At 40.5% G+C, this 106,761-nt stretch overlaps 8 protein-coding genes, 1 long non-coding RNA gene and 1 other non-coding gene across 21 annotated transcripts; 7 read left to right on the forward strand and 3 right to left on the reverse strand.

Moving 5' to 3' along the window:
* The first annotated feature begins 6,936 nt into the window (after positions 1-6,936).
* LOC141914557 (guanosine-3',5'-bis(diphosphate) 3'-pyrophosphohydrolase MESH1-like) lies at positions 6,937-8,913 on the forward strand. Its single transcript, XM_074805783.1, has 4 exons — positions 6,937-7,062; positions 7,305-7,360; positions 7,523-7,604; positions 8,547-8,913. The coding sequence occupies exons 1-4, from the start codon at positions 6,954-6,956 to the stop codon at positions 8,834-8,836; spliced, it is 537 nt and encodes a 178-aa protein (XP_074661884.1). The 5' UTR covers positions 6,937-6,953; the 3' UTR covers positions 8,837-8,913.
* A 523-nt stretch (positions 8,914-9,436) lies between these two features.
* Positions 9,437-19,775, reverse strand: LOC141914556 (uncharacterized). Of its 4 annotated transcripts, none has more exons than XM_074805781.1 (16): positions 19,759-19,775; positions 18,777-18,917; positions 17,026-17,222; positions 16,682-16,789; positions 16,551-16,596; positions 16,347-16,436; positions 15,914-16,273; positions 15,779-15,812; positions 13,864-13,925; positions 13,336-13,771; positions 12,664-12,812; positions 11,806-12,071; positions 11,595-11,727; positions 11,396-11,513; positions 11,261-11,324; positions 9,437-11,180 (listed from the first exon to the last, which is right to left on the reverse strand). In XM_074805781.1, the coding sequence occupies exons 1-16, from the start codon at positions 19,769-19,771 to the stop codon at positions 11,112-11,114; spliced, it is 2,286 nt and encodes a 761-aa protein (XP_074661882.1). In that variant the 5' UTR covers positions 19,772-19,775; the 3' UTR covers positions 9,437-11,111. The 4 variants fall into 4 exon arrangements, with proteins under 4 accessions (XP_074661882.1, XP_074661881.1, XP_074661883.1 ...); XM_074805780.1 differs by having other exon boundaries at positions 15,755-15,812; XM_074805782.1 differs by having other exon boundaries at positions 12,703-12,812; positions 15,749-15,812.
* A 346-nt stretch (positions 19,776-20,121) lies between these two features.
* LOC141914562 (leucine zipper transcription factor-like protein 1) lies at positions 20,122-25,137 on the forward strand. 2 transcript variants are annotated; one of them, XR_012620852.1, is made up of 10 exons: positions 20,122-20,242; positions 20,438-20,565; positions 21,218-21,415; positions 21,496-21,628; positions 21,919-22,068; positions 22,148-22,216; positions 22,797-22,895; positions 23,198-23,301; positions 23,392-23,491; positions 23,791-25,137. XR_012620852.1 is itself a non-coding variant. In XM_074805793.1 (9 exons), exons 1-9 carry the CDS (start codon positions 20,240-20,242, stop codon positions 23,414-23,416), a joined length of 909 nt encoding a protein of 302 aa, XP_074661894.1. In that variant the 5' UTR covers positions 20,122-20,239; the 3' UTR covers positions 23,417-25,137. The 2 variants fall into 2 exon arrangements, 1 of the variants encoding a protein (XP_074661894.1); XM_074805793.1 differs by having other exon boundaries at positions 23,392-25,137.
* Positions 25,138-25,320: 183 nt separating this feature from the next.
* On the reverse strand, positions 25,321-25,438 carry Trnal-caa (transfer RNA leucine (anticodon CAA)). The gene is made up of 2 exons: positions 25,401-25,438; positions 25,321-25,366 (listed from the first exon to the last, which is right to left on the reverse strand). It is a non-coding gene; the product is annotated as a tRNA-Leu (tRNA).
* A 696-nt stretch (positions 25,439-26,134) lies between these two features.
* Positions 26,135-28,432, forward strand: LOC141914558 (uncharacterized). 3 transcript variants are annotated; one of them, XM_074805785.1, is made up of 3 exons: positions 26,135-26,258; positions 26,666-26,716; positions 26,885-28,432. In XM_074805785.1, the coding sequence occupies exon 3, from the start codon at positions 26,986-26,988 to the stop codon at positions 27,772-27,774; it is 789 nt and encodes a 262-aa protein (XP_074661886.1). In that variant the 5' UTR covers positions 26,135-26,258; positions 26,666-26,716; positions 26,885-26,985; the 3' UTR covers positions 27,775-28,432. The 3 variants fall into 3 exon arrangements, with proteins under 3 accessions (XP_074661886.1, XP_074661885.1, XP_074661887.1); XM_074805784.1 differs by lacking the exon at positions 26,135-26,258 and having other exon boundaries at positions 26,360-26,716; XM_074805786.1 differs by lacking the exons at positions 26,135-26,258; positions 26,666-26,716 and adding an exon at positions 26,360-26,648.
* A 10,503-nt stretch (positions 28,433-38,935) lies between these two features.
* LOC141914565 (anosmin-1-like) lies at positions 38,936-40,213 on the forward strand. The gene is made up of 4 exons (XM_074805797.1): positions 38,936-39,070; positions 39,372-39,467; positions 39,612-39,723; positions 40,029-40,213. Exons 1-4 carry the CDS (start codon positions 39,011-39,013, stop codon positions 40,211-40,213), a joined length of 453 nt encoding a protein of 150 aa, XP_074661898.1. The 5' UTR covers positions 38,936-39,010.
* Positions 40,214-46,635: 6,422 nt separating this feature from the next.
* On the reverse strand, positions 46,636-61,499 carry LOC141914559 (uncharacterized). Its single transcript, XM_074805787.1, has 5 exons — positions 61,411-61,499; positions 58,416-58,468; positions 57,245-57,403; positions 56,610-56,747; positions 46,636-50,773 (listed from the first exon to the last, which is right to left on the reverse strand). The coding sequence occupies exons 3-5, from the start codon at positions 57,390-57,392 to the stop codon at positions 48,033-48,035; spliced, it is 3,027 nt and encodes a 1,008-aa protein (XP_074661888.1). The 5' UTR covers positions 57,393-57,403; positions 58,416-58,468; positions 61,411-61,499; the 3' UTR covers positions 46,636-48,032.
* Positions 61,500-63,697: 2,198 nt separating this feature from the next.
* Positions 63,698-86,691, forward strand: LOC141914561 (E3 ubiquitin-protein ligase RNF19B-like). Of its 4 annotated transcripts, none has more exons than XM_074805788.1 (15): positions 78,199-78,331; positions 78,924-79,012; positions 79,493-79,553; positions 79,651-80,191; positions 80,479-80,724; positions 81,436-81,492; positions 81,621-81,681; positions 82,027-82,189; positions 83,009-83,274; positions 83,562-83,808; positions 84,331-84,391; positions 84,489-85,058; positions 85,264-85,510; positions 86,176-86,236; positions 86,334-86,691. In XM_074805788.1, the coding sequence occupies exons 12-13, from the start codon at positions 84,929-84,931 to the stop codon at positions 85,419-85,421; spliced, it is 288 nt and encodes a 95-aa protein (XP_074661889.1). In that variant the 5' UTR covers positions 78,199-78,331; positions 78,924-79,012; positions 79,493-79,553; positions 79,651-80,191; positions 80,479-80,724; positions 81,436-81,492; positions 81,621-81,681; positions 82,027-82,189; positions 83,009-83,274; positions 83,562-83,808; positions 84,331-84,391; positions 84,489-84,928; the 3' UTR covers positions 85,422-85,510; positions 86,176-86,236; positions 86,334-86,691. The 4 variants fall into 3 exon arrangements, with proteins under 4 accessions (XP_074661892.1, XP_074661890.1, XP_074661889.1 ...); XM_074805791.1 differs by lacking the exons at positions 78,199-78,331; positions 78,924-79,012; positions 79,493-79,553; ... (2 more) ...; positions 81,436-81,492; positions 81,621-81,681 and adding exons at positions 63,698-63,758; positions 65,640-65,765; positions 76,948-77,008; XM_074805789.1 differs by lacking the exons at positions 78,199-78,331; positions 78,924-79,012; positions 79,493-79,553; ... (2 more) ...; positions 81,436-81,492; positions 81,621-81,681 and adding an exon at positions 76,990-77,008.
* LOC141914564 (uncharacterized) lies at positions 71,463-72,107 on the forward strand. Its single transcript, XR_012620853.1, has 3 exons — positions 71,463-71,568; positions 71,690-71,750; positions 71,848-72,107. It is a non-coding gene; the product is annotated as an uncharacterized LOC141914564 (long non-coding RNA).
* Positions 86,692-87,314: 623 nt separating the features above from the next.
* Positions 87,315-94,966, forward strand: LOC141914563 (E3 ubiquitin-protein ligase RNF19A-like). Of its 3 annotated transcripts, none has more exons than XM_074805794.1 (6): positions 87,316-87,566; positions 88,047-88,115; positions 88,301-88,566; positions 88,772-89,018; positions 89,874-89,934; positions 90,032-90,382. In XM_074805794.1, exons 3-4 carry the CDS (start codon positions 88,437-88,439, stop codon positions 88,927-88,929), a joined length of 288 nt encoding a protein of 95 aa, XP_074661895.1. In that variant the 5' UTR covers positions 87,316-87,566; positions 88,047-88,115; positions 88,301-88,436; the 3' UTR covers positions 88,930-89,018; positions 89,874-89,934; positions 90,032-90,382. The 3 variants fall into 3 exon arrangements, with proteins under 3 accessions (XP_074661896.1, XP_074661895.1, XP_074661897.1); XM_074805796.1 differs by having other exon boundaries at positions 88,047-88,098; XM_074805795.1 differs by lacking the exons at positions 89,874-89,934; positions 90,032-90,382 and adding an exon at positions 94,922-94,966 and having other exon boundaries at positions 87,315-87,566.
* The last annotated feature ends 11,795 nt before the right edge of the window (positions 94,967-106,761 follow it).

A 106,761-nucleotide genomic window follows, 5' to 3' on the forward strand; every position in this document is an offset into this window, starting at 1 on the left:
GAAACTGTCAAATTGATTCTGCTGCCATCATCTCTTTTAGAGACATTTGTCAAACATTACATTTCCATCCACTCTCATCCTATTCTATCCACTCCCCTCCACTCCATCCACTCCCATCCACTCTTATCCACTCCATCCACACCCATACAACTCCCATCAACTCTTATTGATAAAAAGAGATTTATTCATCTATTAAAGGTTTCTTTATTCTAAATTTTCTAATAAGTTAATAACTAAACTGAAGGCAATAATTTCAAACTATTGGAGTTTGAAGAATATGTTTAAGATATCAGAATCAAGGGGAAATATAAACCCTTAATTTTTTAAGCAGGGGTTTCAGTGTAATCGTTACTATGTCACTGCTATCCACTGGTTTTTACTTGAGAAACAGCGGCCCCAGAAAAATATGAAAGAGTCGAGATTTTAAATGGGTCAAATATCATCATCAAACAGTAAAATAGTTTCATATAGTTTAACACGGAATTATTAAAATGTAACTAAAATAATCATTTCGCTGCTCATTCATGATATTCGCGCAGACGGCTAAGATGTCGACTATATCGGGTATAATAAAGTTTTATCATCAGCTGCGATCAGCGTAAACACGACAAAAATAAATAAATCAAACCCGAACAAAAACTATTTGTTATAAAACGCCGGCGATGGACTGAGAGAGAGAGAGAGAGGGAGAGAGAGAGAGAGAGGGGAGGTAACCCGGAGATGTCGCTTGTCAATAGGACAACTTTATCAACAACATCAGAAAGTTCTGCTCCGCTGAACAGACTATAGTCTATTAATCATGTTTGAGGTTTTTGAGGGTTTTATATTGAAGTAAAGTTTGTTTAGGTTGAGACGTGGAGTTGAATAGTTTTACCGCTGACATCCGTCCTCACATCCGCTATTGTAAAACGGGTTCAACAGAATGTTTTCAAACCCAATATAAACACGATAGAATAAAATACATTATTGAAACATCACTGGTTTAGACTGGTTTTTCTTAAAGATAGATTCAGTGTCTCTCTCCATAAATCGTGAAGTGACGAGTTGATTCGGGTTTGACACAACCGGGTTATAATATATAGAATATATCAGTCTCCAGAAACACATCTAAATCATACATTTTATACAAATAGTTTTACACAAATCATCTAGCCCCTGCCGAAATTTTGACGGACCAAATATAGTGAATATTATGTAACCATTATTAAAACATTCCGAATCAGTATATAGATAATCGGCGCACTAGAAAAATGAGAAAGATGAAATCCGTAATGTTTCCTTCAAGCTGATATTTATCGATTGGACACATTCCTGAAGATGACTATTAGGTTATAGTCGAAACATCGAATCGATCAATTATCAGCTTTGAGGAAACTTTTCAGATTTCATCTTTCTCCTTATAATCAGTGAGGCGATTCTCTATATGACGAAAGGTTAGGTTTTCTGTATTAGGCCTATCTCGCCCTATAGCCGTCTTTATCGAGCTTAAATATATCATCATTATTATAATCTGATATCATTATATCTATCTCTTTGCCACAACAAATTTGCACGATTATATATTTTCACAATGAACAGGAAAATGATAATCAAATGATGACATAAAAATGATAAATTGTAACTCAGTGAAATATGTGTGGTATATTTTACCTGATGAAGGTCGATCTGAATATCTGGTACAATAAACCCAAGCGGGCCATAAAACACCAGCGCCTGAACCTTTCTGAGCTGGATCATCAGCTGCTCCTGCTGCTCCTGCTGCGCCTGTCCTAGGGCTTCCAGACGATCCTACACCTCCCCGGGACGAGCCGCTAATAGGTGGCGCTCGCTGCGTCGGTTCTGTACGCGTTTTTTGTAAATTTAACGGTTTTTCTTGTTGCTGTTGCTGTGGCGACAATAACGATGATCTGTGTTGATGTTGATGATGATAATGAAGAGGAAATTGTGTATTCGGTGAAGACGATGAAAACGACCTCTTTTGCGGTTTTTTAACCGAACATCCGAATTCCGGTTTGAGAATATTTTCGATTAGAAAATTCGTCAATTTCGGCGATTGTTCTGCGGCGGGTTCGAGCTCGGGACCTCCGTGTCCCGGTACGCGTAATAATACAACACGTGACTGTGATTTAACGTTATTGTTATGAGGGGAATGTGGATTCGAACCCGGGACTGTCTGTTCGTCCGATACTGTCGAATTGCCGTCGCTCATGTTGAAACTATCATCGTCAGTTTCTTCGCTCTTCGGGCAGATTTCATCGTTCGTTTCCTCGTCATCGCCGTCAAAACCCTGAACATCGATATCCACATCGGTATCCGTATCCATAACAACAATACCGCAGTATCCTTTAAACACAGTTTAGATTAAACCCAGCTCGCAGATAAAATAGTTTAAACTCCTTGGCGCAAAAACTCAGTTTTCAAAAACTCCTTGGCGCAAAAACTCAGTTTTCAAAAACTCCTTGGCGCAAAAACTCAGTTTTCAAAACTCCTTGGCGCAAAAACTCAGTTTTCAAAAACTCCTTGACGCAAAAACTCAGTTTTCAAAAACTCGTTTGGAAAGTTTTGTAAACACTGTTTTCGATGGTCTGATATTTGACGCGCAATTTGTTAAACTAAGAAAGGACGAGATTAAACACTTTGAGCAAACACATCAACGAGAGATGAGTGGAGAATCAGTCAACAATTAACAACAAGCCAATCGGCGTTAAACAGCGTTATGCGCTGACGTTATAACGTCTCGATCAACGTCAAACTAGGCGGAGTTAACGTATGACGTCACTGAGTAGTGGACGAATGGTAGGAGTATGTGGGTGGAGGGAGGATGCTGCTGCTGCTGCTGCTGCTGCTGCTGCTAGTGATGGAGAGACAGAGAGAATGGAGGGGATATATTAAAAATCATCATCAGTCGAGTTCAGCAGGCCGGAGCAGACCACTTAACTATTCTCCTCTCCTCCTCTCTCTCTCTCTCTCTCTCTCTCTCTCTCTCTCTCTCTCTCTCTCTCTCTCTCTCTCTCTCTCTCTCTCTCTCTCTCTCTCTCTCTCTCTCTCTCTCTCTCTCTCTCTCTCTCTCTCTCTCTCTCTCTCCTCTCTCTCTCTCTCTCTCTCTCTCTCTCTCTCTCTCTCTCTCTCTCTCTCTCTCTCTCTCTCTCTCTCTCTCTCTCTCTCTCTCTCTCTCTCTCTCTCTCTCTCTCTCTCTCTCTCTCCTCTCTCTCTCTCTCTCTCTCTCTCTCCCTCTCTCCCTCTCTCCCTCTCTCCCTCTCTCCCTCTCTCCCTCTCTCCCTCTCTCCCTCTCTCCCTCTCTCCCTCTCTCCCTCTCTCCCTCTCTCCCTCTCTCCCTCTCTCCTCTCTCCCTCTCTCCTCTCTCCCTCTCTCCCTCCCTCCCTCCCTCCCTCCCTCCCTCCCTCCCTCCCTCCCTCCCTCCCTCCCTCCCTCCCTCCCTCCTCCCTCTCTCCCTCTCTCCCTCTCTCCTCTCTCCCTCTCTCCCTCTCTCCCCTCTCTCCCTCTCTCCCTCTCTCCCTCTCTCCCTCTCTCCCTCTCTCCCTCTCTCCCTCTCTCCCTCTCTCCCTCTCTCCCTCCCTCCCTCCCTCCCTCCCTCCCTCCCTCCCTCCCTCCCTCTCTCTCTCTCTCTCTCTCCTCTTAGGTTTAGATTTTCACTGCAAGTGATGCATATTCTAGTTCATTTTAGATGTGACGCGCAGGTTTTGATATGTTTTCGAGATGAACTAAAGAACCACAGAACCAACCACTGTAGATCATAACGATCACTGTCAGTCAGAATGAGAGACTCGGGGAACCTCATAATGATCAGCGTCAGTCAGTAGACTCCGAGAACCGTCCGATGGATGTTATTATTGTTCTGCTGCGGCTGCTATTGTGTTTTGTAACAGCAGTAAAACTTCTCTTCTCTCTCTTTCTCATTTTTGTGGTAAGAAGCAATAAACCTTGTTTTATATTGACTGACAGTTGATATTAGATTCTGAAGACACGTTTCCACGGAGAGGTCGACGTCACCAGCGTTCAGAGGCCGCGTTAAAACGCTCAATTTATAAACGTTTACGTTTAATAATACGCGTAATTGAAAGACAGTTGGCAACAATCGCGGAAGCGACGTTAGCGGAAATTGCGTATTACATTGAACGTGTCATTTGACGCCTGCGATCATAAAAATCAACTAACCGGCTGTATTGTTGCGGATGAGAGAAAGAGGATCCGGAACCGCCTGGTTTTAACTTTAACCCACGAGTTAACCCTCGACCCCCCGTCTTCGTGATTCTGGCCAATAAATAAACAAAAGTGAAATTTAAAAAATGAATTAGTTGAAATAAAATCAAAAGTTATAATAAATAAATTATTTTAGATGCTTCAGAAAATGAAGGAACCAGCACCGAGTTTCACTGAGTTGAATTCATGATGTCGTTAGGCTTCAAGCCAGTTGTGGATACAATTCCACAGTTGTACACGTTCCACAGTTCCACACAGTTGTGGAGTCTACGCGTAAGGGTCTGATTCCTGAACATTTGTGACTAATGTATTTCTAATGAGGTTTTTATGACTGTATCTAAGACTGCCACTGACGACAGGCGGCGAAGTCGTTACATTTATACTGAAGTCATCTCATCTTCGAGTCTCGATTTGTATTTACTGAATGTTACGTAATATTCCTAACTCAATTCAATACGAATACATCATCAACAGAGAATGATTATCTCAAGAAATCGAGACCGTAGATCACTTCAGTAATGTAACCGTAACCCTGGCCTCGAATAATGTCCTTATAGTGTGAACGCTTAGTAACGTACTGAAATCCTAGTGTGATCGTTTCATTACACTTTCCTGGATAAATAAATAAATGAATAAAATATTGTCACTAGTGCTCCTTGAAAGTTCAATTGCTCTTCTAGAATCTACGTGTAGCCAACGCGGAATAGAACTGTTTTAAATGTGTGCTTGAACCAATCACAAGACAATGGAATTGTTATTGCTGACCTATAAATAATCTTTGAGGCAATAATGTGTGAATGTGACATCAACCCCCCCCCCTTTGCTCCCTGTCGCCCTCCTTCTTCTCTCATTACCGATAATCCAGGAAATGAAGTTCAAACAGAAAATCGTGATCGGTAAACATTCAAATTAATCGCTAATTTTTTTGACAAATATCGCTATGAATTGAGACCTGTCACGTGTCAATCAATGTCCACAGCAGAATCAAAGTCTTAATCCTTACAAACAAGAATAACTAGTAACCGCAGGATACACACCGTGGATACACACCGTGGATACCGTGGATACCATGGATAAGATCGTACCTTTTAACTTGTGATTTCTGCAGAATCAACAAACAGGGGCTGCATTTGCTCAAAAGTTGGTTAGGAGTTACCAGTGGATAGTTGACATAGTGAAAATTAAAAGTTCATTATTACTTTATGATATTTATCCGTCGGTTTTCTTTAACCAACTTTTCACCAGCAAACAGATCGTCAAAATCTTAGAATCCAATGATTTGTAGGCTATTTGAGACACGGGCAATTGATGAACTAGAAATGATTCGAGTATTAGATAAATCGCTGATTGAGCATTTCACATAATATAATCGTCACAAGCTTTTCACATTTCTCTCCGAGTCGGCTTCAAACAGTTGGTCACTGAAGCCCAGTTGCACAGTTACACTCATCGCACGGATTTAAAACACTGCAAAATGTTACTAATTTAAGTATTGAAAAATGGGCCCAGGAAAATGGACTGGCCGTCGTTAAAGGGTCGCGTCGCGTCGCGCCGCGCGCCGTCTGGTCAATTCATCAATAAACACAAACACTTCACTAAATGATAGTCTCTGCTTTCGGTTATGATAAACGATCACAACAACAGACAGCTCTCATTATAGGGCATGAGTTCATTATCAGAGCCGTTCTATCCTAGTCGTCATTATAGAACAGCCTGCGGCAATAGAGTAAACATCGTGTATGACCGCGGTCAAATTAGCCGCCGGTCTAAAACTGGTCATAAACCGCGTGTGGACGCATCACGAAGATGATACGTCATTAGTCAAAATTTTGTGACACAGCGAGTTTAATGAGTATCAGAGGCGTGACGTCGGCCGCTGAGCCGTCAGTCCCAGTCCTCGCTAAACATCTGTGCTCTCTCAAAAATCCCGTTCGATCAGAGAGGTCTCTAGGTTTGAGTCAGAATATCTCTTTTTCTAAGTCCAGCTGGAAAATAATTATCTCGACAACCAAATCAGAGATGACATCCGTTCACATCAATTTCTCAATGTTCGGCCAATTTATCTCCTTAGAATTTATCCTCGCGGCAATTTTCGCGAAGCGGGCTTTTCTAAGATTGCTGGTCCAAGTCTTTTGAATGCAATTCCTGAGTCAAGTTAAATCTTGTCTCACATTCGAATCTTTTAAATCAAATCTTAACATATCTTTCAAACGCACCTTTCCCATGATCTCATTATTATTGAATTGTGCCCGTTTTTACTGTTCGCTGTTGCGGGCGGGCTCGAGTCTTCGTCGCCAAGCGCCGACTGATATAGATTATGCTTTCAAAAATAGATTTGTCGTAATAATTTAGTAGAAACAAACTGAGAGATAGTCTGACGATAAGTTTATCATTTATAAAAATTCTTTAAGAATGAATCACATCTATAATAAGCCGGAGATGGGCGGGAGGCGACCAGATCAGGGAGGCGGGGACGACTCCGAGTGGTCTACTAGGACTAAAGACTGCGCTCCGGACAGAAAATAAGGAGCTCGCGGTGCAAGCCGCGGTAGACTGTCAGACCGCTCCGAGTTTACAATCTCTGCAGATTGCACTGTATTACCGCGGCGAGTTTTATCTCGCTCTCAGTCAGTATCTGTTGAGCGCGCGCTATGAGCGCAGCAGGTACAGGGTATCTAACTCACGTGCCGCAGTAGTAGGATTCAATTAAAATTAAAATTGATTGAACGAAGATGACAGAAGTGAAAACACTGATGAAATGCGTCGATTTCGCGGCTAAAAAACACAAATTTCAAAAACGCAAAGATCCAGAGAGGACACCGTATATAAATCATCCTATCGGTGTGTATCGCTTCACCCCCGGGGCCGGGCGGGGGTTAGTTAGTTACCTAATCGTTGGTGGTAAGCTTTTATAATCGGATGGGCTTATACCAAGGGCTTATATGTGGTTTGTGAAAATATCCGATCGTGAAACTAAACCACAGACAGGTTACTGACTAGGCCGACCCTAGCCCGCGGGGCTGCTCTTTTTTAGGATCTAACCTCTTTCGCTCTTCAAAGACAAAATGTCAATCTATTTCTAGGCGTTGCTAATATTTTGACAGAGGAAGCTAAAATCGATGACATTGTTATAATACAGGTTAGTTCTAATACGAGGGGTAAACAATATGAAAAAGGTTTCGCTGGGGCCCCGAGAGAGGCTGCGGGGCACCCCCGCGGGCATGCTCTAGGTAGTGGGAAACCCGGACCACTGCTCCAACGAGGGTTGAGAGATATATATTTAGTCTCCTGCTCATTTTAGGCTGCTTTATTACACGATACTGTCGAAGATACAGAGACAACATTTGAAGAACTTGAAGCAACATTTGGCAAAGAAGTGACAGGTTAGTACCACCTTAGTTAGTTACCTAATCGTTGGTAGTAAGCTTTTTATAATCGGATGAGCTTATACCAAGGGCTTATATGTGGTTTGTGAAAATATCCAATCGTGAAACTAAACCACAGACAGGTTACTGACTAATGTCTATTTCAACCTGACTTGAGAGTATTCCTGTTGGCCTAGCTCAGTCAGTTTTGGTAGTACATACCTGATAGAAGTCTTATCAGGACCAGAAAGGACAGGCAGTCGACCTAAAATATCGTTTTTTAATCCACTTTTAACTGTATTGAAGGATATCCAAAAAGTCTTCATTGAATGGGGTTCCTGAGAGAAAAGAGACTCCATGATTTGAAAGTTTAACAATATGTCTCCATGCCTACCAACTGAAGTTTGGTACGAAGGCATGGAAACATATTGTTAAACTTTCAAATCATGGAGTCACATCTCTTCATTTAACCCCTTTCAGTGAAGACTTTTTGGATATCCTTCAATACAGTTTAAAATGGATTAAAAAATGATGATTTAGGTCGACTGCCCGTCCTTTCTGGCCCTATTAAGACCTTTATCAGGTATGTATTACCAAAACTGAGTGAGCTAGGCCACCTGGAATGCTCTCAAGTTAAGTTGAAATAGACATTAGTGTGACCAGTCACAATGATTTAGGTCGACTGCCAGTGCTTTCTGGTCCTATTTAGACTTCTATCAGGTATGTACTACTAAAACTGACCGAGCTAGGCCTGAGAGAGGAGGGGGGCGTCCAGAGAGGGCGTCCCCAGGGAGAGAGAGGGCGTCCAGAGAGGGGGTTTCCAGGGAGAGAGGGGGCATCCAGGGAGAGAGGGGGGCATCCATGGAGAGAGAGGGGCATCCAGGGAGAGGACAGAAGGAGGATGTATATTTTAGGGGTGTATAAGATGTTGATATTTAATGATGTATGAATTTATTTCAGATATTGTTCGTGAAGTAACTGATGATAAAAGTTTACCTTCTGTTCAACGAAAACAGTTACAAATAGAACACGCGGTGAACGCGAGTCGAGCGGCTAAACTCGTTAAACTCGCTGATAAACTCTATAATCTACGAGATTTAAACCGGGTTTCCCCGAGAGGATGGACGCCTCAACGGATTCACGATTACTTTGTGTGGGCGTCGAAGGTGGTCAACGGTTGCCGTGGAACTAACTCTTATTTAGAAACATCACTCGATCAATTATTTAAACAGAGACAAATTATACTGTAAACTTGATAAATTACAGTGTAAACTTGATAAATTACACTGTATAATCTCAATGAATTATACTGGGTTACTGTGCAATAATCAGAATGAAATTACAATTTTTCTTTTAATTGTTAATCTGTTTTTTCCTGGTGGCAGGATCGGCTGTTTGTAAACTCCCTCAATCTAGTGAACTAACCCTCTCCACTTGACACAGTGAACTATCTGTGTAAAGTACCAGGGCCTATTGCAGTCAGGACTTAGATTCTAAAACCAATCAAACATCTAGACAACAAGGAGAGGAATCCCAAAAGTCTGGCAAAATATGGAGTCAGTCGTATGAGTTATGACAAATAAAAAGAAAAACTGTTGAAAAACAAGCCAGGAACAGAAACAAAGTCTTTATCAAATCCTGAATCCAAAAACACAATAAAACAGTTTGTATATTTTTATATATGGTATTTATTTATACACAAGCAATGATTATCACTGAAGTCCAATCCGGTTTCATCCGGTCTGGACCGGTTTCATCCGGTCTGGACCGGTTTCATCCGGTCTGTCACGTGTGAAATATCGATCTGTTTATAATACAAGGAGAAAATACAAATAAAGTGTCGAATACCACGAGTGAAACGGACAATAATGGCCGCCTCCACTGTCATCACCCTATGACATCATCAAATACTTTAAAATAGCGATTACACATCGTTAACAAATAACTTATAAAACAAAAGCTTCTTAAAGATCACCGATAGTGATGTCATAAGAGGATCTAGTGCGAGCGGCCATTTTGTTTCCCGAAAACGAACATTACTTTATCTTAGTTAAAAACATCGAGAGTCTGAACGCACACTTTTATTGATCAATATTATTAATTAATTAATTAATAATTATCTACAAAAATTGTCTCATCATCATAATTATAATCATCATCGTAAAACCTTGTTTTTATAAATATTAATATTAATATCTATAAATCCTGATTTTTATTACGTTGAAAATTAATATTTTCAAACATTATAAAATCAATAAACAGAATTCGTAGGTTTGCATTTTTTTTAAATTCGGAAAACTGTCAGAAATTGTTAGAAAATTGTTATATTTTTTCGGGATATTTTACTTTTCTTAGAAGAGTCACATTTTTAGGCAGTTTATCGTACACAGGGAAAGGAGGTAGGGGGCGCTGGGAGTAAATAATGAGTCGAGTTCACAATTTGTGGTTTATCTTTAAACCTGCATAAATTACTGGTTGTAAGAAAATAAATCTATAGCATAGAAACAAGAGTCCCGAGTGACCCCCTCAGAGAGGAGATCCCGTCGTTACAGAGAGGAGATCCCCTGCTAACAAAGAGGAGATTCCCCTCCTTACAGATAGGAGACCCCCTCCTTACAGATAGGAGACCCCCTGCTAACAGATAGGAGATCCCCTCCTTACAGATAGGAGACCCCCTTACAGAGAGGAGACCCCTCCTTACAGAGATCCCCACCTTACAGATAGGAGACCCCCTGCTAACAGAGAGGAGATCCCCCATCTTACAGAGGAGACCCCCTGCTAACAGAGTGTTACAATCACTGGTATCCAAGTTTAGCAAGGCCTGACGTCGCTAACTCATGACAATCTTCTCATTTTCAATCGTCGAATAATTCAGTTAAATTATGATTAACTTTTTCATTGTCAATGACTCGAATAATTCAATAAGAATCCCGAACCCGGGGGTTTATATCGATCTCAGGACCTGTGTCTCATGTAAATAATTCAATAAGAATCCCGAACCCGGGGGTTTATATCGATCTCAGGACCTGTGTCTCATGTAAATAATTCAATAAGAATCCCGAACCCGGGGGTTTATATCGATCTCAGGACCTGTGTCTCATGTAAATAATTATGAGTTTGACCTAACACCACAAATATTCTTCCCAAAAATCCAAATCTTATTCATATTTAAAAACGAAACGATGTTTTTCAACTGCTCAGCAGACGTGAGGTCACTCGCGATCAGTGGAATATTTTAATCAGGTTTTCAGAAACCCAGTTCAAAACCAGCGAAACAATTCCACATCAAAAATAAAATGTTTTTTTTTTTTGTTGAAAATTCAGTCGCTTTTTTCTATAAATTATATCGATTTCGAATTCATTGAAAGTTTTTTACGCAAGTTTCCCGACTAGAAACGCCCCTCGCGCGCGAGCGGGGAATCCCCGGGAAATCCCTCGCGAGTGCGCGTAGAATCACCCGGGGAATCCCCATACATGTGCGGGGGAATCCCCAGGAACCCCGGCACGTGAGGAGGAACTCCGCGATCAATCGCTGTCGCTACCGCAACTGTTTCCGTCTAAAAGCTGCGCAAATTTGTTTGAAACACTGAAATCCTAAAAAAAAAAAGATAATGATTTGTTATGAATTTAAATGTTGATCTCAATTTCCACATTTTCATTTCATTAATTTTCACCTTTGCTTTAGTTCCCTCATATTTAGGCATTTCATCTATAGATTTAGGCAGAGGTCTTTCCTTCCTACAACAACACATATCATTCAATTAGTCCAACGACATCGAATAATTTGAAAAACTCATTACTAAACGAACCTTTGTTTTGGAGGTGGTGCGGTATTATTACTGGCCGATCCACCGCGGGCCCACGCCCCGCGCCCACGAGGTGCCCGACCACCATCTCTATGATACTCACGAGTATCGTTATCAGAATCTGTATGAAATAAAGACTTTTTAGAGTCGATAAACTAGTGAGTTATTGACTATACAGAAGACTCTCGGGAGTCAATCTTACCTCGTTTATTCCACGCTGATTTATTTCTGTTATCAAGGTCACGTGATTTCGACCCCCAAGCGTTGTCGCGTTCACCGCGAGTCCACGCATTCTGTTGCCCTGTTTTAGTGTTTTCCGCAGTCCCCGCCGACGGCTGAAACATTTTGAAATCGAATTCCTAAAACATTATCTCAACAATAGAAATCGTTTTAAATCGAAATTCAAATTTTACCGGTGTTTCTGATTTTGATTGTTGCGGCGTGTGTTGAGGTGGCGCCGCCTGTTGGGAATTGGGTGAAACGGTCTGCTGCTGGGAACTAGGCGACACTGTTTTACGTTTGGTCCATGGATTCTCAGCAGGTGGCGGTGCTGGTACCAGAACGGTCTCTTCTTTCCGCGACGGAGCTTGTCGCGCCGATGATTTATTCGAGTCTTCTGATTGGTGGACACCGTCGACGTCCGAATGATTTGAATTTTCGCTGTCTTTCCGTCGACCAACTGTCAATACACAATACAATACACAATACATTTACAATACACTTTGTCAATACAATTATGAAAATCATGGAATAAGTTTGTTCGAATTTCTAAAACAAAATATAAATAATATTGAAGTAAGTGTGAATATAGTGAAGAAAAAATAATAATAGTTCAACAGTCAGTTTACACTCGGTCTAGACTCTAGTCTAGATTTAAACCAGGTTTAGATAAGTTAATATCTGAACTAGAACCGGACTTAAGATTCTCAGTGTTCTCCTACGCTGGTATTTTAACGGGGCTGTTGTACAGTGTCGTAGCAAGGCTTTCAATCTCCCCAAAATACAGAAAATCAGCGCAATTTTGGTGTAGTCTTCTATCTCTGGTAGGGGCAGAAGATATTTTATAAGGAGTGGTTGATTTTCAGAGGGGTCGTGGTGGTGGCCGCCTCTACAGCCGAGAACACTGATTGTGAGTGTGATTGATCTGGTTTTTTAGCAGCAGCAGCAGCAGCAGCAGCAGCAGCAGCCGCAGCCGCAGCAGTAACAGGTGACTAGACACAATTAGCAACTAAAAATATGAACATTAAAAGTTGCTTTAGAGTGACCGATACCTGGACGCAATACGCCCTTCCCATAACCCATCTGTCTACCTCCTCGGTCCGACACAGGAGAATTATCACGGTTACCACGACGACGTTCTTCATGGCGACGAATTTCCTCCTGATAGTCCTCGTCCAAACGGATATCTCGAGATGAAAAACTGAAAAATATCGAAATATATAAACAACAACAGCAGCAGCAGCAGCAGCAGCAGCAGCAGCAGCAGCAGCAGCAGCAGCAGCAGCAGCAACAGCAACAACACGAGTAACAGCATAAAACACAGACATAAACTGTTCGATTATAAGAACATCATCGAACCATTTCAACACATACTCAACATAGACTTATTTTTTAAGAAAAGAACACAGTTATGACCAGTACAAAAGGGGTCCAGATTAATCTTAAGTTGATAGATTGGCAGTTATAGAACTAAGTAATAAACCACAACTGTGCAAGTGACCCAGTATTTCCTCACAGACCCCCCTCAATGATGGGGTGGGGGAGCGGGATGTCCCCTCAGATGGGTGAGTGGAAGGGGTGTTGGTCCCCCTCACTGTAGTCACAGATGGGTGAGGGGAGGGAGGATGTCACTGATGGGTGAGGGGAGGGGGATGTCACTGATGGGTGAGGGGGAGGAGGGGAGGAGGGGGTGAGGGGAGGAGGGGAGGAGGGTGTTCACATACCGTGGTTTTTCTCGTTCACTATTATCATTAGATGTCGATGATGAATCATTCTCTTTATTCTCTCCAGCTCCAGCTCCAGCTCCAGCTCCAACTCCAGCTCCAGCTCCAGCTCCAGGTCCAGTCTGTAAACGCATTCTCTCCAGTCTCTCCTCTATCTCTCTCTCTCGTGCCGCTGTATCAACCGGTCGCGCCGATCCAAATATCGAATCCGACGATTTCTTCGGTTCCGTCTGCTGAGGGGGCGCCACCGCCGGTGATTCTAGTTTTTTCTCGATCTCTCTCTCTCGTGAGGCGGTATCGATCGGTCGCGCCGACCCGAATATAGACGACGACGCCGTACGATTCTCTTCAGAGGGGGCGCCACCGTCGTCCGTCTGCTTGGAACGAGGAGCGAGGTTCAGTCTCGGACGTTCTTTCGGTCCCTCACCTCCTCCTTCTATAGAAAACAATTGAAACATCAATTACTGAAATCATCCTCGCGAGTTTTATCACATAATTTCACTCAGAAACCAACAACAAATACATGACCTCGATTTGAGGAGTATCTGTCGTCACGGTTACCACCACTTCCTCCGTACCGGTCGTCACGGCTAAAAAATATAAAATACATTAAATACATCACGAGATGATTCCGAGAACTTTATTTTCAAATACAAGAAACCACAAAATCTGTGTGACTATGAAAGTCATATCAGATTCTTCATAAATTTAAGCTCATCAGTGTTTATCCTTTCAGTGAGTCTACATCAAAGTGCGGCGTATCAATCAGTGATACTTTGTTGTCGCATCATGGTGTATTGATGTAATTAGTTTTTATCTCTATTGAAAGATGGCAGTACATATCAAACAGTGGAATTATTACGTACACCGCACTGGATACGCCGCGCCGCGGTGTAGACACACTGGATACGCCGCACCGCGGTGTAGATACACTGGATATGCCGCACCGCGGTGTAGACACACTGGATACGCCGCATCGCGGTGTAGATACACTGGATACGCCGTACCGCGGTGTAGATACACTGGATACGGCGCGCCGCGGTGTAGATACACTGGATACGCTGCACCGCGGTGTAGATGCACTGGATACGCTGCACCGCGGTGTAGATATACTGGATACGCCACACCGCGGTGTAGATACACTGGATACGCTGCACCGCGGTGTAGATACACCGGATACGCTGCACCGCGGTGTAGATGCACTGGATACGCTGCACCGCGGTGTAGACACACTGGATACGTTGCACCGCGGTGTAGATACACTGGATACGCTGCACCGCGGTGTAGATACACTGGATACGCTGCACCGCGGTGTAGACACACTGGATACGCTGCACCGCGGTGTAGATACACTGGATACGCCGCACCGCGGTGTAGATATACTGGATACGTCGCACCGCGGTGTAGATACACTGGATACGCTGCACCGCGGTGTAGATGCACTTTAGGTGTTATGCCAGTTATACAACACAGTGCAGTGTTCTAAATTTCAATTTATCTCCAGGCCCAGGTTTCACGAAAAAAATTTAACTGAAATATTTGGTGTAATTGCTATTGGTTACTTCATATTTTCAACGAGGACAACAATTCAAACTTAACCGTTTTGGGCTTAAACCTGTTTCGTGAAATTGGACCCAGCACTTTTGGTGAAGGTTAATCAAGTTTTCTGAGTTACACTTAAATGAGCTTCACTGTAAAATTCACTTTGAGATTATCAAATAATTAAAACATGCAACATGCAAATAATAACACATCTAAACCTGGTTCCTTATTTCAAATCCTAAATCGAATCATTTTGTAAAACTGACTCAATTTGAACCGGGTTTAATTCAATATTTTAGAGAAAACATGAAAAAAAGCATGAAAATCAAAATAATGACAAATAAAAGTAGGATCAAAAATAAGACATCTATTCCATTATAGAGTGAAACCATGGATACGACACGCCCGTCGTCCCGGGTTTTACTGTATAACACAACACCCTCTACTGGCTCTAAGAGGTACTAATCAAGCAGAATCACAGTTCGTGAGAATTAAGCGAATTACAGAATACTCTATGAAATAAGCAGCTGTAGTTTGAGTGATGTGAGCCGTTTACAGATAGAGTCATTGTTAACTAGAAAACACTCTGGTCAATTCCGTTCATCGCAACAATAGATGGCACCACTAGTCATCGCAAATATACTCAACCCTAGTGACTCCTAGCGGAATGTAGATTGCCACAGTAAGCTTTTCAATTTCTATACAACTACAACTAGTGACACCTAGTGAGACACCGGCGCACCAGTGTCTCCATCTAGTTCATGTATGACTGAGTTGACACTAGTGCCACCTAGTGACATTAGAGAGCGATATATTGAAAGTGACCTCTGGTGTTTTTAAGCAGGAACGAAGAATCTTATCGAAACCCTACCTGTACCTATCATTATACCGGTCTCTATACCTGTCTCCACGGAAACCACCTCCAAAACCACGACCTACAATTACAACAATACAAGCCGTTAAAATCATCTACTAATTCAAATAACAAACAGCGAAATAAACCAAATATCACTTTAAAGTCTGATCAAAAACCTACCATCTCTTCTGTCTCTACCATAACCACCATCGCGATCACCGCCATACCCACGGCTACCACCATACCCGCGATCACGATCACCGCCATATCCGCGATCACGATCACCGCCATATCCGCGATCACGATCACCGCCATATCCGCGATCCCGATCACCACCATATCCGCGATCACGATCACCTCCGTACCCGCGATCCCGATCACCGCCATATCCGCGATCACGATCACCGCCATAACCGCGATCACGATCGCCGCCATATCCGCGATCACGATCACCGCCATATCCGCGATCACGGCCTCCAAAACCACCGCGATCATCATCCCTACCTCGACTCGAAAAGCGATCATCATTTCGCGAATCATCTAGAATTTCAAACAAAATCAAATAATAAATTTCCTCGACAGAATCGAGCCCTGGCAAGTGAGTTATGCATACCGGTCATAGGTCGACTCCTCCAATCACTGGCCTCGTCAGAGCGATCAGTTTCACCTCGTCCTCCGCCTCCAAAACCACCTCCTCCAGACTCTACAAATAATCATACACCTTCATTCATTACTGTGGCAAGTATGCATTGTTATCGGTGGCGCTCTCTCTAGCTGGATAAACCGGCGCACTCTATAGGGAGATAAAACTACAAACCTTGATTACTGGCTAAATCAACTCGAATTTTACGATTCAACAACATCTGAAAAATTAACAATAAATTCATTCAATACAATCATTTTTATCTTTTCTCTAAAATCAATGATTGTCCAGAAAATGATTCTTACCTCATCGTTGAGATCGATAGCTGCTATTAGAGATTGTCGATCAGCAAATTCCGCGTAACCAAAACCCTTTCTGCGTCCGCCATCAGCTGGTAACCGTACCGACAATACCTACAAATACAACCATACCGTTACACTGAATTACAACTGTCATGGCAGGTTCCTTGCGTCATCAGCAAGACACCAAAAATTCAAATTCTCTGATTAAATTATAAGATATCCTCAGTGAGGGCTGTTTCTTATCAAGAAGTTCCTTGTGCCACTCGTCACCAGCAAGAACAACAAGACACCAAAAATACAAAATTCTCATACAAAATAAAGCAGAAATTCCTTGATTTAAAACTCACCTCAAATTTGCTGAAGAATTTATGAATGCTTTCCTCGTCGACATCGTACGGTAGGTTGCCTAGAAACGCTGTGAATGGCGGCTTCGTGGGTACTTTAGCCATATCTACGGTTGGCCCGAGGGCTGACTTGGGAGCCGAGGGTAACAGTGCCCGGTTTACAGTCGGGCGACTGATACCGTAATCCATATCCATCGATTCTATAAATAATATCGGTACCGGTATACACCACTAGATGGCGTAAATTATAGCACAGGTAAAATCAGTTCATTTTCAAATTTCAAATCTTGTTATTTTAAAGAGTTTTCATTGATTATCACGAGAAGGTTGATTGAGAAACTACTAGTGACACCTGGTAGATGTATATCGTACTAGCGCCCCCTGTCCGGTAGATGTATATCGTACTAGCGCCCCCTGTCCGGTAGATGTATATCGTACTAGCGCCCCCTGTCTGGTAGATGTATATCGCACTAGCGCCCCCTGTCTGGTAGATGTATATCGTACTAGCGCCCCCTGTCTGGTAGATGTATATCGCACTAGCGCCCCCTGTCTGGTAGATGTATATCGCACTAGCGCCCCCTGTCTGGTAGATGTATATCGCACTAGCGCCCCCTGTCCCGTAGATGTATATCGCACTAGCGCCCCCTGTCCCGTAGATGTATATCGCACTAGCGCCCCCTGTCTGGTAGATGTATATCGTACTAGCGCCCCCTGTCCGGTAGATGTATATCGTACTAGCGCCCCCTGTCCGGTAGATGTATATCGTACTAGCGCCCCCTGTCTGGTAGATGTATATCGTACTAGCGCCCCCTGTCTGGTAGATGTATATCGTACTAGCGCCCCCTGTCTGGTAGATGTATATCGTACTAGCGCCCCCTGTCTGGTAGATGTATATCGTACTAGCGCCCCCTGTCCGGTAGATGTATATCGTACTAGCGCCCCCTGTCCGGTAGATGTATATCGTAATAGCGCCCCCTGTCCGGTAGATGTATATCGTACTAGCGCCCCCTGTCCCGTAGATGTATATCGTACTAGCGCCCCCTGTCCGGTAGATGTATATCGTACTAGCGCCCCCTGTCCGGTAGATGTATATCGTACTAGCGCCCCCTGTCCGGTAGATGAATATCGTACTAGCGCCCCCTGTCTGGTAGATGTATATCGTACTAGCGCCCCCTGTCTGGTAGATGTATATCGTACTAGCGCCCCCTGTCCGGTAGATGTATATCGTACTAGCGCCCCCTGTCTGGTAGATGTATATCGTACTAGCGCCCCCTGTCCGGTAGATGTATATCGTACTAGCGCCCCCTGTCCGGTAGATGTATATCGTACTAGCGCCCCCTGTCCGGTGGATGTATATCGTACTAGCGCCCCCTGTCCCGTAGATGTATATCGTACTAGCGCCCCCTGTCCGGTAGATGTATATCGTACTAGCGCCCCCCTGTCTGGTAGATGTATATCTTACTAGCGTCCCCTGTCTGGTAGATATATATCGTACTAGCGCCCCCTGTCCGGTAGATGTATATCTTACTAGCGCCCCCTGTCCGGTAGATGTATATCGTACTAGCGCCCCCTGTCTGGTGGATGTATATCGTACTAGCGCCCCCTGTCCGGTAGATGTATATCGTACTAGCGCCCCCTGTCTGGTGGATGTATATGGTACTAGCGCCCCCTGTCCGGTAGATGTATATCTTACTAGCGCCCCCTGTCTAGTAGATGTATATGGTACTAGCGCCCCCTGTCCGGTGTATACTAACCTCCACCTATATCCTCATTTTCCATTTCGGTTGCCCAGTCGGTTTTATTCTGTAAAACCAGACTGATTCCCGGAGAATCAGACTCATCTCCGAGAAATTCATTTAAATGAAGCGTCTTTCCTTTAGACTTCTTCTTTTTACCTGCAAAAATAAAACAAGAGAGAATTTATTTATATAAACCACACTTTGTGATTGCAGGATGTTTTTGGTTTTCGGTAGGTAAATTTCCTAGAAGCCTCGCAAACAAGTTGAGCAACAATAATACAAACGTTTTGAATGATATATCAAATTCGACTTTTACATAAAATATTTTTCAAGTAATTTGATGATTGACAAGTTATGAGGGTGAGAGGGAGTGGAAGGGAGTGAGAGGTAAGAGGGAGGGGAGGAGGGGGGTACGAGATGAGTGGCAGCTGATATTGAAACCTGCACTGGCAGGATGTTGACACCTGCCAGTAGCAGGTGTCGTTTTTGGCTTTATTTCAAAGAATGAAATTAATGAAGTTACAAAAACGACTGAGTCTCCATCCTCTCTCTCTCTCTACCAGCAGACCTCAGTCAAATCAGTGAAGGGCCACCCGGGACTGAGTGAGGCCCGTGCATGGTCGTGAATCTCTGGGACAATGTTTGGGCAGGATCCCTCAAGGAGAACTCGATATCCTTAACCCATGGATCTAACTTTCATCGGAATCAAATCGATTCTCACAAATCAATCAAAAAATATCTGGTGTTTCTCGTAAATAACGGCCTCCTCTAATTGGTAAATCAATTACGTAAGCGTAGTTGACACAGACTAATCCCGGTAACATATTCTACGAGTTTTAAGCGTCTGAACACCGTTAACCGGCGCTAAATCGGTTCTAATCCAGAGATTATCGATGCCGATACGCGGATTAACGGTTAATCTCAGCGATTAACTCATTTTACAACTGATTTATTCGAGTTGAAATGTTTTTTGAGTGTTGGATCACGTTTTACTGACCACTAGCCGCCATCTTGAATTCAGAGACCCGGATGACGGGATATCCCAATTTTTAAAGTTCGTTCAATAGCAAATTAGTTTCCAAATTGATCTCAATGTTCGTTTTCTTTTAGTTCTAAAACCATTTCGTAGGATTTGATGTTTTTCAATTTTACCCATATGTGGATCAATAAAATATACATTGAATTGAATTTAATCTCAATCGATTCAATTCAATTTAATAAATTTATCAGTTGACATTTATGTGATTATCTTGTTTATTCATGTTTTTTGCTATTCGGGAAATCTTCATATTTAAAAAGAAAGTTAATTTCTGAAATAAAAATTGATAAAAACCGGATATAGACTTTCTACCGGAATCGGTCCACTATCCGGATTGTACGCTATACCGCGATTAATCTCTTCCGGGTTTCTTACATTTTTTTCAGAAAACTTTCGACAATTCGATTCTAAATCGGCTCAAAGCAATCAAACCGATAAAATGGTGTGTATTTTCTGTTAAAACTTTGTTACTTCTAATTGAAACTATACCTGTTTTGAGCGATGCGTTTTGAGTCGGGGGACAAATTAAAAAGAAAAGTTTGTAATGTCTGCATTTTCCATTTATTAGCTTACTACGGCACGCAAATCCGCCTATGACGTCATTAGATTGTGTGTATTATGTGTTTGTTTGTTTCAGACGACTGAACTGGGTGTAAATGAACATCACAGAAATGTAGTAATAAACTATCTGAGATTTGCTCGGTATCAAAGAGCTCAAAGACTGAAAGCAGTTGATGACAGTTTTAAGAATCTGGAGGAAAGCAGGTATGTTTGAATCCATTGACACTAGGGGGCAGCATCGACAACCTTCATCAGAGCTCTTAGTACATGCAGCGCCCTGAACCGGCCGCGAACCGGCCGCGAACCGGCCGCTCTCAGGACTTGGTGAACGAGATTGCCACAGTACGAAACCCTGCCTCATTAATGTCTATTTCAACCTGACTTGAGAGCATTCCTGTTGGCCTAGCTCGGTCAGTTTTGGTAGTACATACCTGATAAAAGTCTTAATAGGACCAGAATGCATTGGCAGTCGACCTAAATCATCATTTTTTAATCCATTTGAAACTGAATTGAAGGATATCCAAAAAGTATTCACTGAAAGGGGTTCCTGAGAGAAAAGAGACTCCATGATTTGAAAGTTTAACAATATGTTTCCATGCCTACCAACTATAGTTTGGTTTGAAATAGACATTAGACCAAGTGCGTAGGGAGAGAGGGGAGGAAGGGGAGGGGAGGGAGGAAGGGGCTTTAATGTTCAGGAGAAATGAATCAAGAGACAGAAGACTCTTATTTCAAATTTAATCGGAGTTCGTCTAAGGGCTCTCAGAACAACCTGTAAATTTGATAGATTTAGTTGTAAGTTGTAAGTTGTATGTCATATGTTGTAAGTTGTAAGTTGTAAGTTGTATATTGATAGATTGGAAGATGATGAAACGTTCACTAAAGATGAAGTAGTAGAAATCCTCGATGGATTATTAACAGTTGTAAGGAGTGAAGTCGAAGATGAATTAATAAACACATCTCACACAAACGTCCTCATGTTACGACAATTATTCATCGAGGCTGAAAAATGGCATTTAAAACTTTCCGCTGATATATCGGAACTTGAAAACAGGTATTTATCACCGGGGGCGACGACAGACGCTGACCGTATCACGGACTGTGTGAGGTCATTTTTTTGATTTTCTATTGTAGAGAATTGTTGGAGAAAATAGCGGATTTTGAAGAGCAGGAATTCAGCGGAACGAAGAGAGACACCGAGTTTAATTTGGCTTCGATGAAATTGGAGCCATTAAACGAAACCGGACAAACGGCTCTATTACACTTAGTAAGTTACGATCAAAACCACCAGGTGGCGCTCCAATGTTTTACTGATACCTCATCCGGAAGGAGGATTTATGATGATTTCTTTGGGGGTCAAAAATGAACTAAAATCTATTTATTTAAAAAAATCATATAATTTGCAAGAAAGATTAATTCAGATTTTGATATTTTAAGTTGTATATTGTAAATTGTAAAGTGTAAGTTGTATATTGTAAGTTGTAGATTGTAAGTTGTATATTGTAAGTTGTAGATTGTAAGTTGTATATTGAAAGTTGTAAGTTGTTGTATTTCTAGGAGATCAATCGATTGAAAGAAGAGAATCTGAAATTGCGCGATGTTTTACGAGATGTTGAAGAACGCGCTATGAGTTTGACGGGAGACAGAGGGAAACTAGCGGCCGATCTCGAGCGAATCAGAGCAGCCCAAGGCATTATACTTACAGAGGTCAGTCTTCCATAGAATAGTTTAATCCCGGTTTATCCTGGTTTATGCTAATCAACGTGATGTTTATATTTATTTGTAGGACGGAACAACGGATGACATCGCGAAATTACAACAACAAATTGAGAAATATAAACTAGACATAAAACAGGTAAAACAGATCTCGAGACCTGTTTACTGAAGTCACCTGTTTACTGAAGTCACCTGTTTACTGAAGTCTGTTTACTGAAGTCTGTTTACTGAAGTCTGTTTACTGAAGTCTGTTTACTGAAGTCTGTTTACTGAAGTCTGTTTACTGAAGTCTGTTTACTAAAGTCTGTTTACTGAAGTCTGTTTACTAAAGTCTGTTTACTAAAGTCTGTTTACTGAAGTCTGTTTACTAAAGACTGTTTTTTTTCATGTGGAACCTATTTATTGGATAAATCACTTTATCTTTTAAACGCATTCCTCAATTTGATGGTTTTACATGGTTTGAAAAAGTAATTTGAAATGGTCGGCATGGAAACATATCGTTGAAATTGATTGAGTCTCTTTTCTCTGATTCAAATGAGTTTAAAAAGATTTTTTGGAAGTCACTTACAACAGTGTAATAATGGATATAAAAACAATGATTCATCTGTAGTTTCACTAGTCATATCGAGACCAATTTGAATTATGTGTTTAAAGAATTACGAGAAATTTCTCCCAAAAAACTCCTTTAAATTCACCATGTTTTTTTGTTTTTGATTCAGAGCGCAGGTCGTGAAGGTTTGGATCCGTTTGAATCTGAATTAATCAGTTTAAAACATGAATTCCTACGAATTAAACACATGTTGGATATGAAAGAAGAGGTAGGTATCTTTAAACCAATCAAATTCATTGTTTCACTTTTCTAAACCAATCAAATTCATTGTTACACTTTTCTAAACCAATCAAATTCATTGTTAAACTTTTCTAAACCAATCAAATTCATTGTTACACTTTTCTAAACCAATCAAATTCATTGTTACACTTTTCTAATCCAATCAAATTCATTGTTACACTTTTCTAAACCAATCAAATTCATCGTTACACTTTTCTAATCCAATCAAATTCATCGTTACACTTTTCTAAACCAATCAAATTCATTGTTACACCTGTTGTTTTTGTGTAGGAATTAGAGAAGAAAGTCAGTCAAACCGTCCAGTTTAAGAATGTTCAATCAATGCTTCGTAAAAAGAATGAACAGTTGAAAGATCTTAGAAAACGATTAATGAAGTCAGTATTTACACCTCAATGTTGATGCAGGTCTCAGGGTGAAGTTTCACAGTCAAATAAAGTCATTTCGTTTTTTTTATTTATTTTCAGATATGAAAGTTTAGATGATGATTAAAAACCTGAACAATGAAACCTGAATATAACAGACAGATAGAGTTAGATCAGATTTACTGAACCCGGTCCGGACTGACTGAACCGGTCCGGACTGGCTGAGCTTGGTCCGGACTGACTGAACCCTGTCCGGACTGACTGAACCCTGTCCGGACTGGCTGAGCCTGGTCCGGACTGACCAAAATCGGTCGAGACTGACCAAACCCGGTCTGGACTGACTGAGCTTGGTCCGGACTGGCTGAACCCTGTCCGGACTGGCTGAACCCTGTCCGGACTGACTGAGCCTTGTCCCGACTGACTGAACCCTGTTCGGACTGACTGAGCCTGGTCCGGGCTGGCTGAGCGTGGTCCAGACTGACTGAACCCTGTCCGGACTGGCTGAGCTTGGTCCAGACTGACTGAACCCTGTCCGGACTGACTGAACCCTGTCCGGACTGGCTGAGCCTGGTCCGGACTGACCAAAATCGGTCGAGACTGACCAAACCCGGTCTGGACTGACTGAGCTTGGTCCGGACTGGCTGAACCCTGTCCGGACTGACTGAGCCTTGTCCGGACTGACTGAACCCGCTCCGGACTGGCTGAGCCTGGTCCGGACTGACCAAAATCGGTCGAGACTGACCAAACCCGGTCTGGACTGACTGAGCTTGGTCCGGACTGGCTGAACCCTGTCCGGACTGACTGAGCCTTGTCCGGACTGACTGAACCCGCTCCGGACTGGCTGAGCCTGGTCCGGACTGACCAAAATCGGTCGAGACTGACCAAACCCGGTCTGGACTGACTGAGCTTGGTCCGGACTGGCTGAACCCTGTCCGGACTGGCTGAGCCTGGTCCGGACTGACCAAAATCGGTCGAGACTGACCAAACCCGGTCTGGACTGACTGAGCTTGGTCCGGACTGGCTGAACCCTGTCCGGACTGACTGAGCCTTGTCCCGACTGACTGAACCCTGTTCGGACTGACTGAGCCTGGTCCGGGCTGGCTGAGCGTGGTCCAGACTGACTGAACCCTGTCCGGACTGGCTGAGCTTGGTCCAGACTGACTGAACCCTGTCCGGACTGACTGAACCCTGTCCGGACTGGCTGAGCCTGGTCCGGACTGACCAAAATCGGTCGAGACTGACCAAACCCGGTCTGGACTGACTGAGCTTGGTCCGGACTGGCTGAACCCTGTCCGGACTGACTGAGCTTGGTCCAGACTGACTGAACCCGGTCCGGACTGGCTGAGCTTGGTCCAGACTGACTGAACCCGGTCCGGACTGGCTGAGCCTGGTCCGGACTGACCAAAATCGGTCCAGACTGACTGAACCCTGTCCGGACTGACTGAGCTTGGTCCGGACTGGCTGAACCCGGTCCGGACTGACCAAACCCGGTCCGGATCCTCTCACAGTCCAGTTTAAATTCAATAGTTAGTGACAAGATTGATTTTTACCAATAAGTTTTTTTTTACTAATAATGTATTTAATTGTAATTATCTATATATGAATGAACTAACCTAAAAATGATTCCAGAATGAATTGTCTGCCTCCGTAAATCACCCTATGACATCATCAAATTACTAATCTAGTTTCAGTCAAAACTCGAGTAGACAAATTGATGATGTCATAAGGGGATAAATGAAAGGGTTGGCAACTCCGGTCTCGAACCTGGTTAGATTATACCATCATTCAAAAGTTAAGTCCTGCCATATGTCCGACATTTAGGCATACTGTGTTGTATTGTGTGTAGCCGTCCAGTTTTTCTATAAAAAATAAAAAATTTCAAAAAAGGAAATTGTTAGTTAATTGATTAGTTAGCAGTGGAATTTGTGGGATTCGAACCTTAATAGATCCGAAAATGAATAAATGACGACGCAAATACGATTGACTCATTTATCTGATCAATAATTATGAATTTGACGAAAAAAAATGATGTGTCAGAAGTGGGATTCGAACCCACGCCCACATTCGTGGACCAGAACGCTCGCTACCCGTATTCGGGCAAGGTAGGATACCTTGAGTCTGGCGCCTTAGACCGCTCGGCCATCCTGACAACTGATTACTGATGAGCGTTCGGTTAATTATATTCATAAACACAGACAGATTTCCTAAACTGCACTTATTTATTCAATAAAGTTAGTGAGTAATGTTAAAAATTCGTGCTGTGATTGAACAGCAACTGTTTCTTAAAACTGAGCATTTAGAAAACAAATCGAAATCAAGCTATATTCAACACGATATGATTAGTTCCACAGTGTGTTGATAGATGGCAGCAACGATTGGTGCCGCGCGGGGATTTCAAATACTCTGGGAATATTTTGATAAGGCAGCTTGGAATGATTCGAAAAGGCAATAATCTTATAATAGAAATGCTTGAGTAACCATGTTTGATATCAAATCGATTGTGTGAAGTCACTTCAACCTTCGATAGGTCGAGGAAACATTTCTACCGCAACAACGACGCCGATCCGGGTCTCTGGTGGCCTCCAGTCAGATCGCTGACCCCCAGCCCAATAACAGAAGAGAGGGAACCAGCCCTAGATCAATTATTTAATTTTAGAACCGCCGCTCAGTCAGTTTTTTTCAGGCTGACGAACGACTACCCCGTCGAATCACGAATGCACCATAATCTCCGCCAGGAATTTGACCCACATTCTATCGGACCCGAACTTGAAACACAGACCCGGTCGTCTCTGATCAGGGTCTATATTTGTTGTTCACCTAGAACCCTTATTGTCTGCCACGTCAGGCTTGACACGGCATCGGTATATGATCGATCGTTGTGGTTGGAATCGTCGAACGACGGATGGGGATCTGGTGACTATTTGACTGCCAGGACTGGGTGAAATTTTTGTTGATAACTTCAAAACTAGGTAAATACTAAATAAACATTATTTCATGGCACAGAAATAATGAGGTCAACAAGGTAATGAGATAATGATAGCGAAACCGCGAGCGAGCCGGTGGAACTCTGCGCGGCGCCGGCCTCCAGAGTCACTGTACTGAGACAGAGTCACTGTTTACTGAAATTACGGAGGAATTAGTCACTCGTCGTGTCCTGTGACGTGAATAATAATTTATGTGGTGCGATTAAAAACGTTTTAATTCATTGACAAACGAGACGAGAACTGGTTTTTATAGGACACCAGACGATCAGTAAACACTGCACTGAGTCGTGTATTACACGGTATAGACAGTGACAGCACACAGCGCTATTGCACAGCGCTATAGTACTGCCACTGTGTGCTGACTCATTATATCAGGTATTGTGTCATTTTAGCTACTGCTGCTGTATCGGGGAGCAATTTCACACTGACTTATCTGTACACAGGTAATGTACACTGACTCCATGTTCACCCAATGACGTCATCAAATTACCTGCTGATATTTTCTTGAAACCACCACCGTTATGAAGTGTGATAGGGAGATAGTTAGGGGAGGGGACTGAGGTACGTGTGGCCCCGCCAACTGTTTTGATTCAGGTCTAATGTGATTTCAGTGATTGATTGGTCTGTGATGTGTTAGCAGGAGGAGGAGAGCGGACCAAGAGGGGACTGAGGAAAGAAGCGCGGGACCCGGTGGTCACAGTACTGCGCAGTTATGGATATCGACGCGCGTGAAATAGAGACGTTATCTTGTCGACGTAAAACAATCTACGCCAGTCACGGATTAAGTATCGGATTCTCTGTGATTCTCATTATCGGTAACATTTTACTGATTGTCGTGAAGACCTATCTGAATTTAGTTTACCTGGGTGTCGCGTGTGGCGCTGTAAGCATTCTATCTAGTTGTATTGATATATTAATCGCCTCGCGGAGACACGACGCTCAATGTCGCGTTTGTAGAATTCTCTATTACTGTTTAGAGATGTTCAGTATTTTAGGTTGCGCTGTTTTTACCGGATTCAGTTTCTCGTGGCACTATTTCGCTCGCGCGGACGGCACCGCGTCACGACTATCACTGGCGGATAAATCGTTTCGAGTCGGTGGTCGTCGCACGGAGAAACTAATCTTGCACTATTTAATTCTCGGCTGTTGTTGTTTGCTGTTTGTGTTGATAATGATTAAACTGTGTTGTATCGGTTCAATGGCGAAGGTCGAACGGAAGAACGCGATACGCATGCGCAACGCTTACGAACGAAGTTCCGGCGCTGGATCACGTGTTTATGATGAGAGAGTGAGCGCTCAGAGTCGGTGGAGTTCACAACCTGCCGATAGACTTATGCAGTATCATCAACCCCCCAGTACCGTGTCTTACCTACAGCCTACAGCGCCTCCTAGTGGAGGAGGGGAATATCCATCCTATAACCCGGTGTATGATCCTCAGTTACAGCGACGTCAAACAGATGAACATCCGCCATCTTACGAGGAAGCGATGAGTGTCATATGAACTCCTCACACCAAAATCTGTGAACGATTTTTGAAGTGAATTAAACTCAAACTAGAAACTAGTGTGTTATTGAATATATAAGTAAGTTTAATTGGATAAATCGTCACATTACTGAAGTCATCTCTATTTTTGAGACCCAATTTGTATTTCTAATTCGATTTCATGTATAAGTCATCTTTTAAATAAGTCGTCGACATCATCCCGACTCAATCGACTTCCATTTTCTAATCAAATCCTATCGATAACGAGAAGGTTGTGAAATCGGAGGAACTGGGACTCAGCAAAATAACAATATTATTCGCGCGCGCGAGTTTTAGTTTCTAGAATCGTAAACAGATGACCTCAGAAATTGGAGATATCTTCAAAATAAAACAGCACGAAATGACTTCAAATTGATGATCTATAGAATAATGGTTATATACGGGAGCTTCCAGAGAACATGTCTATTAAAAGACATTTTTCGAGTTTAAGTCATAACTAGTTTTCTCAGTTAAATGTGATTTTCGAGGTTGGAGTTTATTCCGAGTCGGAATTAACCTCGAAATTTTTTTTAAAGTAGATATGTCCCCAAGAGGCTTCCGTTGTTATAAATTGTTGAATCGAATTCTGTTTTATGTAATAAATTTCTATGTTTTTGCAATAAAACTATTTTTCACTGTTACGAATTAAGAAAACCTGTAACTGTACTGTTTGTAGTTGATTTTCAATTAAAAATGTCTCAGGTGAAAACTGTATTTCGGAATGAAATATTGATAATGTTTTGCGCTTTTTACAAAGGATGAATCCCAGAATGAAACTCGCTGTAACCTAGAATACGGTTTGTACTGTAGGTTTCGAAACCAGTAGTTGACATATGAAATGCGTGTATAATTGAAGATCTATGAACTTTTCAACTTTTTTTCATTTGCTCGGGTTGTAAATTATATGTTCAACTTTGCCGCTCGATAGTTCCTCGTTCCGATGCGTATATAGCCCTGAAGGCTTCGAAGTTAATTAGAGAGAACTTCAAACAACCACCATCTCATCTATCCTGATATCTAAAACCCGATCGATTCCTCTGAATCATCATTCCTCGTTTCAAAATACATATCTACCTGCATATTTAATTTCTGCATATTTGCATATTTTATTTCTCTTTTTCTGAAAGTTTCTAGATATTTCTCATTTTGACAGTTCAATGCCAACGCCTGTAACTGACATGTTGCGCAGAAACTTTAAACTGGGTTCAGTGACTCAAAGGTTCTTTCAAACATGCGCAATTTACAAATAGTGTGTAATTCCAAAAAGTGTCCTCAAATCTTAAAGACTGATTTTAAGTAGATTAATTGGCTATATTAGTAAAGGATCTACACCGGCCCTAAATCTAGGGGTCAGTTGGTTGCACAGACATGGCTGAGATTTAAGACCAGTCTAACACCATCTTAGTTCCTTAAAAAATCGAACAACCTTAGACCAACTTAAAGCTTCAATTCGCGTTTGCAATTCGACTCTGGGGTTAAAGTTAAACGCGGTTATAACGAGGTTCCGCTGTATATAGAACTATCGGTTATAGCGAACAGATTTTCTGGTCTCCTGAAGTTCGTTGTAACGAGGTTCCGCTGTATATAGAACTACCGGTTATAACGAGGTTCCGCTGTATATAGAACTATCGGTTATAACGAGGTTCCGCTGTATATAGAACTATCGGTTATAACGAGGTTCCGCTGTATATAGAACTATCGGTTATAACGAACAGATTTTCTGGTCTCCTGAAGTTCGTTGTAACGAGGTTCCGCTGTATATAGAACTATCGGTTATAACGAACAGATTTTCTGGAAGTTCGCTGTTGTTTTTTCCAAAATGCAAAAGTAATCATGTAACTAAAATTTGAACTGCCTAAATTTACCAATTTGTCGGGTCGAATTCCAAGCCTATTCATTTCACCCAAAACTCAAATATTTCTGAAAATATATCAATAGTTGAGAATTCAAAATTCTGAACTGACTGAATGAAATCGATAATTAGATTATATATGACGTCATCACTGTAGTTCTAGTAAATATTTCTTGCACTGAATTCGTGTGTGAAAAATATCTTCGTTTTATTAAATGAATTTGACGATCTTTTACTTCTAGCAAGTAACATGGAATCTAGATATATACTGTCATGATCGCAGTTCTGACATTTTGAACTTATTTTGATATTTGAAATTATTAACTTATAGTTGGAATTATTAACTTCATTTCAATTGAATTATAATTATGATAAAGCATCTTTTGGAATTAATATCATTGATATCAACAGTAAGTAATAGTATTATGGATGCAACCCTTCTTACTATCCTCACAGGCTTCTTACTATCCTCACACGGTTTTTTATACCTAGTTCCTGCATTGTGCCATCATCGCACAATGCAGGAACTAGGTATAAAAAACCGTGATCACGAACAAAGTCTTAAGATGTTCACTTTCCGTGTTAGAAGTCATTTATTTCGTCGTATAGTGTAAAATCCTTTTCACAGTCATATCATATCAAGTTGAAGTTTATTATTTAATTTTGCGTACAGTTACGGTAATAAAACTAACTGCAGATAGTGAAAATTTGTTTTAAATACAAGCGTTGGCTTTTCCAAAAATCCAAATGAAACCAACCCCGCAAGTTAAGTGCGGGGGTATTTTATACCCAAATATCACATGACCAAGTGTCACGTGATTTTAACTAGTGATTTTAGTGGAGGAAAGCTTAGGAATGATATCATGATTTTGCAGCTCAGAAACTGGCATCCCTTCAAAACCCTGGAATCTTTAATTACTGGACCATGTCCGGTTGTTTGTTCAAACTGTACTGATATCAACAGGTTAACAGTACTTGGACACAGCAGTTCATTTGAACTTTACCTGTGAGGATAGTAAGAAGGGTTGCATCCATAATACTATTACTTACTGTTGATATCAATGATATTAATTCCAAAAGATGCTTTATCATAATTATAATTCAATTGAAATGAAGTTAATAATTCCAACTATAAGTTAATAATTTCAAATATCAAAATAAGTTCAAAATGTCAGAACTGCGATCATGACAATACATATCACTAATTGAGCAACTGATCTGTCGGCGAAAAATATTACAAATATACACAAAATTGGTATCGGTTTCAAAATAATTGCAGCAGCGACGAAAAATATCTATTTCAAAGAATTCTCAGCGAATTTTCTGATTGGACGAACTGTTATTTGTGATCGCTTGTTATTCGACGAAAAGATATGCGAACTATAGTGAATGATTCGGTTCATTCTGTCGTGTTGATGCTGTTCGGTATGGATCGACTGAGAGCGCTGTTTATAGCGTCGCTGATCGTCTGGCGAGTTAACATCGCACACGCTGATCTGTCTGACTCTGTGACGGTCAGTTCGTCTTGTAGCAACACTTGGTACCCCGTCGATTCTACGTCCGGTTACATCGTTTCACCGAATTACTCGTCGTTAACGCACGGTGTTGAATGTCGTTGGTTCGTCAACAGCTCTTTACCGGGAACTTTCAACATCAAACTATACTACGACATCGAGCCGTCGATATTCTGTAGTGATAACTACCTTATCGTCGGTGAGTCCGATAACAGATTCTGCGGCGAAGGAAAACATGAAATCCGCCGTAACGATTCGATCTCGTTGATGTTTAGAAGTAACGTCGATGGTGCGCGGGGTAGTCGGGTTTATATCATATATCGTTTTGAACGAAACAATTTGAATTTGATTCACAACTGCAGATTCACAATGAACAGATTACAAACATCGACAGGATACAAATTTGCAATGTATTTATATCGTTGTAAATTATATTTGGAATGGATCGGGATCCCAGATGGTTTTGGTTTTGGTATGAATTTGACGTTTACACAGATAGATTTCGGATTATTTCCTGGCGCTGATTCAGTGACAACTGTTCAAATTTACGACGGATGGAACACCAGTGAACCTATAGCTGTTATACCAGAACAAACCGGACATCCACCATCATCATTTTATACTAAAACCAACAAAGCCATTATTTACTTAAATGATCGATCGTCTGTTAAATCACAACTATCAGTTCAGATGTATAGAATATCTGATTGGAACGTCTTTAATCCGTTAATTCAACTCTCTAATAACGAATCTGGAGTGCTCATTCCTGGTGTCAACAGTTTACACGTAATAACTCGATCAAAACACTTACACTGCTGGTCTATCAAAGTGCAGGTGTTACAGTACGTCGTCTTCAACTGGACACGTGATCTCAGCACATCCGGTGACGTCATCGGTGTTTATAAACTAGAAGGGTTACGCGTTGTAGGAACTGGTATTTTACTCGGTTACAACTACCTGGAATCACTGAGTGTTAAATCTGACGGCTTTCTCGTCATACTGTGCGTTTTAATAAGACCAGATGTTTTACAATCGAATGTAAAAATTGATTATGAAGTGATATCTATTTCTATAAGAGACGTACAAGTTCACAAACCCTGGGTGAGTAAAAATAATTACTCAACTTCATCGGATAATGGACATTTTGTGAACCTTTCGTGATTTTCAAAAACCTTTTTAAACATTAAATCTCTCATTCGAAAATGGTGAACACTTCGTTTTTACAAAAAAAAAATCATTTTTGAAAATAAGGAAAATAACATTCTGTTAATGGACAATTGTTCATATTTTGTAGATACTTGGCATTGATGGCGGTATTGGAAGTTTGACTCCTGGAAATCTGTTCCAGAAGACAACGATGGCAGCATTGATGTATCGTATAAACACATTAGAATTTAAACACAAAGTTGATATCTATAATCGTGGAATCAAACTAAAAGTCTTATCAGAGACGTGCGAGAGAGCTGGTTTTTATATATATGATGGTGGTAATTTTACAGCTAGACGCTATGGTCCGTATTGTCCTGGTGACGAATACGGTCGTGACGTCTTCGGTCTGGTTACATCAGGAGGACCGGTTACTGTAGTAGGATACGCTTATAACTGGGAGAATTGGGTCCCAGTGCGAAGAACGCCACTCGAATCATTGATAGAATATTCGGCAGCAGCTCTCAGATTCAATCCTACTGACTGTGACGGGTATGTTCTACAGGAAGGAGAAAATCAGATCAATATGACGTCAAACTGTCTGGTGATTACACCTGAAAACCGGCGCCTTCCTTTAGAAAACATTTATATATTATCAGAATATGAATATCAAATGGTGACATGTTTTTATGCACAATTCGGGCAGTGTGGCAGCAAAATGAGTTTATCAAATCAGTTTCTCGGTGAGAGATCCGTATTAAACACATTGCAGCCCTTCAACAAATATGGATCCAGGGATAATGAATTCATAGTTACACTACGTCGTAAATGTCAAGTAGAAAAAAAACCTACACCATTTGCTCCTCATTTTTCTTCATTATACCCACAGAGGGATGAATGTGGAATCTTATTACCAGCGAACAAGCTAACGGCTTTGTATGCTTCGGGATATTCTTATTACAGCTTTGAAAACCCGATAGAAAATAATCGAATTCAATATTACAGATTTATCATCAAATCTATCGATACTTTACCATGCAGTAAATTATCTAGGTTAGATAAAGATGAAGTTCTTTTCAAGGAACGAATACATGACGTTAAGAGTATCGAGATCATTTCAGGAGGCTACAATATATTTCGTAGAGTTACTCGTGTTCCTAATAGCGAAACCGAACATCAAACTGAAATATGCGGAGCTAATGCTAAACGTGGAATTATATTTTATAGTTTAATGGACAACGAATTGTATTTTGAGATAAAAAGTGTTCACTTACATTACCGAATACAATACAAATTAGTAGAAGAGTCGTTACAAATAAAAAAATTTGATAAAATCCATTGTAAATCAGGATTTCTAGATTCAGGAATTTCCTGCGTCAAATACATCAGAGATGAACGTCTGAATTGGGAGAACGCTGAAATGTACTGTCGACAGAAATACGGAGGACATCTTCTCAGTATCAACTCTGAACAGGAAATGATTTCTGTAAAAAGATTATTCGCCACAAAACTGCTTAGAAAGGGATATACCCAGGAGGCGCTTATAATGATGATCGGGCTAAAATTCAAGGTAACTTCCAAAAGTAAGAAAAAAGGACAAATGGAGTAAAATTTAACGCGGATTTGAATCAAAATACTCCCAAAATTGATGCATTCCTAAACAGAATCAATGCAAACAATATTGAAAAGATAATGGATGACAATGAACTGCATAATGATTCAGTTTTTCAGATTTTCAGTTTAATTCATAATTGAATTCATGTTATTGAATTAATGGTGATTTTTGTTAAAGAATACAAAATGCTAAAATCGAATTTTATCTTTAAACAGAATAATGGTTATTACACGTGGACTGATGGGAAACCAATGAGCTACACGGAGTGGTTTAATCCAGCTATGGTAAACGACACGATACCAGAAGTTATTCAAGGATGGATATCTCCACTACGAAAACAGCCGATAAATGACGTCAATATGCCGTGTACGGCGATGATTCTGAATAATCCACGAGGATCAGCGAACTGGGTTCGATTCCCGTGTCTCATCGAGGAGACTCGAACAACTTTCATTTGTGAATCGGATAGAATTGACGTCGATTCAGAACGCGTGGATAATTCGACAATTAGAAATCAAAATAAAACGACCATCCTAGAAATAACTGATACTAATAACGATATTGTATTTCTCACTGGAAATAAAAGTGTTCTAAATTCCGATACAACCAATAACTCGACTTGTAAAAAAGGTTGGCAAAATGTGGGTGGAAAATGTTGTCAAATGCTCACAGATTGGAACAACAATCGAGGTTTGGATATTCGAAGTGCTACGAAAATGTGTCGTGACCTTCACGCTGAAATAGGCATTGTAGCTAATCATGTGGAAAATGAAATAAAAGCATTAATTGACGAGTTTAGTTTTAAACACCAATATGGCGCTATACTGACTGTGGATTCTAGGAAAATGTTTCAAGTGATCGAACCAGTTTTGACAAGGGACGAAATCACTTTTATCGAGTCGTTGAAATGGTCGATAAAACCGTGGAATAAACAGAAAAACAACGTTCATTCTGTGCTATGTTCCTATAATGAAACTGGTGAAGAGTTGGCTTCTATAAGCGGTTGTGAATCGTGGCAGTTTAAATGTAATGATCAAAGATGTATCAGCGACCATCGCGTATGTGATACCAGAAACGACTGTCAACACGGTGAAGATGAACTCAATTGTTCGGGTTCAAACTTACAGAGTCAGTTCCACTGTTCAGATGGACGGGTTATATCAGTGAGTAATTTATGTGATTTCATAAAGGATTGTGTCGATGGCTCGGATGAGAACTCGTGTTTTCATCCCCCGTGTTTGCCCCAACAATTCCGCTGTACCAGTGGTCAATGTGTCGATAGATCGTACCGATGTGATGGAATCCTTAACTGTAAGGACGGCTCCGACGAGAGGACATGCGATCCAGAACTTTGCAACGGGTTTCTGTGTAAGAATGATGAATGTATCAGTTCTCTATTGTATCGGGATGGTGTTGTAGATTGTAGCGGAAGCCTCGAAGAAGATGAACTTTTAACATCGAATGTTACAGTGAATACTACAGTTCACTGTAATGATGAGAACTACTGTACGACTAACTTCACAAACTTATGTAAGAAATCTGATGAACAAAGATGTTCTTTCGATTCTCCTCATTGTTATTCTAGACGTCATAGATGTATTTTAGAAAGGATGCCGATTGGTTACCCGGTATGTAGAAGGCTCGAACATATACAAGATTGTACCGATTTTAAATGTCCAGCTGGTACTGTAAAATGTCCAGCATCTTACTGTATACCGATAGGACAGGTGTGCGATGGTCGATCCGATTGTCCTAATTCAGAAGACGAGCGAAACTGCGAGACTTTGTCGTGTCCCGGCATGTTCAAATGTGGCCAGGAAAATCGATGTATTCCACAATCTGAAGTTTGTGATGGTGTTGTGGATTGTAAACATACTACTGACGACGAGTCTTACTGTAACATCACGTGTCCTGAGTATTGTAAATGTCAAGGCTATTTAATTGATTGCGATGATGCTGGTTTAGTAGAAATAACTGATCTTTTCTCGGCATCAACTCGAGTTCTTATTTTATCAGAAAACCGAGTAGTATTCAATGAGTCCACGTTTTCTTCTTACCTCTATCTACATTTCCTCAATATTTCACGTAACAATTTGTCTTATATTGTTCCAAACTCGTTCTCAAACCTACATAATCTACATACATTAGATCTAGCTTATAACCGCATGACATCATTGATCGCGAATACATTCGCCGGTTTGTTTAGTTTGAAAATGCTCTTGATTTTTGGAAATCCAATTAGATATTTAGAAGAAGGCAGTTTTCAAGGTTTAAAGTCTATAATCGATCTCGATCTTCACGGACTTTTCTTGTTGTTGCTTGGTGGAAATGTGTTCAGTGGTTTATCCGTATTAGAGTCGTTGAATGTCAGCAATAACAGAATCAGTTATATTTCACCAAACGCATTTTCCGGGTTAACAAAACTGAGAAATCTGGATCTTACCAAAAATTCAAAAGTCATATCCGTAGTTAGAACCGTTTTTGAGAGTCTAACATTACTGAGTTCTTTGGCTTCTGACGCGTACAAATTTTGTTGCATGGTTCCGAGTGTTGACCAGTGTCTCCCGGAAGCCGACCAATTTTCATCCTGTTCCGACCTGATGGGTAACACTGTTCTTAGAGCAATCATTTGGGTGATCGCTTCATTCAGCTTTTTTGCGAACAGCATTGTCATTTTACTTCGCATTCAAGCGTTTCGAATTTCAACCTCTGAATCACGTAACACATCCTCTGATATCCTCATCATTAATATTGCAACCTGCGATTTTCTGATGTCGATTTATCTGTTTCTGATCGCAGGAGCCGATTACGTCTATAAAGGGGTTTATTTCTTAAATTCTGAAAGTTGGACAGGTAGTTCTCTGTGTCGATTCGCAGGGATTATAGTGACTCTTTCGTGCGAGGGATCTTTGACTTTTCTCCTCATTCTTACGCGTCAAAGATACTCGAATATCGTCAATCCATTTTCAGGAAGCCCAATTTTATCTTCGAATTCTGTATCCGGTATTTGCTGTTTAAGTTGGATCATTTTGGGCACCATTTCGATGCTACCACTATCGTCATCTTCTTATTTCGGAAATAACTTTTACGGCACAACCGGTGTTTGTTTACCTATGAACTTACTAACCATCAATGTCCACGCCTGGCAATATTCATTCGCTATATTTGCCGTGTTTAACTCGGTCGTTCTTGCTACAATAATGATGACGTATGCACAGATGTATAGACTCGTATCTGGAAGCAGGTCCGGTTCGGGTAGAGCTGATCCTACCGAATTGGTTCTGGCGCGTAGGAGTTTAGTGATAAATCTGTGTAATTTATTTTGCTGGTTACCGATAATTATCGTTCAGTTTTGCGCTGTATTGCGAGTAGAAATACCGAACCAAGTGGCGGCTTGGTTGGCGGTACTTTTCCTACCGATCAACTCGTCACTGAATCCACTTCTTTACACCATCCTCACTATTGATGTTAAATCAATTCGGGCAAGAAATAAACGGGTTTGGAAAACTCGCTGAAACATTTGAAACAACTTCAACTTTATCACAAATTATCCGATCTATTTCAATGAGGCACTGGTCACCTGAACTATGTAGTGCTATAGATACACACTAGGGGCGCTGTATATCGCTGTATAATATAAGCATCTAATTTAAATATGTTGATTATAGTGAAATAATCGCTCAGTGAGTACTGTTGATTATTCACATAATTTAATCTCCTGATGCAAGTGAAAAATTGTTTGTAAACTTTTCTTGTAAGGGTAGGAAATTAGGTTAGAGTTCCGCCAACCTCTGTATCTGATTGTATCACGCTGACACCTAGTGTTAAGTGGAAGAACTAATTGATGTAATTCAATGCGGAGTTTAGTTTTAAATTTCATTTTAATTGATTGTACATTGTCGTATGATTCACCAGTGTTGTTTTATTATATCAATAAAAATCAATTCCACATTAAACATTTCTCTGTTTTTATCTACCAAAGCAAAATAATTATTTTCCATTCATGAACGTTTCCCGGGGGGCAATCGTTTTCACCCAAATCTGATCAATTTATTGCAATAAGTTATCAAGTCCTATCAACTTTCCCTAAGTAACTAAAGCTATGAAACATAATTTGTAGAGATTTATCGATTTCTGTATGAACAGTGATTCGAATTATCAATTGAGTCGCAATCGCATTATCTAAAATGTTTGAAATGGTTTGAAGATATTATGTGTCGCTTCTCCTTTGAAAGAGAAGCTTCTAAATATCTTTAAGTGTAAATCCTCGATTGAATCATCCACCATGTTGAATGAGCCATACTCAACTTGGGAGGGCTAGTTCTATTGTCTGTTCTGCTACGCCGGTACGCCGCACGGTAAGGATTGCAATATCAAATCATTAATAATCAAAAACCGATTAAAATTGACGATTGACAAAACGCTATGGATCCGTGTTTTGTAGAGATAATCCCAGAATAATAACGATAATACGATTAACTATATTCTAATAGTTTAGAAACGTCGAATAAACTCTACTTTAGCTCCAGTTACATTTTTGAACTGTTCTCGTTATTATTGTGTGATTCTCTACCGATGAAAATTATTATCTGCGGGATTTTTCTTCCAATTTGCAAATTAACCACTGTTTCCACGATTTTGAAGACAATTCTTTAGTCCGAAAACCACCAAAAAAAATTTATATCAGGAAAACACAGGAAAATATTCCAAAAAAGATATTGAGCTGAAAACGATATTTCAGTTTGTATGGAACGTATTTCGACAAATTGCGCTTCAATTAAACCGACCTCATAACGACCTAATTTTACAGTGAAAAGACGAAATGTCACACGGCGCTGAGAGGAAGCAAAATAACAAACAGCGAATCACGAATTCGGAGATAATTTTGTAATTATCCATGGCAAACTATGACGAGCAGAATTGCGCTATTTGTCCTCGAAATGAGAAAAATGTTTCGTAATATTTTGTTCGTAGAAACTCAATACTAGTTACTGCGTCAGTAGTTCATGCGCTGTGTATTAATATCGGGTGTCGATTCTACTCATCGGTTACGGGTTTATTTTCATCAATTTTCATTTGCAGTTTTATCATGGAATTAAGATCGAGTTTTCTACTTCGAATTTTTGTCATCGCACTGACAGCCATTTCGGTAAGAATCGATATAGAATTCGTTTCAAAATCTCAATTTCAGATTGAGCTGAATAGCCCAGGTATCCTAGCGTCTGCAGGCCCACGTATCCTAGCGTCTGCAGGCCCACGTATCCTAGCGTCTGCAGGCCCAGGTATCCTAGCGTCTGCAGGCCCAGGTATCCTAGTGTCTGCAGGCCCAGGTATCCTAGCGTCTGCAGGCCCAGGTATCCTAGTGTCTGCAGGCCCAGGTATCCTAGTGTCTGCAGGCCCAGGTATTCTAGCTAACCGAGTCAAATTGTTTAAGTTCTTGTTTGTTTCAGTCTGTCTTTACTGCCACTTTCTCTCAAGCCTCCAAGAGTGACATTGACACGTCATCAACAGTACACAAACGTTACTATGACGAAAGCATTTGTAAAGTAGGTCATCACAGATATGAAATAATCTTAATAGAAAATCTCATCATATCTTTGAAACCTCTGAACTCGATAGATCAATATGCGTCCTATTGTAAGACACGCCATCTGGTGGGATAGCTAGTGAATTATTTTTCTATTTTGTAGCGAGTATTTTGTCCTGCTGGTTACAGCTGCCACACTATGAATGTCTTTGATCTATATCCGTGTCCACCAGGACAATACTGTAAACCAATTCATATTGGAATATGCAAATCAGGTAATACCGTGGTTATAGAGGAATCTACCAGGACGGTCCACTAGGTGTCGCTTACAGTTACACCAACAACAGGTGTCGCTAGTAGTTACTCTTCTAGGTTTCAATTAAAATCAAATCAAATTTTCTTCTCCTTTGTAAATCGTTTATCATTGTTAACAGCGACAGTGAATGTTTTTCGAGGTTCTTTTGATTACAGCAAATAGTTTTGAAAGTCAGGAATTTGGAAATGAACTGACTTTTGTAAAACTGACTGTCTGGTGCCAGTTACGTGGATGATTGACTTTTTTTCTCAATTATTTTGATAGGAATGAAAAAGGGCAAATGTCCGTCAGTCGATGTGAATACACACGTGATCTGTCACGCTGATTGGTGCACTTACGACTCCGATTGCCGTGGGATCGAGAAATGTTGCTCTCGTGGTTGTGGCAGATCGTGCATGAAGCCCGTTAGTGCCGCAACAGGCATTCGACAATATTTTCACCTAAAATAATTCATTCATATGATTTTTGACATCTGGAAATAAAAGCTAAATCGAGTTTAATTATTTCAATTCTGATCCTGATTCCTCTGTGGATAAAATCCTGATTTCAATGTGGATAAAATGCCGTTAAGGATAAACTGATTCCACATCATTTAACTTCTGCAAATTAATAAATTAACAAAATTCATTCAACGATTAACAAAATTTGTTGTAATTCATTTCATGTCTTTATGGTGATAATTTTTTGGATTTTGTGCCCGCCGTTGAGTCACGATTGGACTGGTTTCCGTGATCTGTCCGAGAATTCGTATCATATATTGAATAATTGCCAAACACTTTGGTTTCAATTCCGCGTTAAACATTGGTATTCTAAAAATACATTCATTACAAAGTAAAATTTGATGTATTTATTGTGTATGGTTTTATACGTCACATGATGTCATAGGGGGAATTCATAGAGACGCAGGAATCTTTTCGAATATATAGAAAGAGATGTCACGTGTCAATGTCATTTACCCCGTAATGTTGCGCAATAAGATTGAATTTGAATTTGCATTTGTATCTTACCGATACGATAAGCTTTCCATTTTTCTGCAAATTTTGCTCTCCAAAACTCAGAATACGTTCATTTGATGAATAAATTCTGGTTATGAACAAAATATAAGATGTTCTGCTTCATTGATGTATCGTTTGTTGGATTTAGACGCTGAAATCACCACGAGCTCTTCACTTGAAGTTGAAAGGTAGATGATTTTTGCTGCCATAGGAATTGCAGTACAGAATATTTTGGGGTCTCCGGCGCATTTAATCGCGATTTTGAGTGGTGAAACGTTATCAACTGGCCTCCAGAAAATATTAAAAATATAGGATGTTTTGAACAATTTAAAACAGATTTCATCGAAATCCTTTAGATATTTTAGGAGTTACAGCAGTTTTAAATCGAAGTGTCTGTGTGGGAGTTTCCACCCTTTTCTTTTCATCCAGTCATCCAGTATCCCTGCTGTGATTCATTTAGACCACAAATGCATGACTTTTCACAAATAAGAAATGCAATATCCAGGATTTCCATAGACATTTCTATCAAAGGCTTGGATAGGTGATATTCAACTTTGCAAGTGGCCACATTCCACTGCAGATCGACTTTGGAAAACAAAATTCTGAAAATGTTTAATCCAATGAACCCGAAATGATAACACAATTTTAAACGTAGTCAGATGGCGCTGTATAAAATACTATTATTTAAAAGTGAATAAAATCACGGGTTTTCTGATATTTTGAACTCCTCGTGATTTGAACTGGAAATCAGAAGTGTTTTTAATTTTTCAGGGATTTGAACCTGTGTTCCATGTTTGAACTGTTTATCTTGTAAATTAAATAAACTCATCTCCTTCAAATTAAATACATAAAAACATCCAATAATAAATTTTCTTTGACAAAAAATGTGGAACTTTGGATTTTGTGTTTCACACTCAACGCTACAGAATAAATTCGATGACTTCCGATACAGATTCAATGACCTTCAGTAGAAAATGAGAAACATCTCGTGAAATGTGTCAAAATGTCCACGTGACGCGTGGGTCCCATCGAAACCGGTTTCATCTAGTTTACATTACGCATATTTCGTACCAATTAGCCAATCATCGACGAGTATGACTAATTATGCGTCCAATCATTAATGAGGATGTTTTGGAAGGTGGACCTGGTTTTAGCGGCAAACTCAATTATTCAATTTTCAAATTAAATCATTTTGCTATTAGAGATGTGTGATTTATACCGATATATACTTCATGCAGTTCAGAATGGATTGATATCTTCACTAGAGTCACCGTGCAGTTTATAGAGCGAAGATGGATTATGACCAGTGACCCCAATAGTTAGATAATATGAAATATGAAGCTTCATTGTGTTCGACAATTCTTGTCGTTCGCGCAGATTACTACATCTGGGTGTCTTGTATATGTTCGCACCTGGAGGTTATCGCGATGGTGTATGGTTTACCAGTCTGGACAGAGGTGCTCAAACTGTCTCCCGTAAACAATTAGACACCTCTTGTGAACATATTAGGATTTATTCTAAATGTTATCGCGCTGAAACGAAAGATAAACCGTTCTCAAAAACTGAGCCGTTACTGGAAATTCAATGGAATTTGAATTGTCTTCTTGTTCAGGATTTATTTGGAATGAAATCGCGCTCAAACTAGTTCCGGATTGATATAAACTGTGCTCAATAAACTGAACTGTCATAAAAAACACAAGGATTCAAATTGACTCTAGGATTATCATTGGATTCATACATTACACACACAGGATTGGATAAACTGTCAGTTAGAAAAAACATTAACAGCTGAAATTATGTTTTATAGGTTTAGTTAGTTATTAGGAACTTACTCGGTGAGTTAGTAAGTTAAAGAAATGCATGAAAATTAGTACAATTTCCAACGAAATGTGTAAGTTTAAGTAAAGGAATTTGGGTGCTATTTGCAACAGGGTCCTGTGGAGTCTCTGGGTCTCTGGTCTTGCAGATAGAGAAAGCTGTTTGTTTATTTCGATGCCTAATATCTTTATTTTCACTAACGGTTTCACTAATGTCTCTGTCGGTCAAATAGATAAATAACAGGTTAGCCTGGCTGTATTGCGCAATGTTGAATTCAGTTGTACATGTATCATCATCAGGGTGACCGAAACCGGTTCTGTCCAGTTCAGGTCATCATTAGCTATGCGCGCCACTTGACCAATCAGAATTACTTATTGCGCCCCGCATCAATTATGTGGCCTATCGCCGGCCGCGATGACCAGCCGCGCACGAACCGAGTGCAAAGCGAGCAAGAAACCCGCTCCATTAGAATCCGTCACAATCGCGGTTTTAATTTACATCATAAAACACGAAATTAAACGATAAAAAAACAATTCAGAAACGATAAAACTGATACGGATAAGATGAACGCGATTGTTAGGTGAGTTTGTCGAGATTTCCGCATCGCAAATTTCTAGATATTTACGTGAAAAAGTAAGTTGATTTTCACACGTGTGAAACCCAGCAATGTAAACGGCATATAAACTTCTACTCGTTACTTATAGACTATTCAGATACAAGGGTAGATGCAGGATTAATTTGCAGGGGGGGGGGGGCAACATACGTGGGGTGCCTTTTCGATTACAAGGGGCACCCCCCCCCCCGTAAAGCGAGTGCAGTGAGGCGCGAAGCTGTGAGGGGTTTTTGCCCGGGAAATGAATTTATCGGTATTTCGACTATGGTTGTTTGAATTTCTTCTTTGTTTTATTTTTCAGGCTTCACGGAACTTGGAATCGATTCAATCGGAGTTCAATTAAATCAGGATTATTGCGATATTACAACAAACTGCGCTCATAACAAACTGTGAACTATTATAAAAAACACGAGGATAAAAACTGACTATAATTCTGAGGATCCCTGGATTCATACATTACACACAGGATTGGATAAACTGTGAGTTAGAAAAACATTAACAGCTGAAATTATGTTTTATAGGTTAAGTTAGTTATTAGGAACTTACTCTGTGAGTTAGTAAGTTTTTAGAAAGGCATGAAAATTAGTACAATTTCCAACGAAATGTGTTAGTTAAAGTAAAGAAATTTGGGTGCTATTTGTATCAGGGTCCTGTGGGGTCTCTGGGTCTCTGGACTTGCAGATAGAGAAAGCAGTTTGTTTATTTCGATGCCTAATATATTTATTTCAGGATCCTGTATTTTACGCTTCTATTTCCAGGGTTTCTCTCTATTTTCAGGTGTTTTCCTTTTATTTCAGAATTTCCGTTTTTTCTAATCTTTTGTTTTATAAGAAAACGACTTTCATGTAAAAACGTTTAGTTGAAATAAAAATGACAATTTCAGGGTCATCGCTGAGACAAGACCCCAGAAGACTAGGCCACAGAGGACGTGTCTTCAACCCCAGCACACAACAGAGTGGCCCGATTCAGGTGCGGCCTGTATGTTCTATTTCAGTGTGAAGAACAAGACCCCCTAGTCACAGAAGATTGAACCTGAAGTTGAATGATGATGACAGAGTGACTGAAGAATTCCGGTGCGACCTGTATAACATGTCTCTATTTCAGTATCCCCCTCCCTAACCCCTAAACCCGAGCCCGAATAGGTAGGCCGAATATATATAGGTTAGGTTAGAATAGTTAGTTGATAAATCTGTGAATTAGAACATAATTTCAGCTGTTTATATAAAATACAGTTGTTATTTCAAGTGGAACTTTTTAACAATAAAAGTTGCATTTATTTACAATGAACTGGATTGAAAATGTTTGACAGTTTGTGAGTTAAGTGTGATTTGATTAAGATGAAGAGTTGAACTGTTGAACTCTACTTCTTATAAAATACAAATGACATTTACAACTGGTTTCAGGTTCAGATAGCACCCACCCCACCCGGTCGGGTCCTATTCCTGAGGTACCTCGGTTTCTGGTTTATTTGGTTGAATTAATTTACTGATTTTGGTCGCGCTGTTTTTGATGTCGATATTTCTCGCGTATATTTTTAGGAGACGCGGTTTTTTTAATTGATGATTCAAATCATTGAACGATTATTATATTTAAATCATTCACACCTTGTTATTTTGAGGTCTCCTCTCAAATTAATCTCGTAATAGAAGCGGTTGTTTTTGTACCATTGAACATCAGTGTTTTATTGCAAACATAGAAATTCATTACATAAAACAGAATTAGATTCAACAATTTATTACAATTTTCTATATGTAGATTATAAATGTTGGATGTGGCTACGAACTTTTTAAGTCATCATTTTGAAGTCATTTCGTGTTGTTTTATTTTGCTCACGGCGATTCTAGGTAGGTCTCTGTGTATTGTAATTTCGCGAGGTCAGTTCCTCCAATTTCACAACCTTCTCGTTGTCGATAAAATTAAATTTCAAAGTTTTAAAATTCACTGTTTGAATTCGTTATAGTTGTGACGATAAACTCAACCAAACGACCATTTCAAATTACGTAGCTGAATTAGAAATAGGCCTGAAACAAACTAAGGCTCCGATGTAAATGTAACGACTTATCAAAATGAAATTTAATTTCACTTCTTTCAGGTTTTGGTGTCTGTGAAGAGTTCACACGCTACTCATTGCTTCCTCGTAAGATGGCCGATGTTTATAGGTTATAGGATGGATATTCTCCTCCTCCACTAGGAGGCGCTGTAGGTAAGACGCGGTGCAACAATGTTGACAAAATAGAACAAATTCAGCTGATAATTCTTGATAGCGTCGATAGAAGAGAAAGTTTTTAATTTATTTCTGGCGGCGGCAATTTAGATCAGGTCTGATTAGAAACTGTTGTAATCAGAGAATGATAGCGGGTAGTCAGTGAAGAGTCACCACATCTGACTGGTCACTGGTCACCGAACCTGACTGGTCACCAGTCACCACACCTGACTGTGTTATTTCTGTTCTTCCCAGCATGTCGTTTTGGTGAAGAAGGCGTAATTTATTACCGGGGGCGATCGGGTCTGATTAGAAATTGTTGAAATCAGAAAGATCATAACTTTTTGATATTTCACAAGCAAGATAAACTTGTTCGACTTTTATAAAACAGAAGTAGACCGTATGACGTAAACATCAAGCGATTGAAATATTCACTTAACTTTTATTTAGCAAAAAATCCTCGAGATGATTTTGTTTGCTAGATTTAAGTTGTTCAATTAAACAACTTAGTATTCAAAAATGATGGTAGTTTTGTTTTTATAATTTTCAATATAAATGGTAGGACTTACTTTTTAGAATATTTGATAACGCAATCGATGCTTCAAAAAATACCGATAGAAAAGGAGGAATTAGATATATTTATTACATAATTACATATAATTTTCTGACCGATTAGAGGGATTGAGATCGGCCCAAGTGGAATTCTAATATGAGGAGCTAACTAAGGGCAATAGCAGCGGTAAATATCAGTAAAAATGGATGTCTAATAATAGTTTATCGCAGTTACCCGAATATTTTAAAATCTGTGTTTAATTCTATCGTTGCGAGGAAAAATGAAATTGGTTTTTTCAAAATGAAAATTGTGAATGATTTGAAATGCGTCGTTAAAAGTTGGTTAAAACGGTTTTTGGGAGAAGGCTATCAATACTCACAGTGATCAGCTTAGTCGCGACCCGGATCACAGTTGTGTCGTCTCTTAGTCGCGACCCGGATCACAGTTGTGTCGTCTCTTGGTCGCGACCCGGATCACAGTTGTGTCGTCTCTTAGACCGGGCCCAGTCCATATAGAAATGGAAACTTGTGTAAGATTAGACCGGGCCCAGTCCATATAGAAATGGAAACTTGTGTAAGATTAGACCGGGCCCAGTCCATAGAAATGGAAACTTGTGGTCCATTCTCCTCATAATGAAAAATGCCCAGCTCCAAATAAACACCACACAACAATCTGTATAAACTAGATGACACAGTCTTTATTTTCAGCAGAATATATTGGGCTTGAGGGCACCATCTTTTCCAAGTAACAAATTTTCCGTACCCTTCTTTTCACAAAACAAACAACGCTCTTCACCATCAAACACCCTTTTCCTCTTAACTGACTCCATTCAGCTGCATTCATCCATGGCAAAGATTTGAGACATGATTTCAAAACAACACCCATTATTGTCGTTTCCAAGGATATTTTGAGCAAACCTAAATTTGAATCATTAGCTGCAAATGAAGTCATGATCATTTCATCAAAATACAATGGATTTATATGGGATATGATGATTCCAGAACTATTTATTAGTGGTCGGACTACTAGATTTTCATTTTATTTTAGTTGTAGCTTTTTTCTCTGCCCAAAAACGGGTAGAGCGACCCGGAAAACATAGCAATCGATACCAGTATCACTTTTCTGTGACAACTCAAGATCGGACTGTAACCAAAATAATTTCATAGGCATTTTCCGCCTTGGTTACCATGGAGACAGTCAACAATGTTGGAGTACAACCTTTAACAATATGTGCTTCCATGGTAACGGAGTTTGTTTGATGTTGATGTCCCACAGCAACAGGAAAGTCGGTTATCCATTTATCCATTAATTAAATCTAAATCTATGGTGTCATAGCAACGACTTTTCAACAATGATGGTCATTATGATTCGTCATATGGAACACGGGCAATAAATGAATTATGTTATTATTTAGTTAACTAAAACTGATTAATATAATTCCCGTGTCTTTGCATTAACAGAAATTTTCAGCCCTGTGAACAGCGCCCAGATTAGGTTGCTAGGCAGCAGCCAACAATATATGATTTTAAACGTTGGATTCCTGGGTTTGACAAAACATGTATAAGCGTATATATATATATGAAACCATACTCTGCTGACGCGCAAAAGGTTAACAACCTTTTAAGGTTAATTTGCAATATATTTGACGATTTTCCTTCCTAACGAATACCTCGTATTTAGCGCCCCCTATAGGCCGAAAGTGAAAAATCACATAGTGGCAGACAGGTGTTTCAGGGGGTGGGGGGAGTCTCACCTTTCATTTAAGCCCGGGTGCCAAGCTCTACCCAAAAATGCCCAAAGATTGGTCTTGGATAGCTGACTATATAGGTTGAGACCTTCTCTGTCCCGTACAGTGAATAAACATTGGTTAACAATAAAATAGACACGAAATACACAATTATATAAACAATTGACTACAGCGAGCAAGATAAAAATAGTGAAACGATTAAAATCAGTAAGAAGATAACAAAAATTGAAAAGATACATGAAGTAATAATTAGTCCATATCTCACACTTGACGATATCTTGTGTGAGATCGAATCCTCGGGTTTTTTTAACTTGATTGAATAAATTCTTGATTTATTTACTATATATCTATTCCTACTCTCAGTCTTTTATTGAGTTTTTTAAGTTCTGATATGATGTAATCTCTCGTCGTATCGCGGTCGGTGCTGCAGCAGTAGATACACAGGTCAGAAAGATGCGGAAGATTATTGATTAATTCGACGATTGATTTGACGAATAAATCGATATCGTGCTGTGTATTAATCCGCGCGAGTGAACTGTGAAACTTTAAATAACGAATTGACGAGACGTGTTTTAGTTGTTTAAAGATGCGATTGTTCTGTTCCGGTCTATCGAGACAGCTATCAATACTGACTTTTATCAGCTGATTTACCGCATCTGTTGATAGATACCGAACAAGTGCGTCAACATCAGCTTCTGAATGCAACTGTATTTCTAATACAGTCAGCCGCGGCGGGTGATCTAGAACGCGGTGTATTGGTAAATTAAATCCGTAAATGAAAAGACGTTTTAGTTTCGGCATTGAACCGACACTATCACTGATTGCTGCACATTCATCTGTCGTTAGTTTGCTCAGTCCGCTCAGTCCGAGCAGTCCGAGCTGAATTGTTTCGATGTGTGAAGATTTTATCGTGTTGTTTAAATCATTCAATTCCTCCGAACCGATCAAATCTTTATCGAATATTACTCCAAAAAGACATAAGGTTTTCAAACTCGGAATGATGTTTATCAGCCCTCTGATTGTATTTCTATCGAGCTGATATTCCCACAGCGATCTGAGATATAGATGTTTTATGGATGGATACGATTTGTGAATATTGACTAAAATATTACCTAAACGTTCCGCACTAACAACAGTATTAATAATCAGACTCTCCACTGTATTGTGTGTGTTAGTATCAACACTGATCAACCGCGCGTCATCTTTAGTGTTAATCTCGTGACTTGTAATAATCCATTCATTATTGAGTTTCTTGTAACATTCACCATCTCGCCGCACAAACCAGTTTAAACTGTTGCTCTTCTGACACATAGTCAAGCACTGATCGGGTTTTGATGACCTGTATGTATCTAATATCATACCGTGAAGACTAGTGTTACTCGCTATGGCTGTTTCTAATACGCGGTAATCGTCGGGTTCCAGTTCGTGAATACCCAGTATGTAAACTAGCTCGATCTGACATTGTTTGTGTTCGAGTATTTTTGCGAGCATGTTTATCTGCGATCTGCTATAAAATGCAGATACGAACAACATTTTCTGCATGTAGTGAACTATTTCACTAATGGCGTCGTCCGGCCAGTCGGCTTCATTCATGCAGATTGACAACTGATGAGATAAAACAGTTCTTTCGGATCGGAGTTCGATGTAGCGTTCGTAATCGGGGATGAGCGCCAAATCTGCCGATTCCCTAGTAACCGTAACAAAGGACTCGACTCTATCCACTATTGTGACTGCTTTTAAATGTTCATCTATTAAAGTCTTGAAAAGTTCACCGAGGCCGCGGTTAAACTTGTAACGATACAGCAGCCCTGCCATGAATCTCGGGTATAATTCACCATATTTCACAAGTTCGTCCTGTAGTTGTTCAAACGCGCATTTATTCCAGGGTGTTTTCCAGGGTATTTCATTACTGTTGTTGAATTGTACGACCGAGTGTACCGCCGCCAGAAATTCGTGCACAGATTTGTGTATGAACCGCAGCTGGACGGAGCGGTCTGATTTCCGTCGCGGCGACATCTCTTTGCACGTCAAAGCCGTCCTTTTCGATTCGTCGAGTTTGAGACGACTTTCGGTGAAGCTGTTTTGATGCTCGATGAGCGTCTCATACGCGACTTGACAAATTTCTTTAAGCGCTTTAGAATTTTCGATATTGCGGAAAAAACATTCCTTCGACAACTCGAGGCCCTCGCGTTTACTGATCAGAAAACATGTCAAATCGATGTAGATATCGGTGAGTTTTGATGGTATCGTAATTTCTTCCTCGTCCATATACAGAAAACAAAACATATGTAGTATCAGCGGGTTGTAGTAGATACTTTTAAATAAAGGTGACGCTGCGGCTTCAATCTTGTCGAATAGCTGATATGGATCGCGCTCGGGGAATTTTCTCTTCATAATATCGATGACTTCTTCCTGTTCGAAGCCGGATATCGATACAACGGTGAATTTGGGATCAGTGACGATCATGCTGCCCCCGGACTCACGTGTTGTTATGACGATATGCGCTTTCGGTAATTTATTGGTCACGTGTACGATGTCTTTTTTCGCTTTATCGTTTTTCAACTCGTCGAAGCCGTCTAGAAAAAATATCGATTTTTCTGCATTTTCCTCTACGAATTCTTTAAAACTATCAATCGGCAGAACCTTTCTGATTTCTGGATTCAAAAGATTTTCGTAAATGTACTTATAAATACACGCGTTATCAGCGGGCAGTTCATTTAACGGTATATAGAATAACATAGGAAATGTTTTTAGAAACGGTGATCGCTCCCATGACAACACTTGATTAACTACCTGAGTAGTTTTACCCATACCGGGTTCACCTACGAGGCACACGGGTTTCACATCACTCTCTTTATAAGTGAAAAGTTTCCCGAAATCATCGGGTAAAATCAATGACTGCTCCTCACTTCCTTCATTTTTCTTCGGGTTTCGTTTTTGGGCTTGAATTTTCGCGTGTTCTTGGGTGAAGAAGTCATTGAAATTGGTGACTTCTTCGTTCCACCAAACCTCTTTGAAATTTTCAACATCGATCATTCGTTGATACGTTTTTTTCAAACTCATCTGAACTTGATCAACATCTGTAAAAATAAAATCAGTTTGAGATTTTTTAGAATTTCTATGGCGGCTGATTTTGCCTCAAAATCATAGAATCATAGAAAATGTCATGAGCTAAAATTTTACAATATTGACTGCAGTTAAAAAATATACCAAGGAACTACAGAGTTATTCTGCTATTCAACGCCCCCTGGTGCCCTTAAACAAAAACCAACGAACCTGAAACTCACCACAATCATATATCATGCCATGAGCTAAAACTTTGTAATTGATTGCGGTGGCAAAATATGCACCAGAAAGAATCTTTCTGTGGGGTCGGGTTAGCAACAAGTTCGATCAGAGACATTCAAGGTCCCATCTACACGAGTGGAAAAATCCTTTATTTTCAATCTACACGAGGAAAACATTTCCAAAAAAAGTCACCTTTAAAAATTCAGCTTTTTCACCTTTTTATACAAAATTATACTTAATCTAAAGATAAACGGCTTCATTGATTTTGGTGAGCTTCACGTGTTACTAAAACGAGGGCGATATCATCACAGCTCCGCAGTAAATACTGCAAACTACGCCGCGCATCAACATGCAATTTTCAGCACAGGACAAAATGTTTATTAATCTTTCTCATCTTTCTCAGAATTTCAGTTTGAGTTAATCGGATGACAACAATTCATTTCATTTAGTTCTTAACTTTTGAAATGAGGATTGGAAAACTGTATTAGTCACGTGATACACGATGAACCGGTTTTCTGAACACAAATCTTCGCTGCTTACGCGCATAAGAAGTGCCGGTTTTAAGTCTTTGCGCAGGTAAACCAAATATACTTTGTTAATTTAGATTTCATCAAGAAATTGTTTCTTAATCTAAAGATAATTTAGCTGATTTTGGTGAGCTTCACGTGTTACAAAAACGAGGGCGCTATCATCACAGCTCCGCAGTAAATACTGCAAACTACGCCGCGCATCAACATGCAATTTTCAGCACAGGACAAAATGTTTATTAATCTTTCTCATCTTTCTCAGAATTTCAGTTTGAGTTAATCGGATGACAACAATTCATTTCATTTAGTTCTTTTTCATTGCCCCTAGTTTGCCTTGCTTACTTTAGCATTGTTTTCTAGTTGTTATGTCATTACTTTAATCTATTCCCCTTTCAATATTTTAATCACTCACTCTGCTTCTATTGTTTTGGTCTTGTATAAATATCTTGTAATATTCTCCTGTACTCAGTACGCCTGATGATGGCTAATAGTCTTTAGCCGAAACGTTGCGCAAATATATATAACTCTTCTATTCAAGTTTCTCGTTTTGGCTGAACTTATTGTGGGATTTCTCTTGTTATCTTCTTACACGGATATTGTGTATCTTCTCGTCTCAAAATGTTTCTAGGCCTGGGATATACAATACAATAAGTAGCGGCACACTTCAACGAGTATGAATTACTTTTTTAGAAAGGCCGATCAGCCATATCGGTGCTCAAAAGTAAAGGGATATCCCGATATGACATCAGGCGGGAAAATAATTATTATTTTACAGAATTCCTTCGATTTCTTCTTTCAGAAATAAATTCATTCCTTCTTTCAATAAACCCTGGAAAGTGCAACAAATTTTTTCTGAACTAATTACAAAGCTACGTATCTTGTGTCAAATAACAGAAAAAATGGGAAAATGAAGTCGAACCACTAAAACATCGTGGTCGGCGTTGCTACGCGACCCGACCACAAAAATGAAATCAGTTTGAGATATTTTAAGCCGGGTGTAAGTCGGTTGCGACGCGATAAGTCTTTTTACAGTTGCCAGGCGCCATTTTTTGCTACCCACCGGGTCCGCATTGTTGAATTCTTGTCCCAATTTTTTCTCCGGTTTAATTTTTTTATTTCGTTCATATCTTTGGATTGGATTAAGATAGAAATAAGGTAAAAATATCGATGAACTCAGCTGATAATTAACTTTTCTATGATATCACTCATTCATAAATTTAAAGCAACAATGCGCGCTGGTGAAGTTATAAACATTCATATCCTCTTCCCGATAATTCAACTTGAATTATTGCTCATCTCATTCAAAAGTTCATAATTCTTACAAATCTTAATCTACATTTTCATTATTCAATTTTGAAGGCAGGGTCTGGACTACCGATCCCCAAACCTGAAGTCTGTCCCTATTTTACTAGAACTACCTATATATCTTTATTTGCCATTTTTTTCAAATGGCTAAGTAACCTTATTTCCATAGTTACTGAAAATTTTGATTTCAACAAAGCAGGGGCCGGTAAAATTGTGAGATTTCCTGGAATAAAGATGCGATCGTCGCCTTGCGACGCAATCCTGGTGGCGTTTAATAGGTTGCAACGCGATTAGCGGCGACTGTGTGCGACTAATTGCTGCCAGTCGCAAGAGCGCGTTGGTCTGCGATTCTGGTTGTCACGTGGTAACTAAAATTGGCACCAAATCACGCAAAGGTTCGAAGTTTCGAATTTCTGGCAGGGAAAATTGGGTTTCAACTCCGAGAACGAACATAACAACTTCTACAACTTCTGCAATTTCTATCCCCACAAACCAGTTCCATTCCATATTTGAAAGGCTATTTAGTAATAGTCCTTGACTTAGAGCTAAAATACTGGGCCCGGTTTAATAGACTGAGTATCTAAGTTATCCCTAGGGGTAAATCCTCAATTTGGGTGACAACCACCATAGTAACAATGAGAAACCATGGTTATAACTGAAGAATTTCAAAATATCCCCTGGGACTATCTTTTTTCCACATCTATGAAACCCAGCCCTGGTCTTTATGGTCAAAGCAGCTTGAAAACAAATGGAGGAGATTAAATTCGCGATAAGAAATTCTACGAATCCTTCAAAAAAATTATTTCAAAACGCATCTCACAACTATTGTGGGTTCGAATCCCAGTATTACTGGATCAAATCGCGCATCTCCCAGTCACTAGAGCGCGTAGCCGTAGGTTTATTGCGACGATCGCGTCGCAGTAAGTAGAACATGTGCGACTTGCTGCGACTGGCGTCGTTAAAATTTCTATGCTCGCTGATTTGGTCTCAAAATTTCCGGTCAATTGAAAAAAATTAGCTAAAAGAAAATATTATTTCCAGCTTGTTCGAAAACAGCTTTTATTTGAGCGCTCACTGAAAAAAACTTATAGGTCCTGATATCAACGAGTTGATTTAAGCAAATCAACTTTTAAATCAATTCATTGATCGCGTTTACAAAATATGCAGAGTTACCAATATAAATGGAAAATTGTATTCAATTCAATATTTAATTCTCCTGGTGGGTTGAACAAAAGACCGAAATTCCATGTCCTATGACAATGCTGATAACGACCAAATATCAAGACTAAGTTAAAATCACTAACCCACTATGTGAAAAACATCGTGGTCGGCGTTGCTACGCGACCCGACCACAAAAATGAAATCAGTTTGAGATATTTTAAGCCGGGTGTAAGTCGGTTGCGACGCGATAAGTCTTTTTACAGTTGCCAGGCGCCATTTTTTCCTACCCACCGGGTCCGCATTGTTGAATTCTTGTCCCAATTTTTTCCCCAGTTTAATTTTCTTATTTCGTTCATATCTCTGGATTGGATTAAGATGGAAATAAGGTAAAAATATCGATGAACTCAGCTGATAATTAACTTTTCTATGATATCACTCATTCATAAATTTAAAGCAACAATGCGCGCTGGTGAAGTTATAAACATTCATATCCTCTTTCCGATAATTCAACTTGAATTATTGCTCATCCCATAATGATATAATATTATTACATTCTATACTGTAATGAACAGAAAATGGTTCCTCCGAAATAATGTAATATTTTAAATTAATCTCAATAAGTGAAGAGTTTGTGTGATGGATTTGTATTTAGTAGGATGTCTAAGGATAATGAATCATTCAAAAGTTCGTAATTCTTACAAAATTTAATCTACATTTTCAGAGTTTTTAGGATCAATAAACATCTATATGTGATCTTATGTGCTTTTTACGGTTTTCCATTATATTTATTAGTTTTTAAGTAATTGCGAGTCAAACTTCCAAAACACGTTTTCTAGAGTCCCCTGCGTGCATCTTTAGCCTATATCAGGAAATTTCACAATTTTACCGGTCCCTGCTTTGTTGAAATCAACAACAATAAATAAACAAAAACTCTATGGCGGCTGATTTTGCCTCAAAATCATAGAATCATAGAAAATGTCATGAGCTAAAATTTTACAATATTGACTGCAGTTACAAAATATACCAAGGAACTACAGAGTTATTCTGGTATTCAACGCCCCCTGGTGACCTTAAACAAAAACCAACGAACCTGAAACTCGCCACAATCATACATCATGTCATGAGCTAAAACTTTGTAATTGATTGTGGTGGCAAAATATGCACCAGAAAGAATCTTTCTGTGGGGTCGGGTTAGCAACAAGTTCGATCAGAGACATTCAAGGTCCCATCTACACGAGTGGAACAATCCTTTATTTTCAATCTACACGAGGAAAACATTTCCAAAAAGTCACCTTTAAAAAAGTCGGCTTTTCACCTTTTTATACAAATTTATACTTAATCTAAAGATAAACGGCTTCGTTGATTTTGGTGAGCTTCACGTGTTACTAAAACGAGGGCGATATCATCACAGCTCCGCAGTAAATACTGCAAACTACGCCGCGCATCAACATGCAATTTTCAGCACAGGACAAAATGTTTATTAATCTTTCTCATCTTCTGTGAATTTCAGTTTGAGTAAATCGGATGACAACAAATAATTTCATTTAGTTCTTAACTTTTGAAGTGAGGATTGGAAAACTGTATTAGTCACGTGATACACGATGAACTGGTTTTCTGAACACAAATCTTAGCTGCTTACGCGCATAAGAAGTGCTGGTTTTATGTCCTTGCGCAGGGAAACCAAATATACTTTGTTAATTTAGATTTCATCAAGAAAATGTTTCTAGGCCTCGGATATACAACATAATAAGTAGCGGCACACTTCAACGAGTATGAATTACTTTTTTAGAAAGGCCGATCAGCCATATCGGTGCGCAAAAGTAAAGGGATATCCCGATATGACATCAGGCGGGAAAATAATTATTATTTTACAGAATTCCTTCGATTTCTTCTTTCAGAAATAAATTCATTCGTTCTTTCAATAAACCCAGGAGAGTGCAACAAATTTCCCTGAACTAATTACAAAGCTACGTATCTTGTGTCAAAAAACAGAGAAAATGGGAAAATGAAGTCGAACCACTAAAACATCGTGGTCGGCGTTGCTACGCGACCCGACCACAAAAATGAAATCAGTTTGAGATATCTTAAGCCGGGTGTAAGTCGATTGTGACGCGATAAGTCTTTTTACAGTTGCCAGGCGCCATTTTTACGGTACTCACCTCCCTAATTTTACAGTCGAGATAAGATGAACCTTTGTCTAGAATTATGAATTTGTTGTCACTTAATTCCTGATCACAAGTGTGACAAATTGCGAGCTCTGAACTCTCACCCGGCGGTCTTTAGGGACTCAAGTGTTTTTCTGCTATTAATACACAGGGTCCAGTTCCACAGTTTGGAGTTAAAATTTAACCCTGAGTTAACTCATTGAAAATGAACTAATTTTAACTCAGAGTTAACTCTAACTCACAACTGTAGAACTGGGTCCTGTTCTTTTTTATCATAATTCAAAATACCGTAGACCCTGACTGTTTTAGTCAAATGTTGGTGGGTCCATTTTAGTCCTCAGAATCTTTAAAGACAATGTATTACTTTCGCCTCAAAACTTTATACCGGTTTTATATGCGAGATCACATTTAGACTCAAGTCACATCATTCTGTACTGAACTGAACTCCGATGGTTAAAATCTATAATTACCGAGATTCTCAGCAGGTCTGGTGCTGGCTTGTGTAACTGCGTGGATATTTTGATTCACTGTATTATTGTCACCGATTATACTTAAATTAGAATTGTCTGCATTTATTCCTGGATTACTCGCCGCCATAGTAACGTTTACTGAAAAACAGAATTTAGAATTCAGTCATTTTATCTCAACAAGTGCAGCACAGTTTTCCTGAAAAAAAATATGCTGGTTGGCCAAATTGTAAATTAGTACATATCACATGCAGAAGACCAGATAACAATGATAAAAGCTTACTATAATACAAGTGTAGCAACCCAAGAGATCTCAATAATAACAATAATAAAATGTATGAATTTGTGAGCAGTTTTCGCCTGTAAATAATAAGACATAAACTACATGTAACACATTCTAGCCACAAATATTACCAGCCTCGCTAGCCATATACTTAGCACAAGCCATTAACCCTTTAGCTCATTAACCTCACTAGTTGGCGCAAAATCTTCACTGCCCGAAAAGTGAAAGCAACAATCAACTGGGACTTAAATCCCAACTGGGCTTGACAATCTTACGCCACCTGGCGGATAGAATATATTGAAATAAGATTTAAGAACAATCGGGTGGGTGCGTTCATTTCTGGATTCATAATTACCGAGATTCTCAGCAGGTCTGTTTAAGGCTTGTGTATCTTCATGGTAGCGATATTCATGTGTGGTTTTAATACACTTTTTTTTATTTGTTGAACTGATTTGATCAATTTCAGAATTTTCTGCATCTATTTCTGGATTACACTCCGTCATGGTACCGGGTACTGAAAAATAAAAGTTTAAAATTCAGTCATTCTATCGCGGTAAGTGCAGCGCATTAGCTGTCGGACAGCACACTGGCTAGCTGTCGGACAGCACACTGGCTAGCTGTCGGACAGAACACTGGCTAGCTGTGAGACAGCACACTGGCTAGCTGTCGGACAGCACACTGGCTAGCTGTCGGACAGCATACTGGCTAGCTGTCGGACAGCACACTGGCTAGCTGTCGGACAGCACACTGGCTAGCTGTCGGACAGCACACTGGCTAGCTGTCGGACAGCACACTGGCTAGCTGTCGAACAGCACACTGGCTAGCTGTCGGACAGCACACTGGCTAGCTGTCGGACAATTCACCAGCTATCAGCCAGTTCCCTAGCTGTCAGCCAGTTCCCAAGCTGTCAGCCAGTTCCCTAGCTATCAGACAGTTCACCAGCTATCACACAGTTCACTAGCTATCACACAGTTCACTAGCTGTCAGACAGTTCACTAGCTGTCAGACAGCACTATGGCTAGCTGTCGGACAGTTCACTAGCTGTCAGACAGTTCACTAGCTATCAGACAGTTCCCTAGCTATCACACAGTTCACTAGCTGTCACACAGTTCACTACCTGTCACACAGTTCACTACCTGTCACACAGTTCACAACTGTGTCAGCAAAAGACAGACTTATGTTAGATGTTGCAACGAGAAAACTTGTATCTTCTAAATCACTGAATACTGTTTTAACCTGCCGGAGGAAGGGGTGCATACTCGACAGTCTTACATTGGAATGAATGTAATTAGGATCAGTTTTTTCTTTCATGGATTTTAATGTAAAAAATAAATGATTCTAAAAGTTGATTTCATTAACATTCATTACGCAGGAAGGGAAGCTGCTTTGTTAAAGTCAGGCATAAACGTGTGACTCAGTCGCACGTCTCACAACTTTACACCAGTTTTATATACGAGATTACATTTTAACTCGAGTCACATCATTCTGTACTGAACTGAACTCCGATGATTAAAATCTATAATTACCGAGATTCTCAGCAGGTCTATCGACGGTTTGCTCCTCGTCATAGTAACGTTTACTGAAAAACAGAATTTAGAATTCAGTCATTTTATCTCAATAAGTGCAGCACATTTTTTCTGACCTAATTGTTGTGTCCAGTATTTACACAATATTACACAATTTAGGGTTAGACTTTTTTGTTACATAATATGAATTTGTATAGCAATATAAAGTTCCATCAAAAACGATAAAAGTCTGAAATCTGTATATTGTGAATTTTGTATTAGTTTCAGCCCAAACTGTCGTTAGTTGTGTTCTAGTTGTGTCTGTCACGCGATTTCTAGTGGTAAATAGCGAATATCAAACTGTCGTTAGTTGTGTTCTAGTTGTGTCTACCACGCGATTTCTAGTGGTAAATAGCGGATATCAAACTGTCGTTAGTTGTGTTCTAGTTGTGTCTACCACGCGATTTCTAGTGGTAAATAGCGGATATCAAACTGTCGTTAGTTGTGTTCTAGTTGTGTCTGCCACGCGATTTCTAGTGGTAAATAGCGGATATCAAACTGTCGTTAGTTGTGTTCTAGTTGTGTCTACCACGCGATTTCTAGTGGTAAATAGCGGATATCAAACTGTCGTTAGTTGTGTTCTAGTTGTGTCTGACACGCGATTTCTAGTGGTAAATAGCGGATATCAAACTGTCGTTAGTTGTGTTCTAGTTGTGTCTACCACGCGATTTCTAGTGGTAAATAGCGGATATCAAACTGTCGTTAGTTGTGTTCTAGTTGTGTCTACCACGCGATTTCTAGTGGTAAATAGCGGATATCAAACTGTCGTTAGTTGTGTTCTAGTTGTGTCTGACACGCGATTTCTAGTGGTAAATAGCGGATATCAAACTGTCGTTAGTTGTGTTCTAGTTGTGTCTGACACGCGATTTCTAGTGGTAAATAGCGGATATCAAACAGTCGTTAGTTGTGTTCTAGTTGTGTCTACCACGCGATTTCTAGTGGTAAATAGCGGATATCAAACTGTCGTTAGTTGTGTTCTAGTTGTGTCTGCCACGCGATTTCTAGTGGTAAATAGCGGATATCAAACTGTCGTTAGTTGTGTTCTAGTTGTGTCTGCCACGCGATTTCTAGTGGTAAATAGCGGATATCAAACTGTCGTTAGTTGTGTTCTAGTTGTGTCTACCACGCGATTTCTAGTGGTAAATAGCGGATATCAAACTGTCGTTAGTTGTGTTCTAGTTGTGTCTGCAACGCGATTTCTAGTGGTAAATAGCGGATATCAAACTGTCGTTAGTTGTGTTCTAGTTGTGTCTGACACGCGATTTCTAGTGGTAAATAGCGGATATCAAACTGTCGTTAGTTGTGTTCTAGTTGTGTCTACCACGCGATTTCTAGTGGTAAATAGCGGATATCAAACTGTCGTTAGTTGTGTTCTAGTTGTGTCTACCACGCGATTTCTAGTGGTAAATAGCGGATATCAAACTGTCGTTAGTTGTGTTCTAGTTGTGTCTACCACGCGATTTCTAGTGGTAAATAGCGGATATCAAACTGTCGTTAATTGTGTTCTAGTTGTGTCTGACACGCGATTTCTAGTGGTAAATAGCGGATATCAAACTGTCGTTAGTTGTGTTCTAGTTGTGTCTACCACGCGATTTCTAGTGGTAAATAGCGGATATCAAACTGTCGTTAGTTGTGTTCTAGTTGTGTCTGCCACGCGATTTCTAGTGGTAAATAGCGGATATCAAACTGTCGTTAGTTGTGTTCTAGTTGTGTCTGCCACGCGATTTCTAGTGGTAAATAGCGGATATCAAACTGTCGTTAGTTGTGTTCTAGTTGTGTCTGCCACGCGATTTCTAGTGGTAAATAGCGGATATCAAACTGTCGTTAGTTGTGTTCTAGTTGTGTCTGCCACGCGATTTCTAGTGGTAAATAGCGGATATCAAACTGTCGTTAGTTGTGTTCTAGTTGTGTCTGCCACGCGATTTCTAGTGGTAAATAGCGGATATCAAACTGTCGTTAGTTGTGTTCTAGTTGTGTCTACCACGCGATTTCTAGTGGTAAATAGCGGATATCAAACTGTCGTTAGTTGTGTTCTAGTTGTGTCTGCCACGCGATTTCTAGTGGTAAATAGCGGATATCAAACTGTCGTTAGTTGTGTTCTAGTTGTGTCTACCACGCGATTTCTAGTGGTAAATAGCGGATATCAAACTGTCGTTAATTGTGTTCTAGTTGTGTCTGACACGCGATTTCTAGTGGTAAATAGCGGATATCAAACTGTCGTTAGTTGTGTTCTAGTTGTGTCTGCCACGCGATTTCTAGTGGTAAATAGCGGATATCAAACTGTCGTTAGTTGTGTTCTAGTTGTGTCTACCACGCGATTTCTAGTGGTAAATAGCGGATATCAAACAGTCGTTAGTTGTGTTCTAGTTGTGTCTACCACGCGATTTCTAGTGGTAAATAGCGGATATCAAACTGTCGTTAGTTGTGTTCTAGTTGTGTCTGACACGCGATTTCTAGTGGTAAATAGCGGATATCAAACTGTCGTTAGTTGTGTTCTAGTTGTGTCTACCACGCGATTTCTAGTGGTAAATAGCGGATATCAAACTGTCGTTAGTTGTGTTCTAGTTTTTTCTACCACGCGATTTCTAGTAGTAAATAGCGGATATCAAACTGTCGTTAGTTGTGTTCTAGTTGTGTCTGACACGCGATTTCTAGTGGTAAATAGCGGATATCAAACTGTCGTTAGTTGTGTTCTAGTTGTGTCTACCACGCGATTTCTAGTGGTAAATAGCGGATATCAAACTGTCGTTAGTTGTGTTCTAGTTGTGTCTACCACGCGATTTCTAGTGGTAAATAGCGGATATCAAACAAGACGCAGGTCTTTGTTTTTACCTGATTCTCCCTGATGTCTCATTCTGTGTGTATTTTTATAAAAACTACTCCCTTCCCCTAATCAGAATCACGTTCTGTTCAAACACAATTCCCGAAAATGACTACAATATTTAAAACAACGTACCTCTTGGTTTGTGACAAAACTGTATGAAAAATGTCCGTAGAAACTACTGCGCATTGGGTAAAACACTGAACTGCGATCAAATTGAGATTTCACCGACCAATATTTCACCGCACTCCCGTCACGTGATATATCGTATTTTTAGATATGAGGTAATAATCGTCACGTGTCCTGTGAACCCCGTACATTACCTGACATTACGTCGTTCGATTAGAATAAGACACTGATTATTTTTAGACCCCGTAGAAAACCGCTGTCGTTTCGGGCCACACGATTGGTCGTAACATTAAGAAATATTTGTGTAATCAACTAGATTTCAGCGTCCAATGAAATCAATTTTTAGGTCCTGAAAACAACAATCTCAAAGAAATTGTTCCGAGTAAGAGTTCAATTTCAAGTCACGGCCGAGGGTATATAGTTTGAGAGTCTTGTGACAAAGGCATCATGTGTTATTTGAGTATATTTTAAGTGACCACATTTCACTCAGACTCCAGATCGACTTTGATAAACAAAGCTTTGAAGATGTCCGATCAAATAAACCTAAAATAATATCGTAAGTTATCAATGTATCTAGATTCAGATGGCGCTGTATAAAATACTAGTAATTAAAAGTGAATAAAATCACGGGTTTTCTGTTTATTCGAACTCCTTGTGATTTGAGGCAGTATTTTCATTGGTTGAGATTTGAACCTGTGTTTGATGTTTGCGCGGTTGGTCTTGTAAATAAATAAACTGATATTATTGAAAAGTTCTCATGTTCTTGTTCAGGATTGAGATTCTATGGAGATATTACTGTTTCACTAAACAGTCACATATGAATTTTAAGAACCGTGGAATTCGGTCCAGATTAGATATAAACTTTGTATAAAGGTTTTTTTAAATTTTAAAGTTCAATCTGTGATCAATGCAAAGCTTATATCACCTCTTTAAAATCGAGACGTTGCTTGTGACATAAAAATGATAAAGTTCTATGCATTCTGATAAGAGTATTTGACTCATTGAGCTGAACGACAGATTTCAGTAAACAATTGAATTGACCTGATTGTACTTTTTAATGGTTTCATATATAATTTTGTCGCTCATTCTAAGGAATATATATGTTAAACAATAAATTCAGCTAATGACCATCTGTACTATACATAATCAGGACTCAAACAGGACCTAGCGCCTGATGTAGGTTCAGACATACACATTTTTGGTTAAGTTAACATTTTTAGAATTTTGATTTCAATCCATAAACATGCTGAACAGATTTAAGAGTCTTTAAATCAGCTGGTATATACTGGTCTATTATAACTGCTTTTTATTGTGTTAAATATCATCCTCGCTTGCCAGGGTTTGATTGCGAGGACGGTTAAATATATGATATTGAAATGATGCGCATACGACCAAGAGAATTCGAATGTTGAGACCTCTGTTGCCCGGTACAGATGCAGCAACTATTGATGTCTCGGTTATAGTTTGCACGTAATTTAGGCCCTAGATTTTCTTGTTGTATTAAGTCTAACATGTCTCACTTAAACCAATAAGTTTTTATGTGGAACCTGGGCCATTTTAACCTAACCAACGTTTGATTCTGATGGTTCGGTTAGATACGTGTTCATTGATGACAGGTGCGTCAACATATATCACATGTACATGTCACATGATAAAAACCACTCGCAGTGAAAAGACTGATATTTTTGCTAATTTTAAGAATTGTATAAAATGCGTCTCATTAATCGATGTTTTCGATTTAGGGCCAAACTATTGTCGGAAGATTTAAAGCCTAGCTAAAGATGAATTAAACTTCTTTCAGCTGTTTTAATAGCAGCTTTGCGAAATTCCGCCGGTAGCATTTTATTTTAGTGCAAAGCCATTGCAACAGACGGGCTGAAATAAACACCATCAGAAATTGTCACCTTTCTGCCTTCAACCAGCCCTGGCAGTGGTTGTCTCCACAGGATCATCCTAGTGTACCCAACTGCCCAGACACCTCAAATTCGCGTGACTTTGACACCGACCACATTTCAAGCGGCTTTTTTATCTGTGTTTAAACTGCGATATCTCAGCTCATAAACAACTCATTTTGATAACTTTCTACACTGACCTTAAGACGTTTTACGTTTATATCTTTTTGACGATTGAATTTAATTACGGTCACCAGTCACCAGTTTGAACCGGTTGTTTTCACAGTACGTGATATTTTCCATGAATTCCTTTCATCAATTTATAACCATTTTTATATCTTTATTTCTTGAAGAAAAGCTGTTACTATTGGTCAAACAATATCAGTCACATGATTGACCTATTTCTGTACGTTATAGCATTGTTTATCGGTGTCCCGGAAAAAAATGTCCCATTTTTGTAAGGTAGGAAAACATGTCCCGGTCTATCATTACTAACTTTTTAATTTAGTCAATTTCACATCAAAATAACACCAGAGAACAAACTTGGCAATACATTTTGATTACATTTTTAACATCTAACAAAGAATGGCTCTACTTTGATTTGATTAATTTGTATGTAAAATCCTCTTAAGTTTGACGTATTTATTTAAGTAACAGTGCTTTTACTTAATAACTTTTCATAATGTTCTCCATTAATAATATATTATTTAGCAACTGCGCATTCATTCAATTCGATTGTAAAACCTTCTTAAATTTGACGTATCATGATAATGTTAATATACACAATGAATTCTCATGTTCACTTGATAAAACTCGTTCCAAATGTGTGTCGTTAAAAAAGAATTCATACAATCTTATAAAGCGTTGACGCGGCCTGTAAAGGGAGATAAGCCTCATTCACTTTCCTAACATGTACGCCTATATATAATCTATACTTTCATATTTGCACTGAGTTTGTTTTTTTATTACTTACACAATATCAATTTCCATATGAAATGAACATTGCCAATCTTATTCCAACACTGATCGCTTATTAGAATTCAATGGTTTAGTCATCATTATGATTTCACATGATGATTGTCCCGACTAAGACTTTACTCTCACAAGGTTTGACGACTTAAAAAATAATCTCCTCTCTTCGCTTTTGTATAAAGGCGAGTATTTCTTATAACGATTTTTTAAGGTGCTAATATATTTTCAATGCGGTTTATTTTTTATAGCGGAATTATTTTCACTTGTGAATATATTTTGATGGAAATCTATTTTTTTCAAAACGAAATAGTTTTTTGTGAAGAAATATTTTAATTGCCCTTATTATCAGCCACCATGGTATGATATTTGATGATGACTGATATTTCCTTTAACGAGTCAAAATACCATATATAGTTGATGGATAGATTTTTATGCCAAATGTGATTAAATTGCATCTCACAGACTAAAAAATTTAAAATAAAAAAACCGACCCCCTTATTGAGCTATGGCATATATAACAGAGATCTTAAGATTTGTGAAATGATATGAATCAGTTGTAGCTCACAATATCCGTGATAAAACGATAAGTGTAAAATCAAACCCACATAAATGAATCTTTTTTTCTTAATATTGTTCTATTATTTATTTATTTATTAATGTGGCATACACATATAATTAGATTAACATATAACATATAAATTGGTGCCCAGCCCAAAAAGTCACAATTGTATTTTCAATGCTATATATAAGCTACAAGTCATAAGAAACGTATGAGAGATTTAGAAAATAACCTAGATCAAACACAGCTATGGCCAAAATAATTGATAGCTAAAAAGATTTTAAAAATTATTAGAAATATTTCGGGTGGTTCCTAAGTCTAAAAATGGAAAAAAATAGTAGATAAAAACAGCCACTTGTCTATGGAAAACCAACATTGGAAAAAAATGTTTAGACCGGGAAAGGGTGGTAGCAACCACCCGAAATATTTCTAATATTTTAAATAAACATTTATAGCTCTCAACTCATTTATTGTTGTATTTAAGTGTCTCATATGGTCAAATTTTTGACGAGTGAAATAAACCAATTCGTTTAGCCTATATGACTTCTCTTCCGGCGGAAAAAAGAATTATTAACCGTATTCGTGCTAAACAAAACCAAAACAAAAAAATAGGAAAAGCATTGACGAAAAGTAATTAAGAGATATAGTGTATTTTATTAAAAGAAATAGTGTAATTGATATTTAAAAAAATCAATCTTTAATATATCTGAATTGTATGAATCTTCGGTGGGCTCATTTAACATGAATTCAAAAAGGTATTTAATCTATAATATTGGCGTCTGATCTTTTCAATTTCTAATTGTTTTTTTCAGAAATCATTCGAATTGGAATCGCATTCAGGATAAAACGTTTCTGAAACTGAAGGGTTTAAATTGACTTTAAGGATCCTCGCTGAATTCATACATACACACACACACATGAGTCGCAGAATCTGTAAGGTAGGAATAAATATTGATCGCTGAAATCATATAAACTGCGCCCGATATTAGAATTCCTGAAATAAACCACGTGATATACTCCGAGATTTTCGAAGATTCTGATATTTCTTACTCTACCTGATGTGGGCTTTCATACCGAACATATTTTTACGAGTCGATTGTGACCCTTAGCCTAATTCTGTCTCTGTATCAGTTAAATACATCAATATTGTCAAAATAGAACAAATTCAGCTGGTAAATTTTGATAGCGTTGATAGAAGAGAAAGGCTTTAATTCATTACTGGCGGCGGCAATTTAGATCAGGTCTGATTAGAAACTGTTGTAATCAGGGAATAATAGCGGGTAGTCAGCGAAGAGTCACCACATCTGACTGGTCACTGGTCACCACACCTGACTGGTCACTGGTCACCACACCTGACTGGTCGCCGGTCGCCACACCTGACTGGTCGCCGGTCACCACATCTGACTGGTCACTGGTCACCACAACCTGATTGGTCACTGGTCACCACAACCTGATTGGTCACCAGTCACCACAACCTGACTGGTCACTGGTCACCACACCTGACTGGTCACTGGTCACCACAACCTGATTGGTCACTGGTCACCACACCTGACTGGTCACTGGTCACCGCACCTGACTGGTCACTGGTCACCACACCTGACTGGTCACTGGTCACCACATCTGACTGGTCGCCAGTCACCACAACCTGATTGATCATTACATTTGACTGATTGGTTCACTGGTCACCACACCTGACTGGTCACTGGTTAACACAATGACCAGACAAACTTACAGTCCGCGTTTATCGTTACCAGTGTATGGTCTAGTGGTTAACACGTTCGTCTGGCATGCTGTTGGTCGCAGGTTCGAGTCCCTCTAGGGTTAGGGTTACGGCCGATCTAGGGTTAGGGTTGGCGAGCCAGGTCTAGTGTTGTTGCCTATTGTTTGGGCTTATTTTGCCGACTATTTTGCCTTTGTTTGGGGCTATTTCATGATTCCTGTCGTCTCCTAAATGCCATTTTGGTGGAAAAGGGGTAATTAATTATTGGCGGCAATGGGGCCTTGATTAGAAATTGTTGTTATCAGGAAAATGATAGCTTTTCGACAGATTACAGACCAGATAAAACAGAAAACAGAAGTAGACCGTATGACGTAAACATAAAGCGATTGAAATATTCACTTAAGGTTTTATTTATTACAAAAAATCCTCGAGTTGATTTTGTACGTTACAATTAAGTTGTTCAATTAAACATTATTAAAGAAAATGATGGTTGGGTTTATAATTTTCAATATAAATGGTGGAACTTACTTTTTAGAATATTTGATAATCGATGCTTTAAAAAATACTAATAGAAAAGGAGAAATGGAAGATGAAATGAAATAATTTTCAGATTGACTAGAGAGATTGAGATCTTCTGGTGTTCTACATCTTATGTTTAAAATACACGTATTTATTATAATGGTACCTGGTTTATCGTGGGCTGATTATATGTACAGTCCGTCTGATATTCAAAAGGTTAACTAAATCTGATAAACATGTAGTCCAAAACCTGGGCCCTATAAGTGTCACTTTCGTAATCTTAATTTGCTCTAACTGACATTGAATCACATAACTACGTGATAGGGGGAAATGTTCGTATTTTCAAAGCGTGGATTTCCGAACATCATCTACGGTGAATCAAACAGTGAATCGGTCGATACCGTATACAACTAGTGAAGATGGAGAAATTCAAATTTGATCAGTGTCATTAATTCAAGTCAATTACAGATAATACAGTCGTCTGTCAACAAAACGGTTACTATTATCAGTCACCAGCTGTCCTTGTACAACAACGCGCGTCACACATATAGACAATACAGATGTTTATTACTGTAGAAATTGTTTTTTAATTTCGAGGTTTTACTTGAAAAAGCCGCCATCTTGATTTTGATCTTTTAAAGGACATTTGACATTTAAAATGTAGTTTTAGATTTAAATAGCTATATCAGGAATAAAACACGTTATTGATAGTTTATATCATTATGATGATATTTATGTAAAGAAGACAGGTTCTGTTACGGGTGATGAAGCTCTGCAGTTTTACACCCGGAGACGGTTTAGGACGGCGTCCAGAATAGACTGAACGTGCTCCAGAGTGTGGAAGGTTTTTGTATTGTATCGAGTTTGCCGGGTTTTGCCGGTCATTTTGTACGTAAACATCGACCATGATTTGTGGAACTCGACGTATTGTATTCTAGCGATCAGAATTAGGCGCAACAACAAAATGGCAAAAAAGCTTTTGATTTCTAGTATTTTTCAGCATTTTATTGTTTACTGGAGAAGTTACTCCAGATTTTTGGTCGGATTTCTATGAACTCGCTCTGCCCTTTAAGTTTATATTGTAAGCGTTCATTGGCAGACCTCGATCTGCGGGTCCTACAGAACTAGCCCTCCTCAGTGTGGAGTATGTCCCATTCAACATGGCGGACGAATCAATCGAGGATTTTCACTTGAAATATTCAGAAACTTCTCTTTCAACGCAGAAGCGACAGAATGTCTTCAAACCATTTCAACATTGAAATACAGTAAGTAAATTTACTTATGAATCGAATACTTGTGATGTATGAAGGTGATTCGAGATGGAGAGTGACATAAAACAATCCGGTTTAACCCCACGAGCTTGAAGTTTACCTTGAAGTTCTGGACCATATTCAAACTAACGTTAAGTTCAGTAGAGCAGTAGCGTGAGGGTGGCGTACGTGGATAGTGGATTTGTGACTTCGTCATTCAAGAAACAATTAAATGTGATACATATCAAGTGTGGATCGAGATCTAATTACTATCGATACTGATGGAGTATTTGACCCTGGATTTAGGATTTTTATGTTTATTTCAGGGTGATGCTCTACCAAAAAACTGCATTCATCAGGAATTCAAATTCCGAATTTCGTGGTATTTCCCGCAACCATATATTCGGAGCGGCATGTAAAGTCTACCGCGGGCACTACCGTGAACTCTTTAGTTGGTGCCTTCAGAGCGGCATGTTAGGTCTACTGCGGGCACTACCGTGAACTCTTTAGTTGGTGCCCGGAGCGCTCTTGCCACTGAGTCCTAGTCGACCTCGATCTGCGCGGACTACAGAACTAGCCCTCCCAAGTGAAGTATGTCCCATTTAAGAATGATGGCGGACGAATCAATGCTCACTTGAAATATTTAGAAGCTTCTCTTTCAACCAAGATGCGTCAGAATGTCTTCAAACCATTTCAACATTGAAATACAGTAAGTAAATTTACTCATGCATCGAATACTTGTGATGTATGAAGGTGATTCGTGATGGAGAGCGACATAAAACACTCCGGTTTAACCCCACGAGCAGCAGCAGCAATCTCTATTCACTGATGCGTGCTGTAAAACCATCATCATTCAGTAATAATAATAATATTAATATGTGTCTTATATAGTGCTAAATCCAGCCAAGCTGCTCAGAGCGCTTTACATTTTTCGGTATTATTACCCCGGCCAATTTTAATACTCTAACATGTATCAGTCATCTCTCCCTTTTGAGAAGTAACACCGAGCTGCTAACAAGCGCTCAGGAGTCATCTATCAGGCCAGGTACCCATTTACTCCTTGGTGGAGAGAGGCAATGAGGATAAGTGTCTTGCCCGAGGACACAACGGGGATCGAACCCACGACCTGGCTTCCCAGAGCTGAACGCTCTAACCACTAGCCCTCACCGCAGTAAAAAGTATCATTAACATAAAGAGTGGATCGAGGCCTAAACTATTACTATCAATACAGATGGAGCATTTGACCCCGCGGATACCCTGGAGTGCTTTCTCTGACAGGTTTCTAAGTTTATTTCAGGGTGACGCTCAACTGAATAACTGCAGTCATCAGGAAGTTCAAGGAATAACTGTTTGGCGATGAAGTGAACAAGTGATCCCTCAATTCAGGTAGATATATCTTAGGCCCTAATCACAGACCTCTACAAACCAGTTTCAGTGGTGTTTTAAAACCGAGTTAACCAAAATCCAAGCAGGTTTTCAGCGCCGTTCTCAAATCATTGATGCCATCATGATTTGAAAGCTTGTCAAAGATTGCGGCTCAATTTACTGTGTTTGGGACTTAGCAAAAATATTTGCTGCGACAAAATTAACTGTGGAAATATCAAACATGTTTGAATGGTGCGATTCACCTGCTGCTGAGCAACGAACACGCTGAAAATTTCAGTGTGAAATCTGTAATTTCAGACGGTGTGGGAATAAATTCATATAGTGTTCCCTGCTCTAAGTCTGAACCAATTTACCGTTATGTCTTGTATGAGAAAAAAATTCTAAGCCTGAAAATTGTTGGCACTAAATGCATTTTGAATCTGTTTTCATTTTTTATCTGATGAAGAAATAATGATTTTAAGTGTTTTGTATTATTTCAGATGTAGGCGTAACGCTAGAGTTTTGTTTATTCTACTCAAAAGAAGGTGATGTTTAGATTCAGGTTCGTTTAGTTACTCTTATTTATATCGAATATTTACTATGATTTTTGTGAATTGCTCTAATGATGTTATAATGAATGTTGTTTGATTTATTTTCGGTCTAATGGAGGAGGATCTCAATAACTGAAACCTGCGACACGTCTACACCTGAAATTGACTGCGCGTCAAATGAATGAATTATTGATTCTAAATGACTGTGATGTTTCATGCTGATTAGAGGATTTGGAGGGATATCCCAAGTTCAAACCCAGTGATTTTGATCAGATGATAAACCAGGGTGTCTGATATATACTGATGAATAGTTACTACGACATGATCGCCACCTATTGGATTTCTGCTGAACCACCAAATTATTGGATTAATACGAATATGTATTCGTATTGGATTAAACTGTATATCACAGACGCCATCTATTGGAAATTTAGAAATTTATATCTTGAGTCAAAATAAACGTGAAATGCATTTTAGATAAACAAAAATTGTTCTCAAGTTGAGTGTGAACTGTTGGTTTGATCTGAATGCAGTGGAACACAATATCTGAGTGACTGTTAAAACCCTTCCAGGATTGGCACTGTCTTCCAGAGATGATTTTGATAAAACCAATGTCTCTAGTTAACTTTGAATCATCCAGAATCTACTCAACCAAAATAGGGAAACTTGAAACCAAATTTAAGAATCTACAGGGCTTCATTTCTGAATGCTTGTTGTTTGTTTTGACTGGTGCGTTGTCATGGTGATGGCAAGGTGATATTCTGGATCCGAATTTTGGAAAAATAGTAATTCCTCAAAACAGAGCCAAATTTCAAACTGAAATGAATAACTTCACCTATTTTCATCGATATGATTCCAAAATGAATTTATTTGAGCAAAAAATTTCATAGATATCTGTTAAAGAAATACAAAACTTGTCGATACTGTCGGCCGTGCCCCGATGAAAAAACTATTAGGTTAAATACGTGTTGTGAGTCACCAATTCAACTTATAAGATTATTTGATTTTTTCATTAATTGGAAATAATTTTAGAATGTTTTATTCGAACAATAGCTCGGAAGTTCACTAGAATTGCTACGCATTGCTAATTCCATGGAATTCATTGCCCCCGCTAGTAATCCGGAGCGGTATCTAAAGCCATCCGCGACTAGAACCGTGAACTCTTTAGTTGGTGCTCGGAGCGCAAGCCTGAATCCGAGTTGACCTCGAGCTGCGCGGTCTACAGAACTAGCATGGCGGACGAATAAATCGCTATTTTCACTTGAAATATTTATAAGTTTCTCTTTCAACGCAGAAGCGACAGAATGTCTTCAAACCATTTCAACATTGAAATACAGTAAGTAAATTTACTTATGAATCGAATACTTGTGATGTATGAAGGTGATTCGAGATGGAGAGCGACATAAAATCTTATCTGATGAAGAAATAATGATTTTCAGTGTTTTGTATTATTTCAGATGTAGGCGTAACGCTAGAGTTTTGTTTATTCTACTCAAAAGAAGGTGATGTTTAGATCAGGTTTGTTTAGTTACTCTTATTTATATCGAATATTTGATATGATTTTTGTGAATTGCTCTAATGATGTTATAATGAATGTTGTTTGATTTATATTCAGTCTAATGGAGGAGGATCTCAATAACTGAAGATTTGTAGGATGTCCGAAGTTCAAAACCAGTGATTTTGATCAGACGATAAACCAGAGTGTCTGATTTATACTGATGAATAGTTACTACGACATGATCGCCACCTATGGTATTTCTGCTGAACCACCAAATTATTGGATTAATACGAATATGTATTCGTATTGGATTAAACTGTATATCACAGACGCCATCTATTGGAAATTTAGAAATTTATATCTTGAGTCAAAATAAACGTGAAATGCATTTTAGATAAACACAAAATAGTTCTCAAATTGAGTGTGAACTGTTGGTTTGATCTGAATGCAGTGGAACACGATATCTGAGTGACTGTTAAAACCCTTCCATGATTGGCACTGTCTTCCAGAGATGATTTTGATAAAACCAGTGTCTCTAGTTAACTTTGCATCATCCAGAATCTACTCAACCAAAGTAAAGAAACATGAAACCAATTTCAATAATCTATAGGGCTTCATTTCTGAATGATTGGTGTTTAGTTTTGATTGGTGCGTTGTCATGGTGATGGCAAGGTGATGTTCTGGATCCGATGTCTGGAAAAACAGGAATTCCTCAAAACAGAGCCAAATTTCATACTGAAATGAATAACTACACTTATTTTCATCGATTTGATAACAGAATGAATTTATTTTAGCAAAAAATTTCACAGATATTTGTTAAAGAAATACAAAACTTGTCGATACTCTCAGCCGTGCCCCGCTGAAAAAACTACTAGGTTAAATACCTATTGTGAGTCACCAATTCAACTTAAAAGATTATTTGATTGTTTCATTAATTGGGAATAATTTGAGAATGTTTTATTCGAACAATAGCTCGGAAGTTCACTAGAATTGCTACGCATTGCTAATTCCATGGAATTCATTACCCGCTAGTAATCCGGAGCGGTATCTAAAGCCATCCGCGGCTAGAACCGTGAACTCTTTAGTTGGTGCTCGGAGCGCAAGCCTGAATCCGAGTTGACCTCGAGCTGCGCGGTCTACAGAACTAGCATGGCGGACGAATAAATCGCTATTTACACTTGAAATATTTAGAAGTTTCTCTTTCAACGCAGAAGCGACAGAATGTCTTCAAACCATTTCAACATTGAAATACAGTAAGTAAATTTACTTATGAATCGAATACTTGTGATGTATGAAGGTGATTCGAGATGGAGAGCGACATAAAACACTCCGGTTTAACCCCACGAGCAGCAGCAGCAATCTCTATTCACTGATGCGTGCTGTAAAACCATCATTCAGTAAAGAGTGCTTTCTCTGACAGGTTTCTATGTTTATTTCAGGGTGATGCTCTACTAATTAACTGCAGTCATCAGGAAGTTCAAGGAATAACTGTTTGGCGATGAAGTGAACAAGTGATCCCTCAATTCAGGTAGATAAATCTTAGGCCCTAATCACAGACCTCTACAAACCAGTTTCAGTGGTGTTTTAAAACCGAGTTAACCAAAATCCAAGCAGGTTTTCAGCGCCGTTCTCAAATCATTGATGCCATCATGATTTGAAAGCTTGTCAAAGATTGCGGCTCAATTTACTGTGTTTGGGACTAAACAAAAATTTGGCTGCAATGAAATTTACTGTGGAAATATCAAACATGTTTGAATGTTGCGATTCACCTGCTGCTGAGCAACGAACACGCTGCAAATTTCATTGTGAAATCTGTAATTTCAGACGGTGTGGGAATAAATTCATATAGTGTTCCCTGCTCTAAGTCTGAACCAATTTACCGTTAAGTCTTGTATGAAAAAAAATTGTAACACTGAAAATTCTTGGCACTAAAAGCATTTTGAATCTTGTTGAATCTGTTTTCATTTTTTATCTGATGAAGAATTAATGATTTTCAGTGTTTTGTATTATTTCAGATGTAGGCGTAAGGCTAGAGTTTTGTTTATTCTACTCAAAAGAAGGTGATGTTTAGATCAGGTTCGTTTAGTTACTCTTATTTATATCGAATATTTGATATGATTTTTGTGAAATTGCTCTAATGATGTTATAATGAATGTTGTTTGATTTATTTTCGGTCTAATGGAGGAGGATCTCAATAACTGAAACCTGCGACACGTCTACACCTGAAATTGACTGCGCGTCAAATGAATGAATTATTGATTCTAAATGACTGTGATGTTTCATGCTGATTAGAGGATTTGGAGGGATGTCCCAAGTTCAAACCCAGTGATTCTGATCAGATGATAAACCAGGGTGTCTGATATATACTGGTTACTACAACATGATTGCCACCTATTGGATTCCTGCTGAACCAACAAATTATTGGATTCATACAAATATACTGTATATCACAGGCGCCATCTATCGGAAATTTAGAAATGTATATCTTCAGTGTCAAATTAACCCTGAAATTTGTTTTACACTAAGACAAAATATTTCTCAAATTGAGTTTGAACTGTTGGTTTTGATCTGAATGCAGTGGAACACAATATCTGAGTGACTGTTAAAACCCTTCCATGATTGGCACTGTCTTCCAGAGATGATTTTGATAAAACCAATGTCTCTAGTTAACTTTGCATCATCCAGAATCTACTCAACCAAAGTAAAGAAACATGAAACCAAGAATCTACAGGGCTTCATTTCTGAATGATATTTGTTTGTTTTGATTGGTGCGTTGTCATGGTGATGGCAAGGTGATATTCTGGATCTGATGTCGGGAAAAATAGTAATTTATCAAAACAGAGCCGAATTTAAAACTGAAATGAATAACTACACTTATTTTCATCGATATGAAAACAGAATGAATTTATTTGAGCAAAATATTTCATAGATATTTGTCACATAAATATAGAACTTGACCTCGAATGATATGAAAGGGGTAATGTTGAGTCTTGGTGACCTCTAGATACTTCAGACCGCACAGATGATGATGATGATGATGATGATGATGATGATGATGATGATGATGATGATGATGATGAAAACTGTTATTTGTGTTCTCCTCTTCTTCAGAATCAGTCTATAAATAGATGAAGAAAAGATATCTGTATTTTTACTCTAAAAACAGTCAAGTATTTTGCTTTCATCAATATCAATAGGGTTTGCGCCCCCGGGCTGGGCGGGCCTTCTAAATCAGGTTGCACTTTATTTCCGGATTGTTGATAATCTCGCGAGAACGAAACTAGATTTATACAATATTAGCGCTAGTCTCTCGAGACTATCAACAACACAGAAATAAAATTCATAAGTCAGTTTGCCGGCTTTGGCTCTGTGCCAGATCCATCTTGATACCTTCTAAAAAATAGTTTATTCCTCTCGTAAAGTCCACATCAGTCTCGGAGCCCTTCTCGTCGTTTGACTTCAACTGAATATCATTGCATCACTTCACACCTAATCAGTTTTCACAATAGGTGCCATTCAGCGACGGTATAACGGCGATCAAACTCGTCTAAAGATCATGAAAATGTCATCAGCTGTTTCACAAAATCTACCGGAGCACCACCTGTTAGATATTTACTCCAACCGGGAAGTGTCGAGTCCCGCTTTACACCCAGTCCATCGGACTGTGTTTGTGTCCGGACGTATTTATCCCGTTCAGATTGATACCAGTTTGTTGCAGGATTTTAGTAGGAAATTCGACACGATTATCAAACACGTATCAAACGAATATAAAAAATATCACTGATTCATTTGGCTTTTTAGACCAGAAATGAGTCACTTAAAAAACAGTGTCTGGCTTTTAAGTGATCTAGTTGATGGAATTTTCTACAGGACTTTTTTGAAACGAAATTGTAGCTCAATCTTAAGTCGATTTTGTCGGCCGCGCCCCGATGATAAACTAGGTGAAATATCTATTGTGAGTCACCAAGTTAAGTTATAAAGTTTCTTTGCTTGAAATACTGGTATTTAATTCGGAATATTTTTTACATAATTTTTCTGTGAACTATTGCACGGAAATCGCTACAAATTCCTTATTTCGTGGTATTATTTCCCGCAACTATCAATTCGGAGCGGTGTGTAAAGTCTACCACGGGCACTACCGTGAACTCTTTAGTTGGTGTCCGGAGCGCTCTTGCCGCTGAGTCCTAGTCGACCTCGATCTGCGCGGTCTACAGAACTAGCCCTCCCAAGTGGAGTATATGTCCCATTTAAGAATGATGGCGAACGAATCAATCGCAATTTACACTTGAAATATTTAGAAGCTTCTCTTTCAACCAAGATGCGTCAGAATGTCTCCAAACCATTTCAACATTGAAATACAGTAAGTAAATTTACTTATGAATCGAATACTTGTGATGTATGAAGCTGATTCGAGATGGAGAGCGACATAAAACACTCCGGTTTAACCCCACGAGCAGCAGCAATCTCTATTCACTGATGCGTGCTGTAAAACCATCATTCAGTTAAAAGTATCAATAACATGAAGAGTGAATCTAGGCCTAGTATAAACCATTACTATCAATACAGATGTAGCATTTGACCCCGCGGATACCCTGGATTTTATAGTGCTTTCTCTGACAGGTTTCTATGTTTATTTCAGGGTGATGCTCTACTAATTAACTGCAGTCATCAGGAAGTTTAAGGAATAACTGTTTGGCGATGAAGTGAACAAGTGATCCCTCGATTCAGGTAGATATATCTAAGGCCCTAATCACAGACCTCTACAAACCAGTTTCAGTTGTGTTTTAAAACCGAGTTAACCAAAATCCAAGCAGGTTTTCAGCGCCGTTCTCAAATCATTGATGCCGTCATGATTTGAAAGCTTGTCAAAGATTTCGGCTCAATTTACTGTGTTTGGGACTAAACAAAAATTTTGCTGCGATGAAATTTACTGTGAAAATATCAAACATGTTTGAATGGTGCGATTCACCTGCTGCTGAGCAACGAACACGCTGAAAATTTCATTGTGAAATCTGTAATTTCAGACAGTGTGGGAATAAATTCATATAGTGTTCCCTGCTCTAAGTCTGAACTAATCTACCGTTAAGTCTTGTATGAAAAAAAAAATTGTACCACTGAAAATTCTTGGCACTAAAAGCATTTTGAATCTTGTTGAATCTGTTTTCATTTTTTATCTGATGAAGAAATAATGATTTTCAGTGTTTTGTATTATTTCAGATGTAGGCGTAACGCTAGAGTTTTGTTTATTCTACTCAAAAGAAGGTGATGTTTAGATCAGGTTCGTTTAGTTACTCTTATTTTTATCGAATATTTGATATGATTTTTGTGAATTGCTCTAATGATGTTATAATGAATGTTGTTTGATTTATTTTCAGTCTAATGGAGGAGGATCTCAATAACTGAAACCTGCGACACGTCTACACCTGAAATTGACTGCGCGTCAAATGAATGAATTATTGATTCTAAATGACTGTGATGTTTCATGCTGATTAGAGGATTTGGAGGGATGTCCCAAGTTCAAACCCAGTGATTCTGATCAGATGATAAACCAGGGTGTCTGATATGTACTGATGAATAGTTACTACGACATGATCGCCACCTATTGGATATCTGCTGAACCACCAAATTATTGGATTAATACGAATACGTATTCGTATTGGATTAAACTGTATATCACAGACGCCATCTATTGGAAATTTAGAAATTTATATCTTGAGTCAAAATAAACGTGAAATGCATTTTAGATAAACACAAGATAGTTCTCAAGTTGAGTCTGAACTGTTGGTTTGATCTGAATGCTGTGGAACACAATATCTGAGTTACTGTTAAAACCCTTCCAGGATTGGCACTGTCTTCCAGAGATGATTTTGATAAAACCAGTGTCTCTAGTTAACTTTGCATCATTCAGAATCTACTCAACCAAAATAGGGAAACTTTTAACCAAATTTAAGAATCTACAGGGCTTCATTTCTGAATGATTGTTGTTTGTTTTGACTGGTGCGTTGTCATGGTGATGGCAAGGTGATATTCTGGATTCGATGTCTCGAAAAATAGTAATTCCTCAAAAAAGAGCCAAATTTCATACTGAAATGAATAACTACTTATTTTCATCGATATAATAACAGAATGAATTCATTTTAGCAAAAAATTTCACAGATATTTGTTAAAGAAATACAAAACTTGTGGATACTCTCAGCCGTGCCCCGCTGAAAAAAACTATTAGGTTAAATACGTGTTGTGAGTCACCAATTCAACTTATAAGATTATTTGATTTTTTCATTAATTGGGAATAATTTTAGAATGTTTTATTCGAACTATAGCTCGGAAGTTCACTAGAATTGCTACGTATTGCTAATTCCGTGGAATTCATTACCCGCTAGTAATCCGGAGCGGTATCTAAAGCCATCCGCGGCTAGAACCGTGAACTCTTTAGTTGGTGCTCGGAGCGCAAGCCTGAATCCGAGTCGACCTCGAGCTGCGCGGTCTGCAGAACTAGCATGGCTGACGAATAAATCGCTATTTACACTTGAAATATTTATAAGTTTCTCTTTCAACGCAGAAGCGACAGAATGTCTTCAAACCATTTCAACATTGAAATACAGTAAGTAAATTTACTTATGAATCGAATACTTGTGATGTATGAAGGTGATTCGAGATGGAGAGCGACATAAAACACTCCGGTTTAACCCCACGAGCAGCAGCAATCTCTATTCACTGATGCGTGCTGTAAAACCATCATCATTCAGTAATAATAATAATATTAATATGTGTCTTATATAGTGCTAAATCCAGCCAAGCTGCTCAGAGCGCTTTACATTTTTCGGTATTATTACCCCGGCCAATTTTAATACTCTAACATGTATCAGTCATCTCTCCCTTTTGAGAAGTAACACCGAGCTGCTAACAAGCACTCAGGAGTCATCTATCAGACCAGGTTCCCATTTACTCCTTGGTGGAGAGAGGCAATGAGGATAAGTGTCTTGCCTGAGGACACAACGGGGATCGAACCCACGACCTGGCTTCCCAGAGCTGAACGCTCTAACCACTAGCCCTCACCGCAGTAAAAAGTATCAATAACATAAAGAGTGGATCGAGGCCTAAACTATTACTATCAATACAGATGGAGCATTTGACCCAGCGGATACCCTGGATTTTAGAGTGCTTTCTCTGACAGGTTTCTATGTTTATTTCAGGGTGATGCTCAACTGAATAACTGCAGTCATCAGGAAGTTCAAGGAATAACTGTTTGGCGATGAAGTGAACAAGTGATCCCTCAATTCAGGTAGATATATCTTAGGCCCTAATCACAGACCTCTACAAACCAGTTTCAGTGGTGTTTTAAAACCGAGTTAACCAAAATCCAAGCAGGTTTTCAGTGCCGTTCTCAAATCATTGATGCCATCATGATTTGAAAGCTTGTCAAAGATTGCGGCTCAATTTACTGTGTTTGGGACTTAGCAAAAATATTTGCTGCGACAAAATTAACTGTGGAAATATCAAACATGTTTGAATGTTGCGATTCACCTGCTGCTGAGCAACGAACACGCTGAAAATTTCATTGTGAAATCTGTAATTTCAGACGGTGTGGGAATAAATTCATATAGTGTTCCCTGCTCTAAGTCTGAACCAATTTACCGTTATGTCTTGTATGAGAAAAAAAATTTTAAGCCTGAAAATTGTTGGCACTAAATGCATTTTGAATCTGTTTTCATTTTTTATCTGATGAAGAAATAATGATTCTCAGTGTTTTGTATTATTTCAGATGTAGGCGTAACGCTAGAGTTTTGTTTATTCTACTCAAAAGAAGGTGATGTTTAGATCAGGTTCGTTTAGTTACTCTTATTTATATCGAATATTTGATATGATTTTTGTGAATTGCTCTAATGATGTTATAATGAATGTTGTTTGATTTATTTTCAGTCTAATGGAGGAGGATCTCAATAACTGAAACCTGCGATAGTCTACACCTGAAATTGACCTAGTTCTAAACACTGCGCATAAACCATATCAAGTGGTTACTGTCATTTAACCGTAATGACAAGGACATATGATAAGGCTTATCGGGTGAAATACAGGATATCGACAAATTCAAGTTCTGAAATTACTCGCTTGATGGCGCTAGTCAGAAACAGAAATTGGAACCTAAATCCACCACGCGCTAGATTTTTATCGCAAATTTTACTATGAAAAATGCTATTTCTCAAGTGTTTATCTTGTGTTTCAGTTACACACACGTTACGGTCACCTACCACAGCACAAGAGGAATATGGTAATAGCCGGTGGTGTAACTGCGTCTGTTATCGTAGCGCCAGTTGTCGCTAGTTTAGCCGTATGTTTACGGCGTGGTACCGATATCGCTGTGTCGCAGCGGTGGTTGCGGCGTATCGACGACTGACTCCGGGCGGAGTTCGATTTGAGTTCGAACAGAACGAAGGAAGTGGCCCATCGGGGCCTTACGCCCGTAAGTACTTGAACCATACTTTTCATATAGCGCAGGGTCCGGAATCAGCTGTCTTTCTAGGATTCTGAAGGGATAATTTGATGATGTCATAGGGGGATTTATTGGAGGTGGCCAACTTTTCTACGTTTTATATAGACTTGCCAGAAATAGAAAGATAATTTGATGATGTCATAGGGGGATTAACTGATAAAGCCACGTTGTCTGGTGTGGCTGCTATATAAATCCCCCTATGACGTCATTTAAGTTAGTTCAGTACTAGTATGAGTGAATGTTTATATTTGTTGTAGCTGATTCTCACAGTATAGAACGACCAGTCACCGGGTAGCGAACCCCAGTATCGGACCTAGTATCGGTGAGATGTCTATGGCTATGACTGGCAGTCTTAGCGCTAGCGGAAACCACATCGACCGAGTCGGGATAATCCGCGATGAGAGCGATCGCTAATCGGCCAGTAACAGAGCGATTGCTGGCTCCAGTTTGAACGGTAGTTTATCGGGAAGCGCCGTTGCCGGGCCGAGCGGATTCCAAAACAGGTAAGAGATTTTCCCGACTACAATCTCACGAATCACGAGGATCCCCTGAGAAAATTGGAGGAGGGCACGGCGAAGGTACGGGTGCAGATTTAGGAAAATCTCAAAGAGAAGGAAGAGCAGTTCTCTGAGAAAGCAGGATTAAGGCTGACTTATGTCGACAAGCAACGCGATGCCTACCGACACAACTGGGTTTATCGCCGATTAACGGCCTACGAGAGGCCGCCAGTTGCTGCTCTATCTGTTCAACATAAGCCGGCTTGCGACGGCAACCCGACGCCTACCGACTCGTCGCAAGCCTGACCGGCTAGCTGCCCGTGTTCTACTCCGGCCTACGGTAGGCCAACAGTTGCTTTCGATCGCAACTGACACAAACTGCTGTGATATGCACGGCGTTGCACCACTTTTAGTCGACGAATAAAAAACCCACAGTAGATTTGTAGAAACAGTTTCGAAGTTAAAAACTGTGTTGTTTTAAAACCGAGTTAACCAAAATCCAAGCAGGTTTTCAGCGCCGTTCTCAAATCATTGATGCCGTCATGATTTGAAAGCTTGTCAAAGATTGCGGCTCAATTTACTGTGTTTGGGACTAAACAAAAATTTTGCTGCGATGAAATTAACTGTGGAAATATCAAAGATGTTTGAATGTTGCGATTCACCTGCTGCTGAGCAACGAACACGCTGAAAATTTCATTGTGAAATCTGTAATTTCAGACGGTGTGGGAATAAATTCATATAGTGTTCCCTGCTCTAAGTCTGAACCAATTTACCGTAAGTATGAAAAAAGATTGTAACACTGAAAATTCTTGGCACTAAAAGCATTTTGAATCTTGTTGAATCTGTTTTCATTTTTTATCTGATGAAGAAATAATGATTTTCAGTGTTTTGTATTATTTCAGATGTAGGCGTAACGCTAGAGTTTTGTTTATTCTACTCAAAAGAAGGTGATGTTTAGATCAGGTTTGTTTAGTTACTCTTATTTATATCGAATATTTGATATGATTTTAGTGAATTGCTCTAATGATGTTATAATGGTGGTCTTAAATCTTGGGACTGGTCTTAAGTTGTTAGATTAGCTATAGAACTAAGTTGGTCTTGGACTAGTCTTAAGTCTAAGCCATGACTATGCAACTGGCGATTCTCTAGTTGTCAGAGCTCTGAATCAAATGGTTGCAAGTGATAGAATGAATCCATTGATATTTATGGTCCTTCCTTGTAAACCCGAGCTCGGCCTTTAAGCGATGATAAAGGTTTATAAGTCCTTAGAAATTGAGTAATAATTTAGTCGATTATGTTGATTTTCAGTCCGTCTGGCTGCACTTTCTGGGGTAAAAAGCCATGGAGCCGAAAGAAGAAGATATTGTGGCAACTTGTCACGTTAGTTGGCGCTCCGGTCGGTATCGGACTCGTTGCTGGAATCGCAGTTCCCGCGATGATCATAGGGATTCCCGTCTGGGTCGGACGCAAGGTAAATTATCGACTAATATTAGGAATCCATCTGCCGTCTGTCTGTGAGAATCTCAATTTAGTGATCATTATTATATTTCCACAAGAGTCACAAGGGCCTCGTGCCCAAAAGGTCGTTTTTGGTCTGAATTCCGAGAACATATACGCATGGACACATAACTGGAAGTCTTTTATACGTGAGGCCTATCACACAGGCTGACCACGTGAGACATAAAATGATAGCTTAATATGTGTGGTAGGTCAGCTTTCTGACTACAGTTTTTCAATTTGAGGAAATTGTTGAACTAAAGGAATTTAAACCAAACAGATGAACTGGGATTCAAAGTGTTCATTTATTGAATGCCTCATTACAGATATTATTATGTCCTTTGAAATGTCCTTTCATGTTGAAATTAAACCCACACAACTGTTAAACTCAATACAAAGTCAATTCCAGTCAATCCCAATCCCAGTTTTTCAATAATTGAATATAGCCAAAAACTGGGATTGAATATAGACTGTATTCGAATTGAATTCACAGAGTGACGTTGAATAATCAACACTTAGAAGTAATAAATCATTTTTTGTCAAAATCCTAGTTCTAAACACTGCGCATAAACTGTATCAAGTGGTTACTGTCATTTAACCGTAATGACAAGGACATATGATAAGGCTTATCGGGTGAAATACAGGATATCGACAAATTCAAGTTCTGAAATTACTCGCTTGATGGCGCTAGTCAGAAACAGAAATTGGAACCTAAATCCACCACACGCGAGATTTTTATCGCAAATTTTACCATGAAAAATGCTATTTCTCATGTGTTTATCTTGTGTTTCAGTTACATACACGTTACGGTCACCTACCACAGCACAAGAGGAATATGGTAATAGCCGGTGGTGTAACTGCGTCTGTTATCGTCGCGCCAGTTGTCGCTAGTTTAGCCGTTGGTATCGGTGTACCGATATTATTGGCGTATGTTTACAATGTGGTACCGATATCGCTGTGTCGCAGCGGTGGTTGCGGCGTATCGACGACTGACTCCGGGCGGAGTTCGATTTGAGTTCGAACAGAACGAAGGAAGTGGCCCATCGGGGCCTTACGCCCGTAAGTACTTGAACCATACTTTTCATATAGCGCAGGGTCCGGAATCAGCTGTCTTTCTAGGATTCTGAAGGGATAATTTGATGATGTCATAGGGGGATTTATTGGAGGTGGCCAACTTTTCTACGTTTTATATAGACTTGCCAGAAATAGAAAGATAATTTGATGATGTCATAGGGGGATTAACTGATAAAGCCATGTTGTCTGGTGTGGCTGCTATATAAATCCCCCTATGACGTCATTTAAGTTAGTTCAGTACTAGTATGAGTGAATGTTTATATTTGTTGTAGCTGATTCTCACAGTATAGAAACGACCAGTCACCGGGTAGCGAACCCCAGTATCGGACCTAGTATCGGTGAGATGTCTATGGCTATGACTGGCAGTCTTAGCGCTAGCGGAAGCCACATCGACCGAGTCGGGATAATCCGCGATGAGAGCGATCGCTAATCGGCCAGTAACAGAGCGATTGCTGGCTCCAGTTTGAACGGTAGTTTATCGGGAAGCGCCGTTGCCGGACCGAGCGGATTCGAAAACAGGTAAGAGATTTTCCCGACTACAATCTCCAGTTGCTGCTCTATCTGTTCGACATAAGCCGGCTTGCGACGGCAACCCGACCCCTACCGACTCGTCGCAAGCCGTATCCGGCTAGTTGCCCGTGTTCTACTCCGGCCTACGGTAGGCCAACAGTTGCTTTCGATCGCAACTGACACAAACTGCTGTGATATGCACGGCGTTGCACCACTTTTAGTCGACGAATAAAAAACCCACAGTAGATTTGTAGAAACAGTTTCGAAGTTAAAAACTGTGGTGTTTTAAAACCGAGTTAACAAAAATCCAAGCAGGTTTTCAGCGCCGTTCTCAAATCATTGATGCCGTCATGATTTGAAAGCTTGTCAAAGATTGCGGCTCAATTTACTGTTTTTGGGACTAAACAAAAATTTTGCTGAAAATTTGCTGAAAAATTCTTGGCACTAAAAGCATTTTGAATCTCTTTGAATCTGTTTTCATTTTTTATCTGATGAAGAAATAATGATTTTCTTTGTTTTGTATTATTTCAGATGTAGGCGTAACGCTAGAGTTTTGTTTATTCTACTCAAAAGAAGGTGATGTTTAGATCAGGTTCGTTTAGTTACTCTTATTTATATCGAATATTTGATATGATTTTTGTGAATTGCTCTAATGATGTTATAATGAATGTTGTTTGATTTATTTTCAGTCTAATGGAGGAGGATCTCAATAACTGAAACCTGCGATAGTCTACACCTGAAATTGACCTAGTTCTAAACACTGCGCATAAACCATATCAAGTGGTTACTGTCATTTAACCGTAATGACAAGGACATATGATAAGGCTTATCGGGTGAAATACAGGATATCGACAAATTCAAGTTCTGAAATTACTCGCTTGATGGCGCTAGTCAGAAACGGAAATTGGAACCTAAATCCACCACGCGCGAGATTTTTATTGCAAATTTAACCATGAAAAATGCTATTTCTCATGTGTTTATCTTGTGTTTCAGTTACACACACGTTACGGTCACCTACCACAGCACAAGAGGAATATGGTAATAGCCGGTGGTGTAACTGCGTCTGTTATCGTAGCGCCAGTTGTCGCTAGTTTAGCCGTTGGTATCGGTGTACCGATATTATTGGCGTATGTTTACGGCGTGGTACCGATATCGCTGTGTCGCAGCGGTGGTTGCGGCGTATCGACGACTGACTCCGGGCGGAGTTCGATTTGAGTTCGAACAGAACGAAGGAAGTGGCCCATCGGGGCCTTACGCCCGTAAGTACTTAAACCATACTTTTCATATAGCGCAGGGTTCGGGATCAGCTGTCTTTCTAGGTTTCATAAGAGATAATTTGATGATGTCATAGGGGGATTAACCGATAAAGCCATGTTGTCTGGTGTGGCTGCTATATAAATCCCCCTATGACGTCATTTAAGTTAGTTCAGTACTAGTATGAGTGAATGTTTATATTTGTTGTAGCTGATTCTCACAGTATAGAAACGACCAGTCACCGGGTAGCGAACCCCAGTATCGGACCTAGTATCGGTGAGATGTCTATGGCTATGACTGGCAGTCTTAGCGCTAGCGGAAACCACATCGACCGAGTCGGGATAATCCACGATGAGAGCGATCGCTAATCGGCCAGTAACAGAGCGATTGCTGGCTCCAGTTTGAACGGTAGTTTATCGGGAAGCGCCGTTGCCGGACCGAGCGGATTCGAAAACAGGTAAGAGATTTTCCCGACTACAATCTCCAGTTGCTGCTCTATCTGTTCGACATAAGCCGGCTTGCGACGGCAACCCGACCCCTACCGACTCGTCGCAAGCCGTATCCGGCTAGTTGCCCGTGTTCTACTCCGGTCTACGGTAGGCCAACAGTTGCTTTCGATCGCAACTGACACAAACTGCTGTGATATGCACGGCGTTGCACCACTTTTAGTCGACGAATAAAAAACCCACAGTAGATTTGTAGAAACAGTTTCGAAGTTAAAAACTGTGGTGTTTTAAAACCGAGTTAACCAAAATCCAAGTAGGTTTTCAGCACCGTTCCCAAATCATTGATGCCGTCATGATTTGAAAGCTTGTCAAAGATTGCGGCTCAATTTACTGTGGAAATATCAAACATGTTTGAATGTTGCGATTCACCTGCTGCTGAGCAACGAACACGCTGCAAATTTCATTGTGAAATCTGTAATTTCAGACGGTGTGGGAATAAATTCATATAGTGTTCCCTGCTCTAAGTCTGAACCAATTTACCGTTAAGTCTTGTATGAAAAAACAATTGTAACACTGAAAATTCTTGGAACTAAAAGCATTTTGAATCTTGTTGAATCTGTTTTCATTTTTTATCTGATGAAGAAATAATGATTTTCAGTGTTTTGTATTATTTCAGATGTAGGCGTAACGCTAGAGTTTTGTTTATTCTACTCAAAAGAAGATGATGTTTAGATCAGGTTTGTTTAGTTACTCTTATTTATATCGAATATTTACTATGATTTTTGTGAATTGCTCTAATGATGTTATAATGAATGTTGTTTGATTTATTTTCAGTCTAATGGAGGAGGATCTCAATAACTGAAACCTGCGACACGTCTACACCTGAAATTGACTGCGCGTCAAATGAATGAATTATTGATTCTAAATGACTGTGATGTTTCATGCTGATTGGAGGATTTGGAGGGATGCTCCAAGTTCAAACCCAGTGATTCTGATCAGATGATAAATCAGGGTGTCTGATATATACTGATGAATAGTTACTGCAACATGATCGCCACCTATTGGATATCTGCTGAACCACCAAATTATTGGATTAATACCATTACGTATTCGTATTGGATTAAACTGTATATCACAGACGCCATCTATTGGAAATTTAGAAATTTATATCTTGAGTCAAAATAAACGTGAAATGGCATTTTAGATAAACAAAAATTGTTCTCAAATTGAGTGTGAACTGTTGGTTTGATCTGAATGCAGTGGAACACAATATCTGAGTGACTGTTAAAACCCTTCCAGGATTGGCACTGTCCCCTAGAGATGATTTTGATAAAACCAATGTCTCTAGTAAACTTTGCATCATTCAGAATCTACTCAACTAAAATAAATAAACTTGAAACCAAATTTAAGAATCTACAGGGCTTCATTTCTGAATGATTGTTGTTTAGTTTTGACTGGTGCGTTGTCATGGTGATGGCAAGGTGATATTCTGGATCCGATGTCTGGAAAAATAGTAATTCCTGAAAACAGAGCCAAATTTCATACTGAAATGAATAACTACACTTATTTTCATCGATTTGATAACAGAATGAATTTTTAGCAAAAAAAAATTTCATAGATATTTGTTAAAGAAATAGAAAACTTGTGGATACTCTCAGCCGTGCCCCGCTGAAAAAAACTATTAGGTTAAATACGTGTTGTGAGTCACCAATTCAACTTATAAGATTATTGATTTTTTCATTAATTGGGAATAATTTTAGAATGTTTTTCCTGCGAACTATAGCCCGGAAGTTCAGTAGAATTGCTACGTATTGCTAATTCCGTGGAATTCATTACCCCCGCTAGTAATCCGGAGCGGTACCTAAAGCCATCCGCGGCTAGAACCGTGAACTCTTTAGTTGGTGCTCGGAGCGCAAAGCCTTAGTCCGAATCGACCTCGAGCTGCGCGATCTGCAGAACTAGCATGGCGGACGAATAAATCGCAATTTTCACTTGAAATATTTAGAAGCTTCTCTTTCAACCAAGATGCGTCAGATTGTATCCAAACCATTTCAACATTGAAATACAGTAAGTAAATTTACTTATGAATCGAATACTTGTGATGTATGAAGGTGATTCGAGATGGAGAGCGACATAAAACACTCCGGTTTAACCCCACGAGCAGCAGCAGCAATCTCTTATTCACTGATGCGTGCTGTAAAACCATCATCATTCAGTAATAATAATAATATTAATATGTGTCTTATATAGTGCTAAATCCAGCCAAGCTGCTCAGAGCGCTTTACATTTTTCGGTATTATTACCCCGGCCAATTGTAATACTCTAACATGTATCAGTCATCTCTCCCTTTTGAGAAGTAACACCGAGCTGCTAACAAGCACTCAGGAGTCTTCTATCAGACCAGGTTCCCATTTACTCCTGGGTGGAGAGAGGCAGTGAGGATAAGTGTCTTGCCCGAGGACACAACGGGGATCGAACCCACCATGGATACGCGGATACCCTGGATTTTAGAGTGCTTTCTCTGACAGGTTTCTATGTTTATTTCAGGGTGATGCTCTACTAATTAACTGCAGTCATCAGGAAGCTCAAGGAATAACTGGTATGTTTGGCGATGAAGTGAGTAATGACAATGACATATGATAAGGCTTATCGGGTGAAATACAGGATATTGACGAATTCAAGTTCTGAAATTACTCGCTTGATGGCGCTAGTCAGAACCGGAAATTGGAACCTAAATCCACCACACGCGAGATTTTTACCATGAAAAATGCTATTTCTCATGTGTTTATCTTGTGTTTCAGTTACATACACGTTACGGTCACCTACCACAGCACAAGAGGAATATGGTAATAGCCGGTGGTGTAACTGCGTCTGTTATCGTAGCGCCAGTTGTCGCTAGTTAAGCCGTTGGTATCGGTGTACCGATATTATTGGCGTATGTTTACGGCGTGGTACCGATATCGCTGTGTCGCAGCGGTGGTTGCGGCGTATCGACGACTGACTCCGGGCGGAGTTCGATCTGAGTTCGAACAGAACGAAGGAAGTGGCCTATCGGGGCCTTACGCCCGTAAGTACTTAAACCATACTTTTCATATAGCGCAGGGTCCGGAATCAGCTGTCTTTCTAGGAATCATAAGGGATAATTTGATGATGTCATAGGGGGATTAACTGATAAAGCCATGTTGTCTGGTGTGGCTGCTATATAAATCCCCCTATGACGTCATTTAAGTTAGTTCAGTACTAGTATGAGTGAATGTTTATATTTGTTGTAGCTGATTCTCACAGTATAGAAACGACCAGTCACCGGGTAGCGAACCCCAGTATCGGACCTAGTATCGGTGAGATGTCTATGGCTATGACTGGCAGTCTTAGCGCTAGCGGAAGCCACATCGACCGAGTCGGGATAATCCGCGATGAGAGCGATCGCTAATCGGCCAGTAACAGAGCGATTGCTGGCTCCAGTTTGAACGGTAGTTTATCGGGAAGCGCCGTTGCCGGACCGAGCGGATTCCAAAACAGGTAAGAGATTTTCCCGACTACAATCTCACGAATCACGTGGATCCCCTGAGAAAATTGGAGGAGGGCACGGCGAAGGTACGGGTGCAGATTTAGGAAAATCTCATAGAGAAGGAAGAGCAGTTCTCTGAGAAAGCAGGATTAAGGCTGACTTATGTCGACAAGCAACGCGACGCCTACCGACACAACTGGGTTTATCGCCGATTAACGGCCTACGAGAGGCCGCCAGTTTCTGCTCTATCTGTTCAACATAAGCCGGCTAGCGACGGCAACCCGACCCCTACCGACTCGTCGCTAGCCGTATCCGGCTAGTTGCCCGTGTTCTACTCCGGTCTACGGTAGGCCAACAGTTGCTTTCGATCGCAACTGACACAAACTGCTGTGATATGCACGGCGTTGCACCACTTTTAGTCGACAAATAAAAAACCCACAGTAGATTTGTAGAAACAGTTTCGAAGTTAAAAACTGTGGTGTTTTAAAACCGAGTTAACCAAAATCCAAGCAGGTTTTCAGCACCGTTCTCAAATCATTGATGCCGTCATGATTTGAAAGCTTGTCAAAGATTGCGGCTCAATTTACTGTGGAAATATCAAACATGTTTGAATGTTGCGATTCACCTGCTGCTGAGCAACGAACACGCTGCAAATTTCATTGTGAAATCTGTAATTTCAGACGGTGTGGGAATAAATTCATATAGTGTTCCCTGCTCTAAGTCTGAACCAATTTACTGTAAAGTCTTGTATGAAAAAAAATTGTAACAAATTCTTGGCACTAAAAGCATTTTGAATCTTGTTGAATCTGTTTTCATTTTTTATCTGATGAAGAAATAATGATATTCAGTGTTTTGTATTATTTCAGATGTAGGCGTAACGCTAGAGTTTTGTTTATTCTACTCAAAAGAAGATGATGTTTAGATCAGGTTTGTTTAGTTACTCTTATTTATATCGAATATTTGATATGATTTTTGGGAATTGCTCTAATGATGTTATAATGAATGTTGTTTGATTTATATTCAGTCTAATGGAGGAGGATCTCAATAACTGAAACCTGCGACACGTCTACACCTGAAATTGACTGCGCATCAAATGAATGAATTATTGATTCTAAATGACTGTGATGTTTCATGCTGATTGGAGGATTTGGAGGGATGCTCCAAGTTCAAACCCAGTGATTCTGATCAGATGATAAACCAGGGTGTCTGATATATACTGATGAATAGTTACTGCAACATGATCGCCACCTATTGGATATCTGCTGAACCACCAAATTATTGGATTAATACCAATACGTATTCGTATTGGATTAAACTGTATATCACAGACGCCATCTATTGGAAATTTAGAAATTTATATCTTGAGTCAAAATAAACGTGAAATGCATTTTAGATAAACAAAAATTGTTCTCAAGTTGAGTGTGAACTGTTGGTTTGATCTGAATGCAGTGGAACACAATATCTGAGTGACTGTTAAAACCCTTCCAGGATTGGCACTGTCTTCCAGAGTTGATTTTGATAAAACCAGTGTCTCTAGTAAACTTTGCATCATTCAGAATCTACTCAACTAAAATAAATAAACTTGAAACCAAATTTAAGAATCTACAGGGCTCCATTTCTGAATGATTGTTGTTTGTTTTGACTGGTGCGTTGTCATGGTGATGGCAAGGTGATATTTTGGATCCGATTTCTGGAAAAATAGTAATTCCTGAAAACAGAGCCAAATTTCAAACTGAAATGAATAACTACACTTATTTTCATCGATATTAAAACAGAATGAATTTATTTGAGCAAAAAATTTCACAGATATTTGTACAAAACTTGTCGATACTCTCAGCCGTGCCCCGCTGAAAAAACTATTAGGTTAAATACGTGTTGTGAGTCACCAATTCAACTTATAAGATTATTGATTTTTTCATTAATTGGGAATAATTTTAGAATGTTTTTCCTGCGAACTATAGCCCGGAAGTTCAGAAGAATTGCTACGTATTGCTAATTCCGTGGAATTCATTACCCCCGCTAGTAATCCGGAGCGGTATCTAAAGCCATCCGCGGCTAGAACCGTGAACTCTTTAGTTGGTGCTCGGAGCGCAAAGCCTGAGTCCGAGTCGACCTCGAGCTGCGCGGTCTGCAGAACTAGCATGGCGGACGAATAAATCGCAATTTTCACTTGAAATATTTAGAAGCTTCTCTTTCAACCAAGATGCGTCAGATTGTATCCAAACCATTTCAACATTGAAATACAGTAAGTAAATTTACTTGTGAATCGAATACTTGTGATGTATGAAGGTGATTCGAGATGGAGAGCGACATAAACAGTCCGGTTTAACCCCACGAGCAGCAGCAATCTCTATTCACTGATGCGTGCTGTAAAACCATCATCATTCAGTAATAATAATAATATTAATATGTGTCTTATATAGTGCTAAATCCAGCCAGGCTGCTCAGAGCGCTTTACATTTTTCGGTATTATTACCCCGGCCAATTTTAATACTCTAACATGTATCAGTCATCTCTCCCTTTTGAGAAGTAACACCGAGCTACTAACAAGCGCTCAGGAGTCATCTATCAGACCAGGTACCCATTTACTCCCGGGTGGTGAGAGGCAATGAGGATAAGTGTCTTGCCCGAGGACACAACGGGGATTGAACCCACAACCTGGCTTCCCAGAGCTGAACGCTCTAACCACTAGCCCTCACCGCAGTAAAAAGTATCAATAACATAAAGAGTGGATCGAGGCCTAAACTATTACTATCAATACAGATGTAGCATTTGACCCCGCGGATACCCTGGATTTTAGAGTGATTTCTCTGACAGGTTTCTATGTTTATTTCAGGGTGATGCTCTACTAATTAACTGCAGTCATCAGGAAGTTCAAGGAATAACTGTTTGGCGATGAAGTGAACAAGTGATCGCTCAATTCAGGTAGATATATCTCAGGCCCTAATCACAGACCTCTAGAAACCAGTTTCAGTGGTGTTTTAAAACCGAGTTTACCAAAATCCAAGCAGGTTTTCAGCGCCGTTCTCAAATCATTGATGCCATCATGATTTGAAAGCTTGTCAAAGATTGCGGCTCAATTTACTGTGTTTTGGACTGAACAAAAATTTGGCTGCAATGAAATTTACTGTGGAAATATCAAACATGTTTGAATGTTGTGATTCACCTGCTGCTGAGCAACGAACACGCTGCAAATTTCATTGTGAAATCTGTAATTTCAGATGGTGTGGGAATAAATTCTTATAGTGTTCCCTGCTCTAAGTCTGAACCAATTAAAAAAAATTGTAACACTGAAAATTGTTGGCACTAAAAGCATTTTGAATCTGTTGAATCTGTTTTCATTTTTTATCTGATGAAGAAATAATGATTTTCAGTGTTTTGTATTATTTCAGATGTAGGCGTAACGCTAGAGTTTTGTTTATTCTACTCAAAAGAAGATGATGTTTAGATCAGGTTTGTTTAGTTACTCTTATTTATATCGAATATTTGATATGATTTTTGGGAATTGCTCTAATGATGTTATAATGAATGTTGTTTGATTTATATTCAGTCTAATGGAGGAGGATCTCAATAACTGAAACCTGCGACACGTCTACACCTGAAATTGACTGCGCATCAAATGAATGAATTATTGATTCTAAATGACTGTGATGTTTCATGCTGATTGGAGGATTTGGAGGGATGCTCCAAGTTCAAACCCAGTGATTCTGATCAGATGATAAACCAGGGTGTCTGATATATACTGATGAATAGTTACTGCAACATGATCGCCACCTATTGGATATCTGCTGAACCACCAAATTATTGGATTAATACCAATACGTATTCGTATTGGATTAAACTGTATATCACAGACGCCATCTATTGGAAATTTAGAAATTTATATCTTGAGTCAAAATAAACGTGAAATGCATTTTAGATAAACAAAAATTGTTCTCAAGTTGAGTGTGAACTGTTGGTTTGATCTGAATGCAGTGGAACACAATATCTGAGTGACTGTTAAAACCCTTCCAGGATTGGCACTGTCTTCCAGAGATGATTTTGATAAAACCAGTGTCTCTAGTAAACTTTGCATCATTCAGAATCTACTCAACTAAAATAAATAAACTTGAAACCAAATTTAAGAATCTACAGGGCTCCATTTCTGAATGATTGTTGTTTGTTTTGACTGGTGCGTTGTCATGGTGATGGCAAGGTGATATTTTGGATCCGATTTCTGGAAAAATAGTAATTCCTGAAAACAGAGCCAAATTTCAAACTGAAATGAATAACTACACTTATTTTCATCGATATTAAAACAGAATGAATTTATTTGAGCAAAAAATTTCACAGATATTTGTACAAAACTTGTCGATACTCTCAGCCGTGCCCCGCTGAAAAAACTATTAGGTTAAATACGTGTTGTGAGTCACCAATTCAACTTATAATAATTTTAGAATGTTTTTCCTGCGAACTATAGCCCGGAAGTTCAGTAGAATTGCTACGTATTGCTAATTCCGTGGAATTCATTACCCCCGCTAGTAATCCGGAGCGGTATCTAAAGCCATCCGCGGCTAGAACCGTGAACTCTTTAGTTGGTGCTCGGAGCGCAAAGCCTGAGTCCGAGTCGACCTCGAGCTGCGCGGTCTGCAGAACTAGCATGGCGGACGAATAAATCGCAATTTTCACTTGAAATATTTAGAAGCTTCTCTTTCAACCAAGATGCGTCAGATTGTATCCAAACCATTTCAACATTGAAATACAGTAAGTAAATTTACTTATGAATCGAATACTTGTGATGTATGAAGGTGATTCGAGATGGAGAGCGACATAAACAGTCCGGTTTAACCCCACGAGCAGCAGCAGCAATCTCTATTCACTGATGCGTGCTGTAAAACCATCATCATTCAGTAATAATAATAATATTAATATGTGTCTTATATAGTGCTAAATCCAGCCAGGCTGCTCAGAGCGCTTTACATTTTTCGGTATTATTACCTCGGCCAATTTTAATACTCTAACATGTATCAGTCATCTCTCCCTTTTGAGAAGTAACACCGAGCTACTAACAAGCACTCAGGAGTCATCTATCAGACCAGGTACCCATTTACTCCCGGGTGGTGAGAGGCAATGAGGATAAGTGTCTTGCCCGAGGACACAACGGGGATTGAACCCACAACCTGGCTTCCCAGAGCTGAACGCTCTAACAACTAGCCCTCACCGCAGTAAAAAGTATCAATAACATAAAGAGTGGATCGAGGCCTAAACTATTACAATCAATACAGATGTAGCATTTGACCCCGCGGATACCCTGGATTTTAGAGTGATTTCTCTGACAGGTTTCTATGTTTATTTCAGGGTGATGCTCTACTAATTAACTGCAGTCATCAGGAAGTTCAAGGAATAACTGTTTGGCGATGAAGTGAACAAGTGATCGCTCAATTCAGGTAGATATATCTCAGGCCCTAATCACAGACCTCTAGAAACCAGTTTCAGTGGTGTTTTAAAACCGAGTTAACCAAAATCCAAGCAGGTTTTCAGCGCCGTTCTCAAATCATTGATGCCATCGTGATTTGAAAGCTTGTCAAAGATTGCGGCTCAATTTACTGTGTTTGAGACTTAGCAAAAATATTTGCTGCGACAAAATTAACTGTGGAAATATCAAACATGTTTGAATGTTGTGATTCACCTGCTGCTGAGCAACGAACACGCTGCAAATTTCATTGTGAAATCTGTAATTTCAGACGGTGTGGGAATAAATTCATATAGTTTTCCCTGCTCTAAGTCTGAACCAATTTACCGTTAAGTCTTGTATGAAAAAAAATTGTACCACTGAAAATTCTTGGCACTAAAAGCATTTTGAATCTTGTTGAATCTGTTTTCATTTTTTATCTGATGAAGAAATAATGATTTTCTTTGTTTTGTATTATTTCAGATGTAGGCGTAACGCTAGAGTTTTGTTTATTCTACTCAAAAGAAGGTGATGTTTAGATCAGGTTCGTTTAGTTACTCTTATTTATATCGAATATTTGATATGATTTTTGTGAATTGCTCTAATGATGTTATAATGAATGTTGTTTGATTTATTTTCAGTCTAATGGAGGAGGATCTCAATAACTGAAACCTGCGACACGTCTACACCTGAAATTGACTGCGCCTCAAGTTAATGAATTATTGATTCTAAATGACTGTGATGTTTCATGCTGATTGGAGGATTTGGAGGGATGTCCCAGGTTCAAACCCAGTGATTCTGATCAGATGATAAACCAGGGTGTCTGATATATACTGATGAATAGTTACTACGACATGATCGCCACCTATTGGATTTCTGCTGAACCACCAAATTATTGGATTAATAGGAATACGTATTCGTATTGGATTAAACTTTCAAACTGAAATGAATAACTACAGTTGTTTTCATCGATATGATTACAGAATGAATTTATTTGAGCAAAAAATTTCACAGATATTTGTTACAGAAATACAGAACTTGTCGATACTCTCAGCCGTGCCCCGATGAAAAAACTATTAGGTTAAATACGTGTTGTGAGTCACCAATTCAACTTATAAGATCATTTGATTGTTTCATTAATTGGGAATAATTTTAGAATGTTTTATTCGAACAATAGCTCGGAAGTTCACTAGAATTGCTACGTATTGCTAATTCCGTGGAATTCATTACCCGCTAGTAATCCGGAGCGGTATCTAAAGCCATCCGCGGCTAGAACCGTGAACTCTTTAGTAAGTGCTCGGAGCGCAAAGCCTTAGTCCTAGTCGACCTCGATCTGCGCGGTCTACAGAACTAGCCCTCCCAAGTGGAGTATGTCCCATTTAAAAGAATGATGGCGGACGAATCAATCGCAATTTTCACTTGAAATATTTAGAAGCTTCTCTTTCAACGCAGAAGCGACAGAATGTCTTCAAACCATTTCAACATTGAAATACAGTAAGTAAATTTACTTGTGAATCGAATACTTGTGATGTATGAAGGTGATTCGAGATGGAGAGCGACATAAAACAGTCCGGTTTAACCCCACGAGCAGCAGCAATCTCTATTCACTGATGCGTGCTGTAAAACCATCATTCAGTAAAAAGTATCAATAACATAAAGAGTGGATCGAGGCCTAAACTATTACTATCAATACAGATGTAGCATTTGACCCAGCGGATACCCTGGATTTTAGAGTGCTTTCTCTGACAGGTTTCTATGTTTATTTCAGGGTGATGCTCTACTAATTAACTGCAGTCATCAGGAAGCTCAAGGAATAACTGTTGTGTTTGGCGATGAAGTGAGTAATGACAATGACATATGATAAGGCTTATCGAGTGAAATACAGGATATTGACAAATTCAAGTTCTGAAATTACTCGCTTGATGGCGCTAGTCAGAAACGGAAATTGGAACCTAAATCCACCACACGCGAGATTTTTACTATGAAAAATGCTATTTCTCATGTGTTTATCTTGTGTTTCAGTTACATACACGTTACGGTCACCTACCACAGCACAAGAGGAATATGGTAATAGCCGGTGGTGTAACTGCGTCTGTTATCGTAGCGCCAGTTGTCGCTAGTTTAGCCGTTGGTATCGGTGTACCGATATTATTGGCGTATGTTTACGGCGTGGTACCGATATCGCTGTGTCGCAGCGGTGGTTGCGGCGTATCGACGACTGACTCCGGGCGGAGTTCGATTTGAGTTCGAAGAGAACGAAGGAAGTGGCCCATCGGGGCCTTACGCCCGGGTTAGGTTTAGAGATAGAGGTTAGGGGACCAAACCGAAGGTTTGGAGACCCCACTAGTGCACGGGCAGCGGGTTATCCCTGTAAAAAAGTAGTGAGAGTTAATTGTTGTAGTGAGGCGGTCTACGGGACGTTCATGCCTCGGGGCGTGTTCGTGTCGAGTCGTCGTATCCAGTCTTGTTCGGCTGCTTCGCGGATCGGTCTCGTGGAGCCTGGTAGGTGTTGGAGACCGTACACCCGAAAGTGTTCGCGGGTGTGGTCGACTTGGTTGAAGTGGTCCGAGACTGGAGTCGAATTCTTCGTTCTGATGCGTGAGACGTGATGAGTGACGCGTTCTCGTAGAGACATTCCGGTTTGGCCGACGTACAGCATGTTGCACTTGGTGCATTCGATGCAGTATACAATTTCACGGGTCGCGCAATTAATTGTGCTGCGGATCGCGTGCATTTTGTTGTGGCTGCGGCAAACGGTTGTTTCTCGGACGAGTGGACACGTACGACATCTCGGTGTTCTGCATTTCTCGGTGCCTCGACGTCGGGTTGACGGAGTTCTTTGAGTAGACCTGGAAATAGAAGAATTGGAAACAACGGAAGTATTTCTGTTACGATGTGGTGAAGAGGGGACTCGGGGAGGGGGTGGCTCCGTGGGTTTGAGCTGCGACGAAGTAAGGAGATCTTTGAGACTCTTGTGCTTGGTGTAGGCGGTGACCGTGGTTACCTCGTCAGACCGGCCGGTGGCCGTAGCCAGTTCCGTAAATCTGGTTCGGATGTTACGGGCTAGGGTTCGGTTGGCTTCGGAGTGAGGTAAGATAAGCGGTAAACGCTTTTTCGGCGGTTCGTCGGCCCGTTGTTGTTCTCGTAGATCTCGTTCGGCGTGGTGCCGTAGAGCTTGGCTTTTGATGTGTCGCAGTTCGCGGTCTTTGTAGCCACGACCTCTGAGTACTTTAAGGACGGTTCCGGACGCTGCGTGTAAGTCCGAATCGTTATTGCAGATGCGCCGGAACCGGAGAATTTGACTTTTAACTATACCGGAAAATGTGTGTTTAGGGTGAAACGAGGATCGATGTAGTAATTGATGCGAATCGGTTGGTTTGAAGTAGACTTTGGTGTCTACTGTGCCACTTGTCTCGAATCGCGGGCCTTTGAAAGTGGTTACGTCCAGGAAGTTGACGCTGGTGTCGCTGATTTCGAACTTGAGTTTGATGGATCGGCTCACTGTTTGTAGGACGTCGATGAATTGCATCAACGTTTCGCGGCCGTGTTCCCAAACTATGTAGATGTCGTCGATGAACCGAGCGTATAGCGATGGTTGGAGTTCGCTTCTGGACAGACCTTCTTTTTCCCATTCGGCTACAAAGATATTGGCATAAGAAGGAGCAAAACGCTTACCCATTGCGGTACCTTTTACCTGTAAATATGTGTTTTCGTTAAAGTTAAAGTCATTTTTCTTCAGGCTGATTTCGAGTAGTTTCAGCAGCTCGGCATCCGGGCGTCCCGGGTTTGGGTTATCTCGGAGAGCTTGTCGGATGCTGGCGATACCCTCTTCGTGGGGGATGTTGGTGTAGAGCGAATCGATGTCCATGGTGACGAGTAACGCATCGGCGCTAAATTGTTTACCGGCCAAAATATCTAGAAAGTGGTTGGTATCTTTGACGTACGACGGGTGACCGCGGGCGATCGGCTGCAAATAGTAGTCGATCCATTCCGAAATTTCGTAGGTTTCGGAGCCGCAGTCGGAGACGATCGGTCTCCCCGGCGGTACGCGATCGGGTACCGTCCACTTCTCGCGTTCTTTATGGATTTTGGGAAGCAGATAGAACTGCCTCTGTTTCGGATTATCGGGCGGTAATAGATATTCGGCGGTTTTTAGCGGGATGATTTTTCGTCGAGCCATATTTTCGATGATTTCGCGAATTTCTTCCCCGGTCTGGCTAGGGTTAGGGTTAGGGTTAGGTTTAGAGATAGAGGTTAGGGGACCAAACCGAAGGTTTGGAGACCCCACTAGTGCACGGGCAGCGGGTTATCCCTGTAAAAAAGTAGTGAGAGTTAATTGTTGTAGTGAGGCGGTCTACGGGACGTTCATGCCTCGGGGCGTGTTCGTGTCGAGTCGTCGTATCCAGTCTTGTTCGGCTGCTTCGCGGATCGGTCTCGTGGAGCCTGGTAGGTGTTGGAGACCGTACACCCGAAAGTGTTCGCGGGTGTGGTCGACTTGGTTGAAGTGGTCCGAGACTGGAGTCGAATTCTTCGTTCTGATGCGTGAGACGTGATGAGTGACGCGTTCTCGTAGAGACATTCCGGTTTGGCCGACGTACAGCATGTTGCACTTGGTGCATTCGATGCAGTATACAATTTCACGGGTCGCGCAATTAATTGTGCTGCGGATCGCGTGCATTTTGTTGTGGCTGCGGCAAACGGTTGTTTCTCGGACGAGTGGACACGTACGACATCTCGGTGTTCTGCATTTCTCGGTGCCTCGACGTCGGGTTGACGGAGTTCTTTGAGTAGACCTGGAAATGGAAGAATTGGAAACAACGGAAGTATTTCTGTTACGATGCGGTGAAGAGGGGACTCGGGGAGGGGGTGGCTCCGTGGGTTTGAGCTGCGACGAAGTTAGGAGATCTTTGAGACTCTTGTGCTTGGTGTAGGCGGTGACCGTGGTTACCTCGTCAGACCGGCCGGTGGCCGTAGCCAGTTCCGTAAATCTGGTTCGGATGTTACGGGCTAGGGTTCGGTTGGCTTCGGAGTGAGGTAAGATAAGCGGTAAACGCTTTTTCGGCGGTTCGTCGGCCCGTTGTTGTTCTCGTAGATCTCGTTCGGCGTGGTGCCGTAGAGCTTGGCTTTTGATGTGTCGCAGTTCGCGGTCTTTGTAGCCACGACCTCTGAGTACTTTAAGGACGGTTCCGGACGCTGCGTGTAAGTCCGAATCGTTATTGCAGATGCGCCGGAACCGGAGAATTTGACTTTTAACTATACCGGAAAATGTGTGTTTAGGGTGAAACGAGGATCGATGTAGTAATTGATGCGAATCGGTTGGTTTGAAGTAGACTTTGGTGTCTACTGTGCCACTTGTCTCGAATCGCGGGCCTTTGAAAGTGGTTACGTCCAGGAAGTTGACGCTGGTGTCGCTGATTTCGAACTTGAGTTTGATGGATCGGCTCACTGTTTGTAGGACGTCGATGAATTGCATCAACGTTTCGCGGCCGTGTTCCCAAACTATGTAGATGTCGTCGATGAACCGAGCGTATAGCGATGGTTGGAGTTCGCTTCTGGACAGACCTTCTTTTTCCCATTCGGCTACAAAGATATTGGCATAAGAAGGAGCAAAACGCTTACCCATTGCGGTACCTTTTACCTGTAAATATGTGTTTTCGTTAAAGTTAAAGTCATTTTTCTTCAGGCTGATTTCGAGTAGTTTCAGCAGCTCGGCATCCGGGCGTCCCGGGTTCGGGTTATCTCGGAGAGCTTGTCGGATGCTGGCGATACCCTCTTCGTGGGGGATGTTGGTGTAGAGCGAATCGATGTCCATGGTGACGAGTAACGCATCGGCGCTAAATTGTTTACCGGCCAAAATATCTAGAAAGTGGTTGGTATCTTTGACGTACGACGGGTGACCGCGGGCGATCGGCTGCAAATAGTAGTCGATCCATTCCGAAATTTCGTAGGTTTCGGAGCCGCAGTCGGAGACGATCGGTCTCCCCGGCGGTACGCGATCGGGTACCGTCCACTTCTCGCGTTCTTTATGGATTTTGGGAAGCAGATAGAACTGCCTCTGTTTCGGATTATCGGGCGGTAATAGATATTCGGCGGTTTTTAGCGGGATGATTTTTCGTCGAGCCATATTTTCGATGATTTCGCGAATTTCTTCCCCGGTCTGTTCGAAGATCGGTTGCTGCAGCGGCTGATAATACTCGAGATCGGCTAGTTGGCGCATGGCTTCGAGGACGTAGTCGTCGCGGTCCATGATAACCGTAGCGGAACCCTTATCGGCGGCTTTGATGACAATATTAGTGTTGTCACGCAGCTGCTGGAGGGCTTCGCGTTCCTGTTTAGTGAGGTTATCATTTACGCGACGCGTATCCCTGGTTTGTTGAGCCAATTCGTGCGCGTCGTTGCAGAACCCGGCGATTACTGGTTCTATTTCATCCGGAGCCCAACTGCTGGGCAGACGGAAACGCGGAGCCTCGCGGTCCGGTTTGTCACGGAAGTGATGGTCGAGTTTCACTAGCCGGTTGAATCGGCACACTCCCTTGGTGCGCTCGGTCGCGGCGGCATCAGAACCGATTTTTGGAGTCGGGCAATAAGTGAGGCCCTTTCGGAGTAGCTGATGTTGCGCCGGACTTAGGCGGAGTGAACGTGTGAGGTTGACCACCGGGCTCCCGAGAGCGGTGACCGGATCGCGTCGCGCTTGGTTTGGTGCCGGTTCTTCGTGTTCGTCGGACCTGGAAATGGAAGAAATCAGAGAAGCATTGGTTAATTCCGGTTGATTTAACTCACCAATAGTGGACCCGTTGGTCTCACTAATACTTAGTTTAAACCACTGAGCCAGTGGTCCAGCAGGGTGTTAGCTGTACCACGGTTCCAGTGGATCCCGTCTCCAACAACTCTGAAGCGTCGATCATCGATGGGTGGTATCGCGGTGACGTCGTCGTGAATCTCGAGGAATTCGTTGAACTTCCGGGCGAACTGCTGGTGTTCGCGGGTCGTGTTGAGTTGAACGAAGTGGACGAACGAGTGCTGATACTTCTTGACTGCGGCGTTGATCAGGCGCTGTGTGGTCTTCTTGGCGGTCGCTTCGAAGTTGTTGTCGCGGTTGTTGATTCCGACGCTGATGATCACCGTATCCGGGCGATCTCGGCGCTCCGGTACAGCATCGATCAGGTCGGCGAGATGAGCTATCTTGCAGCCGGGGAAGCTCTCGATCTGGACGTCATCCGGACGGCGGCTTGATGTGATGTTACTCAGATTTGAGTCACCAATCACCAGAATGGGTCGCCGGGTTGGTGGCAGACTCCAATCCTGTTTCTTCCGACCCGTATTCGGATGACGGCGAACTTCCTGGGGCGCCATCGGTCTCGGTGTTGGCGTCGGACTTCGCGCTGGCAGTAGGCGCCCTGGTGACCTGTAATGAGACGGAGAGCTGGAAAGAGAAGAAGAGAGAGACGGCGTCGGACTGCTGGTTGGTGCGGTCGGCGTTCTCTGCGGCGGCGGCGGCGTCGGGTTTCGAGGCGGCGGCGTCGGACTTCTCGGTGGCGTCGGACTTCTTGGTGGCGGCGGCGGCGGCGTCGGCATCGGACTTCTCGGTGGTGGCGCCATTCTGGTTGGTGGCGTCCTGGTGACATCCGCGTAGCTTCTCGGTGACCTGGAATCAGAAAAAGAAGGAGGCGCTGTGGGCGCGGCGGGCGCGACTGCGGTTGGTGCAGGCGTCCTCGGCGTCGCGGGCTTTCGAATCTTCCGGCTCGGTCTCGGCGGCGGACGAATCTTCGGCTCCGTGGGTGCCTCCTGGTGGTGTGACCTGAAATGAGAAGGGGAAGAAGGTGGGTTAGATAGGACATTTCTGAGTTTGTCAGACAGAGCCTGACCGCGGAATTTCGACCGCAAATCCAGCGCGATGTTGAAAAGCCGGATCGTTCCGGGGCTCAGACGGGAGCCGAAATTCCTCCGGGCCCATGTCAGGGCGACATCCTGTGCTGATAGACAGTCCGGCAGAGGATCACCCATTAGCTGAACAAATGTGGCAGCGTAATGGATGGTCAGCTCTTTCGAAACTGTCTCCATCCAGACGTCCGCGGCAGCGTGCAGCTGCACCGTTACTGCTTCGGTGCAAGCCGCCGGCCGCAGGAACATCTTCAGATGGTCCTTCTTCCTCCGAATCGCTTTCGGACCAGAGCTCAACTGGGCAAGGTGGTGCGCCACTTGAAGAGCTCTATAGTAATTTTTCGGCGACATCCCGGGTTGCTGGTGTCGCTCAGGGCGTCCTCCGCCCTTGCTGGTCTTCTCAGCTGGTGGTCGTTTCTTCTTTCGAGTAGATCGCTCCATTGACAGATATTTCGGCGAGGTTGCCTTCGTCAGTGTCAGTGCAGGAATCATGCTGAACTAGGATTAGACACGGGTTTTTATACACGCAGCGCGCAACAAGTGAACAGTATTCGAGTTAGAAGTTAAGTGACCATATGAGACCTTGTGATCTAGACTAATTGTACTTCTGTGATCAAGCTAATAGACAAACTAGGGGTCTGACTAATTATGCCTTTGATCCAGAGTGACTAGAAAACAGCACTAATTATGGCCCTTGATCTAGCTGTTGAATAGTTTGCGTTGATGTATAGTTCTAAAGATCTAAAGAGCGGCGTGTCTAATATAGAATTGAAAAGTTTATTTCGATATAACCTAATAAATACTCAAAGTGTTTTCTATAAAGAGAAATCTAGAATATGTATTATTAATATACGTGAACCGGAATGTTCGAAATATGTCCGAGTTCAGTTTCAAAATTGCTTAATTCCTAATTAGTTTAGACGCGTTAATTAGCGGTGCGCGGCCGAGGCGTATTCCGATATACGCGTGTTTACTAAATAGTCGTAAATGGTGAAATCCGGTTCTTAGTTAATCAAGTTTTCTCCGTATTCTAAAGCTTTTAAGAGCGGATTTTGAAATATCTACGCGGTATTCTACCGAAAATTGGATGAATTAGACAGCGCGGCGTCGGCGATTTAGTAGGAAGTTATAACCCGTAAGATCTAAATTACTGAGTGAGCGCGGGTGGTTGATTAGCCCTAATTATGGGTGACGAGTTTTGATAGAAATGTCTTACTAATACGTCTGTTTTAATTCTAAGTTCTTAAATATAATTCTATTAGATAAACTACGCTTATTTAGAGTTATTAGGATCGAGTAAAGCTATGTGAACTTGAACATGTAGGGTTAGGGTTAGGTTTAGAGGTATAGGTTAGGGGAACCAATCAGAGTATCAATTAATGTTTTTGTGTTCTTCAGATTAACCCACCACAATTAATCGAGAGTAATTAACTGATATCTTTTCAGAACCCCACTGTGACACTGGCAGCGGGAAAGCCGGCTAACTCCACCTGCCGGAAGGTATTAGAGTTAGGGATACCGAAAAGCAATCCACCACCTAGACCGGGACTCGAACACCGGACCTTTCGTTTGCCGGACGACTGCTCTACCGATTGAGCTACCTGGGCGGACCGACGATTGCTCTCGGTTTCACCTCTATATCTCCGCACTTTCCTGGCACTGGTCGGGGTTAGGTTTAGAGGTATAGGTTAGGGGAACCAATCAGAGTATCAATTAATGTTTTTGTGTTCTTCAGATTAACCCACCACAATTAATCGAGAGTAATTAACTGATATCTTTTCAGAACCCCACTGTGACACTGGCAGCGGGAAAGCCGGCTAACTCCACCTGCCGGAAGGTATTAGAGTTAGGGATACCGAAAAGCAATCCACCACCTAGACCGGGACTCGAACACCGGACCTTTCGTTTGCCGGACGACTGCTCTACCGATTGAGCTACCTGGGCGGACCGACGATTGCTCTCGGTTTCACCTCTATATCTCCGCACTTTCCTGGCACTGGTCGGGGTTAGGTTTAGAGGTATAGGTTAGGGGAACCAATCAGAGTATCAATTAATGTTTTTGTGTTCTTCAGATTAACCCACCACAATTAATCGAGAGTAATTAACTGATATCTTTTCAGAACCCCACTGTGACACTGGCAGCGGGAAAGCCGGCTAACTCCACCTGCCGGAAGGTATTAGAGTTAGGGATACCGAAAAGCAATCCACCACCTAGACCGGGACTCGAACACCGGACCTTTCGTTTGCCGGACGACTGCTCTACCGATTGAGCTACCTGGGCGGACCGACGATTGCTCTCGGTTTCACCTCTATATCTCCGCACTTTCCTGGCACTGGTCGGGGTTAGGTTTAGAGGTATAGGTTAGGGGAACCAATCAGAGTATCAATTAATGTTTTTGTGTTCTTCAGATTAACCCACCACAATTAATCGAGAGTAATTAACTGATATCTTTTCAGAACCCCACTGTGACACTGGCAGCGGGAAAGCCGGCTAACTCCACCTGCCGGAAGGTATTAGAGTTAGGGATACCGAAAAGCAATCCACCACCTAGACCGGGACTCGAACACCGGACCTTTCGTTTGCCGGACGACTGCTCTACCGATTGAGCTACCTGGGCGGACCGACGATTGCTCTCGGTTTCACCTCTATATCTCCGCACTTTCCTGGCACTGGTCGGGGTTAGGTTTAGAGGTATAGGTTAGGGGAACCAATCAGAGTATCAATTAATGTTTTTGTGTTCTTCAGATTAACCCACCACAATTAATCGAGAGTAATTAACTGATATCTTTTCAGAACCCCACTGTGACACTGGCAGCGGGAAAGCCGGCTAACTCCACCTGCCGGAAGGTATTAGAGTTAGGGATACCGAAAAGCAATCCACCACCTAGACCGGGACTCGAACACCGGACCTTTCGTTTGCCGGACGACTGCTCTACCGATTGAGCTACCTGGGCGGACCGACGATTGCTCTCGGTTTCACCTCTATATCTCCGCACTTTCCTGGCACTGGTCGGGGTTAGGTTTAGAGGTATAGGTTAGGGGTTAGGGTTAGGGTTAGGGTTAGGTTTTAGGGATAGAGGTTGGGGGTTTGCACCCCCGGTGCTAGGGTTAGGGTTAGGGTTAGGGTTAGGGTTAGGGTTAGGGTTAGGGTTAGGTTAGGGTTAGGGTTAGGGTTAGGGTTAGGGTTAGGGTTAGGGTTAGGGTTAGGGTTAGGGTTAGGGTGGTTAGGGTTAGGGTTAGGGGTTAGGGTTAGGGTTAGGGTTAGGGTTAGGGTTAGGGTTAGGGTTAGGGTTAGGGTTAGGGTTAGGGTTAGGGTTAGGGTTAGGGTTAGGGTTAGGGTTAGGGTTAGGGTTAGGGTTAGGGTTAGGGTTAGGGTTAGGGTTAGGTTAGGGTTAGGGTTAGGGTTAGGGTTAGGGTTAGGGTTAGGGTTAGGGTTAGGGTTAGGGTTAGGGTTAGGGTTAGGGTTAGGGTTAGGGTTAGGGTTAGGGTTAGGGTTAGGGTTAGGGTTAGGGTTAGGGTTAGGGTTAGGGTTAGGGTTAGGGTTAGGGTTAGGGTTAGGGTTAGGGTTAGGGTTAGGGTTAGGGTTAGGGTTAGGGTTAGGGTTAGGGTTAGGGTTAGGGTTAGGGTTAGGGTTAGGGTTAGGGTTAGGGTTAGGGTTAGGGTTAGGGTTAGGGTTAGGGTTAGGGTTAGGGTTAGGGTTAGGGTTAGGGTTAGGGTTAGGGTTAGGGTTAGGGTTAGGGTTAGGGTTAGGGTTAGGGTTAGGGTTAGGGTTAGGGTTAGGGTTAGGGTTAGGGTTAGGGTTAGGTTAGGGTTAGGGTTAGGGTTAGGGTTAGGGTTAGGGTTAGGGTTAGGGTTAGGGTTAGGGTTAGGGTTAGGGTTAGGGTTAGGGTTAGGGTTAGGGTTAGGGTTAGGGTTAGGGTTAGGGTTAGGGTTAGGGTTAGGGTTAGGGTTAGGGTTAGGGTTAGGGTTAGGGTTAGGGTTAGGGTTAGGGTTAGGGTTAGGGTTAGGGTTAGGGTTAGGGTTAGGGTTAGGGTTAGGGTTAGGGTTAGGGTAGGGTTAGGGTTAGGGTTAGGGTAGGGTTAGGGTTAGGGTTAGGGTTAGGGTTAGGGTTAGGGTTAGGGTTAGGGTTAGGGTTAGGGTTAGGGTTAGGGTTAGGGTTAGGGTTAGGGTTAGGGTTAGGGTTAGGGTTAGGGTTAGGGTTAGGTTAGGGTTAGGGTTAGGGTTAGGGTTAGGGTTAGGGTTAGGGTTAGGGTTAGGGTTGGGTTAGGGTTAGGGTTAGGGTTAGGGTTAGGGTTAGGGTTTAGGGTTAGGGTTAGGGTTAGGGGTAGGGTTAGGGTTTGGGTTAGGGTTAGGGTTAGGGTTAGGGTTAGGGTAGGGTTGAGGGTTAAGGGGTAGGTTAGGGTTCGGGTTTAGGGTTAGGGTTAGGGTAGGTTAGTAGGAA

Source organism: Tubulanus polymorphus, unplaced genomic scaffold (genome assembly GCF_964204645.1).
Source record: "Tubulanus polymorphus unplaced genomic scaffold, tnTubPoly1.2 scaffold_43, whole genome shotgun sequence".
NCBI lineage: Eukaryota > Metazoa > Nemertea > Palaeonemertea > Tubulaniformes > Tubulanidae > Tubulanus > Tubulanus polymorphus.

Coding starts and splice junctions, on each gene's coding strand:
- LOC141914557 (XM_074805783.1), top strand. CDS start 6,954: ATGACAGAAGTGAAAACACTGATGAAATGCGTCGATTTCGCGGCTAAA. Junction 7,361..7,522: donor ATGACATTGTTATAATACAG/GTTAGTTCTAAT, acceptor TGCTCATTTTAG/GCTGCTTTATTACACGATAC. Junction 7,605..8,546: donor ATTTGGCAAAGAAGTGACAG/GTTAGTACCACC, acceptor AATTTATTTCAG/ATATTGTTCGTGAAGTAACT.
- LOC141914556 (XM_074805779.1), bottom strand. Junction 13,772..13,863: donor CAGATACTCCTCAAATCGAG/GTCATGTATTTG, acceptor TGTTTTCTATAG/AAGGAGGAGGTGAGGGACCG. Junction 11,514..11,594: donor ATCAGCGTGGAATAAACGAG/GTAAGATTGACT, acceptor TATTTCATACAG/ATTCTGATAACGATACTCGT.
- LOC141914562 (XM_074805793.1), top strand. Junction 20,566..21,217: donor AAGAATCTGGAGGAAAGCAG/GTATGTTTGAAT, acceptor GTATATTGATAG/ATTGGAAGATGATGAAACGT. Junction 22,896..23,197: donor TGTTGGATATGAAAGAAGAG/GTAGGTATCTTT, acceptor GTTTTTGTGTAG/GAATTAGAGAAGAAAGTCAG.
- LOC141914558 (XM_074805785.1), top strand. CDS start 26,986: ATGGATATCGACGCGCGTGAAATAGAGACGTTATCTTGTCGACGTAAA.
- LOC141914565 (XM_074805797.1), top strand. CDS start 39,011: ATGGAATTAAGATCGAGTTTTCTACTTCGAATTTTTGTCATCGCACTG. Junction 39,071..39,371: donor TCGCACTGACAGCCATTTCG/GTAAGAATCGAT, acceptor TGTTTGTTTCAG/TCTGTCTTTACTGCCACTTT. Junction 39,724..40,028: donor TATTGGAATATGCAAATCAG/GTAATACCGTGG, acceptor TTATTTTGATAG/GAATGAAAAAGGGCAAATGT.
- LOC141914559 (XM_074805787.1), bottom strand. CDS start 57,392: ATGACGGAGTGTAATCCAGAAATAGATGCAGAAAATTCTGAAATTGAT. Junction 56,748..57,244: donor CAGACCTGCTGAGAATCTCG/GTAATTATGAAT, acceptor TCTGTTTTTCAG/TAAACGTTACTATGGCGGCG. Junction 50,774..56,609: donor CAGACCTGCTGAGAATCTCG/GTAATTATAGAT, acceptor TTATTTTTACAG/ATGTTGATCAAGTTCAGATG.
- LOC141914561 (XM_074805789.1), top strand. CDS start 84,929: ATGTTTACGGCGTGGTACCGATATCGCTGTGTCGCAGCGGTGGTTGCG. Junction 85,059..85,263: donor CCCATCGGGGCCTTACGCCC/GTAAGTACTTAA, acceptor TATTTGTTGTAG/CTGATTCTCACAGTATAGAA.
- LOC141914563 (XM_074805795.1), top strand. CDS start 88,437: ATGTTTACGGCGTGGTACCGATATCGCTGTGTCGCAGCGGTGGTTGCG. Junction 88,567..88,771: donor CCTATCGGGGCCTTACGCCC/GTAAGTACTTAA, acceptor TATTTGTTGTAG/CTGATTCTCACAGTATAGAA.